Source organism: Lepus europaeus, chromosome X (assembly GCF_033115175.1).
Source record: "Lepus europaeus isolate LE1 chromosome X, mLepTim1.pri, whole genome shotgun sequence".
NCBI lineage: Eukaryota > Metazoa > Chordata > Mammalia > Lagomorpha > Leporidae > Lepus > Lepus europaeus.
This window is the reverse complement of record NC_084850.1, coordinates 59,777,026-59,921,204: the sequence shown is the minus strand read 5'-3', so window position 1 is coordinate 59,921,204 and position 144,179 is coordinate 59,777,026. Positions and strand designations below refer to the sequence as shown.

The window sequence follows — 144,179 nt, the reverse complement described above, 5'->3', positions numbered from 1 at the left end:
AGATGGCCCAAGTGCTTGGACCCCTGCACCCATGTGGGAGACCCGGAAGAAGCTCTTGGCTTCTGGCTTCGGATTTGCCCTGCTCTGGCAGTTGAGGCCATTTGGGGAGTGAACCAGAGGATGGAAGACCTCCCTTTCTCTCTCTCTCACTCTCTCTGCCTCTCTGTAACTCACACTTTCAAGTAAATAAATAAAATCTTTTTAAAAAACCCTTATCTTTCAAAAAAATAAAGATTTATTTCTTTTGGGGCCAGCATTAAGCCACCACTTGCTAACATTGGCATCCCTTATGGGAAAGGTGGTCCGAGTCATTGCTGCTGTGCTTCTGATCCAGTTTTTTACTAATGTGCCTAGAAAGGAGGTGAAGGATGGCCCAAGTACATGGTTTCCTGCTACACATGGGGGAGACCTGGATGGAGTTGCAGGCTCCTGGCTTTGGCCTGGTCCAGCCCTGGCCATGATGGCCATTTGGGGAGTGAACCAAAAGATGGAAGCTCGCTTGCTCTTTCTGTCTCTCCCTCTCTCCCTATAACTCTTTCAAATAAATAAATCTTTAAAAATACAAAAACAAACAATAACAATTATATAAAAAAGATTTATTTGAAAGATAGTATGTGTGAGACATAGGGAGAGAGATCTTCCATCTGCCGGTTCACTCCCCAGATGGCCACAATAGCCAGGCCAACATCAGGAGCCCTAAACCCATCTGGGTCTTGCACATGGGTTGCAGGGGCCAAAAACTTGAGCCATCCTCTTCTGCTTTCCCAGGCCATTAGCAGGAAGGTGGAGCAGAAGTGGAGCAGCCAGGACTTGAACAAATGCTTAGGTATGGTATGCCGGGTGTTGCAAGCACTTGCTTCACACATTATGTCAAATGCTGTTCCCCACCCCCACCCCACCCCCCAGTTAGTTTGTTTCTGTAAATCACTTTATCTTACTGCTAGGAGATTGTGTTAAGCATTAGGTTATTTGGGGGGGGGGGGTAAAGATTTATTTATTTATTTAATTATTTTTTTAAAAGATTTTTTTTTATTTGAAAGACAGAGTTACAGAGAGAGGTAGAGACAGAGAGAGATATCTTCTATCCGCTGGTTCACTCCCCAGATGGTGGCAATGGCTGGAGCTGCTCTGACCCGAAGCCAGGAGCCAGGAGCTTCTTCTGGGTCCCTCACACGGGTGCAGGGGTCCAAGGACTTGGGCCATCTTCTACTGCTTTCCCAGGCTATAGCAGAGAGCTGGACAGGAAGAGAAACAACCGGGACAAGAACCAGTGCTCATATGGGATGCTGGCGTTTCAGGCCAGGGTGTTAACTGGTTGCGCCACAGCGCAGGCCCCTGTAAAGATTTATTTATTTGGGAGGCAGAGTTACAGACAGAGAGAGGGAGACAGAGCGAGGTCTTCCATCCACTGGTTCACTCCCCAAATGGCTGCAACAGCCAGAACTGCACCAATCCAAAGCCAGGAGCCACGAGAGTCTTCCAGGTCTCCCACGTGGGTGCAGGGGCCCAAGGACTTGGGTCATCTTCTACTGCTTTCCCAGGCCATAGCAGAGAGCTGGATTGGAAGTGGAGCAGCCAAGACTTCAACTGGCGCCCATACGGGATGCTGGCGCCACAGGTGGCGGCTTAACCTACTGCACCACATCGCTGGCCCCAAGCATGGTTATACCTACTTTTCTTGTAAAATATAAACATCGAAGAATCTTATTCAGAAATTCGAGTAGATTAGAATGGAAATTTTGTTATAGCAATGCCAGTGATTTGTTTGAACTACATTAAAAGTGCTCTGTTATCAAAGTTATTAATGATTAGCAGGCAATTTGGTTCTCCTTCAGTTTTGTTGAAAGCAATGAATTAGAACCACCTTGACTGGTAAAAGATATGGTACCTTATTATGGGAGTCACTAATTTTCTTGACACCAACACCAATATTTTCTTTCTTTTTTTAAAAAGATTTATTTATTTATTTGAAAGTCACAGTTAAACTGAGAGAGAAGGAGAGGCAGAGAGAGAGAGAGAGAGAGAGAGAGGTCTTCATTGGTTCACTCCTCAGATGGCTGCAACGGTCAGAGCTGTGCCGATCCGAAGCCAGGAGCCCGGAGCTTCTTCCGGGTCTCCCACGTGGGCACAGGGGCCCAAAGACTTGGGCCATCTTTTACTGCTTTCCCAGGCCATAGCAGAGACCTGGATTGGAAGTGGAGCAGCCGGGTCTTGAACCGGTGCACATATGGGATGCCGGCCCTGCAGGTGGCAGCTTTATCATCTACACAACAGTGCCGGCTCCCCAACATTTTCAATTGTCCTTGTGCTTGTCTCTCTGGGGGATTTTACACTCTATGGCCATATCCCATACGTTTTAGGATGAGTGAGAAGTATGATTTATTTGGCCAGGGAAAGACAGGCAGTCATGAAAGGGACAGTGGGAAAGGAAATCCTACAGGTTGCCTCTTCTTCAGGCAGATGGATTCTGAGAAATCTGAGAATTTATGAAAGTGAACAATCTGGAAATTGATTCCTTTAAAGCTGTCTGTGCCTACATATGCCTTGGAAAGTCTTCATGTATCCTCAAAGTCATATGTATTTATCTTTAACTGCAGCTGCTCTAACACAGGGCTTCTTGAATTTTACTGTATATCAGAATTGCTTGGTAAGTTTGTAAATATGCAAATTCTAGAGCTGGCTCCCTGTGATTTGGTTCTGGAGGTTTGGCATGGGGCCCAGGACTCTATACATTGTAAACACTCTGTCTCTTCTCTCCCTATCTGATCCAAGTTGTGTGTTAGCACAAGATATTCTGGGCTGGAGTGTAAGATGCAGAGGGCAGTCTGCCTGTGAGCTGTGGGCATATACACAAGCCCAACCTTTGTGGGCTTGGTTTTCTCAGCTCAGGCTCTGAAGCAGGCCTCTGAATGAGACTAAGGTAGCTACTTCCTTGATTCTATGCAGCCACAGAGGCTCCAGGGTAGTGAACACACTAATAGCTCTTCCTGCATGTTGGCTACCAGCCAAATTCAACACCAAACAATCCCCCACACTCAGTCTTGCTCCTTCTTCACGTGACAGAGGGCAGGTTCTCTGCAATTGCTCACGTGCTGTGATTAGTCCCCAGGCCAAAGGAAAGTTTTTGTGTCTTTCACGAATAATTGCAGGTAGTAGTGTGCTGGTGCTGGCCTGTGATAACCAACTGTTAAAATTTACAAGACATTTATTAAATACAGACATAATTAAATTTAAATCACAGCAAAATAAATTATAGTGAGTACTCAAAATTCACCACTTCCAAATTATTTTTCTTCAATGCATTTTTATTTTTTTATAAAAAAGATTATTATTTTTATTTGAAAGGCAGTGTGACACACAGAGGGACAGAGAGAGAGATCATTCCTTCACTTGTTCACTCCTCAAATGCCCACAACAGCCAGGACTAGGCCAAGCTGGAATCAGGAGCCTAGAACTCAGTTGGGGTTTTCCATGTAGGAGGCCAGGACTTAAATACGTGAGCCATCATCTACTGTGCCAGGAGCATTAGCAGGAAGCTAGATTGGAAGGGAAAGAGCAGGTACGTGAATTGGTTCTCCAATATGGGATGTAGGTATCCCAAGCAGTGGCTTAACCAGCTGAACCACAATGGCCCCTCCTATACTATTATTTATCCTCTTTAGATTATATGTTTATGGTATATGTATGGAAGAAATATAAGTATTCTATCTTGTACCATGTTAGGTGACATCACTTTGTTGGCCTGAAATTGGCCACAGTGAAAGTACTGATGCTATGGAAATTGGCAAATCAGATGCTACAAATTTGAGTGTTTTGTTTTGTTTTGTTTTATTTTTTGCGAGATGACTGTTAAACATTTGGTTGTAGGCTTGTCAGTCTCTTGGCCTTTACTCAAATGAGTTAGCATCTTGGATTTCTATTTACCTCAAGATTCTTAAACTTGACGGAGCCAAAGTAACCCCTAAAAAGTTGTTAAAGCAGGCCGGCGCCATGGCTCAATAGGCTAATCCTCCGCCTGTGGCACTGGCACACCAGGTTCTAGTCCTGGTCGGGGCGCCGGATTCTGTCCCGGTTGCCCCTCTTCCAGGCCAGCTCTCTGCTGTGGCCCGGGAGTGCAGTGGAGGATGGCCCAAGTGCTTGGGCCCTGCGCCCCATGGGAGACCAGGAGAAACACCTGGCTCCTGGCTTTGGATCAGTGCGGTGCGCCGGCCGCAGCCGGCCGCAGCGGCCATTGGAGGGTGAACCAACGGTAAAGGAAGACCTTTCTCTCTGTGTGTGTCTCTCTCTCTCTCACTGTCCACTCTGCCTGTCAAAAAATAAAAATAAAAAAATAAAAAAAAGCAGACTCTCGCTTCCCTTCCTCCAGAGAGTGTGGTTCAGTGTGAGCCTGGAATCCGCAGGTTTAACAAGTTCTCCAGAGCTTCTGAGGAAGGTAAAACAGACAGATCATGATTTGAGAAGTCCCCATGGGATTGAAGGGAAAAAGACTTTTAAAAGGAAAAACAAAATGTCCTGATCTTGACATTAATGCATGACAGTGAAATGTTTTCATGTAATTGTTTATATTTATAAGCTTAAAATAAATCCTTTCCCTTAATGGAGATGTACAAAAGCTTGGCTGACTGAATCCAGCTTCTAATGTTTTATTCCTTTGATTTAGCAAATGCTCATGTCAAGACAAAAATTGAGCCATTGAAGACACTCATAGTTTCCAATCTCTCTTCAATCACTCTAACCTTTTTCATATTGTTCTATGCACTGCAGCAGACTCAATTCAGATTATATTTGCTGGGACTGGTGCTGTGGCCTAGTATGTTAAAGCCCTGGCCTGCAGTGCTGGCATCCCATATGGGCACCGGTTCGAGTCCCGGCTGTTTCACTTCTGATTCCGCTCCCTGCTAATGTTCCTGGGAAAGCAGCAGCAGATGGCCCAAGTGTTTGGTTCTGTGCACCCATTTGAGAGACTCGGAAGAAGCTCCCGGCTCCTGGCTTCCAAATGGCTCAGCTCTGGCTGTTGCAGCCATCTGGGGAGTGAACCAGCAGATGGAAGATCTCTCTCTCTGTCTCTCCCTCTCTCTCTCTCTCTGTAACTCTGTCTCTCAAATAAATAAATCAATCTTTAATAAAAGATTATATTTGTTGAGCACCTCATACTTGCAGGGCCCTGTGACTTTCATATACATTCTATGGGTGAAGTCAATCAGTAATAACCAACAATGAACTAAAATATGCTCTTTATTTCTTTTTGATTCCCAATACATTTTAAAGCACTCCACCACCTCCCATTTCACTACCACTTGTGTCTGTCCAACTGCTTGTTCCCTCAGCCGTCTGTGCACCCTGTCCCCATACTTCAGAGTTTGCCCTGTCTGTTCCTGCCACATGCAGAGTCTCATTAAGACCAGGTGAAGGAAAGGCATTTGGCCTACAGTTTCAAACCATGGATGCAGGGATGGTTCAAGTAATTGGGTCCCTGCCACCCATGTGGGAGTCCTGGATTGAGTTCCTGGCTCCTGGCTTCAGGCTGGCCAAGTTCTGGCCATTACAGCCTTTTAGGGAGTGAAGCAGCAATGTGATCTCTCTCTTTGCTTCTCTAATAAATAAAATAAACATTTTTTAAAAAGGTGTGGGTGTTTGCCTAACAGTTAAGACCAACTGTGCCTCTCTTTTTTGCCTCATCCAACACTCATTTTGTAGAAGACTGTCCTGATTAAAGATTCTGAATTACTAAGGATAGGATGAATTTAAGTTCCCATTGGCCATTATTTTTTTAAAAAATATTTTGTTTATTTTATTTGAGAGTTAGAGTTACAGACACTGAGAGGGAGAGACAGAGAAAGGTCTTCCATCCATTGGTTCACTCTCCAAATGGCCACAACGGCCTAAGCTGTGCTGATCCGAAGCCAGGAGCCAGTTGCTTCTTCCTGGTCTCCCATGCAGGTGCAGGGTCCAAGGACTTGGGCCATCCTCCACTGCCTTCCCAGGCCATAGCAGAGAGCTGGACTGGAAGTGGAGCAGCTGGAACTAGAACCGGCGCCCATATGGATGCCTGTGCTGCAGGTGGAAGATTGACCTACTGCACCACGGTGCCGGCCCCCATTATTTGTTTTTAAGATTTATTTATTTGAAAGGTAGAATTACAGAGAGAGAGAGAGAGAGAGAGAGAGAAAGAGAGATCTTCTATCTGCTGGTTCACTCCCCAAATGGCCACTGGGACTGGGCAAAGCTGAAGCCAAGAGCCTGGAACTACATTTGTGTCTCCCACATGAGTGGCAGGGGCCCAAGTACTTGGGCCATCTTGTACTGCCTTCCCAGGCACATTAGCAGGGACCTGGATCAAAAGCAGTGCAGGGCCAGCGCTGTGGTGTAGTGGACTAAGCCTCCGCCTGCAGAGTTGGAATCCCACATGGGCACCGGTTCTAATCCCGGCTGCTCATCTTCCGATCCAGCTCTCTGCTATGGCCTGGGAAAGCAGTGGAAGATGGCCCAAGTGCTTGGGCCTCTGCACCCATGTGGGAGACCAGGAAGAAGCGCCTAGCTCCTGGCTTCGGTTCGGCACAGCTCTGGCTGTTGCGGTCATCTGGGGAGTGAACCAGCAGATGGAAGACCTTTCTCTCTATCTTTCCCTCTCTCTGTAACTCTACCTCTTAAATAAATAAATAAAATCTTTGAAAAAAAAAAGTGGTGCAGAAAGGACTTGAACTGGCACTCATATGGGATGCTGGCACCACATGCTGCCCCTGGCCATTAATTTTAGCAGTTGAGTCTTATTCATGTTCAACAGGTTTAGAAAACAGGTTTGGTTCTGATTTGCACTGCTTTATTAAACTGTTTTGCGAATAGGTTAGTTTCACAGTTCACTAAAAACTTTAAAATGTTTGGGCACTCTAAAATTAGTGTAATTCATTCTGGTTTTGGCTCTGACAAGCATATAGACCATTAGAATTAGAAGTAATCTTAGGGGCCAGCGCCTTGGCTCACTTGGTTAATCCTCTGCCTGTGGCGCCGGCATCCCATATGGGCACTGGGTTCTGGTCCCAGTTGCTCCTCTTCCAGTCCAGCTCTCTGCTGTGGCCCGGGAGGGCAGTGGAGGATGGCCCAGGTGCTTGGGCCCCTGCACCCGCATGGGAGACCAGGAAGAGGCACCTGGCTCCTGGCTTCGGATCGGCGTAGCTCCAGCCATTGCTGTCATTTGGGGGGTGAACCGTCGGATGGAAGACCTTTCTCTCTGTCTCTCTCTCTCTCTCTCTCTCTCACACTGTCTGTGACTCTACCTGTCAAATAAATAAATAAATCTTTTTTTAAAGAAGTAATCTTAATCCAAATGTAGCATGATTCATGAGCCGAGAGGAGATACCAAGGCCAGGAAGCAGTCTTTTGTTATGCTGGCATAAGGCCCAGTTGGATTCATATCAAAAAAACTGAGCCCTGAACAAAGAGGGGTATTTCCATATATATGGGTTTAGCCTCTGTATCTCTCTTATATGGCTATATGCATACATTTGATTGGGTATTCTAATGTTACATGGCAGCCATAGGAATTGATGCAATACTGCCCATGTGTACACAGTTACTGATGATGTTTCTTTCACACACATACTGAGCAGTAGTCTGTCGAGCTGGCAAGGGTTAATACCCTTGCTCTGTTTAGCAAGCAGAAGCCAAAATGGTTACATATAAGCAGATAATAACTACACTTGAAGCCTTCATAGGCAAGCAGATAATGACCACATTCCATTCCCAGGGTAAGTTTCTTTTTGCTCTTTTTTTCTGATCTTGGGAAGGCCTCTACCACACAAACATCTTTTTATTAGGCCATCAAGAAGTACTTACCTTTCCTAAAGTCACAAGGCCACCAGATCCAGGGCTACAGATTGTGTCTCCTGATTACCATGCAGGAACCTTATATAAGCCATATACTGCTTATCCTCAAGAGCCCACGCTTTATACTTCCATTTAAAGGTTCACCGCCTTAACTTACTCATTAGAAATTCTGACAAGACACATATCTCTTTCTATCTCTTATATATTATATATCAAGGTAATAAAGAACAGGTACAACCTGAGTGTTCAATAGATTGCTTAAATGGTGTTTATATGATGGAACACTATGCATCAGCAATACATTGGAAAATGCCCACAATATGCAGCATGACTATCATCCCAATTATACAGCATAATTACATAAGCTCTTAAAACTAGATATATAAAATAAATACAGTGAAATATTAACACTAGCTATCTCTGAATTATGGTGCTATAGGTGATTATTTCTTATTTATATTTTTATGGTAAATGCCAAATTTTCTCATTGCACAGCTGCTGTAAAGAACAGCATGGCAGCTCCTCAGGAAGTTAATCATATGACCCAGCAATTATACTCCAAGGTATATACCCAAGAGAAATGAAAACAAATGCTCACACACAAAAAAATAGTGCACAAATGTTCAGGACATCATTATTCATAATAGCCAAAGACTGGAACAGCCCAAATGTTGATCAATCAATGAGTGGATAAACAAAATGAATAATGGATTATTAGTTATAAATAAAATGGAATGAAGTACTGATTCATGCCACAACATGAATGAACCTTGAAAACATGTCTAACTAAAAAAGCCAGGCACAGGGACCAGCACTGTAGCATAGCAGGCATCCCATACGGGTGATAGTTCGAGATCTGGTTGCTCCACTTCCAATTCAGTTCCCTGCTAATGTGCCTGGGAAAGCAGCAGAGGATGGTCCAAGTGCTTGGGCCTCTGAACCCATGTGGGAGACCCAGAAGCAGCCCTGGGCTCCTGGCTTTGGCTTGGCCCAGTCCTTGCTGTTGTGGCCAACTGGGGAGTGAACCAGTGGACGGAAGATCTCGCTCTGCCTCTGACAACTCTTTCTTTTCTTTTCTTTCTTTTTTCTTATTTTTAAAGATTTATTTATTTATTTGAAAGTCAGAGTTCCACAGAGAGAGGATATCAAGAGAGAGAGAAAGAGAGAGAGAGAGAGAGAGAGAGAGGTCTTCCATCTGCTGGTTCACTCCCCAATTGGCCTCAACAGCCAGAGTTGCATCAATCTGAAGCCAGGAGCCAGGAGCTTCTTCCAGGTCTCCCACGTGGGTATAGGGGCCCAAGGGCCCAAGGACTTGAGCCATCTTCCACTGCTTTCCCAGACCATAACAGAGAGCTGGATCAGAAGTAGAGCAGCTGGGACTTGAACTGGTGCCCATGTGGGATGCTGGCACTGCAGGCGGCGGCTTTACCCGGTTTGCCAAAGGGCTGGTCCCAACTCTGAATTTCAAATAAATAAATAAACGGATAATTTTTTTAAAAAAAGCCAGACATGAAAAGTAACATATTGTATGGTTCTAATTACATGAAATGTTCACAATAGGCAAATCTCTAGGGAGACAAAAAAAGTAGATTAATACAAGTAGGAAAGGGAAGTGGAAAGTAACTGCTAATGGGAACAGAGTTTATTCTTGGAGTGATAAAAATACAATTCTGAATATACTAGAATCATCAAATTGTACACTTTAAATGGGTGAATTTTCTGGTATATAATTCCTATCTCAAGATGTACACACACACACACACACAAATCCAAAGGGGAGAGTGTTTGTCTCATTGGTTAAGACACCATTTAGGACTTTCATTCTCCAAATCAGAGTGCCAGGGTTAACTCCCAGTTCTTGCTGTTGATTTTAGCTTCCTGCTAATTCAAAAGCTAGGAGGCAGTAGGGATGGCTCAAGTAGATGGGTTCCTGCCATCCATATAGGAGACCTGAACTGAGTTCCCAGTTTCAGCCCAGGGCCCTTGTGGGCATTTGGGGAAGGACCCGTAAATAACAGTGCACTCTCTTTTCCTTTCAAATAAGTAAATTGCAAAGGTTTTATATAGTGCATGTGAAGGAATTAATTTCAACATTTATTTATATTTATTTGAAAGGCAGAGAGACAGAGAGATCCTCCATCCAGTGATTCACTGGTCACAACAGCCAGAACCTCTCCACCCAGGTCTCTCATGTGGGTGGCAAGGACTCAAGTATTTAAGCCATCATCTGCTACTTCCTAGGGTGCAAATTAGCAGGAAGCTGGATCAGAAGCAGAAGTGGGACTGGATCCCAGGCGCTCAGATACAGGATGCGGGTATTTTAAGCAATGGGATTAACCTGTTGTGCTACAATGCCCACATCTGGATTTTGATTTTAGGCATTTATTTTATTAGTATTTGGGTATGTTCAAACTTAGATGCTTATCAGCTCCTCAATAAACCCTGACATCCTAAATCGTTAGTTTGCTTCATCCTTGAGCTTTTTTGTCTTGTTTAGATGAATTTCATGTGCAATCCTAAACACAGGGCTTAAGAAACCGGTCATAGGGGCTGGTGTTGTGGCATGGCAGGTAAAGCCACTGCCTGTGACACCGGCATCCCATTTGGGGGCCAGTTCATGTTCCAGCTGCTCCACTTCTGGTCCAGCTCCCTGCTAATGGCCTGGGAAAGCAGCAGAAGATGGTCCAAATGTTTGGGTTCCTGTCACCCACGTGGAAGACCCAGGTGAGGCTCCTGGCATCTGGCTTCGGCCTGGTTCAGTGCTGGCTGTTGTGGCCATCCAGGGAATAAACCAGAGGATGGAAGCTCTCTGTCTTTCTCTCTCTCTGTAACTCTTTCAAAATAAATAAATAAATAAACAAATCTTTAAAAAAACCTCCAGATTTTAGGCGGCAAGATGGCGGAATAGGCAGGGCGCACACTATTAGTCCGGGGGGAGAGAAAGTTTAATATAAGTGGAGATACTGCAGGGTCAAGGAAGAGTAGGGGATGAAACAGCAGAGGAAACTCTTCCGGAACTAGTGATTCACAGTGGACCTGTGTGGAGAGCGTGGGAGCCCAAGTTCGGGACACCAGCGGCAGAATCAACACACCAGCGCTGGAACGCAAGGTGAGCCGAACCTCAATAGCCCGAGACACCAGCGGGCAAGCGGAAAGAGGAGGCTAGAGGGAGCGAGGCTTGAAACTCCGTGGGGAAAAGTTCACCAGGCTAACTAGAAGAGAGATAGGAAAAAAATAAAAAAAGTGACCGATACAGACACAAGTTTCTCTCTCTCCGCTCACCTCTCAAAGGCGAGCAAGACAGAGCAGGCGCCATTTTGGACATACGTCATAAGCAGGGCGACCTCAGGTCTGCACCAGCTCTGAGCCTAGCAGAAAAACCTGACTCTGGGGGGAGGGGTGAAATAACAGGAGATTAGCATCTAACTTGGCAACCCAGTGGGAGACTGCAGGAGAATTGGAGCCCACACTGAGGGCAGCAGAGATTCCCTGTGTGGTCCTTGGGAAAGAGCTTCTGATCTCTGGCTCCTGTGGGTATATCATTTGCCTGCTAACTACCTCCAATTACGTTCAGCTGTGCGGAATTACTTCCCTTTTAAATCAAAAAAAGAAAGAGAGATTTACCACACCTAACCTGGGAGTGTCATCTTTGACACACCCTCAACCCTGAGGAACCAAACACAGCTCTCAGTCCACACTCATCTCAAGCCTCTAAGGCTCCACTGAAAGCAGACAGTCCACTTAATATAGAGCCATAGTGTAACAAGAAAAAACACCACAGTGAAGAAACCAAATATCTCCAACATGCCAAACAACAAACGCAAAAACCAAGCTAACAAGAACAAGGAAGACACTATGATGCCCCCAAATGAAAAAGACACCCCAATTCAAGATTATGAAGATCATGAGATCGAAGAAATGCAAGAAGCGGATCTCAAAAAATTGATAAGAACATTAAGAAGTTCTCAAAAACAAATTCTTGAACTACAGAAATCCTTAATGGACAAGATAGAAAATCTCTCTTGTGAAAATGAAATATTAAGGAGGAATCAAAATGAAATGAAACAACTAGTGGAACAAGAAACTCTGATAGTGACGAAAAATCATAATGAAATGAAGAATTCAATAGATCAAATGACAAACACATTAGAGAGCCTTAAAAACAGAATGGGCAAAGCAGAAGAGAGAATATCAGACTTAGAAGACAGAGAACAGGAAAGGAAACAGGCAAACCAAAGAAAAGAAGAAGAAATTAGAAATCTAAAAAAGATTGTCGGGAATCTACAGGATACTATTAAAAAACCCAACATTCGGGTTCTAGGAGTTCCTGAAGGCATGGAGAGGGAGAAAGGATTAGAAGGCCTTTTCAGTGAGATACTAGCAGAAAATTTCCCAGGTTTGGAGAAGGACAGAGGCATCTTAGTGCAGGAAGCTTATAGAACCCCTAATAAACATGACCAAAAGAGATCCTCACCACGACATGTTGTAATCAAACTCACCACAGTGAAACATAAAGAAAAGATCCTAAAATGTGCAAGAGAGAAACGTCAGATTACTCTTAGAGGATCTCCAATTAGACTCACAGCAGACTTCTCATCAGAAACCCTACAAGCTAGAAGGGAATGGCGAGACATAGCCCAGGTACTAAGAGAGAAAAACTGCCAGCCCAGAATACTATATCCTGCAAAGCTCTCATTTGTGAATGAAGGTGAAATTAAGACTTTTCATAGCAAACAGAAACTGAAAGAATTTGTTGCCACTCATCCTGCCCTGCAAAAGATGCTTAAAGATGTGTTACACACAGAAACATGGTCACCAATATGAGAGAAGGTAAAGGAAGGAAACCTCACAGCAAAAGATCACAGGAAGCTCAATTTCTCTTTGACATAGAATTAAACTCTGATGCTCTGTTAAAGCAATGTGTTAAAGTAATCTATTATGTTCTCTTGATGTCTGTTAAATTCTAATTGTTCAAAAACAGCTGAATTTTTATTAAGAGCTATGGGTTATTTAAATATGTGCTTATTTTCAAAAATTTGAATAATCACCTTGTAACAATGATCAAATTTGGTCTATGTTATGTCATGATTTTAAGAAATCTTATTTCAACCAGATAGTTTGGATTTTGAGCCTTCTTGGCATTCTTGACAGGCATTCAAAAAATCAAAGTTTCAAACAATCTGGTCTCTAAAATTTCCAGTAAATCCTGGACTTTGGTTTTTCCAGTTTGGGCCCAACTGAAAAAGTCGAAGGACCTATGTCTCTCATCTTATAGAGACACCAACTAATCAGTCTATTTGGAGTATATTAGAAGGACTGTCAAGATGTGATGTGGTACCAGACTTTAAGTTTCTATAATGGAAAATGCTATGAATACAAATGTTTGAGAATTAAAAAGTCAAATGATCTTGTGTTACTAGACATGATAGTTATCTTAATGAGAAAGCCCCAGAGGCCTAAAGGGTTAAATACTTGTTAAATCCTACAGGTGCTTTCAAAAATACTGTGAAGTAAGCAAGTGCCTCTTGTTGGTTGATGAGTTTATCATTTTAAACATGGCAACTTAAAGTCTTTTGTCATCCACAGTTATATATGATTTGCTGCTCATAAAACTAAAGCCTTGTTGGTTCTGTGTTTAGCTGTCCTCCTATAGGTTCCTATGGACTTTTTCCAGCCGCTTTTATTGTATTCAGTACTTTGGGATGGCTCTGTAAACAGATGAAGCCAATATTGTATTGACAGTACCAACTGAGAGAAAGTATGGTTAACTGAGGTTACTAAAAACAAAAAGCAATTCAAATCAATTGGCAATCTACAAAAAGAGTTAAAGATCTTAAAAGCTATTATTAAAATTGCTATATTGGTCTATTATGCTATGTTATATGTGTGTACATATTGTATGTCCACATGAGGAAATTTTATTAAGAGTTTTATTTTAAATGGCTTATAGATAAGATTGTCCATAAATTTAAGCTGCTAAAATCAATCAAAGATACATTTTAATTTGTGTGACCTGAATCTGTGTATCATATGTTTTAAACGTGTTGGTAGAAAGAAACTAAAAACATTTTATATGGTTGTGCTTAAGTTTACTGGCTAAACAAACTACACCATGTTAGATATTTAAGAGGTGTTTTCAAATACATGATTCTTAAAATTTATAGAAGGCATTGGACCTTCTGGTAAATGTTTTCTTAAGTTGTTATCTAGTGGTTGAAACGGTTTGCTAAGTATTCATGTGATATTGCTATTGTCAGCAAGCGATCTAGGACTTGCTCCCTCATTTCTCTATTCTAAGCCCAACTTGTTCTTTCATTTCTCTATTCTCTTCAAGGTAGGAAACTAATTCTATTATGAAGGCATCTGTAGGACGCACAATTTAATCTTTAGATCTTATAAAAGAGATGGCTAACATTGTTCTGTAATAGCATAGCCAAAATAAGAGCTTAAATAATAATCTCATAGCTAGATTCACTTCGCCATCAGCGAAGTATACAGTAAGTAGAAAAAACCTCCCTTTCAGACCAAAGGGAAAGAAAGTTTTAAAGTGAGAATATAATTTTCCTCATGGGCATTGTCTACCTTAGAAAAACTACTAAGAACATGTCTGTGACTATAGACTTGTAGTTCAGGCCACCGAAGATTAGAGATGGGACTTGGGCACTCCCTTGACTTGCATCCTCTGGTCTGCTTTAACACAAACCAGGAGGAAAAGAAAGCTCGGCATCAGAAGCAATGGGTGGCAGGCCTATTAATGGCTGATCTGTACAGTGATCTGCCCTCAAGCAGACCCAACAGGCCAGTCCACTGCAGTGGCTTTCAATGTGGTAAGCCTGGGCTTCAGCAGAAGTCAGCTTGTGTTGAGCCCTGGCAGCTCTGCCAAGAGTTGGATCACTGGAAATGGACCTGCCCTGGAGTCGAAGGATGCCCAGGTCAGAGCCACAGATCTTATTGGCTCTAAGCTGAAAAGCCCTTCACTCAGCCCAACTTCCAAAGTGACCACTGCAGCTGAGGGGATGGTCAAGTAGGGTCAGCAACATTGCAGGCAGAACTGTAAATTTCTTGTTAGAGATGCCCCTTGCCTTTACCTGGCCAGCTCTCCTCCCAGGCCAGCCAAGTAATGAAAGTCAACAGAGTGCCTTCCCCTAGGAGGTTCACACCTCCCTTAGGATATACCCCATGTGAAGAGATAGATAGGTCTGGACCTCTGAATTTACAAGGCCTAAAGCCCACCAGATTATTATCAAGCCCCTTCTATCAGGTTCTATTTGCCTCTCAATCAGAAAACTTAATTGTAGCTTAGACAGCACCTTTCTTAGCTCCTCTAATAATGACTCTGTCCTTTGTTCTAGGCCCTGTCTAGTGCACTTGGGCCTCATTCCTTTGTAATCATAACCTCTACTCTACCACCAATGGCTCTACTCCCAACCTGTGTGTACTGATGGTCCTCTTCCCCACTTAATGCTGTATAATTGTTCAAACCTGGTAAATGTCACTCTTAGGATCATTGGTTACTATCCTCACTCTGTCTTTTATGACCTTGTCTAAATATGATCAGAGTCGGTAAACTTGGAAGGCTTCCATAGCCTTGGCAACTCATGACGACAGCCTAGGATGGTTACTGGCGCCATAAACTAGAGTGTCAATTTGTTGGGTCAACAACAGGAGCCACTGTGCACTTGCTCCTCATGCGGGATCTCTGTCCTTAATGTGCTGTACATTGTGATTTAATGCTATAACTAGTACTCAAACAGTATGTTTCACTTTGTGTTTCTATGTGGGTGCAAACTGTTGAAATCTTTATACTAAATTGATCTTCTGTATATAAAGAGAATTGAAAATGAATCTTGATGCAAATGGAAGGGGAGAGGGAGCGGGAGAGGGGAGGGTTGCGGGTGGGAGGCAAGTTATGGGAGGGGGAAGCCATTGTAATCCATAAGCTGTACACTGGAAATTTATATTCATTAAATAAAAGTTAAAAAAAAAAACCTCCAGCCATAAGGTTATTAATTTTACTATTTCTTTGTTTCCCATTGACACAATAATATTATTACTTACAAATTTTATTTTAGGGGCCGGCGCTGTAGCACAGCTGGTTAGGCTACTGCCTGTAATGCTGGCATTCCATATGGGTGCCGGTTTGAGTCCCGGCTGCTCCATTTCCAATCCAGCTCTCTGCGAATGTGCCTGGGAAAGCAGTGGAAGATGGCTCCAGTCCCTGGGCCCTTGCACCCACGTGAGAGACCTGGAAGAAGCTCCTGGCTCCTGGCTTTAGCCTGGTCCACCTGGGTCATTGCAGCCTTTTGGGGGAGCCAATCAGCAGATGGAAGATCTCTCTGTCTCTGCTTGTCTCTCTCTCTTTGTAACTCTAGCTTTCAAATAAATAAATAAATCTTTCAAAAATTTATTTTAAATGACATAACTGCTTGGGGACAGAGTGTTATGAATTGAATTGTGTTCCCTCAAAATTCTATGTTGAAGCCCTAACTCTAGTACCTCAAAATGTGATTTTTAACACAAGACAGGCCTTTAAATGAGTAAGTTAAAATGAGTTTGTTAGGATGGCCCCTACTCCAATCTGACTGGTGATCTCATAATAAGGGGAGATTAGGACATAAAAAAACATACCTGGGGCACATGTGCACAGCAGAATGACCAAGTAAAGAAGCAGCAAGAGGGGTAGCCATGTAGAAGCCAAGGAGAGAGATCTCAGAAGAACCCACACCTGCTGACATCTCTCGATCTGAGACTGCCAGCTACTAGAACCGAGGAAATTATTTTCTGTTGTTTAAGCCACATAAGTTGTGATATTTTGTTAGGCAGCCCTAGCAAACTCATACAGTGGACTCCAAGTATGGATCTCTCAGACTTGCTTCTATAAATGTCCACAGCTGAGGCAGACATTTGGCACAGCAGTTAAGCTGCATCTTGGGATGCCCATGTCCCATATCAGAGTGCCCTAGTTCAAGTCTACACTCTGCTCCTGATCCCAGCTTCCTGCTAATGTGCACCATGTTAAGCAGTGGTCATAGCCCAAATACAAACAACAATAAATAAACCAGACAATTCAGTGTTTACAAAAGCATATAAAAATCTATTAATTCGCTATTGAAATAAAGAGGTTCACAGCATACCAATGACCATGTACTCAACTTTCAGTGTCCTATCTTCTTCTTCTTATTATTATTTTTATTTATTTTTTTTATTTTTTTGACAGGCAGAGTGGACAGTGAGAGAGAGAGAGACAGAGAGAAAGGTCTTCCTTTTGCCATTGGTTCACCCTCCGATGGCCGCTGCGGCCGGCGCACCATGCTGATTGGAAGGCAGGAGCCAGGTGCTTCGCCTGGTCTCCCATGCGGGTGCAGGGCCCAAGCACTTGGGCCATCCTCCACTGCACTCCTGGGCCATAGCAGAGAGCTGGCCTGGAAGAGGGGCAACCGGGACAGAATCCGGCACCCCGACCGGGACTAGAACCCGGTGTGCCGGCGCCGCAGGCAGAGGATTAGCCTAGTGAGCCGCGGCGCCGACCCAGAGTGTCCTCTCTTCTAATTCTTGCATGATTAATTAGAAAATTGGGTTTCTTTTTTTTTTTTAAATAGACCATTAAGCAGTCATTTAGAGACGTTAGCTTTTTTTTTAAGATTTATTTAGGGCCAGCTGTGGCATAGTGGGTGAAGCCACTGCCTGCAGTGTTGGCATCCCATGTGGGCACCAGTTCGAGTCCCAGCTGCTCCACTTCTGATCTAGCTCGCTGCTGTGGCCTGGGGAAGCAGTGGAGGATGGCCCAGGTCCTTGGGCCCCTGCACCTATGTGGGAGACCTGGAGGAAGTTCCTGGCTTTTGGCTTCAGATCTGCCCAGCTCTGGCAGTTGTGGCCCTTTGGGGAGTGAACCAAGACCTCTCTCTCTCTCTCTCTCTCTCTCTCTCTCTCTGCCTCTCTGTAACTCTACCTTTCAAATAAATAAATCTTTAAAAAATTAAAAAAGATTTATTTACTTATTTTAAATTGAAAGGCACAGATACAGAGAGAAGAGAGAGAGAGAATCTTCCATTCACTGGTTCACTCCTCAAATGACTGCAAAGGCCAGACTCGCCCAAGCCAAAGCCAGGATCCAGAAGTTTCTTTTGGGTCTCTCACGTGGGTTCAGAGGCCCAAGGACTTGGGCCATCTTCCATTGCTTTCCCTGGCACATTAGCGGAGAACTGGATTGGAAGTGGAGCAGCCAAGACTCGAACTGGTGCCCATATGGGATGCTAGCACTGCAAGCGGAGGCTTAACCTACTGTGCCACAATGCTGGTACCAAAAAATTAGGTTTCTATTTAACTAAAAGCAAGAAGTGCAAAGCCATGCCATTTACATCTTATGAGAAGTTCATGGCTTCCTGCCTAATGCACACCTTGGAAAGTAGCAGGTGATGGCTCAAGTACTTAGGTCCTTGCCACATACAAGGAAGAGTAGGTTTGACTTTTCAGCTTCTAGCTTTCTCCTTTCCCCCCTCCCCATGCCAGTCCTGGCAATTCCACGCATTTGGAAAATGAACCAGTTGATGGAAGATCCCTTTCTCTCTGTGTCTCTGCTTTTCAAGTATACAAAAATAAATGAATAGGCTGCTTCTCCAGTCTCTGGGGGTCTGGGAGGCTCTGGGAGCCTCGCTGCTCGGGACCCACGTGTTGGGGGGGGGGCACGGTCTCTCTCGATCACATGGGGAGGCAGAAGTGGACTTGCCCCAGGCTGCCCCAGGCCACCTCAGGGCCCCGAGTTAAGGGCCAGTTCTCACTGCACATTCTCCACATGGGTGGAGGCTGCCAGGAATATTTTAAAGGAAGCTGGGCTACTCACAAGTTACTACATAAGAAAGAAAGGGATGAAAAGGCAAAGCAAGAAGTGTCTTCCTGGTCTGTAAAGGGTGATAGTAACACTGACCCATGGGCAAGTTATTGATATACTGTAAACTCAGACCACACTACCCGTTGATGCCAACAAGGCCAGAACCATGTTATATTCAAAGGCCAGACTATGCTGATTATCCCCTAGGAATGTCTGAATCTGAACAGGCTCTTAAAGGTACTTCTCAAATAAAATGGCATGTCTGTAGACTTGTATGCATGCTAGAGAAGTTTTGGACATTGCTGCAGGGATGATCAAACCAGGTGTAACTACTGAGGGAATGCTGCACATTTAGTATGCATTGTAAGAAGTTGCTATCCTCCTCTGAATTATTATAATTTCCCAAAGCCTTATGGTACCTCAGTGAAGTCATCTGCCATGGCATTCCAGACAGACGGCCCTTGCAGGAAGGTGCTATTGCTAATGTGGACATTGCTCTGTATCGTAATTGTTATCAATCACGGGGACCTGAATGAGACGTTTTTTTGTTGGTGAAGTGGATGAGGGAGCACGGAAACTTGTTCAGATCACGAACGAGTGTCTCATGTAAGCTATCCATGCAGAGAAACCTGGTGTTCGTTACAGAGAATTGGGGAACATTATTCAGAAACTTGCCCATGCAAACAGGTTTTCAGTTGTTCGAAGCAATTGTGGGCATGGGCTCTATAAGCTTTTCCCCCCAGTCCCCAATGTCCCTCATAATGCCAAAAATAAAGCAGTTGGAGTAATGAAGTCAGAACATGTATTTGCAATTGAGCCAGTGATTTGTGAAGGTGAGTGGCAGGATGAAACCTGGCCAGGTGGTTGGACCGTGGTGATGAGATGGAAAACGGTCTGCTCAGTTCGAGCACACGCTGCTGGTCATGGACACTGGCTTGTGATTTCCTGACCCAGCGGCTCGACAGTGTGTGCCTCACTTCATGTCCCAATTCTAGCTTTCTCCTGTGATGAGACGATGTCTCTATAATTTCTTATTGTACTGTGCATTTTGTTGAGGATACAGAAGGAAGAGGAAATTTTTTGATTAGTTTTGTTTTGATGGTAGATAAGACTACAGCATTCGATATGTGTCCTCAAGGACTTGTCTTGAGTCTGAACAGGCAGAGAAGAATAAAGAAAACCTTGCTCAACTCAATCCCTGTCCCCATCTCTGCACACCTGTTTTCTCATTTGCCCTTTTAGCACTTTTCCTTAAACCTGCTTCTAGTTGCTTTTGTCACTGCTGCAAACCAGCCATCAAGAGCCAGTTGTTTTCCAGGTGAATGCTGAAGATGAGAATCCTTGGAACTTTAGCAATCAATGTCTGTTGATTAGATTTTTTGTATTTTATATATATATGGAAATACATATGGATACATTTTGAATTCTATAAACATAATTATGGAGCACTATGTGACCTGGGGTTTGTGCTGATTCTACTGACAGGGTTACTTGCTGTCATCAATGCACCTATTCTAAGCAGTGATCTAATTCCTACTTGGGAATTGCCTGCCCCTCTCTCATGCTAATTACTTATGCGTAATTGTGCATTGGGAAGCACTCAATGAGACCTTCTCACAGTGTGTAATGTGTGCGTCACTACAGGAATATGGGAAAAGTCATTTTGGAAGAAGGTGTATCAGGCTTTTTAGAGTCTAGTGCATGGCAGAAATAGCTATGTGGCTGCACAACATGAGGATTTTGTAATACACTGCTATTTCTGACCTCTATGTCATCAGAAATGGGAGGGAAAAGGCCCTCTTTCCCTCTCCATTTTATTTCAGGGGTATGCCTTGGAGATACTGAGAAGAGGGCAGAGTTTGCACTGTGGAGGATGCTGAGGAGAGAGATCTGACATCTCTCCAGCTGTAAGCACAGTGAGTCAGCTGAGCTCTTCGATTCTAACCTTTAGTGAACCTGGTAGTGATGAGAAAGGAATATCTCTGAGTACTGTAATGTTGCAGTAGGGATGCAGCAGTATTTGGTGTGCTAAAAACACACCTCACCTTTGCATAGTTGAGAATTTCATTTAGAAAGAGCCCCAGCTGCCTAATATCTATGTTCCTTTCAACAGTTGTCCAAATAGGATTATATGTAGTGAACATACCAGATCATAAAGTCATTGTCATTACATTGTACTTTATTACTGGTCTCTGATGACTGTCTTGTAATATAATTTGACTGACACATTATACTTGTAAGAGAACATCTTTCCCAGAGTGCTTCAGACCTTATTGCTTTAAAGAATTATGATAATGTTTTCATTACTTTTATTATTTTAATGATTTAGTAAAGTGACAATCTGGTAGACTTTGGGGGTATGTGCGTGATGTTTTTATCAAACTGTACTATTTGTGAATGGACTGCCTTGCAATATGAATGTTAATGTAATATGTAAAGAGAGATTAAAGAGATTATCAAAAAATAAATGAATAAAAGAGAGGAAAAGGTAATGCAGGTGGACGAAAATGGTGCATTATATGAGAAATGGCATAGCATGAAGAAGCAAGAAAATCAGAGAAGACCACTTTAATCACATAAACACACAATTTGGATAGTGTTTTTTCCCCTATTAGACACCATCAAGGACTTGACACAGACTAAAATCTTGACAGTTGCTGAAAGAGTGAAACTTCAGTGCAGCAACAACTAATGGCAAGTACCTGAAAGCAAGGCAGGAAGCTGTCTAGAGAAGAATTTAGTAAGTACTGCTTTTTTGCTAAACAGTATGGCTGGGTAAATCACCAAGTCTCACTAGCTTTTGTTAGAGGGAAAGAGAATTTAACACAATCTAATATTAAACAGGTAATGTGTGTGGTGTGTGTGTGTGTGTGTATGTGTTGGGGGGCTGAGGTGGGCATTTGGTACAGCCATTAAGATAGTGCTTGGATTCCAGAGCCAGCTCTGTTTCTGATTCCAGCTTCATGCTAATGTGCATGAGGCAGCAGGTGATAGCTCAAGCACTTGGGTCCCTGCCACTCACATGGGAAACTCATATGGACATCAAGGATCCTGGTTTAAACACTATACTCTGGCACTGGTGTTGTGGTGCATGAGGTTAACCTGCTGCTTGGGACTGTGGCATCCCACATCAGAGCAGAGTTTCCAGTCTACGCTGCTCAGCTTCTAGTCCAGTATCCTGCTAACATGCCTGGGAAGGTAGTGGATGATGGCCCAAGTATTTGGGGCCCTGCCACCCATGTGGGAGACCAAATGAAGCTCCTGGCTTCTGGCTTCAGCCTGGCCCAGCCCTAGCCGTTGGGGCCTTTATGGGGGTGAGTCAGCAGATGGAAGATCTCTTTCTCTCTGTCTCTCCCTTTCTCTGTTACTCTGCCTTTCAAATAAATAAATAAATCTTTTTAAGAAAACACATTATACTTTGGTTGGTAATGTTGTTTGTCATAGGAATTCTAAAACTGCTTAATTTGTTATGCTGGAATTGAACAAATATGCAAATACATGCTAAATGGTGGGAATCAGGTTTTTCACTACTAGAGAAGGAAGTTACAGATAATCAAAAAAAGGATACTACAGTACTCATCTGTTAAGTCACAGACATCAGTACGAATGCATATTTAACTTAATAGAGATCATTACATAGAAATATTTGTAGATATGTGAATATAAGATTAGTATATGCATGTTTCTTTGCTCTGTCAGCTTGGAGAGCCTAAGAAAAACAACACTTTAGTACCAACAAGCCCACCTACCATGCAGTTCTTAGCTCCTAATGCCATTCTCTAATAAGAGTCAAGTCACTCTTGATAAATCTCCTTGGACAGGAGTCAGCATTGTGGCACAGCAGGTTAAATTGCTGCTTGTCATGCTGGCATCCCATATTCCCACATGGAGTACAGGTTCAAGTCCTGGCTGCTCTGCTTCCAATCCGGTTCCCTGCTAATACACCTTGGAAGGCAGTGGAACATGCATGACATGCTGTGCCCCTACCACTTGCTTGCACCCCTACCACTTGAGGGAAACCTGGATGGAGTCCTGGTCTCCTGGTTTTGGTGTGGACCAGCCCCGGCCATTGGAGCCATTTAGGGAGCAAACCAGCAGATGGAAGCTAGATACTTGCCTCTCAAAGGGGCGGGGCGGGGGACGGTGCAAGACTTTAATCTGAACTTGGGCCGTGCTAAATGATTTGCTTCCAAAGATTGGAATATGGAAAGAGAGAAAAAAGTTACTTTATAGTGGGGAAACCTGACAAATGCTACTTCAGCCAAGTGATATTACATTGAAATGATGCAATTAAAAGAATAATTTCTGGGTCCGGTGCTGTGGCATAGTAGGCTAAGCTTCTGCCTGCAGTGCTGGCATCCCATATGGATACTGGTTTGTGTCCCAGCTGTTCCACTACCAATCCAGCTCTCTGCTATGGCCTGGGAAAGCAGTAGAAGATGGCCCAAGTCCTTGGGCCCCTGCACCTGTGTGGGAGACCCAGAAGAAGCTCCTGGCTCCTGGCTTCGCTGATTTGTGCAACTCCAGCAGTTGTGGCCAATTGGGGAGTGAACCAGTAGATGGAAGACCTATCTCTTTCTCTTTCTCTCTGCCTCTCCTCCTCTCCCTGTGTAACTCTTTCAAGTAAAATAAATCTTAAAAAAAAAAAGCATAATGTGTTTCAATGCAATGTGGTATCCTGGATTGGCTGCTGGAACAGAAATAGGACCTTAGTAGAAAAACTGGTGACATTCTAGGCCAGCGCCACGGCTCAGTAGGCTAATCCTCCGCCTTGCGGCGCCGGCACACCGGGTTCTAGTCCCGGTTGGGGCACCGATCCTGTCCCGGTTGCCCCTCTTCCAGGCCAGCTCTCTGCTGTGGCCAGGGAGTGCAGTGGAGGATGGCCCAAGTGCTTGGGCCCTGCACCCCATGGGAGACCAGGAGAAGCACCTGGCTCCTGCCATCGGAACAGTGCGGTGCACTGGCCGCAGCGCGCTACCGCGGCGGCCATTGGAGGGTGAACCAACCGCAAAAGGAAGACCTTTCTCTCTGTCTCCCTCTACTGTCCACTCTGCCTGTCAAAAAAAAAAAAAAAAAAAAAACTGGTGACATTCTAATAGTCTGGCATTTACTTAATAATAATTTGCCAGTGTTGATCTTTTTTTCTTTTAGTTTTTCTTTTTAAAAATATTTATTTATTTGAAAGTCAGAGTTAAGAGAGAAAGGGAGTGACAAAGATCTTTTGGTTTACTTCCCAAATGGCCACAAAAGCCAGGAGCTTCATCCAGGTCTCCCGTGTGGATGACAGGGGCCCCAGAACTTGGGCCATCCTCTGCTGTTTTCTCAGGCACATCAGCAGGAAGCTGGGTTAGAAGTGGAGCAGCAGGGATCAAACTAGCACCCATATGGGATGCCAGCACTGTAGACAATGGCTTAACACACTGCGCCACAGTGCTGCTCCCACTAGCATTGATTTCTTAGTTGTGATGAATGTAACATGGTAATATACAATGCAATATTAGGGGTACAGTAGATGGGAACTCTATTTTCTTTGCAACTTTTTTGTATCTTTAAAGTTATTCCAAAGCAAAAAGTATATATATATATATATATATATATATATATATATATAAAGAATGTGATGCAAGGTAGCTTAACGTATGACAATTTAATATGGTCTGAGAAGCAAATGACTGCCATGAGTTACCAGGAAGGATAGAACAGCTAGGGACAGAAGGGTACATTTCTAGGGCCACAGTCACAAGACAGTTCCATGTCCCTTACTTGCTTCAGTGGCCATCGTCTCCACCATACTCTGAGCTCTTCTAGAATAGGCAGGCTGCCTATTCTAGGCCCAGCAGTGCTGTGTATAAAATAGGTGCTCAATACACAACAGCTTAATGAATAAGTAAGGCATGAAACTAGAAGCCAGTGCAACTTATAAAGTTTTTCTTTTTGAAAGCAAATAAAACATTCAATTCCAAACATTTCTTCACCTTTAGTACCCATAATAATTAAGGCAATTAAAAATTTTAGTAATTCAATTTTTCATTTTAGTGGGGACAGCTGACCTATATACTTGCAAAATGATTCAACTAGTATTGACATTTTTTTTAAAGTTTTTTTTTTTTATTTACAGAGAGAGGGAGAGACAGGAAGAAAGGTCTTCCACCTGCTAACGGTTCACTCCCCAAATGGTTGCAATGGCCGGAGCTGGGCTGACTTGAGGCCAGGAGTTTCTTCCCCATCTCCTATGTGGGTGCAGGGGCCCAACCACTTGGACCATCTTCTACTGCTTTCCCAGGCCATAAGCAGAGAGCTGGATGGGAAGATGAACAGCCAGGACTAGAACTGGCGCCCATATGGGATGCCAGCACAGCAGGCGGAGGCTTAGCCTACTATGCCACAGCGTCGGCCTGTCGTATTGAAATTTGAGATGGACACAAGCAAACATTTCAAAAGGTTATAGAAAATGGAATTAAAGATAGGTGCAAAAATATTGAAATCCATGCAAAGAAAAGATTAAATTTATTCATCTAGCACAGTGGAAGGGAATATAATTACTTTTTTCAACAGCTAGGTTTACTCACATAATAGACTATTTGTTGCTCTAAGATTATAAGACTGTTCAACTTTTTTTTTAGTATTAAAATGTTCTTTCTTTTGTGAAGAGGGGATAGCAGATGATGACAGCTAAAAAAATTTCTTTAGTTGGTAAAAAAAGTTAGTGCTGTATGTGAATCCCTAAAATGCTATGCATCCACAAAATCCCTATATGTATAAAGACTTTCTAATACTCATTTTAGGAAGAAGAGCATTCAACATTTTTTTTGTATACTTCTTGATGATACCTTTTCAAACTTTTTCTGACTTGTAATAGGATATTTACATAGTGATGCCAAGTCTCAGTATCATGCTCTTAAGCTTGCATCTGAACTATTTTTGGGTTTTTTTGTTCAACCTATCAGGAAATATTCATATGGCAACATTAAGATTATCTTCAGTTGAAAGAACCATGCCCCAAGAGACTACAAGTGCTCAGTCAGAAGTCAGTAAAAGGGGTAGATGTTTGGTACAGTGGGTAAGGCACTGCTGGGGATGCCCATATCTTATACTGGAGTGCCTACATTTGGGTCCCATTCCAGCTTCCTACTAATGTGCACCCTGGGAGGCAACAGGTGATGGCTCTATTACATGGGCTACCACCATCCACGTGGAAGACCTGGATGGAGTTCTGGGTTCCTGGCTTCAGCCTTTCCCAATCCCAGCTGTGTGGGCATTTGGGGAGTGAACCAGTGGATGGAAAATCTCTGTTTTTCTCTCTTTTAAATAATGTGAAAATAATGGAAAAAAAAACAAGAAGTCAGCAAAAGCCAAGCTACCTCAAAGAGTTGATATCCAGTTCAGAAAAGAAACAGTAGACCAGTCACACTGGCACCCAGACCTTAAGATGAAGAAATTGTGACTGGTTATAAAGCCAATGGCTAACAACTCACTCTGTCAGGTAGAACATAGAAGAGTGAAAAAGCCAAAGTAAAGTGCAGGATTCGGCTGAGGGGAGAGGTACGTAGACGGATGTAGAGGGTTGGGGCAGAAGGGGAGAGGAAGGAAGTTAGAGTAGATGTAGAGAACACAGAACTGACAAGAAGAAAAAGGTGATAGCATAGGAGTGAAGCAAGGCAAACGATGGGTAGGTAATTAAGCAGAAAGCCCAGAATATTCCAAGACCATGATGGATTAACAAGGATATGACCATGGCTTCCCAGCTTCTTACTTACATGTTGAAAACAAATGCAGTAGAGAACATATAAACACACATAGATGAACTCTCAGCAGTGTTCATTTTAGAACTCAAAAACATTTTAAAGGCATATGACTGGTGCATTATAATTTAGTGGTCTAAAATCTGGTCTTTTGTTTGCTATAAAATCAAATCATTTAATAAGAGTCTATTTTCTTGCATTCCTCGATTTACTGAAACCATACAAAAAATAAAGCCATATTTAACAAGTGTTGGTGACCAACTTTTAATAATACATATTTAATTTTCAGAAACATATGCTAACCATCAACAACATGATCAGGGTATCATTGCCCCAGATGTTATTTCATTGGTACATTATATTGATATTTACAAAGTTTTTCAAATTCAACAACACAAAACAAAACAGCTTAATTTTTAAAAACTACAATGCTTTAAAAAAATGTAAACAGTTTATTTTTACATTATTGTAAAAAAGAAGACTCACTCCTTAATGTGGCTTAATTTTAACTGAGCAAAGCCTGGTGCTCATGGATAAAGAATGAAAAGAATTCTTTACATAGAAACATTGTGCTCCAGTGTGGCAAAGAAAAAAAAAATTATATATACACATACAAAGAAAAGAATCTTAAGTCCACAATTTAGACCACAAAAAAATCTTGTCCCCAAATTGAGAAATTTATAAAAACCATTTACACATGGTTATTGACCTATTGAAAACCTATATAATATTTTTAAAACAATAACTCAGTCAAAAGATACCACTTTTCTTAAAAATGAAATTTTGTGCAAAAGAAATTGTTTAAGCTAGAAATAAGACTATCCCCCTTAGTAGAGGCCAAAAGAGCCACTGAAATAATTTAACTCTGTTAGACTTAGTGCATGTAACCAAAAGGCACACACATGTGATTAATATATTAATATCTTTTCATGCAGAAAACTGTGCATGTTTATAATTATATAATAAAAACACAAATATAACAAAACATAAAGCCTACTGTTTGGCAATGTTAATCTAGACACAATCCTTTCTAGTCTAGCAGTCCAGAGTTTCCTAGATCAGTAACACTGCCTCTCAAAAAAAATATATTATATTTGAACAATTTTCAATAAAAATTCAAAAAAGGATGTTAGTCTGAAACACTATATTATTTTTTCCTGGTTCTGATACATATAGAAACTTACTGATATGTTTATGTAAATCTCATTTCAAATTAAGATACATTTTTCCTTTTGTTAATAAACACTTTGATTGCTCCAGTGAAGTCAGCAGAGAGAAGAACTTCTGTGTTATCTGTCTTCATAGTGCCTTAAAAACATTTACAAAAATAGATTTAATTAATTTTAAAGGAATATGAAGCCTGCTGCCACAACTGCCAGATGCCCTTGACCCTCTAGCTTGGGGAGGTAGATCCTGTCACCATCTTTTCAGATTCTTTCCCAGTTCACTCCTGTAACCTTTTCATCCTGCTGTACCTCTCCTCTCTGAGCTCACTTTCACTTACCTTGAGTAAGCTGCTTTTTCCTTGCCTTGAGGGAACAACAGCCCCTTGGGGCCTGGATGTCTGGGTTGATTCTCAGGCAGCCTAGGTCACTAAGTCATCTAATGCTTCATTTCATGGCAAGAGGCTAGCGTGTTATTCAGCTCCAGGACTGGAATGCTGGCAGAATGGGATCAGCTGGCTAAGTCCATTGCTAACAGGGTTCTCTAACGAGGTTGACAGCAAGGTTTATTGTACAGTAGACATACTGAAACTGGCATGAAATAAAGTTATACAGGTTTACTCTTGCTGACAGCACCTTTCTGGTCCATATTGAAGAGCTATCTATGTAGCTATGGTAAATGGCAAAAATGCTTACCTCTTACATTTGCCAGTTATGTGAAAGCATTTAACAAATTCAATGTTAATTGACTTTATTATACATAGGTAAAAGTGTAGATTTAAGGACTGATTAATATGGAAGAGAATAATCTAAACCTCAACTGGAAAGTTTTGTACAGAATGAGTCAGGCAAAACGGTTTTACTTAGATGTGCTAAAAACATCTTCTAAACCTTTGAATATTCCTCACCATCATTTATCTCAAAGTAGTGCTGTGTGGCAGTAGCGGAAGCAAAGGACATCAAAATATGAGAAAAGCTTTATAACATACAATAAAGAATATGATAATGATGTCTACTACATGTCAGCCATTTTGCTAGACATTTTATACATGTTATCTTTAATTCTCAGTCCAACTCTGTAAATTGGGTTATCATTATTTTACACATGACAAAAATTGAGGCTTAAATTGTCAGATATGTCAGGAATAAAGAGAGAAGGCAATCGGTGATATTTTATGATCCCATACCTTGAATTTATAAGTTTATTCTTAGGTTACACCTAGGTAGGTACATAATGACAAAAATCTGAGCATAATCCATTAAAATATGTGCCTCTTCAAAAAGGACTCAGTGAATTAACTGAACCTTGTACATTTTTGAGAAGCTAAAAACAACATGCATTGCACCTTTTACTTCTCAAATTATTTCAAATGCTAGAATCTCCTTTGGAATGTGTAGGATAAGTACATAGAGGATATAAAGGTATGACTAGTAAGAAGACAGAAATTCTAAGCTGGAATTGATTCTGAGAAGAAAAAGAAAGCAAAAACCAATATATCCACCTAGGTATTCAGTAAAATTTTTATGATTCTGACTTGGTTTATTTTTTAATATTTTTTAAAAAGATTTATTTATTTATTTGAAAGGCAGAGTTACAGAGTCAGAGAGATCTTCCATCTGCTGGTTCACTCCCCATACAGCTGCAATGGCCGGAGCTGGGCCGATCCGAAGCCAGGAGCTTCTTCTGGGTCTCCCATGTGGGTTGCAGGGGCCCAAGCACTTGGGCCATCTTCTACTGCTTTCCCAGGCCATAAGCAGAGAGCTGGAACAGAAGTGGAGCAGCTGAGTCTTGAACCGGTGCCCATATGGGATGCTGGCACTGCAGGTGGTGGCTTTACCTGCTGTGCCACAGCACCGGCCCCTACTTTTTAATCTTGTAATTAAAAATGTTAGACTAGGGGCTATTGCTGTGGCATAGTAGGTTAAGCATCCTCCTGTGGCACTGGCATCCCATATGGGATCTGGTTTGAGTCCTGCCTGCTCCACTTCCAATCCAGCTCCCTGATGATGGTCTGGGAAAGCAGTGGAAAATGGCCCAAGTGCTTGGGCCCCTGCAACCCACATGAGAGACCCAGAAGAAGCTCCTGGCTCCTGGCTTCAGGTTGGCCCAGCTCTGGCCATTTTGACCATATGGGGAGTAAACCAGAAAATGGAAAACCTCTATGTTTCTCTCTCTCTTTGTTACTTTGCCTCTCAAGTTAATAAATACATCTTTTAAAAAAGTGCTAGACTGAAGTTCATCCTCATTATCAAAACTTTTCTTCACAGACAGAAGGAACAGTATATCCTGAGGAGTGGATATTATAAATACTACTACAAGGGGAAATACCTGAGAGTCAATTAAAGTACTTGAGAACTTGATTCAATTTTTTAAATTTGCACCCTTTGTACACTGTAGCTAGTGTGACTTTATGACCCCCTAAAAGGCCTGGTGGTGGTCTGCAGGGTTAGAACATATATTAAGTAAGCTATTCTGCAACTGATTTTTAATAATACAAACTTGTTGTCACTGAAAACTGGTTCAAATTTGTGTATTCGGGCTGGCACTGTGGTGTAGTAGGCTAAGCCACTGCCTGTAATACCAGCATCCTTTATGGGTGCTAGTTCATGTCCTGACTGGTCTTCTTCTGATCCAGCTCTCTGCTATGGCCTGGGAAAGCAGTAGAAGATGGCCCAAGTGTTTGGGCCCCAGCACCTGTGAGGGAGACCTGGAAGAAGCTCCTAGCTCCTGGCTTCAGATGTGCCCAGCTGCAGCCATTGCAGCCATTTGGAATGTGAACCAGCAGATGGAAGACCTTTCCATCTCTCCCTCTCTCTGTTACTCTACCTCTCAAATAAATAAATAAAACTTTAAAAAATTGCATCTTACCATTTTTAAGGATTAAAAGGTACCATTTTTATGTTAACTGATTGGAAGTCAACACTACTCTTTTTCCAGTTTCTTTTCACTACTTAATCTAAGCATTTTATGTAACTCTAATTACACTTAATTCTGAAAGCATATGCTACAAATGGCAATAAGTCACAGAATCATAGTTACCTATCTAGAGAAGTTATAAATCTGTGTCAAATAGAAAAAACCCTGCTTTCAATTGGGTTTAATTCATTTAGTCACCAAATGATTAAGTAAACAAGCACTGTGCTAGGCACTGGCAATATAACAGGAAGTCCTCCTAGAGAGTATAGTCCAGTAGGAGAAACAGATAAAGAAGTTTTATATTTATATATCTTGTTTGCATTTCCTTAAAGAGAATGATTGCCCATGAAAAATTATGACCTTCCAAGTTCTAGGTGAATTTAAGAGAGGTAAAATTTGCAAAAACATACGTAACTGATTTGTTCAGAAATGAGTATCTGACAACCATTATGTTGCAAATAAATACTCTTTATACTCCCGTGGAAGCCTCAGCATACTCAATACCAGGTTGATGAGGCTACTAAGTAATGACTAGAAAAAGTGTAAGACAAATTAAATGAATACCTACCAGAGGATGTGGTATCCAAACCTTCAGAATCTTCACCTTTATTGTTTCCTTCTGATTTTTCAGATTGCACATCCAAAGATAACATCAGACTTGGGTTTGGAGCAAAGATGGCTGATGTCACAACTGCATTATGTGCTGGGAAAAAAAATTTACTTCAGGATAATTGAAAAATCGGATGCTGGGACTGGCACAATGGGTTTAGCCGCTGCCTGCATGGGCGCCAGTTTGTGTCCTGGCTGCTCCACTTCAGATCCAACTCCCTGTTAATTAATGTGCCTGGGAGAGTCAAGGAGGAGGGTACAAGTGTTTGGGCCCCTGCACACATGTGGGAGACCTGGATGAAGCTCTGGGTTTCTGGCTTTGGCCTGGCCCAGCCCCAGCCATTGTGGCCATTTGGGAAGTAAACCACTGGATGGAAGGTCTCTATCTCTCCCTCTCCTTCTGTAACTCTGCCTTTCAAATAAACAAAGCCAAATACAAAGCTAAAGTGGTTATAACTGCTAAACTACTTCTCTAAAATAATGCTCATGCATATTTACTCTAGTACATCTCTACTTTTATTCACTTGTAAGACACAAAAACGAAGGCATTTACTTACCTTTAATACCTTCCCAGAAATCATTTCGATCTCTTCTGACTGAAGTAAATTTGCTTAGGTCATGGTAAGTACTCCAGATATAAACATACTTATCTTCTGAACCGCTAACAAGGTAAGTGAAATCATGGCTAAATTTAAGGAAGAAATGAAATAAAAATGAAAACTTTTATTTTTTTCTTAGGTTTCTTGTTCTCAGTGCTTTCTATTTTAAAATACCTAAAACAACACCTGAGGGAGCTTGTTGAAATGTAGACTCCCAATCTCATTCTAGAGGTTCTGAATGTGGTAGGTTTGATGGGGGACCCAGGCATTCATAGTATTTTCATCAAAGCTGGAGGTAACTGATTGGTGCAGGTCAATTCACACTTAAACAAACCAAGGCTTAAAGAATGAAAGAGAGAAGTGGAGTACTTTACCAATTGAGTTACTAGTTAATTAAAGGGTAATTCAAAAAGAATGGATAAGAAAAGAGCTAAAAGGACAAGGACTAGAAAAAAAATGAAGACAGGCAGGTAACCCTATTTCAGGAAATCCTACAGACTCCAGATTTTAAAAGTTCAAGTAATAATGATATGTAAAGGTGTGAATACCATAGACTTTCCTTAGCATGTCAAAATAACTTTCTTAGTTCAGATACCTAAAATGATCAAGACAATGTGTGGGAGGGGTAGGTAAGCTTCCTCTCTTAAAAGTTGACAATAAATGTGCAAAAGCAAAAATTCTGGAGCTCAGAGTCTTTTAAACCTGGCTCTGTAACCATGACTTGTCAGTCCCTTAATTGTTTCAGTCTTGGTTCTTCATCTACAGAACAGGGGTAATGCTAATTCTTTTTCCTGTATAGCTGGGCAAGTTAAGTACTGCATGATGATGAGGTGAGATGCTGGTTATAACAGTACAAAGAAACTAAAATCTCATATAAATGTAAGTTATAGTTCAGTGTAAAAACAGGAGTACAGGAGAAAGGTTCTAATCTCTTTTTGGGACTTTCTCATGGCTAAATTTACCTGAAACTTGCTTTGATCTGGCTGCTGCTGTTGACATAACCCTTGTACTTCATGGAAAGTGATAAATCTCTCAGATCATATAATCTGATTCTGGAGTCATTTGAGGTTACCAGTATCTAAAAATAAATAAAAGTTAAAAATACCTTTTAATCTAAATTAAGGTATAATCAAGAAAGGGTGTTACTCACACACACACACACACACACAAATATACTTTAAAACTAGAAAAAGCAATGTTCCATAGGAAAGGGAATGCATTATTTGCCAAGATATTAAAACTAACATTTCAGAGTCTACATATAATGTAGAGGAAAGAGATGGTTTTGAAAACTTTAGTACCTTATTTTCTCCAGGTAAAGGCTCAATGCCAGTAATTTTTCTTCCAACCTTGTTGCGCCCTCTAGTAGATCGAACATGTATTTGTGTATGGTATTTCAAATGCTAAAAAGAAACCATAAATCCAGGATATCAGAATCAGAAGAAACTTCAAATATCATCTAATCCTGAGACATACCATTTGTCCCAATGTACAGATAAGGCTGAGAGGGAATAAACGACTTATCCGAAACCACAAAAGTGTTTTTATTAAGGATTCAAGTACATACTTACACAAGACAACCATTTACCTCTGTATCGTAGAAAATACATCTACCATCGTATGTCCCAATCACTGCATATTTGCCATTCTGACAGAAATTTGCAGCTGTGATCAATTTTGTCTGACCATCTACTTCATTCCACAAAGCCACTTTTTTGTCAGGTATGTTCCAAAGGCGGAGCTTTCCATCTAATGATCCACTGAGAAAATATCTATCATCCTAGAAAGGTGGCAAAAGAGAAAGTGCTCTTTTACCACATCAAGAAAAACTCATTTGCAAAGTAAAACATTAAATGTATTACAAATAATGTTTTAAAATGTAGACTTCATCTTATAAGCATTATACTTCAAGTAAGCCTTATTTTATGCACTAAAAACCAGTACAACAACTTGAAACCTCAAGCATATTTTGGGGGGAGGGGGAAAAAAAGGATGTTTTAGTCACTTTATCATATCCTTAAACTGGTTTTCCCAAGGAATGGATATTAACAGATAATGTGTTTCACTGTACATGGCATGAAAAAATGACCTAAATGAAAGATCTCTGTGAGTGAGATTCCAGTGGAAAGAAGGGGTCATCAAAGGAGGTACCTTTCTCTGAAGGGAGGAGAGAACTTCCACTTTGATTATGGCCTTGTCTAAATAAGGTTGGAGTTTGTGAACTCAAGAGGCTTCAATAGCCTTGGCAGCTCATGACAAGAGCCTCAGGTGATTACTGATATCATAAATAAGAGTGTCAACTGTTAAATCAACAACGGGAGTCACTGTGCACTTGCTCCCCATGTAGGATCTCTGTCCTTAATGAGTTGTACTATGAGAATTAACAGTAAAACTACTATTCAAACAGTACTTTATACTTTGTGTGTCTGTGTGGGTGCAAACTGTTGAAATCTGTACTTAGTATAGAGTTGATCTTCTATATATAAACATAATTTAAAATGAATCTTTTTTTTTAAACTTTTATTTAATGAATATAAATTTCCAAAGTATAGCTTATGGGTTACAATGGCTTCCCCCCTCCCATAGCTTCCCTCCCGCCCGCAACCCTCCCCTTTCCCGCTCCCTTTCCCCTTCCATTCATGTAAAGATTCATTTTCAATTCTCTTTGTATACAGAAGATCAGTTTAGTATATATTAGGTAAAGATTTCAACATTTTGCCCATATAGCAACATCAAGTGAAAAAACTACCATTGGATTACTAATGAATCTTTTTTTAAAGATTTATTTTTTATTTATTTGAAAGAGTTATAGAGAGAGGCAGAGACAGAGAGAGAGGTCTTCCACCTGCTGGTTCACTTCCCAGATGGCCGCAACGGCCAGACCTGCACCAATCCAAAGCCAGGAGCCAGGAGCTTCTATAAGGTGTCTCACATGGGTGCGGGGGCTCAAGGACTTGGGCCATCTTTTACTGCTTTCCCAGGGCATAGCAGAGAGCTGGATCGGAAGAGGAGCAGCCAGGACTAGAACCAGTACCCATATGGTATGCCAGCGCTTCAGACCAGGCCTTTAACCCAATGCGCCACAGTGCCAGCCTCTAAAAATGATTCTTAATGAAGAATGGGATGGGAGAGGGAGTAGGAGATGGGGTGGTTTGTGGGTGGGAGGGTGGTTATGGGGGTAAGAACTGCTATAATCCAAAAGTTGTACTTTTGGTTGGCGCCATGGCTCACTAGGCTAATCCTCCACCTGCAGCGCCGGCACACCGGGTTCTAGTCTCAGTTGGGGCACCAGATTCTGTCCCAGTTGCTCCTCTTCCAGTCCAGCTCTCTGCTGTGGCCTGGGAAGGCAGTGGAGGATGGCCCAAGTGCTTGGACCCTGCACCTGCATGGGAAACCAGGAGGAGGCACCTGGCTCCTGGCTTCAGATTGGTGCAGTGCGCTGGCCGTAGCGGCCATTTGGGGGGTGAACCAATGGAAGGAAGACCTTTCTCTCTCTCTCTCTCTCACTAACTCTGCCTGTCCAAAAAAAAAGTTGTACTTTCAAAATTTTATGTTTATTAAATAAAAGTCTTCTCTTAAAAAAAAAAACAGTGTATATGGCATGGAAAAAGGTTCCGAGATGAAACAAGTTTAAGAAATTCTAGGTAACATAAAATGACACCAGATTCTCAGTTAACCCACATGCTGAACCCACAAAAGAGGGGGAGGAAAGTAGGTAGTATTTTCCAACTCATGTAACTACGAACTTTTTTTTGATAGAAGATAGGTAAGGAGTCTGATAGGAACATCTTAACAAGAATGACAACTTCAAGGAACATGCTCTGGGAAACACTCTGCTATATTTAACATACCTTCCTCTAGGATACATGTAACACTTGCATAAAAGAGTAATACCATTTAGTAGGCCTACAGAACAGTCATTTTTTTCAAACTCTAACACCAACCAGGTTAGCAAGGAATCCCCTCACTATTCAGTATCATTCAGAGATATTCAATCTTGGGCAACGTGGCCCCACAAGGGACATCTTGCAATGTTTGCTGATATTTTTGGCGGTCAGAACTGAGGATGGGGTGGGATGCTAGCGGCATCTAGTGGGTAGAGGCCATGAATGCTGCTAAATGTCCTCTAAAGCCTAGCAGAGGCTTCACTCCCCCTAAAACAAAGTACCTAGTGTCCCAAAGTCTGCTCTAAACTAAACCAGTCCTACTATAAGCTAGTCTACATTTTGGCAACAAAAGAATTAAGGGTGAAACAACTGGGACACAGAAACAAGAAAGATTTTCTTTGCTGCTCAATATTGTTATTCCTAGTCTGAAACCTGTTAAGGACAATCAATAAATGATGGGCCTTTTTAGGGCTATCACACTCTACTCAGTGTCTATGAGGGGACTTCCAAAAGTTTGCTGAAAATGCATGTTATGAAAAACTACATGGATTCTGAAATTTTTTGCAGAAAAACAAACATCTTTTAATCTCATTTTCCCATGAAATTTTGAAGTATCCTCATATCAGCAGAACAGCTGAACAAGTAAAAAATAGTTCATCTTGGTCTCCTAACTTGGAATTTTATTTATATGCATAGATACATTCCTCTCTCTCTCTCTTTGTGTGTGTGTGTGTGTGTGTGTGTTCGTGTCTACAAATGTATTTCCTTTGCTATTTCTTTTATATCTTTGCTACCACCCTTCCAGGTAACATAAGAAAGTCATGCTGCAATGAAAATATCAATACCACCCCATCTTTCCCTTGCCCCTCTCAAAAACCCTCCAGGACAGTAGAGCTTTTAGAAGTAGGGCTTTTCAGTATCCAAAATAAAATCAAATAAAAGTATAAAAACTAGTGATTGAAGAGAAACCTTAATAATACTAGGTAGTTACTACCTAGTTACTACCTAGTTAACTATTATAACCAAGTATCTTCTATTGTGATATGTTATGGCTAGAATAGGTGTGGAGAGAGGGACTCTGTTCACAGCTGCTGACAGGAGTAAACCCACCCATTTGCTGCATCTTTGGAGGATAGGATGGAATTGTTATTCAGAAAGAAGTCTCTCACAGCTTTATGGTCAAAACTGTTAGGCATTAACACAGACCAAAGATTTTTAATTTTCAAAAGTTCTTAATCGAATTTAAGATTACTACTGCCTGCCTAGGGAGGGGACTTCTATTGAGGTGTAAAAATTAGTCTTCTCTGTTGATTTGGGGGAAAAGAGGAACAGAGGAATAAATGTGAATATGAGTGAAAATGTTGTCTTAAAAAACAATGGGTGTTAAACATAGGGACGAGGATATAATAAGAAATGTCATCACACACCAATAGAGGTTCAGTTTGAGTCTGGCTTATTTTAATCTAACCAACATGTGCTTTCCCTTGTGCTTACAGTAGCAAAAAACTAAAATTAATTAAGCTTTAAGCACTTGCCAAAGCCAGAAGCCTGAAGCTTCTTCCAGGTCTCCCACATGGATGCAGGGGCCCAAGGACTTGGGCCATCCTCCGCTGCTTTCCCAGGCCATAGCAGAGAGCTGGATTGGAAGAGGAGCAGCCGGGACTTGAACCAGCACCCATATGGAATGCTGGTACCACAGGTGGTGGCTTTACCTGCTACACCATACTGCTGCCCTCAGCTTTAAGCATCTGGTGGCTTTATCCTATAGAGGCACATGATAGGTCTCCCATTCCATAACAGTAGACTTTTCTCCTTTGATTGAAATCATATGCAGGGGCTGGCACTGTGGCATAGTGGGAAAAGCCACCACCTGCAGTACTGGCAGCCCATATGGGCACTGGTTTGAGACCTGGCTGCTCCACTTCCAATCCAGCTCTCTGCTATGGCCTAGGAAAGCAGCGGAGGATGGCCCAAGTCCTTGGGCCCCTGCACCCGTGTGGGAGACCTGGAAGAAGCTCCTGGCTCTGGATCGGCACAGCTCTGGTCATTGAGGCCACTTGGGGAGTAAACCAGCACATGGAAAACCTCTCTCTCTGCCTTTCCTTCTCTCTCTGTGTAACTCTGACTTTCAAATAAATAAATAAAATATTTTTAAAAATCATATGGAATGCTTTCTTTCCAGGGAAAAGATATTAAAGGATTTTCTATACTGAAAATATATATGAGGAGATATCAATGCTTATTAATAATGTTTCCAGACATTAAGTTATAAATTTACCATTGGAGTGCTTCAAAAAGCTCATGGAAAATTTGAAGCTCCTTTGTGTATCTTATAATGAATTGCTTCTTCTTTTTTTGAAAGTAAGTAGACTTTTTTGTGTAAGTAGACTTACACAGAGAGACGGACAGAGATTTGCTATGAACTAGTTCACTCTCCAAATGGCAACAAAGGCTGGGCCAGGCCAAAGCCAGGAGGCTGGAATTCCATTCACATCTCCCAAACAGATGGCAGGGGCCCAACCACTTGAGCCATCTTCTGCTGCCTTCCCAGGCACATTAGCAGGGAGCTGGATTAGAAGTGGAGCAGCCAGTACTCAAAACAGCACTCATATGGGATGCTGGCAATTGCAGGCGGTGGCTTAAGCCACTGTGCTACCACAACACTGGCTCCTCTTTTCCTCTTTTAATCTTTTCCTTCCCCAACTCTCACCAATTCCTGGTGTATGTTTCCCTTTTCTCATTTATCTACCTGCTGTTTGCTCCTCATCCTCCACCTCTAATATTTCATATTTTTAACGATTATTTCTTTATACTTTGCATGTCTTATTGAAGATTTGGGATGATTCTTTACTGTTTTATTTATTTATTTTAATTTTTTAATTTTTATTTATTTATTTGACAGGTAGAGTTATAGACAGCGAGAGAAAGGGAGAAAGGCTTTCCTTCTGTTGGTTCACTCCTCAAATGGCTGCTACGGCCGGCGCTGCGCCAATCCGAAGCCAGGAGCCAGGTGCTTCTCCTGGTCTCCCATGCGGGTGCAGGGGCCCAAGCACCTGGGCCATTCTCCACTGTCCTCCTGGGCCACAGCAGAGAGCTGGACTGGAAGAGGAGCAACCGGGACTAGAACCCGGTGCCCATATAGGATGCTGGCGCCGCAAGGTGGAGGATTAACCAAGTGAGCCACAGTGCCAGCCCCTATTTATTTATTTTAATTTGACAGGCAGAGTTAGACAGTGAGAGAGAGAGAGAGACAGAGAGAAAGGTCTTCCTTCCGTTGGTTCACCCCCCAAATGGCCGCAACGGCCGGCATGCTGCGCTGATCCATATCCAGGAGCCAGGTGCTTCCTCCTGGTCTCCCATGTGGATGCAGGGGCCCAAGCACCTCGGCCATCCTCCACTGCCCTCCTGGGCCACAGCAGAGAGCTGGACTGGAAGAGGAGCAACTGGGACTAGAACCCGGCGCTCATATGGGATGCTGGCGCCGCAGGCAGAGGATTAACCAAGTGAACCACAGCCCTGGTCCCTACTGTTATATTTAGAATATAACATTCCCAATTCTTCTAATGCAGATTAGCAGGATATTTATTTCATTTTAAAACAAAATAGAACACTAAATTAAGTTGCTTTTAACTGTATGGCTATTAATAAATTTTTGCCTGTAGTCCAATGGTCCTCCAGAGAAAAAAGGTAACCCCAACCTTCCTTTTAGCATAATAAGAAAATGTATAGTTACTTACTCTGGGATGGAAAGCTATGGCAGTGACAAAATCTATGTGTTGGAAGCAGCAAAGGCATTCTCTTCTAGAAATGTGCCATAACCTGACTGTTTTATCCATTGAAGAGGAAAGCAGAAAGTAGTTCTGTGGATAAAATGAGATTGGTTACTTTGATACCATATGAACACAAAACTACTTACACAGCAAAAGTGAACTGAGTTTTGTGAACTTCAAGTTTTGTTGTTACATGCAGCATCAAAAAGAACAAAAGATTATCCAATCACTTGGATGATCCCATTTTTTCCAAACAGTTAAATACCAGCTTTCATTAATCCTAAGACCTTTCACATTACCTGTTTTGAAATTCAGATGAATCTTATGATCCTTGTCCAAATAAATCTGCCAGGGTTCAACAGAGGACTAAGGTACACTTTGTTATTGTAGCCTGTACATGTTGGAACTTAGTTATGAATAGGAAGCATCTATTCATTTGATTGTCATTTCAGTTACTTTTCACATTGATAACACTGGTGAATATTAACTCACACAATCCCAATTGCTACTTAAAATGTCTTCAAAAAGATCACCATAAAATGCAGCATGGAAATGAAAATTATTGTGCACCTGTCACAACCATGGCAAGAAAATTATTAGAGTAGAAACAGTCAAATCTCTCAGAACAAAGCATAGAATTTTCAAAGCCAGAAGAGGGTAGTGTAATTGATTTAGGCATTGTGATCACCCAGGAACCAAACATTTATCTGTCAAAAGCTTCCAGCTGGCATAAGCTTATTAATTTCTTTTTTTTTTGATAGGCAGAGTGGACAGTGAGAGAGAGACAGAGAGAAAGGTCTTCCTTTTGCCGTTGGTTCACCCACCAATGGCTGCCGCGGTAGCGCGCTGTGGCCGGCGCACTGCGCTGATCCGATGGCAGGAGCCAGGTACTTCTCCTGGTCTCCCATGGGGTGCAGGGCCCAAGCACTTGGGCCATCCTCCACTGCACTCCCTGGCCACAGCAGAGAGCTGGCCTGGAAGAGGGGCAACCGGGACAGGATCGGTGCCCCGACCGGGACTAGAACCTGGTGTGCCGGTGCCTCAAGGCGGAGGATTAGCCTAGTGAGCCGCGGCGCCAGCCCAAGCTTATTAATTTCTTAACACAACCTAGTTAAGGGGGAGAACTATGAGTTAAACTGAATGAGGAAACTCAAATGGGACTGCAGTATTCTTTGGTATGTCTGAAGGTGCTAAAAAATCAAAATAATGATGGCATTTATTGAGTACTTCCAACATACTAAGCATTGTTCTTAATACTAGATAGAAATCCTATAAGGTAGGTATATTGCTATCCCCTTTGACCAATGTGCACAGTGAAGCACAGAGGTTAAATAACTTGCCTATGATTCTACAGCTCATCAGTGGCAGAGCTAGGATTCAAAGCCAGGCAGTTTGTCTTTAGCTCCAGACTCTAACCACTACACTGTTCTGTAGAATGCTTAAGTAGAACATATGTTATGAAAAGCAACAAGATGTTTTTTCTTTTGCTAAAAGTCACTAAAAACCTTTACTTTTTGATTATAAGAAGATTAAGCACAAAGACTGATCTGGGTATATAACTGTACTGATATATAGTATACATATGTGCTATTTTGGGTTATTCAAAAAAGTATGCATTTTATGTAGTATACCTGTTTTAAAACAGTCTACTTTAAAAAAACTTTGAAGAATCTAATAAAAATGATTTTTATTTTCAAGATCCACTTGGTTCCAGAAAAGTTTTAAAGAATACATGCAGTTTGCTTTATAATTTCCTGTAACTATATAAAAATTAAACATATGGCCTACTGTTCATGAAAACTACCTTTCTTCAATTCTTGCTTTAAACATATGAAAGAGATATGAAGATATCCCTAAAACATTAAGTGAAGGTGCTGAAGACATGTTAAGACTTTTCCTGTTATGTCAAGCAGTTTCTGTTTAATAAGCACTTACTAAATAAATGAAATTAAATACATTTCTTGAACTAGCATTGATCTTGGAAGTTAAAAGAGATTAGATTCAAATCTAAGTTCTACTCATAATGAGTTTTGTGATTTTAGAAGGGACATAGAGCCCAGTCTCTTTATCAATACAATAAAAGATCATCTACCTCGTGGGTCTGTTACTGTAATAATTACCAAAGTAATTCTTGTTACCTGGCACAAAATATGTCTTCACAAATAGAAAATCTGCCATAAACACTGATGGTGCTAGATGCTGAAGAGAAATAATAGTAAAATAATATATATTTGGTATACGTGAGGAGCTTAGAATCTTGCTGCATACAGGATCTAGCAATGTACATAGGTAAAGTCAAGTAAAAATGAAAACCTTAAAAAAGTATCTAGATACATAGGTGATAAAGAATTTCAGTGAAACATCAATATATGCTTTAGTTGTCAGATATGACCTTATCAAGTTGATAGGATACTAGAAACACAAAAAAAGGAATACTTTTTGTTTAGGTGTAGAAGAGAGTTGAAAGCACTCTACATGTGGGGCTAGAACACCAAAATGTTATTGCCTCCTTTTGGCTGGGGTGAGGTGTTGGGGATGTGAGGATAAGCCCTTAGGGACCATTCCTATATGGTGCATAATCCCATTCAAATAACTCAATTAGACTGGTACTTCTCAGAACTACTTGTGGTGAAATATTGTTTTTGTTTTTAAGAATTTTCCAGTGAGTCATGGGCTGGAACTATTATAAAATATAGGAAACAATCATTAGAAAAAAATGAGGTGAAAATAAAAGGCATATAAAGTAGCATCCTCATTTGTATTATTATATAAAATACAAATCCAGGTTTTAAAAAGATTAGAAAAAAATAGGCATTTAACTACTCTGAAAAACTTCCATAAACATTTCTAAATGGTTTACTTCTGGTTTTTGTATTTATCTCTTCACAGACTGGTATTTATATGGTCAGAGTCTAGAAAGACCCAGTTTATAAACTGGCACTTATCCTTAAAAATGCCTATTACTCCCTTGAGACAATTATATAGCAGGATTGATACTAAATAATACTACTGTCTAAGAGGTCTGGAAAGAATGCCAGGAAGGCGTGTATGTAAGAATTTTATGATTTCTTTTTTTTTATTTATTTATTTTTTGACAGGCAGAGTGGACAGTGAGAGAGACAGAGAGAAAGGTCTTCCTTTTTTTGCCGTTGGTTCACCCTCCAATGGCCGCCGTGGTAGGCGCGCTGCGGCCGGCGCACCGCGCTGATCCGATGGTGGGAGCCAGGTGCTTCTCCTGGTCTCCCATGGGGTGCAGGGCCCAAGCACTTGAGCCATCCTCCACTGCAATCCCTGGCCACAGCAGAGAGCTGGCCTGGAGGAGGGGCAGCTGGGACAGAACCGGCGCCCCAACCGGGACTAGAACCCGGTGTGCCGGTGCCGCAAGGCGGAGGATTAGCCTAGTGAGCCGCGGCGCCGGCCTATGATTTCTTTTTATAAAAGATTTATTTATTTATCTGAAAGAGTTAGAGAGAGTTGGGGAGACAGACCTTCCATCTGCTGGTTCACTCCACAGATGTCCACAATGAAGACAGGAGCCAGGAGCTTCCTCTAGGACTCCCACATAGGTGGCAGGGGTGCAAGCACTTGGACCATCATCTGCTGCCCTTCCCAGGCCATTAGCAGGGAGCTGGATTGGAAGTGGAGCAGCTGGAATGTGAACTGGCACCCATATGGGATACCAGCACTGCAGGTGGTGGCTTTACTGCTGTAGCTCTTGTGCTGTAGCTCCTGTGATTCTCATTCTCTCTCTCTCTCTCAAAGATTTATTTATTTACTTAAGAAGCAAAATTACAGAGAGAGGGAGAGACGGAAAGAGAGGACTTCCACCTGCTGGTTCACTCCCCAAATGAGCCAAACTGAAGCCAGGAGCTAGGAGCTTCTTCTAGGTTTCCCATGTGGCTATAGGGACCCAAGGACTTGCGCCTTCCTCTGCTGCTTTCCCAGGAGCATTAGCAGGGAGCTGGATCTGAAGTGGAGCAGCCGGGATACAAACCAGTGCCCATATGGGATGCTAGTGCCACAGGCGGATGCTTAACTTACTATGCCACAGCATCAGCCTCAATTTCTTTCTTTTTAAACAAATACTTATTTTCATTTTATTTGAAAAGCATAGAGAAAAGGCAGAAAGAGATCTTCCATCTGCTGGTACACTCCCTAACCTAGGGTTGTGCCAGGCTGAAGCCAGGAGCCTGGAACTCCATTTGGGTCTCCCTTGTGGGTGGCAGGGATCCAAACACTTGAGCCTTCACCTGCTGGCTTCCAGGGTGTGCATTAGCGGGAAGTAGGTCAGAAGTAGTGGCAGGACTCAAATGTAGGCACTGATATGGTATGTAGGCATCCTAAGTGGCATATTACATACTGTGCCAAATGCCTGCCCCTAGAATTTTACAATTTCTTAAATCTTTGCAGTGGGTGCATTATTTTTGTAATTCTGCTTCCTTATAGTGACTAGCTGTTATGAAATAGGAATGGGTTAGAAGTAATGCTCCAAAGTCATGGGATTTGAATCTCAACTCCTTTACTGTATGACTTTAGGCATGTTCCTTGATAAGGAAACATTAATGATGTCATAATTTGAGGGTACAAAGAAACACATACAGTACTTATTTTTTTAAAGGGATAGAAATATTTTTTTTACAGACATGTGTTTTCTACAGTAAAATAAAATTTGGCATTAAGATTATTTTCCCCCAGAATCCTCTTATTTAAGATATATAAACTTCATACATTTCATAAATACAACTTTAGGAACATAGTGATTCTTCCTAGTACTTAAATTTTATCATCACATTATCATGATAATAGGTAATAATAATTGAATATTCACTGTGTTCTAGGCAAGTGCTTTCTATTTGCTAGCTCAGCTAATCTCCTGTAACTCTAAAGGAAGCTGCTTTTATTATGCCTGTTTTGTAGATGAGACTTGGTGAGATCAAGTAACTTGCTCAAGATCAGACAACTACTAAGTGGCAGATTAGGTAGGATATGAACCTTGAGAGTCTGGTTCCACAACACATGTTCTTAACCAGGTGGTAAAGTTCTCAACAAATATGTTTTAAATGAATGAAAAGTACTTGGTATATAGCAGGTACACTTGCATAGGCTTTCAACAATGTTATTTTTACTATTTATTCCATGAAGGAAATAAGGGGAGTAGTCACTGAGACAGGAAGGGAATCATGAAAGTATTTTGGGGTTGGCACTGTGGCATAGCAGGTAAAGCCACCGCCTGCAGTGCCAGCATCCTATGTTCAAGTCCCACTGCTCCACTTCTGATCCAGCTCTCTGCTAAGGCCTGGGAAAGCAGTGGAAGATGGCCCAAGTCCTTGGGCCCCTGTACCCATGTGGGAGACCCAGAAGAAGCTCCTAGCTTCTGGCTTCAGATCAGCTCAGCTCTGGCCATTGCGGCCATTTGGAAAGTGAAGCAGTGGATGGAACACCTCTCTCTCTCTCTGCCTCTCTGTAACTCTGCCTTTCAAATAAATAAATCTTTTTTTAAAAAAGAAAGTATTTTAAGAAAGATCAACAGCATCAAATCAACAAATGCTCAAATGCTGGAGATAGATTAAGGAGAATGAGTTCAAAAACAGGTATTAATTATGAGAAGGAGGGAGTTATGATGGGTAATTTCATGTGCTAAGTTGGCTAGGCTATTGTACCTAGTTATTTAACCAAACACCTAATTATTGATGTTAAAGTATTTCACAGATGTAGTAAACATCTACTACCAGTTGATTTTAAAAGATCACTCTTAATGATGTGGGTGGATCTCATCCAATCAGTTGAAGGCCTTAAGAACAAAAACTGAGTTGGCCGGCACCACGGCTCACTAGGCTAATTCTCTGCTGTGGCCCAGGAGTGCGGTGGAGGATGGCCCAAGTCCTTGGGTCCTGCACCTTCATGGGAGACCAGGAGGAACCACCTGGCTCCTGGCTTCGGATCGGCGCAGCGCGCCAGCCACAACATGCCAGCCGTAGTGGCCACTTGGGGGGGTGAACCAACAGAAAAAAGGAAGACCTTTCTCTGTCTCTTTCTCTCTCACTGTCTAACTCTGCCTGTCAAAACAAACAAACAAACAAACAAACAAAACAAAAACTGAGTTTTCTCAGAGAAGAAATTCTGCCTTAAGACTGCAGCATTAGCTCTTGCTGAGTTGCCTGTCCTATAGACTTCAGAGTTGCCTGCCCCATAATTACAAGGGCCAGTTCCCTAAGAAAAATCTCTTTAGGGACTGGTGTTGTGGTGCAGTAGGTTTAGTCTCTGCTTGCAGTGCTGGCATCCCATTTGGGCACTGGTTCAAGTCCTGGCTGCTCCTCTTCTAATCCAGCTCTCTGCTAATGGCCTGGGAAAGCAGTGGAAAATGGCCCAAGTCCTTGGGCCCCTGCAATTGCATGGGAGATCCCGAAGAGGCTCCTGACTCCTGGCTTCAGATAAGCTCAGATCTGGCTGTTGCAGTCATTTGAGGAGTGAACCAATGGATGGAAGACCTTTCTCTCTGTCTCCCCTTCTCTGTCTGTGACTATACCTCTCAAACAAATAAATATAAAAGAAATTTAAATAAAATCTCTATAGGGTACAACAATAAATACCAGAGGCTAAAGAGAGTAGGGGGCAGGAGAATAGTGGCTAGTTGGAAGATGGATACAGTTTCTGAACTGTATTCCTCTGGGAATACGATCTAGTGTTCTGTGGCATAGTAGGTGACTATAGTTCACAAGAATTTATTATATTTATTATATGTTTTATAAAGAAAAGTGTTCAAAGGCTCCCAACACAAAGAAATTATAGTGTTTAAGGAGAAATGGTAATTACTATGATTTGATAATTGCATATTATATACATATATTGAATTATCACACTGTACCTTGTAAATATGTACAGCCATGTGTCAATTAATTTTTAAAATTAAGAATAAAATTATTTATATACATAAATATGTTTCTCTGGAGAATCCTGAACTAATGAATGGTCAAGGAAGATTTAATCTCTTCCAGTTAGTGTTACATTTCAGAAAAAAAAATTGGGTTTCTTTAAGAAAGTGTGAGGTTCTAACTTGTTTTGTATTCATATTCCAGATGAATATTATTATCGGATAAAGGATACTTCATATTTCAATCTCTGACAACTCAAGGGGCAAAGATGGGGAAGAAGTACAAAGACACAATTAGGATTCAGTTTAAAATCCAGACTATCAGGTTGGGCCAGTGTTGTGGCACAGCGGGTAAAGTCTACAGTGTCAGCATCCCATATGGGCACCGGTTCAAGTCCTGGCTGCTCCACTTCCGATCCAGCTCTCTGCTATGGCCTGGGAAAGCAGTAGAAGATTGTCCTAGTCCTTGGGCCCCTGCACCCACATGGGAGACTCGGAAGAAGCTCCTGGCTATGGGCTTCATAATGGCCCAGCTCCAGCCATTGTTGCAGCCATTTGGGGAGTGAACCAGCAGATGGAAGACCTCTCTCTCTGTCTCTGCCTCTCTGTAACTCTTTCAAATAAATAAATAAATAAATAAATATTAAAATTCAGACTATCAGGTGAGACCCAAATAGAGCTATTATGACAAATGGGTTATGAAAAACATCTAGAACACCTAAACAGGCATGACAGGAGCAGTAATTCATAAATGGAGTGATTCAAAGCTCAGGGAAGGCCTGACTCACCAATACCAACACTATCTTTATGATATATAAGGATCTTCTGAAAGTTAAAATATATGGGCACCATTGGTCTGTCCAATATTATTTCATTAACTCAGTTCATTTTTATGAGTGCTTCATGCTTGAGATATCTTAATAAAATTTAAAGTATTTCTTCAAATTTTCATAAAGCTGCCATGATATTTGATGCTTCTGGAATAATTTTGCTTAAGACAAAAATTATAAAATGAACTGTTAAGACATGAACATGCAAATACTTGACAGTGTGACAATCATACAAATAAAACATTTGTTATTATTACAAAGAATTACTGCACAATTAAAGTAAGAAGTTCTTACTTTAGACCATGAAAGATCAAGGAGATCAGCAGTATGTCCTTTGTATTTGCAAAATGGTCGTTGCCTAAAGGGTGCATTTTTATCATCAGTGTCTTCCTCAGTCCCACTGCATACCTGTGTAGACATAAAGATCAACTTTAAAACTGAGATGTAAAAGTAGCAAAACAAAAGCTTTATACTTTTACCATACCAACTATTCTTTAATCAGTTTGCATAATGCCAGACTAAAATCTTAAGCTACCAAAAGTAAACTCCCCTTTAGGCTGATGTTACTTAACATGTCTTTTCATCTCTTTGTCCTAACAAACCAGAACCATACCTGAAGATACTGTGCCATTACAGTCTTCTCTCTCTAACAGAGCCCCCACTTTGTTCTCTTCTAAGTATCTGTTCCTTCAGGAGAGGTAGGGGCCAGAACAGAGAGTGAATCATGATGGGTGTAAGCTAATTAAGATTAGCTCATTCGCTGTCCCAGTGATGACTGGTTCAGGCATGGGCATGTGGTACAATTTGTGTCAATTAGAGATGAGGGAAAGAAAAGTTCATGAGGGTGGAGAGCATAAGAGAAGGTTTCCAGAGAGATTTCCTCACTCTTAAAAAAGAGCCAGCAGGGGACAGTGCTGTGGCTCAGTGGGTTAAAGCCCCGGCCAAGGGTGCCAGCATCCCACATGGGCACCGGTTAGAATCCCAGCTGCTCCACTTTCAATCCAGCTCCCAGCTGATGGCCTGGGAAAGCAGTAAAAGATGGCCCAAGTCCTTGGGCCCCTGCACCCACGTGGGAGACTCAGAAGAAGCTCCTGGCTCCTGGCTTCGGATAGGTGCAGCTCCAGCCGTTGCAGCCATCTGGGGAGTGAACCAGCAGATGGAAGACTTTCTTTCTCTCTCTCTCTCTCTCTCTCTCTCTCTCTGCCTGCCTCTGCCTAATAAAATAAATAAATCCTTAATAAAAAAAAAGGAGCCAGTAGATGGAAGATCTCTCTGTCTCTCCCTCTCTGTCACTCTGCCTTTCAAATCAATCATTCAATCTTTTAAAATAAAGAAGGCTGGGGGCCGGTGCCATGGCTCACTTGGTTAATCCTCCGCCTGTGGCGCCGGCATCCCATGTGGGCGCCGGTTTCTAGTCTCAGTTGCTCCTCTTCCAGTCCAGCTCTCTGCTGTGGCCCAGGGGAGGCAGTGGAGGATGGCCCAAGTGCTTGGGCCCTGCACCCACATGGGAGACCAGGAGGAAGCACCTGGCTCCTGGCTTTGGATCGGCGCAGCTCCGGCTGTAGCGGCCATTTGGGGGTGAACCAACGGAAGGAAGACCCTTCTCTCTGTCTTTCTCTCTCACTGACTAACTCTATCTGTCAAATAAAAAAAATTAAAAAAAAGAAGGCTGGGAGCCGTTGATGCGGCACAGAGGGTTAAGCCATGGCCTGAAGTGCCGGCATCCCATCTGGGCGCCAGTTTCAGTCCCGGCTGTTCCACTTCTGATCCAGCTTACTGCTAAGGCACCTGGAAAAGTAGCGGAGGATGTCCCAAGTCCTTGGGCCCCTGAACACACATAGGAGATCAGGAAGAAGCTCCTGGCTCTTGGTTTTGGCCTGGGCCAGTCCTGGTCATTCTGTTCATTTGTGGAGTGAACCAGCAGATGGAAGATCTCTCTGTCTCTCCTTCTCTCTATAACTGACTTTCAAATAAATAAATAAATAAATCCTTAAAAAAAGAAGGCCACTAAAGGGAACAATTTTGTCTGAATATGACAACTAATACTATAGCATCCATCTTAGGATCATGAGGGTAACAGGCCCAATAAAATAAACAATAGAGTTCAAACCAGGAAGATTGTATTGTAGGATTCTGGGTCCCTGTTGACACTACTGAACCACTGAATTAACCAACCCTGCAACTGCCTTACCTCCAGACTTGCTTCCTCATTGTTAAAGCCATTTTTTAAAATTGTGTTTCTGCTATTTGAAGTCAAAAGCATCCCGAAGAGGTAGGTAGAAAATAATGTGCATTTAGTTACAACATGCTTAGCTGTTATCTGAATGAATTCTAAGAACTCTTTGTGGTAGGTATTAACATTATGAAGATGAAGAAATTATGATGCTTACAGAGGTTACATATAGAAGATGATATAGCTAATTGTTAAGTCCAGAGTTTATCCCCCAAATGTTTTAGAGGATATAGAATGAAAAAAAAATATGAAATGCCCGCTAAGACTTGCATATTTAGGGAAGCATACATAGGATGGTGAAGGTGAAGACAAAGAGATATACTAGGGGTTTAGGATAGAAATGAACTTTGAGATCATAATTAAACCTCAAATTTGTGGCTTAAAAATTCAGACAATTTAAGGTAATGGAGAGCCAACACAGGTTTCTGAAAAGGAAAAAAGAAAATAACATAATCTGACTAGTGCTTTAGAATGAGAACCCTGGATAAGAATGTGAAAATATTGTTTGGAAAGAGAGAATAGAGCAGGAAGAACAGTCAGTAAGTTTAAGAAAGAATAATGAGGGCTATAACTAAGATGGTGGCCATGGGGATAAGATTAAAAAGTATCACTATAATTTGTCTATAATCTTCAGTTTATAAAAACATCCTTATGTCAACTGTGGAGGTAGACAAGCAATGCAGATACCCAAATGTTTTGCTAAGCACTCTTATCCTAGATGACTGATTATACTTCTTTCCCTAATTTTGCTGCCAGACTAGTGAGCACTGCAGGGAGACATAAAACTAAATAGGTTTGTCTCACTACGTAAAAGTCAACTTTTGTGTATAATAATTTATTTTTTATTAACTCCTCAGGGCATTTCCTCTGGCAGTGATTCCAGGCCTCTTTTCCTTTAAATATCCATTTTCTTCTTCTGTAATCTACCTTCTTTCAAAATATTTAAATAAATGATTTTTTAGCATAAAGTAATATGTGATCTGTATAGAGAGTTTAGAAAATATGTGAAAATAAAAAACTAAAATCACTCGTAATCTGCTAACATTTTCATCACTGATTTTTCATTTTTAAAAAACATAACTGCAATCAAATTGTACACACAATTAACTATCTTCCTTTTTATTACACCATGAATGTTTTCTGTATTTCACACTTTGACAGCATTTATTGGCTGCATAATATGGATGTACTATAATGGAATCATTCTCCACTTCTTGGTCACTTAGACATTTCCGATTTTGTTTCTATAAGAAATAGCAATTCTGGGGCTGGCACTATGGCTTAAAGCCGCCACCTGCAGTGCTGGCATCCCTTATGGGCACAGGGTTTGAGTCTCAGATATTCCACTTCCGATCCGCTCTCTGCTATGGCCTGGGAAAGCAGTGGAAGATGGCCCAAGTGCTTGGGCCCCTGCACTCGTGTGGGAGACCCAGAAAAAGCTCCTGGCTCCTGGCTTCAGATCTGCGCAGCTGCAGCCATTGTGAACAATTGGGGAGTGAACTAGCAGTAAGAAGACCTCTCTCTCTGCCTCTGCCTCTCTGTTTTTCAAATAAATAACTAAATAAATCTTTTTAAATAAAGAAATAGCGGCCGGCGCCGTGGCTCAACAGGCTAATCCTCCGCCTGGTGGCGCCAGCACAAGGGGTTCTAGTCCCGCTCGGGGCGCGGGATTCTGTCCCGGTTGCCCCTCTTCCAGGCCAGCTCTCTGCTGTGGCCAGGGAGTGCAGTGGAGAATGGCCCAAGTACTTGGGCCCTGCACCCCATGGGAGACCAGGATAAGAACCTGGCTCTTGCCTTCGGATCAGCACGGTGCGCCGGCTGCAGCGCACTGGCCGCGGCGGCCATTGGAGGGTGAACCAATGGCAAAGAAAGACCTTTCTCTCTGTCTCTCTCTCTCACTGTCCACTCTGCCTGTCAAAAAAAAAAAATAAAGAAAGAAATAGCAATTCAGTGAATATCCTAGAACATAAATCTACCCATATTTGGCTATTTCTTTTTTCTTAAGATCTTAATTATTTATTTTAAAGGCAGAGTTAGAGAGAGAAATAGAGATAGATCTTCCATTCGATGGTTCACGCCTCAAATGACTACAATGGCCAGGACTGGGCCAGGCCAAAGCCAGGAGCTTTTTTTGGGTCTCTCAAGTGCATGCAGGGAACCAAGGACTTGGCCCATCCTCTGCTGCATTCACAGGCACATTATCAGGGAGCTGGATTGGTGGTCGAGCAGCGGAGACTCAAATTGGCACCCATATGGGATGCCAGCACTGCACATGGTGGCTTAAAACACTACGCCACAATGCCAGCCCCTGGCTATTTCTTTATATAAGGTGTATTACTGGGTTAAAAGGTTTAAACCTAACACTTTAATAGTTTCTTCCATTTGTTTAATGAAAGTAGGTAAATTCATTAAAGAAAATTTTGGAAATACCAAAAAATATACAGAATCAAATAACTGACTTAAAATCCTGTTACCTATAGATGTTATTAATAATTAAGTTTATTTCCTTTAAGTCTTTTACCTATAACTATTTACAGACAGTTTTAGAAGTTGATATAATATGGCATTCAATTTTCCATTCTGTTTTTTTAATTTTATATTTTATTGCAAACATTTTTGATATCATTAAACATTCTTTGAGAACAACTTAAGGACTGCGTAGTATTCTACTGCATGAATTATTTCATAATTTTAATTTTCAAACTGTTAGAAATCTAAACTCTTCAAATTTTAGCTATTATGAGAATCATAAGATGAAAATCTTTTTTACTAATATCTTTGGATACACCTAATTATTTCCTTATAATTAAAAGCAGAATTACAAGTAAAATGTTATGTCTTTTCTTTCTCCAGCAGGGTGGTGGGGGGAGGATGATGGGAGATACAGAGAAGAGATACAGAGAGAGAAATTATCAAGATTATCTGTAATATATATATTAATGATAGTTCAACATATGCAAAAGTAGATAGAGCAGTATTAATGACCCGCATATCATAATATAATGAACCCATGCAACTATTACCTGTCTTATGAAAGATCAACATTTCATTCACCGAATTTGATCAATCCCATTGGTTTGTTTTTGTTGAACCACTTAAAGATCTAGAAATTAATGATTTTTACCTTTTTTTAAGATTTTATTTTTTTATTTGAGAGGTACAGTTACAGACAAAGAAAAGGAGAGACAGACAGAAAGGTCTTCTTCACTCCCCAAATGGCCACAACAGCTCATCTGAAGCCAGTATCCAGCGGCTTCTTCTGCGTCTCCCACGTGGTTGCAGGGGCCTAAGCACTTGGGCCATCTTCCACTGCTTTCCCAGGACAGAAGCAGAGAGCTTGATGGGAAGAGGAGCAGCTAGGACACAAACCAGTGCCCATATGGGATGCCGGTGCCACAGCGGGGAGGCTTAGCCTACTATACTACAGAGCTGGCCCCGTAATTTTATCTTTAAATACTTCTACATGTACCTCCAACTGAAAGTTCTTTTTAAAATATAACCAGCAAGTTATTATCACACTTAAAAAATATGATTTGTATCATTTTAAATATCTAATCCATATTGAACATCCTAATTATCTTAAAATGGCATTTTTTTTAAAAAAGATTTATTTATTTGAAAGTCAGAGTTACACAGCGAGATGGAGAGGGAGAGGAAGAAGGAGAGAGAGGGAAAGAGAAAGAGATCTACCATCTGCTGGTTTATGCCTCAGATGGTTGCAATGGCTGGGAGTGGGCCAGGCCAAAGCTAGAAGCCAGGAGACTCTTCTGGATCTCCCATGTGGGTATAGGGGCCCAAGCACTTGGGCCATCTTTTGCTGATTTTCCCAGGTCATTAGGAGAGACCAGGATCTGAAGTGGGGCAGTTGGGAAGTGAATGGAACCCATGTGAGATGCCAGCATTGCAGGTGGTGGCTTTACCTGCTACACCACAACACTGATCCCATTAAAACAACATTTTAAAGGTGGATTGCTATGAAAAACCCTAAGGCTTCTGATATTTACTAGCTCTTAACTATAAACCAGGTACTTTGTTGGTTATTTGAGATATCAAAATGAATGACATATTATTCTCCTATAGTCTATTCTCAGTATAAAAGCCAGAATGAAACTTTTAAGATGTCAATATTGTGTCATTCTCCGAAAACCTCCACTGGCTTTCATCTTTATCAGAGAAAAAAATCGGTCTTTGTACTGGCCAACACATTCTGATCCCCCTCTCCCCCTTTCATGCCTCTGACTTCATTTTCTGCTCTTCTCTGTTTTGCTCACTGGCTCCATCTACCCAGATCTTGCTGCTGGTTCTTGAACATACCAGAACTCCTTTCTTAAGAGCAGTTTCTCTTGCCGTTTCCTTCTTCTACCTGGAATGTTCTCTTTCAGATATCCACATGATTACTTCGCATTTCCTTCAGATTTTGCTCATATGACCACCTCTCAGAGAAGCTTTACATATTCCCCTTACTTACCTCCTGCCACACTACATCACACCATCTGCTTTCCTTTTATTTTTATTTTACAGATTTATTTTACTTATTTGAAAAGCAGAGAGAAAGAGAGAGAGAGAGAGAAAGGGAGAGAAAGAGAGAGAGAGAGAGAGAGAGAGAGAGAGAGAGAGAGAGAGAGAGAAAGGGAGAGAGAGAAACAACTTCCATCTGCTTATTCACTCTGCAAATGGTCACAATGGCTGGGGCTGGGACAGGCCAAAGCCAGGAGCTCCATTTGAGTCTTGTGTGGATGGTAGGGACTCAAGCATTTGGGCCATCTTCCATTGCTTTCCCAGGTACATTAGCAGAGAGTTGGATCAGAAATGGAGCAACTGGGGCTCAAACTGGCACTGTGATATGGGATGCCAGCATCGTGAGTGGCAGCTTAACCCACTGTGCCACAATGTTGGCTCCTCTGGTTTTTTTTCTCCATGAAACTTATTACCTTTGGATATCCACATGTAAAAAATAAAACAGGACATACACACAAACCAACTAAAATGGATTAAAAATTTAAGTGTAAATCCTGTAGCATAAAACTCCTTGGGGAAAAAGTTTGACATTGGCCTTAGCAATGATTTCTTTGATTTGAAGCCAAAAACACAGGCAGCAAAAGCAAAAATATACAAGTGGTATTTCATCAAACTAAAACATTTCTGCATAACAAAGGAAATAACCAACAAAATGAAAAGGTAGCCTATGGAATAAGAGAAAATAAAATAGTTGTAAACCCAATATTTGATAAAGGACTAATATCTGAAATTTATAAAGAACTCCTGCAACAACAACAAAAAAAAAAAAAAACCAAAAATAAACTAAATAACACAATTTAAAATGGGCAAAGGAACTAAACAGACATTTCTCAAAAGAAAACACACAGATGACCAACAGGTATTTGTAAAGGTCCTTTTAACATCACCAATCATCAGTGTGATTTTATTTTCATCAATGGCATTCAAAACCACATCATATATATCACATCACACCTGTCAGGATGACTACTATAAAAAAATCTGCAATAAAAGATAACAACTGTTGGTATGGATGTGGAGAAAAGGGAACCCTTGTACATTGTGAATGGGAATGTAAACTGGTACAGACACTATGTAAAGCAGTATGGTGGTTCCTCAAAAAATTAAAAATTGAAGTACCGTATGATCCAGCAATCTCACATCTTAGTATGTATCCAAATGAAATGAAATCAGGGTCTCAAAAGAGATAGCTGAACTCTCATAGTCACTGCAGCATTAGTCATGACAGCCAAGAACATGTAAGTAATCTAAATGTTCATCAATGGATTAAAAATAGAAAGAAAATGTGGCTCCAGAGTTACCATGATTTGACTTACAATATGTCAACTTTAAGACAGTATAAAAATGTCTTATATTTCAGCAGAAATCATAGTTTGAATATAGATCTTCAGCTGGCCTAGTAACATGTGATGCTAGGCAGCAGGAGCAAGCCACAGCTCCCAGTTAGCCATAGCTCATGAGGGGCAAACAACTACTGCTGTACCCTACTGTTCACTGAATTCAGTAAATGACGTGATGGGCATTGGCCTAGTGGATAAACTGCTAGTTAAGATGCTTGCATCTCACATTGGAGTGCCTAGGTTTAACTCCTGGCTTTGGCTCCTGATTCCAGCTTCCTGCAAAGGCAGACCCTGGGAGGCAGCACTGATGACTCCAGTAGTTAGTTTTCTGCCACTTACCTAGGAGACTTGCATTATGTTTGTAGTTCCCACCTTCAGTCCCTGGCCATTGTGGGCATTTGGGGCAGTAAACCAGAGAATGGGAGCTCTGGCTCTCAAATGAATTGAAAATTAAAACAAAATTATGTGAGATATTCAACACTTTATCATAAAACAGGCTTTGTGTTAGATTATTTTGCCCACCTGTGGACTAATATAAGTGTTCTGAATAGATTTAAGTAGGACAGGCTAAACTACCATGCTCGGTAGGTTAGATACATTAAATGCACTTTTGACATAGGATATTTTCATCAGGTTATAACTCCATTGTAATTTAAGGAGCATTTGTATATACAGTGGAATGTTATTTAGCCTTAAAAAAGGAAATTTAGTAATTTATGATAATATGAACAAACCTGGATATGAAATGAGATAGACATAGGACAAACACTATGTGGTATCATATATATGATGAATCTAAAATAGTACAACTCATAGAAGCAAAGAGTAGAATGGTGGTTGCCAGGGGTTAGAGTAGGGGCCAATGAGGCAGTGTTAGTCAAAATGTACAAAGTGTCAGTTGCACAAAATGAGTAAGTCCTACAGTTCTACTATGTTCTACTAAGATAGTACCTGAAGTTATTAATACTGTATTATATAATTAAAATTTGCTAAGAGAGCTGATTTTATTGAGTGTTCTTATCACCAAAAATAACAAATAAGAGGGTAGGAAAAAATTTTGGAGGTGACAGGTTTATGGGGTTGATAGGTTTATGGCAAGATTATGGTGACAGTTTTCTGGTTGTGTACTTATCTCCAAACTCATCAAGTTGTATACATTAAATATGTACTACTTTTTGTCTGTCAATCATATATCAATAAAGTGGTTTAAAATGTCAACTTCTAATATATTACAAAATGTACTTATTTTATTTCTGTCTTCCTCCACCAGAATGTAAGCTCCATAGCAACAGATATCTTTGTTCGCTCTCTGTATCTCTAGTTGCCACAGCAGTGTTTAATATATATAAGAGGCACTCATTAAATATTTGTAGACTGAATAAAGCCATAATCCCAAACCTCAAGATGCCAAAAACTAGTGGAGCATAATGGTTAACAGCACAAGCTCTAGAGACAAACTAGGGCTGATTTCTAATTCTGATGTTATAGTTTCTGATGTTATATCTACCAATGTGAAAACACCTAACATCGCTAAGCCTTCTTTTCTTCATCTGTAAAATGCAGTTACTGATGGTACCAATGCGCCATTTTATAGAATGCTACATAACTACATTCCATAAAAATTATCTATTACTACTTCACAATTAACTTCTGGGGCTAGCGGTGTGGTGCAGGGGATAAAGCTGCTGCCTGCAGTGCTGGCATCCCTTATGGGCGCCGGTTCGAGTCCCGGCTGCTCCACTTCCAATCCAGCTCTCTGCTATGGCCTGGGAAAGCAGTGGAAGATGGCCCAAGTCCTTGGGCCCCTGCAACCAAGTAGGAGACCTGGAGAATCTCCTGGCTCCTGGCTTCGGATCAGCATGGCTCTGGCCACTGTGGTCAATTGGGGAGTGAACCAACGGATGGAGGACCTCTCTCTCTCAGCCTCTCCTCTCTCTGTGTAACTCTGATTTTCAAATAAATAAATAAATCTTTAAAAAACAACAACAACAACAAAAAATAATTAACTTCCTTCTCTCAAGTTCTACATTCTAAACATCTGCTCTCAATTTTTTTTAAGTAGTCCACTAATCAACCATGCTAAACATAAATGTACCCAAGAAGATAATTAATTTCTTTTTTATTTGTATGTATCTCATAAATATAACACTAGGAACATAGTAATTCTTCCCACCATACTTGCCCTCTCCCCACTCTACCCCACTTTCTCCTCCCTCTCCTGTTTAGTCTAAGAAGAAAAAAGAAACAGAAAGAAAGAAAAAAAGATTGTAATAAAAAAACTAAGAGAACTGTTTTTCAACAGTCTAGACAAGGGTTGTTCTATATTATTGCTTCTTGAAGGTGATTTCTTTTTCCCCTCCTTTCTCCCCTTCTTTCCTTTTAAAAACTTAATTGTCTTTAAAGAAGAATCCAAGGATGATACATCTTTTGTGAGCTCTTAGACATAACTATAACTTATGAGATATAATAATATCTTCCATTTAATACACTAAAAGGAAGTGATTCTTGAGAACAAGTTTTACTATTAAGTTGCATGATACAACTCTTTGGGAACAGAGGTCCTGCATGGGAAGTTAGTGCACAGCGACTCTTGTTGTTTAACAAATAACACTGTTATGTATGACATCAATGATCACCCAAGGCTCTTGACATGAGCTGCCTTGGCTATGGAAGCCTTTTGGATCCACTAGCTTGACAAGGCCATAAGCAAAGTGGGAATTCTCTCCCCCCTTCATAGAAAAGTACATCCTTCTTGGTGGCTGCTTCTTTCCACTGGGGTCTCACCCACAGGGATCCTTTATGAAGGACATTTTTTTCCAGAGTGTCTTGACTTTCCATGCCTGAAGTACCAACCCACCCTCACCCTCCCGCCCCCCCGGGCTTTTCAGCCAGACTGGAATGCCTTAAAGGCTGATTCTAGGTTGGAGTGTTACTTAAAGTGATTGTCATTCTATGAGTCTGCTGTATGGACTGCTTCCCATGTTGGAGCCTTCACTCCTTTTTAATTCTATTATTGTTCCCAAACACTTAGTCCTATGTATATAATCACTTTTACACTGGATCCTATCTATATGGTCACTTTACCACTTATTCCTATCCATTTAATCTTTAAAACACTTAAGCTGCTATTTTTATCAGCTAGCTTAAGGGATTTTGGGGTTCTATGCTAGTTGTTAAGCTGTACCCTTAGAAGTAAGTCCATAGGAATGTATATAGGACTATACTGCTTTGCAGTTGCGAACTTCATTTCACAATTACAACTTTAGGATCTTGGTTATTCTTCCCACTGTTCCCATCCTCCCACCCACACTCCCACCCCCTTTCCTCTTCCTTTTCTTATTCTTACTCTTATTCTTTACTAAGATCCATTTTCAATTAACATTATACATATGTGATTAACTCTATGTTAAGGATAGCATTCAATGAATCATATGAAAGAGAAAAAGATAAGGAAAATATAAACAAAAATATAGAATAAAAAACTGTTCCTCAACAGTCAAAAGAAGGGCTGTTCAAAATCATTGCTTCTCCAAGTGTCAATTTCATTTCTACATGCTGTTTTTTAGGTGCTCTATTAGTTATCACAGGCCATGGAGATCATATAAAATTTGTCTCTTTGGGACTGGGAAAAGCATTAATTTTTAGGTAAAAAGTATACTCATCACTTCTAATGTCAAAATGAAAATTTACACTTATTAAAATAGAGAATATTCACATTTGCAATCTGACCCAATCACAGATTCTTAGAAACAATGGGTCTAATAGTTTATGCTAAGGCCAAATGTAAAAAAAATCCCCATCTTAAAAGTCTTCAGCATAATGGAGCAAACTAAGCATGTACCTACCTAATCTGTTCTTTCTTACATTTATTGAGTTATTCTTGGACAGAAACAGCATAATACCCAGAATTTTAGGTGTGGCATTACCAATGTGTAGGTGAGTGATCCTTGGTGTATACCAGCGTAGGTAAAAAAAAATTCAAGGAAATGTTAGTATTAATATCCCTGTTTTCAATAAAAAATAGTATATATGGATATGTATATAATACCTACATATGAAGTAAATAAGGCAAATGGTTAAAAATTGCTAAATCTTAAAACAAAAAAACCTACAAAATTCAAAAAAAGTGGAATTAAAAGACATTGATAGTTTCCAAGAACTTTTTGAAGATCCCTCGTATCACCTGTATGCTCAACTGTGTGGTCAGTGCTTTACATGGATGCTAAGAAGACAACCTCTCTCTCTCTCTAACTCTGTAACTCTGCCTTTCAAATAAATAAATAACTCTTTAAAAAAAAAAGGTGGGTAGGGTGGTGTTGTGGCTCAGTGGGTTCAGCTGCCACCTGTGATGCCCACATTCCATATGAGCACCCAGTTCTACATGAGTTTTGGCTGTTCCAGTTCCCATTTAGTTGCCTGTAAATGTACCTGGGAAAGCAGTAAATTATGGCCAAAGTCTTGGGCCCTTGCACCCTTTTGTGAGACCAGGAGGGATTTATAGGCTCCTAGCTTCAGCCTGACACAGCCCCTGCCATTGTGGCCATTTGGGGAGGGAATCAGTAGATGGACAATCTCTTTCCCTTTTGCCCTCTTGCACTGTCTCTCCCTCTGTGTAACTCTGTCCTTTCAACGCAAAGGAGTGAAAAAAATAGTTCAAAAGAAATTAAAAAGATAACACTATCACAAGGGAAAAAAGAACACACACAGCAGGAAAATGAACTCCATTGTGTTTATTGTACCTCACTGCTCTAGGGCTAGGTTAAAAATAACTGAATGGATTGGCGTTGTAGTATAGAGGGTAAGTTACCATCTGTGATTCTGGCATCCCATATGGGCACCAATTTGAGTCCAGGCTGCTCCATTTCCAATCCAGATTCCTGCTAATGGCCTGGGAAAAGCAGAGGAAGATGGCTCAAGTGCTTGGGCCCCTGCTACCCACATGGAAGACCCGGAAGAAACTCTTGGCTCCTGGCTTCAGTCTGGAAAGCCCTGGCTGTGGTGGCTTTCTGAGGAGTAAACCAGTACAAGAAGATCTTTCTCTGTCTCTCTCTCTCTCTGTAACTCTGACTTTCAAATAAAAAATCTTTAAAAAAAAGATAACTGCAGACATCAAATTCCAATGGCATATGAAATATAGGCTATTATAAACTGTCCCCAAATAGATGGACAGAAGTAAAAAAATGCTAAATGATTGTTTCCTGAAAACATATAGAAATATTATTAAATTACTTCAAAAATTTTTGTGTCAAAGAACTATTTCTACTCATTGTCTAAAAGGCCTTGTATTCAAGCAAGATTGAGAGTTACTTAAGTTTTTTTTTTGGGGGGGGGAAGGAAGGTGGTAGATGGAATTAGTTAAGTTATAAGTAGGACTGTTGAAATGAGGATAATACAAGATAATACAGAGAGTCCAGTGCTTAGAAATTTTATGGTAAATTAACTAATAAAAGCAAGTTATTTTTCCTTTAAGCCTTTAAGTAAAGCAGTTAAAATTTCCACCACTGCATTAGTCAGAGAAAGCTTTATGGAGGAAATGGGTCATGAAGATTGAGCAAGCTTTGAACAGAAAGAAGGGAGGTTAAAGGCATCCAGATAAGGGAACAATATGAGCAAAGGCACAGAGGCAGGTATTCAACATTAATTGCAGCAATACTACAGTTAGGCAGGAGGTTATATTCCAGGAACAAACTGACAAAGAAAACATGGCACATTAATGTTAATATGAAAGTACTTAGGATGTACTATCAGAATATAAATGAGGAATAATTCTGCCTGTTGGAACCATAAAAGAAGGTAAGATAGTTGAAGGATAATGGGGTTTTGCTCTGTGAAGAAATAAGAGAGAGTATTTCTGGCAAAGCAAATAGCACTGACAAAGAACATGCAAGTAGAAGAGTGTTAAGGATACGATTTATATCCAGCATGGCAAGTAAGATGAACAGGTACTAGGGGATTAGAACTGAGTTTAAAAAGTAAGACAAGGGGCCGATGCTGTGGCATAATGGGTAAAAGCTGCCGCCTGCAGTGCTGGCATCCCATGTGGGTGCTGGTTCAAGACTTGGCTACTCTACTTCTGATCCAGCTCTCTGCTATGGCCTGAGAAAGCAGCAGAAGATGGCCCAAGTCCTTGGGCCCCTGCACCCGGGTGGAAGACCCAGAAGAAGCACCTGGCTCCTGGCTTCGGATCAGCACAGCTCTGGCCATTGTGGCCATCTAGGGAGTGAACCAGTGGATGAAAGACCTCTCTCTCTCTGCCTCAGCCTCTCTGTAACTCTGCCTTTCAATAAATAAATACATCTTTAAAAAATAAATAAATACAAAATAAGACAATACAATATTGTGAAGGACCTTATTTTAGAGGTGATAAGATACCAGCAGAAAATTTTAAACCACAAAATAGTATCATTCATTATTTTTAAAATATCTAACATGGAATTTTAAAATTTTTTATGTTACAACATTTCTCATTTTTTACCAATTCTGACAGAAGAAACTCATGCTTTCTAATGCTACACCTAATTTTAATAAAGTGGCTTCATACAATTCTAATTTCTGATAAACAAAAAGGTACTTCATGGTAAACAAATCGAATCATAGCATTTCGTATTAGTAACCATAAAACAATAAACATACCCCTGTGTCTGTATCAGATTTTGATGAATTTAGGCTTTCCTGAGAAGGTGATGGGGACACACGCCCTAAAAAAACAAAATTGTCAAAAGGAATGTATGTATATATATAACACCTACTCAAAAAAACAACATTCAAAAACAACAGAGTAAACCCAGTTAATAGATAATGTAATATTCTGGAAAATACATTTTCCATACAAGTCAAATGAAATTCTATAAGCAAGAAAGTATTTTTTTCATCATTTTTATATAAATGGGTTAATTATTCCTCCAACTTAGTAACAAAAATACTGTTAAATCCTCAACATTCACAGTGAATAAATTCTTGTTTATCACAACAAACAGCAAGAAGCACAATTAAGGGGCAGAGGTTGAGTCTCCATGTTCACTGAAAAACAGTATTCCTGCTCTGGACAGGGCAAATGAAAGAAATTACAAACAGCTAGGATGACAAAAACTCACTGTATAGTAGACACACTTCTGTTTTTTTTTTATCAAGTCATCATTATCTTTGATTATGTATTACAACATAATGTAAACAATACCCAAGAGTTTACTAAAGTACATAGGGCTAACTTGCCACTTCGATGAATCTCCCTAGAATTCTATGTTCCTCAAATTGGTGTTTCAATGATAAAGCCAATGCTCTTATCCATGGCCACCTATATTCTCCTTTCTCCCATTTATTAACCTCCTGTTTCTAGCTTTAGGAGATGGGAGAGAGGCCAGTGGAAAAATTTACAACACAGTTTAATAATTATAAGAAATCTCATATACTTAAAGCTCCTATTTACATCAATTCTATATACTTTCCCAATAATTTGCTATGACACATAAGTATTTTTAAAAAATGTGCAGTCAGTACGAACAGACATAATGTTCTCAGGTTTCTTTTTTCCACTTAGCATTTTACTATGCCCCACTGATATATTGACAATTCCCATTTATTTTCTATGACCATTTCCTTAATCATACTTTACTTATTGGGTGCAAATATGAGTACTATCCTCTTTCTTCTTCTAGTTTACAGAGACATTTCATTTCAACCTAGGACAGAATGAAAGTTTCTGGGGAAACCAAATAACTTTGTTCTCAGTAGTTGAAGAAATTAACTATGCACTACATCTCAAGAGGAACAAATCAAAAACTTTGTGGTAGCTCTTTTCATGGACTTTTTGCTGTTAACATCTGTTTTAGGTTTTTCGCTATTATGGTAAGTAGTGGTTGCTGCAAATGACTGCTAGATAAGAAGGAGATTATTATATCCAAAATGTAAAAACTCCAGATTTTTCTAGATATTCCAACAAATGAAAAATACCTTCAGTATTGTATTTCATTCGCATATTGTTGAAATAGTCAAAAGCATTTTTTAAAGCCCATATTCTCACTACATTGTCTTGTCCAGCTGAGGCAAGTAATCGGCCACAGTGAGAAAACTTCATAGTCCAAACAGCTCCCTATGAAAACAAAAGAAGTCCAAAAGTTATTACTTTAAAAGTTTAGAGACATTACTTTTAAGCCAAAGTTGAAAATTATGCCAACCTATACATACTAAAATAATGTTCACCAGTTAAGGCAAAAAGTCCAATCATGCTGTAATACAGATTGAGCATCCCTAATCCAAAAATCCTAAACATGAAATACTTCAAAATCCAAAGCTTTTAGAACATCATGTTGAAGGGCCGGCTCTGTGGCACAGTGGGTTAAAGACCTGGTCTGAAGTGCCGGCATCCCATATGGGTGCTGGTTCTAATCCTGGCTGCTCCTCTTCCAATCCAGCTCTTTGCTGTGGCCTGGGAAAGCAGTGGAAGATGGCCCAAGTCCTTGGGCCCCTGCACCCACGTGGGAAACCTGGAAGAAGCTCCTGGCTTTGGACCGGCGCAGCTCTGGCCATTGTGGCCATCTGGGGAGTGAACCAGTGGATGGAAGACCTCTCTCTCTTTGTCTCTACCTCTCTCTGTAACTCTTTCAAATAAATAAATCTTTAAAAAAAGTCATGTTGGAGCTCAGAAAGTTTCGGATTTTAAATCATATCAGATTTCAGGATTTTTGACTAAGGATGCTCAACTGCTAAATTCTATGCAAATATTCCTAAATCAAAAACTCAAAATTGTGAAGCACTTTTGGCCCCAAGCATTTCAGATATGGGTACTCAATTTGTACCACAAATGGAGACTTTTAGAAAAAGGCAAGACAAGATCAACGTAGTCTGCCACAATTTAAACTACTTCAAGACCCTAAACCACATCTATATTCATGGAAACGGGACCTTCACAATGGCCAGGAAATGTAATTGGAAAAGCTCTAATCCTAGTTTTAAATATTACTCCCCTAGATGATCATAAAGGTGGGGGTGGGGGGCAGAACCCTCAGCATAGCACCAATAACTCTTGATCAAGACTGAGGAAAAATAAGTGACCATGACCCAGTTCAGCCATGACCTTGAAAGCAGTAGGCACTTGGGAAAATACTAGAATGGTGTGATCTTACCTTGCTTTCTCTCTCTACAAACAAAGCTTTGAAGTATACAACTAGAATCTCTACATACTGAAACAGTGGAGGAAGTTTGTGTGTGTGTGCGTGTGTGTGGTGTTAAAAACATAAACCCTTAAATTAGAAATGTCAAACCCTATTGCAACAAATACTATTATAACACACATCTAGGCATATTGAAGATTATCCAAGTTAGAAGCAACAGATGATTTGCTGGAATAACATTTACTTCAACAAATCGAAGTATATTAAAAAGTTTATCAGGGCCAGTGTTGTGGTGTAGCAGGTAAAGCTGCTGTCTGCAGCGTTGGCATCCCATATGGGTGCCAGTTTGAGCCCCAGCTGCTCCACTTCTGATCCAGCTCCCTGCTAATGTGCCTGGGAAAGCAGTGGAAAATGGCCCAACTTCTTGGGCCCCTGCACCCACGTGGGAGATCCAGAAGAAGCTCCTGGCTTCAGGTCAGGCAGCTCTGGCCGTTGTGGCCATTTGGGTAGTAAACCAGTGGATGGAAGACCTCTCTCTCTTGTAACTCTGCCTTTTTGATAAATAAAACTTTATTTTAAAAAAAGGTTTTTCATGAGATTTTACTTAAAACAACATTTATCCAGTTCTGAGTTTTATTACTGTTTTTCCTGTGTTTCTATAATTTAGAGTAACTGAAATGCAAGAGTGCACTTTTATCCATGTTGGGACACCTGAAGTTTAATGGAGAACTTGAATCTACCTCTGCCTCTCTCCTTGTTTTAGTTGAGTATCTCACTTTATAATATATAATATATATAATAATATATAATAATAATATATAATATATAATATATATTGTACTTCTAAAATAGTTGTGTCAATTATTTAAAATTAGTGGGGGAACATTTTAAACATTTTTCAAAGTTACAGGCTACCCTCTAATTTAATTGCTTTAAAGTCTAGTCCCTTTGCACAGCTTTCTTAATGATATATGCCTAGAGTTTAGTTACTCAATGATTAATTTCTTCAGTAATAATTTAGAGGGGCCAGTGTTGAGCAGCAGGTAAGCCACTGCTTGTAACACCAGCATCCCATTTCGGAGTACTGGTTCAAGTCCCAGCTTCCAATCCAGTTTCCTACTAATGTACCTGGGAAAGCAATGGAAGATGGCTCAAGTACTTGGGTTCCTGCCACCCACGTGAGAGACTTTGATGGAGTTCCTAGGTCCTAGCTTCAGCTTGGACCAGCCCTGGACATTGTGGACACTTGGGGAGTGAACCAGCAGATGGAAGATCTTTCTCTCTGTCTCTCCCTCCCTCTCTCCCCCTGTACTCTCTATATTGCTCTTTTAAAATAAATAAATAAATAAATTTTAAAAAAGATTTATTTATTTATTTGAAAGGAAGAGTTACAGTGAGGCAGAGGCAGATAGAGAGAGAGAGAGAGAGAGAGAGAGAGAGAGAGAGGTCTTCCATCTGCTGGTTCACTCCCCAGATGGCTGCAATAGCTGAAGCTGCGCCAATCTGAAGCCAAGAGCCAGGAGCTTCTTCCTGGTCTCCCACATGGGTGCAGGGGCCCAAGGACCTGGGCCATCTTCTACTGCTTTTCTAGGACATAGCAGAGAGCTGGATTGGAAGTGGAGAAGCCAGGACTTGAACCGACACCTGTATGAGGGATGCTGGCAATGCAGGTGACAGCTTTAACCCACTACACCACAGTGTCGGCTCCATAAATAAATATTCTTAAAAACTGACAATTCAGAGACAGAATCTGTATTACCTATTAATTAAATCATATTAATATAATTTACCCTTCTTGGTAAGGCTAACACAATTACATATGTAAGAAGAGATCAGTTTTATTGAAGCCAACAAAAACTGTATTAATCCTGAAAAATGTAAAGGTTGCTTACCATATGTTCACCACTAAGATCTTGTACCACTTTGATCTGATCAAAATCATATGGTCCTTTGAAACCATGTGCTGCTTTGAATTTAACTGGTCTTGTATATGGCATTCCTTCATCATCACTTGATGAAGGATCATCTTGATCAGTATGAAACACTGAATAGAAAAGTAACAGAAATCATTACTAGTTAATAGATACAGCTACTCTCACCCTTTCCTATCTACAGTTTACTAAGAAAATCATTTAATAGAAAAGCAAAATTTGCCTATTATTATATAACATATTGGTTAACAGCATGGAGTCTGATGCCAGAGTGCCTGGGCTCAAATCTACCTCTGTCATTTATTACCGCCATGACCATACGCAAGTTAGTCAACCTATTTATGCAACTTAGTTTTTTCATCTACAAAATGAAGATAATTATGGTATTTACATCATGGAGTTTTTATGGGATTAAATAAGTTACTACAGGTAAAAGTGCTTAAAACATTGTCTGGCATGTAAGTGTTCACTGAATAAAACAAATGAGTCCAATGACAAAGGCATACAAGATTAAGATTTGTGAAAATTTAGAAAATTTACCTAATATTGAAAATATTTATGAAAGCTAAATAACCTTGTAAAAGTAATTTAGAGCTGATTATTGAATACTTAAACCTTCCAGGTTATGCTGTCACAATCATAAAATATGTACAAATTTGAGGGGGCCAGTGCTGTGGCATAGCAGGTTAAGCCTCTGCCTGCAGCACCTGCATCCCATAAGGGTACCGGTTTCAGTTTTGCTGCTCCATTTCTGATCTAGCCCCTGCTAATGTGCCTGGGATAGCAGTGGATGATGGCCCAAGCACTTGGGCCCCTGCCACCCACGTGGGAGACCTGGATGAAGCTCCTGGCTTTGGCCTTGCACAGCCCTGGCTGTTGCAGCCATTTGGGGAATGAACTAGCAAAATAGAAGACCTCTCTGTTTCTTTCTCTCTCTTTCTCTCTTTAACTTTGCCTTTCAAATAAATAAAATAAATCTTTAAAAATGTACAAATTCATGTTTAAGATACATAAATTCATTTTTTCACACTTATAAAATTAAGAGAATAATTTGTGATTTACTGAAATACTAAAATGTCAGCTATAAAGGTTTATTACTTTCAATAGAGTGCTCTATGAACTAAAAGGCTAAATTTAGATGATTACAAATTAACTGTGTACTCAGTTGAAATGTTCTTTTTTTTAACTTACCTTCATCTCTAACACTTTTAACTTTATTTATAGCACGTTCACCATACTCCTCGGCAAGGTGCTTTGCTCTCTTTACTGACTTTCCAAGGAACTTCTTCAGTTGAGTCCTTAACAAAAATACAAAAACAATTTGTTAATTCAACAAATCACGAAAGTTCAACAATTCACAAAGTTATTAGTACATTATTTTGAAATAAACTTCTTTTCTTTGAACATAAATGGATGTATGAATTCCTAAATTCTTTCTATGAAATAAGCACATGCATATTTAAGTCAGTATGGCTATAAAGGAAATACAGGTACTTTCTCCAATTTACAATATCATATATTCTAGGGCATTGGTTTTCAACGGTGACTAATAATTGATAGGCAGGGTAGGATAGTTAAGGAAATATTTAAAATGGAAATACCTGGGTCCTATCCCCAGATAATCTGATTTAGAGGGTCTAGGGCAAGGCCATGAATCTGCAGTGAGAATCACTTTGAGAAAACTGCTACAGAGAGTTATCTTAAAAACACATTTTACCAATAAAAAGAAAGGTAGAAGTATTAATTCACAAAAATTCAATGTTTTGGTAGCCAAAGATGGTCTCTCATCTTTTTTTTTTCAGGGCCGGTATCTGCATGTAATAAAATTAGCCTGAGCTTTCCCAGTAGATACTCCCAAATACACTGTAATACAAACATGCATGCATCTCAAGCTTCCATAAATAGGACTTATTTATTGCTTTTTCAATTATCTAAGCTTCAAACTTAATACAGTAGGATTATTTAAAAAACAAAGCACAACATGTAATTTTTAAAATTAAAAAAATTTACAAATCAGGGGTACATTTTTACCATTTCAAAGAAGCTCAAATTAGGGACAGTATTTGGCTAATTCCTACTTACTTTTTAGGTCTCAGATCATACAGTTTTCTCTCAAAAAGTCCTCTCTTGACTTTAGATCAGGGTTTCCTGTTATATATTCCCATGGCACTCCATACTTTTCTTTTACAGCAAACATTTAGATTTATCTATGTAATTACATGTGTAGTGTGTTGTCTATTTCTCCCATTTAACTGGAAGCTCTATGAGGGCAGAAACTATGATTGTCTTCCTAACTGTTGTATACTCAGCACCTAACTCCCAAGTCTGGCTAACACAAAGGTTACAATATATTTACTATTGGTACTGTTAATGAAGATATACCCTCAACACATTAGATTTTCCAAAAAAATGTAGGTTGAGAAACTTTTGGTAGAATGTAATTCCACCTTTATGAGAAAAAGAAATTCTATGATGAATACATCAAACTATTAACAGTGATTATTTCTAGATGTGAAATTATGGGAAACTTTCATTTTTTTATTTTACACATTTCTGTTATTGCTTGTGATAACCAGAAAACAGAGATTGCAAAGAAATAATCTTTGAAAGCACTATAAGGTCTTTATTATCTATAAATCTGATGTTGTTTTCTAGAGAGCTATGCACTTATTACTACTTTAAAAACCAAGAAAACAAACATCTCAATCGTTCTGGATCAATATGTCTAAAATACATAATTTCATGCCTTCTTAAATGGCACTTCATGTGCTACCATCTTTATTTTCCTTTTTTATAAAGATTTATCTTTTTATTTATTTGAGAGGTAGAGTTACACACACACACAGAGAGAGAGAGAGAGAGAGAGAGAGAGAGAGATCTTCCATCTGCTAGTTCATTCCCCAGATGGCCACAATGGCCGGGGCTGGGCCAGGCTGAAGCCAGAATCTAGTAGCTTCTTTCAGGTCTCCCACATGGGTGCAGGAGCCTAAGCACTTGGGCCATCCTTCACTGCTTTCCTAGGCATATTAGCAGAGAGCTGGATTGGAAGTAGAGCAGCCAGGACTTGAACCAGTGCCCATACGGGATGCCGGTGCTGCAAGCGGCAGCTTAACCCGCCAAGCCACAGTGTAGGCCCCTTTACTATTCTGTAACACATTCAGGGCCTATCAAATGGACTGTAGGTGGCCCATGCTACTGGCTCTGCCCTCAGACTTGAAGACAATGAGGTAGGGCCCAGGGAAGCTGGTACCCTGGGTTAATCTCTTCAGGCCAGCAGCTACCTCAATGGTTTACCCCCAGCATTCAGTGCAAATATCACCATGTTTTATGGGTGTCCTGACGTGAGAAAAGTTGAAAAGTGCCATGATCCAGACAGGTATGCTATGTACGAGTCCCTTTCCTATTTTTCTCATTTTCTTACAACCACAGTACTGCCTGCCATTCTTATCTGTCAACTTACATGTTGTCACAGTTTGCTGCAAGCTTGAATACTTCAATATAGGAAGTATTTATAACAGCTCTGAATAAAATTAAGGAAGTTTTCTTTTAGAAAAAATGATGAGCTATGTGGCATATCTCCTGGATGCTTATTTTTCTCTTGAATAATTCTCACTTGTCGGGTTCCTGATAGTTGCCATTGCTGGACAGATGAGTTCTAAAAATCTGAGGTGTTATCATATACCTGCCTTTTGGGCATAACTTTTTGAGAAAGTTCTCAATGTTTCCTTTCACATACACTAGGAAAAAATCAGACTCAAGTAGAGAATTCATTTTGGACCCCAGATTTAACTGTTGCCAGTTTAGTGACGTGTATGATTAAGCCAAATCCATATGTCTACGACTATGCTAGATAGATATTTTTAGGAAAAACAGAAGAATGGCATGATCACAATCTTTTTCCAATGTATGATTTAGTTGTTTAACATGTAATGTCTTTTTTTTTAAATGAGAACACAGTTTAAGATAATATATGATAAAGGAAAAAAGTAAGTTGCACAGAATATAGGTTTCATTGAAATCTAGAAAAGGAAGAAATTTGATATAAATGCTAGACGTCATGAAAAATCTCATATAGTTGGGTTTACAAAGACAAATAGTATTTTTCTAGCTAGAGATGAAGAGAAAAAGGAAAAGATACCTGCAAGGACAATCATATTCTAACACTTTTGGTATCTATTATCAGAAAATAACTCAGGGACAATGAAAAACTTATTGTTCATTTACTATATGCCATTTAAAATTGACCAACACATCTCAAGGAATCATAATCCATCAGCTGGGAACACTGGGTAGCAGTAGTGCGTGGACATATAAACTGGTTAAAGCATAGATTTAAAATAGCATGGTGGTTCTAATATTTTTGTTTTTAAAAAAGATTTATTTCATTTACTTGAAAGGTAGAATGACACAGAGAGAGAGGCAGAGAGGGAGAGAGAGAGAACAATGGAGAGGGAGGGAGGGAGTGAGGGAGGAAGTGGGAGAGATAACTTCTATTTACTGGTTCATACCCTAAATGGCCACAATAGCTGAGGCTGGGCTTGGCTCAGGCCAAGAGCCAGGACCTTCACCCAAATCTCCCACATGAGTGGCAGGGGCCCAAGTACTTTGGCCATCAACTGCTGCCTTCCCAGGCAAATTAGCAGGGAGCTAGATTAGAAGCAGAGCAACTGGGACTCAAACTCAAACCAGCACTCTGATATGAGATGCCAGTGTTGCAAGTAGCTGCTTAACCCATTGTACTACGGGAACCCTGGTAGTTGTAATATTTTAAATAAAAGCTTGAAATGAAGAGGTGTACTATAACTCACGTTTTCTGTTTTAACCTTCCACCATCAGTATCTGTTGGTTGAGACTGTAATTTCTCTTCATCATCTGACTGTGCTGCATCATTACTGTAAGAGGAAAAGTCATTTTAAAAGAAACCATCTTCCTATACTTCTCTCAAAAATCTCTATTTATAGTTATCAGCTAATTAGAACATGAAAATAATGTATGAATCAGCTTTATATAATTTTCATTTAAATTATGATACTGAGGACTTGAAGACTTTAGAGACTGAAGTAAAGCAATATACAAAATACAATGCAGTTTAGGAACTTAGGAAAACATCTACTACAAAAAAGGCTTTTTACTAGGCAAAATTTACCACACAAAATTGATAAAATACCTGTAGACCACTTCTGGCCCTCTCATCAGGTACCTCATGCTTTATATTTAATTTAAAAGCTCTTGCTTTTATAGAATGTTTTACCTATTTCTCATAATAAAGTTAATTGCCTCACTCTAAAGCAATTTCTGACCCCACAGAAACAGTACAAATTGTTATCAAACTTAAGATCATTTCAGCCAAGTTTCAGGAGGCTGAATGTTCACCTTACATGGCTTTTTAGACTCATAATGTTTTTGTTATTTCAAATCATAGATTTAATCTGGTATTTACATTCAGAATATAAAGAGAACACAAACAACTCAATAATAAAAGACAACTGAAATAATTAAAAATGTCAAAAAGATTTAAAACATTGCCCTAAAGACATACAAATGATCATTTAAAAATATTAAAGTCAGACAGAAAGATGTTTAACATCAGTCATTAGGGAAATTAAAATCATAACCATAATGAGATATCACTTTATATACAGTAGATGGCTCCCATCAAAGAGACAATGAGATGTTGGTGATGATGCACTGAAACTGGATTCCTGTACATACAGATTATGAGAATGCAGAATGGTGTAACAGCTTTGGAAAATGTTTTAGATTTTTAAATTACATATATAGTTTCTGCATGATCCAAAAATCACTCACTCACAACACATACATGTGTGTGTGTATGTGTGTGTATCTCCAAGATAGTTGAAAGTGTGTTCATAGCATCATTATTCATGATAGCTAAAAGGCAGAAATTCAATGCCATTAAATGATGTAGAGAAACAAAATATAATAGAGTCAAACACTGGAATAATGTTCAGCTATAAAAAGGAATGGGGGAACTTTGCAAACACTATGCTAAGTACGAGAGGTTTAAAATGTCTTTATACTGTCTCTAGTATAATATTAATCATTTAAAAGTACAGAAACTAAAAATGCTGTGGCGTTAAGATTTGTTCTATTTCCCCTAAATAACTCTATATTCATAAGAGAGAACATAGTTAAAGAATATATATATTAGCTAACTGTATTTTAATTCCAGATTTAAAAAAGAATACTGAATGAAACCAAATTAGGGATTGTCCTAGTTTATAAACAGAAAGCTTCACCATTCTGAAATACTACAAAGATAAATAACAATACTTGACATACCTTACATACTCTTTTGTTCTTCTCATGATGTGTAGAGTGAGAGGATTAATACCTGTTGGCAGTTTCTCTTCTGCAAGACTCAGAGGTATTTCTTCTCCAGTATCCAGGTTCTTAATCATTACACTGGCTAAAATTTCCTAAGGTTAAAAAAATAACACCAAGATGACCTATAATTTAATCATCTTTGGGGTCTATCGTGTAAGCTAATGCCTTTCTAGATATATTCAATATCATGCACAATCATTTTTAACATTTTTATGGTGATATAATTCATATACCACAAAATGTACTCATTTAAAGCATATAATTCACTGGTCTTTAATCAGAGTTGTACAATCATCACCACTCTCTAAGTTAGAATATTTTCATCACCCCAGAAGAAAATCCCGTACCCATTAGAACTCACACATTATTTTCATTTTTTCCTAGCCTCTGGCAACTACTCATCTGCCTTCTATCTCTATGGATTTGCCTGTTCTGGATATTTCATATATGTTAAATCACACATGTGGCCTATTGTGCCTGGATTCTTTCCCCCAGTACTAAGTTATCTATTATTGTAGCATGGATCAGTATTTCCTTCTGTTTAGTTGCTGAAAATCATATCATTATTACTATAATAAAACATCACATTTTATTGATCAATATTAATCAGTAATGGACACTTAAGTTGTTTCTACCTTTTGGCTATTACGAATGCTTCTATGAATATTTATGTACTGTTTTGCAATGACATGTGTTTTCATTTTGCTTTGGTATATTATATAGGAACATATGGGTCATATATGGGTAATAACACTGTTTAATATTTTGAGAAACTGTTAAAACTGTTTTCCAAAGTTAATGATTTTTAAAAATGTATTGCTTTAAAGAAATAAAAATCAGGATTTTGCTTCAAAATTTCATTCTGAATTGGCCAATAGATGCATATTAAATGTTAATGGTAAGACACCAGTAAAACAGTAAAATCCATTTTATTTTTTCTAAAATATGGAACATTATATATTTATAAACTATAGACCTTGTTTTCAATCTATTTACTCTACCATATAATTATGTGAAAGCAAGAAGTCAAATATAAAAGATCCAGCATATCTAAAAAACAAAAACCAAGACTCTTTAATTTAAATTTTCTTCTACATGATTCATTTTGCCTATCAGCAATGAACTTTATAATTTTTTAAAATTGTGATAAACTACACATAACATAAAATTCACCCTTTAAAATATTTCTAAGTATATAGTTCAGGACCATAAGGTACATTCATATTGCTGAGCAACCATACTACCATCCATATCTAGAACTTTTTTACCTTCCCATTATGACCTTTATACTTTATGTTTTTAAGAATAAAAAATAAATATAATTCTACCTCATCAGTAAGCTCTCTCCCAGAGTTGGATCTAGGTCTTTGAGGGCCCATCACTTCACCTGCTATTGTCTGCCCATCTGGTGCTTTTCCATTTTCCTGAAATTATAATTTTATAACAGAAAATAGACTGAGTCAACCTCTATAAAATTTCAATTATTCATTACCACACACAGTTCTAAAGAATTCCATAATTCAGGTAATGGAGCTTACTGAAAATTTAAATGGAACACTCCATTTCAGTCCTTTATAATTCCCAGCATGCTGAAAATCATTAGGTACCAAAACTACTGCTGCCCATGAAATAATGTCTTGGTAGATTTGAAAACAAATAAATGTTCTATCTGAAGATGGCAAAAAAGCAGTTCTCTACTAAGACTGCCACCAATCCAGGCCATAAGTAGATATTTTGAAGGCAGGGATCAGAGGCATTTTTCTGTAAAGACTCAGACAATAAATATTTTAGGCCTTTTTGTTCAGATACAGTCTCTGTTGCATATTCTTTTTCTTCTTTGTAGACAACCCTTTAAAAAGTAAAGATTATTCTTAGCTTGGGAACCTATGAACAGCCCACTGCCAATCCTTGCTCTAAGGCTAGATTAAGACTACAGTGTCATTTCTCCCAGTCTTCCAGGCTGCCCCACCACAGCTATCACCCAAGTAACCTTGAGTCCCAGATTTGGCTGTGGTAAAATCCATGTTATGAACTCTTGTATAGCCCACTGCCTAAGCACATGAAGCTTTTATGATTAGGAAAAGAAAACTATAAAAATGTCAGGTAAATGAAGACTACAATGAGTATGTATTAATATCAGCAATATTAAAATAGCAGCGATTATCATTTTTCGAATACCTACTATCTGCCAAACTTGGCCTACTTTATCTTACTTCATCCTTGCAAGAAACCTTTAAGAAAGGTTCTTTTCCCATTTTATCAACGGAGCTTGCTTGCTTGCTAAGCTCACCCAGGCTAGTTAGTAGTGGAGCTGGACAAAGGAAGGAAGGAAGCCAGTTTTGGGGGACAAGGAAATATTTGGCCTAAAGAAGGAAGAAGATTCAACAATCAACAAACCAGCCAGTGATAAAACCTATATCAAATATAACACTAATTCACCAACCTGGGCAGTAACTATTTTATCTCCACTGGTAGCACTTGCCAAATCAAGAGAAGGCTGAGAATCCCTGACTGTACTCTCTGAAGCCATGTTTGTAGTTAGGAGAGAATCAGACGTAATATTCTCTTTGGGTACTGCAACGATAATAATAATAACAACAACAACTAGTATTTAAATAGGTCCTTATATAACTTAAAAAGTGCTTTACCTTTTATTTGGTTCTTAAAACAACCCTGTCATACAACTGGTTTTATTACTCTCATTTTCTATATGGGGAAATCATGGTTTAAATTATTTATTTAACTTCCTCAAGACTATGCAGCTCATAAGAGCCAGAGGACTTGAATTCAGACCTTCAGTCTCCAAATCCCATGTTCTTTTCACCATATCACATTCTCTCTCAGAGAGTAATAGATTTGAAAGTTCAAAGTTCAAGGAAATGTTCAATTATAGTACTGTAACATCACCAACTTAAATTTTTTTTAATTTTTTGTCTATTACTAAGGAAATAATTTTTATAATGTGGTCATCAGTATAGTTTTATATAGCATAAACTGAAACAAAAGCAGATAGTTAAACAGTTTCAACTCTAAAATCTCCCAACAAAACAGTTATTTCTCAAGTAATACTTGCCGTCTAGATCAGGCGTTTTAAGAGCCTCAAACTCCAATTCACTTTTCTTTTTTCTTGGTGGTGGTGCAGGCCGAGATGGGGGTGGGGGTCTAGGAGGTGGAAAATTAGTTGGAGGGGGTGGGCGTGCTGGAACAGGCTTCTTTGTACTGGCTACTATATCAGGTTCTGGAGTAAGATGTCTTGGGGGTTTGGCAGGAGCCACTTCTTCCACAGCAAGAAAATGAGTAGATAAGGTGTTTGAGGATGTAGGTTCTAGAACATCACTTCGTTTGCCTTCTGTTGCTTCCTTGTCCAATATTTCTGTTTCCATTTCAGGCACATTAAGCTGCTCAGCTGAACTTACTTCAGTTAACTTAGCAGTTTCATCTACTGGCTTCTCACAGGTATTATCAGTAGGAAAATATTTCTTTGATTCTAATTCAGTTTCTTCAAATACATTCTGACTTTCTGCCTTTTTGGAATCTTCCTGTAGTCCTTGGTCTATGGCTAACAGTCCAGGTATATTGCTGAAATCTGTTCCAGCTCCAAGAGGACTGGAACCCTGATCACAGAGTTCTTTTCCTTCGGAATCCAGAGAGTCATCTTCAATCTGTAGTACTTTCTGACTTTCCTCAATAATACTTTCAATAATCTGATGAAAGTTTAAAAAGCAGTTTTAAAAAATGAAGCTATTTACAAGGACATAATAATAGCTTTTCATTTATACAGTACTTAGCATGTGCCAGACAAAGTTCTTAACCCTTAACATACTGCAATCTTTGTACCATCTTTGGAGATTGCGCTTCTACTGTCATCTTTCTACCAATGGGGGAACTAAGGTATAGAGAGATCAAGTGATTTGTCCAAAGTCAAAAAGCTAGTAAGGATGAAGGTAGTACAAACCCAGGAGTTTGATTCCAGAATCTACACTTTTAACAATTATGACAGGGAGTCTGTGTTAGGACCTGGTCACAAAAGTTCAATCAACCATATAAAATAAAGTTCATCCCTAAACCTACACTGAGACTTATAATATCATAGTTCAATTACATATTTTTGCCAAATTACTTGCAATAACTGCCTGCTGGGTTGAGTCAAATTAATAAAACCATGAGAATAAAATCTACTTGGGATAAGAATCCTAAGTATCCCATACTTAGGATAAGTATCCCACAGATACTGGCCTAAAATGCCAGTATCTCATATTGCAGTACCTGGGTTTCAGTCTTGGCTCCATTTCAAATTCCAGCTTCCTGCTAATACACTCTGGGAGGCAGCAGGTGACAGTTCAAGTAGATGGGTCCCCACGACCCATGTGGGAGACCTTGATTGACTTCCTGATTTCCCACTTCAACCCTGGCCCAGCCCCAGCCTTTGTGGATATTTGTGGAGTGAACCAGTGGATAGGAGTTCTTTCTCTTTGTCATGTCTCATAAATAAATAAAATCTTTACAAAAGAATTCAACTTGTTTATCTCTGAACTCAAGCATATGATGGGAAAAAACTGGCAGATGTGGGGAGACTGACATTGTTAAACAGATTACACCTAATTCTACACTGATGGCAGGATCATGAAAATTCACTCAGCCCATGTGTCTTTTCTCTCCTTTTATTTCTACAAGCTATAAAAATAAATACAGGTTTTCTATGTATTCGACCAACAGTTAGAAAAAACTAAATTTCCTATCAGTCTTGTAGTTACTAACACATTAAGTCTCTCAGCCCATTTATACTTCCACCATGTCCAATCACTGAAAATTTCTGATTTCTCAATTCCTTGGCTCCTAGAAGTCAATGGAATGTATCACAGAACCATCCTGATCTGGCTGACCACAACTTAATACTAACTTGTATAAAACTGCTGTTCAATAGAATTTACTCTTGATTTCTCAGTATATTTCATTTATTAGTTTTCAGTTTTTTTAAAAAAAACTTTTATTTATTTTTTAAAGATTTACTTATTTATTTGAAAGGCAGAGGCAGAGAAAGGGAGGGAGGGGAGGACGGAGGGAGGGAAGGGAGAAGGGAGGGAGGAGGGAGGGAGAGAGGGAGGGAGAGAGGGAGGAAGAGAGGGAGAGAGGGAGAGAGAGTTTTCCATCCACTAGTTCACTCCCCAAATGGCTGCAATGGCCAGAGCTGGGCAGATCTGAAGCAGGAGCCAGGCGCTTCTTCCGGGTCTCCCACACAGGTGCAGGGGCCCAAGAACTTGGGCTATCTTCTACTGCTGTCTCAGGCCATAGGAGAGAGCTGGATCGGAAGTGGAGCAGTTGACTGGAAGCGATGACTTTACCCACCATGCCACAGTACCAGCCCCAGTCTTCAAATTCTTAATCCTAGAAATTACCTCACTTTTACCAGAGGAATATTAAACAGAGTCCACCTAATTTGTCAACTAGTTGTTATCAAGCACTGAGGATCTGAAGTGATAACAGAAGTCAGTTTACAATGGGTTTAAAGATGAATAAGAGGTGAAGACAAAGAGACAGTAGAGAGTGTGTTTTCCAAAAGTTTAGCTATAAATAGATGTGGCTGCAAGAAATCATCCAATGTTTATATAAGCTGAAGAGAAGGAACCACTGGAAAGGAAGATAGCAACAAAGTTCTGAAGAAGAAAGAAAAGAAGGTCTTAGTGTGTATTAGTAGACTCATCATATATAATAACATTTAATCATCATACAGACCTTGTTAGGTGGCTGGGTTATCTTTCTTCCCAAAGCAGGAATTTGAGTTAATGCATTAAGAATTTTGTCCAATGCCCAACAGCTAATAAGTTACAAAGCCAAAATTTGAAATTCAAATCATTGTTAAAAATCCATTCTTTTATTACATTATTTGCAAATTTTTTTTTATTTAGTAAATATAAATTTCCAAAGTACAGTCTATGGATTACAATGGCTTCCCCCCCATAATTTCCCTCCCACTCGCATCCCCCCCATCTCCCGCTCCCTCTCCCCTTCCATTCACATCAAGATTCATTTTCAATTATCTTTATATACAGAAGATCAATTTAGTATATATTAAGTAAAGATTGCATCAATTTGCACCACACAGAAACACAAAGTGTAAAATATTGTTTCAGTACTAGTTATAGCATTACTTCACATTGGACAACACATTAAGGACAGATCCCACATGAGAAGTAAGTACACAGTACCCAGTGACTCCTGTTGTTGACTTAACAATTTGACACTCTTGTTTATGGTGTCAGTAAAAAAATCTGTTCTTTGTGTTATACCATGCTACTTCAGACAGGGAATAAATTTAGGTTGAACAACCTTAATTGAAAATCCAAAATCTGAAATTCTCCAAAACTCAAAATTTTTTGAGCACTAATAAGATACTATAAGTGGAAAATTCCACATCCAACCTCCATGAGATGGGTTCTTAGGCAAAATGAGGGCACATAAAAAATATTGTATAGAATTACCTTCAGGCTCTATGTATAAGGTGAAGCATAAATGAATTCTGCATTTAGTTGTGGGCCCTAGTCCCAAGATATCTCATTATGTATATGCAAATATCCCCAAATCAGAAAAAATTTGAAATCTGAAGTACTTCTTGCTCCAAATATTTTTGATAAAGGATACTTAATTCTGTACTAAATTCTCAGCAATGAATAACATGAAAAAGAGGGAAGTGATGAAAACAAGTTTGTAGATAAGGAGATATAGACAGTATGGAAATGAATGGATTTAGGCTTCTTGGCCTCTAATTTTTACTTGCAGCTGAAAAGATTATCTGCTGAAGTGAGGGGGGATGCGAGTGAGCATAATAAACGTGAGGTAAACAAAAAGACTTAAAATAATGATTTTGCATAATGAAGTGGCCTATGCCAGAAAAGAGGTCAAAATGAAGTTGAAAATCATGTCTTCCCTAATCTCCTACATCAGAACAATCTCTCCTGCCTCTGAACAACCGTCACTCTTATTGTTCATTAAAGGATGGACACTAATATAAATCCAAGAAAGTACATGGGCTAGCTCTGCATACTTATTCTCTCTATGCTAGATAATTAGTTCCTAGAAAGCAAGACCCATATTTTCTGATTCTTGATATGCCCCTATAATACCTAGTAATTGTGTCTAGCTTCGTCATTGTTTTCTGAATTTTAGGAGGTAACAAAAATGGAAAGACAGCGAGAATCAAGACCGGCATAGAAATGATCACATTAAAGCACTGTTTGCTTCAAGAACTTCACTCCTTTCCTATTGACTACAAAATAAAAACCAAAGTGTTCCATGATCTGGCCCTAACTTCCATTCATAAAGAGCTAGCTCAGGTGCTACTTCCCCATTAAGCTTTCTCCATTCCTACTCCCAGGCAGGAAGTAAGGTCTCCCTTTGTGTTATTACACCTATTTGTAAGTTTATTTGGGCCCTTATTACATTTAGTTTTGTGTCTATACAATTTCCTCTGGTAAAATGTAATCTACTTGAAAGCATGGATTATATCCTGGTCCAGGGTATATCTCCCACAGTCTTTATCATTAATGCTTGATATCTAATTCAACTGAAAATGCTGGAACTTAAAAAGTGATACCTAGAATGTTAGACCATACTATACTGTCCCATAGTGTTTTCTCATTATTTTTTACATCCCAACCTCTCCTTAAAATCAGTTTTTGTTATTAACTATAGAGAGAATAAATTACAAATGGGTAAATAAGAAAGAATGTTTTAAAATGGAAAGAAAAAAAGTAGAAAAAATTAAAAAGTTTTCAAGTTTCAACAGTAAAATTGGATACATTGTAATACATTTGCTTAATGTAAAGTGACGTAACAAACGAAAGCTGAGTATTGAACTATAGAAATATAAGGAAAATCTAAAGATGGTAAAAGGCAAAATATAAAAATGTCTATACTATAATTGGGCAAAAAGAAAGTATGCAAATAGGTGACAATGAGAAAAGAATGCGGCAAAATTAAGCCAGCTGTTTGTCACATGTAGAATTGTGAATAATTTCTTATTTTAAAGAAAAAAATGGTTTTATTGCTGTTATATACGCTAATATACAATACCACCACTTCTCCTAAAGGGGAGTTTTCCTTTTGAAAGAAAAAATACGACCAACATTAAAGTATATAGTCCATTAAATTTCTAAATTGCCTAAAGGTAGAAAAATGGTTTCTACTGGAGGCAACTTTGCTCTACACTCCTCAGACATTAGGTGACATCTGGCACCTAGTGCTGCTACTTATCCTACAATTCATAAACAGCTCCCCCCACCCTCTACAACAGGGATTTGTCCAGGTCAAAACATCAAGATTGGGGCTGATGCTGTGGCATAGAGGGTAAAGCTGCTGTCCGCAGTGCTGGCATCCCATATGGGTGCCAGTTTGAGTCCCAGCTGCTCCTCTTCTGATTTAGCTCCCTGCTATGGCCTGGGAAAGCAGTAGAAGATGGCCCAAGTTTTTCAGCCCCTGCATCCATGTGGAAGAACAAGAGGAAGCTCCTAGCTCCTGGCTTCAGATCAGCCCAGCTCCAGCTGTTGCGGCCATTTGGGGAGTGAATCAGCGGATGGAAGACCTCTCTCTCTCTCTCTCTCTGCCTCTGTCTTTCAAATAAATAAATACATCTTTTTTAAAAAAAAAATCAAGATTGTAGCTGTTGGAGAAACTGTGGGATAGAAAATGTGTCATTTTCACAATTGGCCTCTGGAATCCAATTGGCTAGAACAATCGTTAGGGCACAAAACTTGTATAAATGAATGAAAACGCACTAAACTTTCTCTCTGAATTTTATACAGATACTGCAAATTGTCTATTTTCAAAATTTTTATCTTGTGCTCAATCTTACAGTAAACCAACCTCTGAAACTACACAGCATCAATTATTTAAAAGGTATCAAAGGCCATTATCACAGCAAGGCCATCTTGTAACCTCTGACTCTTAAAAACATCTGAATTTGCTGCAGTGAGTTTTTGTTTTTGTTTTTGTTTTTGTTTTTGACAGGCAGAGTGGACAGTGAGAGAGAGAGAGAGACAGAGAGAAAGGTCTTCCTTTTTGCCGTTGGTTCACCTTCCAATGGCCGCTGCGGCCGGTGCATTGTGCTGATCCGAAGCCAGGAGCCAGGCGCTTCTCCTGGTCTCCCATGCGGGTGCAGGGCCCAAGGACTTGGGCCATCCTCCACTGCCTTCCTGGGCCATAGCAGAGAGCTGGCCTGGAAGAGGGGCAACCGGGATAGAATCCGGCGCCCCAATCGGGACTAGAACCCGGTATGCCGGCGCCGCAAGGCGGAGGATTAGCCTGTTAAGCCACGGCGCCGGCCTGCAGTGAGTTTTTCAACACCTATAATTCTTGGCAATAACTTCAATAATAGCTAGGGCTTATTATAATAAAATACAAGGATAAAAACAAAAACATTTTACAAAATAGTTTCAACGATACGTTAATAGTTAGAATATGAAAATGACTTCTAAAAAGCCTGATGTGTCTTCAATAACAAATCTGACAGATTCAATAAATGCTTACTAAACATCCACCATTTACAGAATACTATACTAGTGGAGAACATTTTGTTTCACATATACCATATAAAATGGATATATGCTACCAACTAATATTGAATATCTTTCCAACCTTTTTAGATACATCTTGTTTCAACTCTTGTACAGGGGACTCATTTCCAACGTTGTGGGCAGTGTTCTCTGTTTCCTGTTTTAAAAAGAAAAGAAATAGAGACCAAATGATAAATTCTTTCTGTGAATATCTGCTTAAGGTGGGTACAAATGAGAAAATACAACAGTAATAAATTGAAGGAACCTAAAGAGTTTAGATATCTGTATACTGATAGATGCCCACAGATTTTATGTCAATGGAGACAATGTGATTTACATAAGAAAGTTACCAATCAGCAACTTTTTCTACTGTAGTAAGATATTTACCTTTAACTATGAAAAAATTTTTCAACTTTTAACATAAAAAAAGTTGCAATGGAAGATGAGAACTTCTAAGTACCTCTGTAGCTGAAAAGGATTAAAGATTTAAACAAAGGGTTGAATCAGAATTCTTATTTTTCCTAAATTATTGCTCTATAAATGTACATAAACACAAAAGTACATAACAGAAAATCACATTCTGAGAACAGTTTTCTTACAATTCTGCATGCTTTGGATAAAATGAAAAAAGACAACCCAAAGTTAAATGAAGCCTTCAAAACAGTATCAGATGAAAAAAAATTAAACCCACCAAAAATACATATATATCTATGTATACATTTATATATACATACGTACATATATATATATAATTGGGAGGTTAGAGAGAGTAGAAATGGGTATTGCATTTTTGCTGGAAAAAAATTAGAGTACAATAAAACAATCATATATATATATACAATTTCTAACATAATACTGAGAAATCAAATGGGTACTAGGTAGTCAGGGTGGTCCCCTGGTAGAAATTTGGAACAGAGAGGTGCCTGCTCCCCCCAAAAGGTTATCTTTAGCAGATCAAAGCGTCCTGCTTCCTTAGGAATCTCCAAATTGACAAAACTGCCTTGAGAATAGCAAGGGAGTGGTGATTTCTCCCCCACCCTTCTGGATGATTTTTTTTTTAATCATAAGGGAGCCAGAGATGGAGAATTGTAAATCAGGTCTTTTGTTGAGTTTATCTCCACCTTGTTGATTGACAGTTTGGTTCCCAAGATTGTACTTAAAATCCTGAATGCTACAGGGCCTTTTGGGTTCTTTCCTCTCTTTCCTTCCATGCTGCTCTGGCTGGAGGTCTTCAACTCTAATAAATACTGTTACATCTCTCTGCTGTCCACTTGGAAATTCTTCTCCCATGTGAGACAAAGAACCGATAATTTCTCTGCTACAGTTTTCCTGTAACAATATTATTTTCTATCTTAAGCTGTTTTTAATACCAAGAGAAAAAATGCTTAATTCTCAGCATACATCAGAGAGCTTATTAGAAGGTCAGTATAACCATTTTTGACAGCTAAGTGACCCAAGGCACATAAGGATGTAGGTAAGTAATAAGGTAGTACTGGAGCAGACATTTGGCACAGCTGTTAAAATTGCAACTTGGGGGGCTGGCACTGTAGTGCAGCGGGTACCGCCCTGGCCTGAAGCGCCAGCATCCCATATGGGCGCCGGTTTCTAATCCTGGCTACTCCACTTCCTATCCAGCTCTCTGCTGTGGCCTGGGATAGCAGAAGAAGATGGCCCAAGTCCTTGGGCCCCTGCACCCACGTGGGAGACCTGGAAGAAGCTCCTGGCTCTTGGCTTCGGATTGGCACAGCTCTGGTCATTGCAGCCAATTGGGGAGTGAACCATCGGATGGAAGACCTCTCTCTCTCTCTGCCTCTCCTCTCTCTTTGTAACTCTTTCAAAAAAATAAATAAATCTTTTTAAAAAAAACTTCCACTCCTTTAAAAAAAAACTGCTACTTGGGACACTAGCATCTCATATTGAGTGCCTGGTCTGAGTCTTGGTTATTCCACTTCTGATCCAGTTTCCTGCTAATAACGTATACCATGGGAGACAACAGACGATGGCTCAAGTACTGAGTCCCTGCCATCCACATGTTAATCCTGGATTGACTTCTGGGTACCTGGCTTTGGCCTGACTGAGCCCTGGCCATTGTGGGTATTTGGGGAGCGAAGCAGCAGAAGGAAGATCTCCATCTTCCCCTCCTTTCCTCTCTTTCAAATAAAATGAAAATGAGTAAATAAAGATATTTTAAAATACAGTAAGTTGGAAAAGCGCAAAAAATTAGTTATAAAAGGTAGCACTTACACAACTATCAGAATATGTTCATGATGGGCTACATGACAAAATTACTCCAGAGATTACTATAATGCTAAAAATTCAGTGTGTTAATGTGATTTCTACAAGACTTGCAATATAATTGATCTGGAAAGTTGTTTCACTAAATTCCTCCACAGCATTTGGGGAATATTACCAATCTTACACAGATCCTTCTAGAGGAAAATTGTTTCCGGCATCTTAAGTTTTAGCTAAAATTAAAATTCTGCTGTGGCCCATGAGAGCTTAATATGATATGGCCCCTGCTTGCATCTTTGACATTTGTACTTCTCCATCTCTCCCACCAATCCTAATTAGACTCTGGCCTAGGGGATGGTTCCTTGCCATTAGGATCGCAGGTTAAGTGCTATTTTACTAGAAAAGCCTTTCCTAACCATCTTAAAATAGCCTAACCTCCTCCTGGCTTTTTATCACAATGTCCTATTTTCTTTTTCTTTGTTACACTTATCACTATTTGAAATGACCTTATCTACTTGTTTACTTTTTTTGTCTGGCCTGCCCCACTAGAATACAAGCTCCAGGAGAGCAGGGATCTTGTTTGTTCTGTTCACCATCATTTGCCCAAGTACCTAAAATAGTACCTGGCACTAAGTAATCATTTGCTGAATGAATACTGCTAAAGAGGCATACTCTGGGTTTTTTTTCCAGTTAATAAACAAACCTTTTTTTTTTTCAAAAAAAATATATTTGTTTTGAAAGGCAGAGTGACAGAGAGACAGACAGAGACAGACAGAGAGAATCTTCTATCTGCTGGTTCATTCCCAAATGGCCACAACAGCCCGGGGTTAGGCTGGGTGGAAACCAGAGGCCTGGAATGCCATCCAGTTCTCCCATGTGGGTGGCAGGGGCCCAAGTACTTGTGTTATCTTCTGCTCATTTTCTAGGCTGGCTCAGAAGTGGAGTAAACTAGGACTTTAACTGGTGCCCTGGTATGGGATGCCAGCATTGCAGGCAGTGGCTTAACCTGCTGTGCCACAATGGAGGCCCCAATATATATATATATATATGTATATATATATATATATATATGATATGTATATCTTAAGTTTATACATCCTTTAATCAAATTCTGGTTTTAAACTAGAGAAAGTCTAATCTAAACTAAATAGTAAAATAACCTTGACAAGATGAGGCAAAAAGGATATGTGACAACTAACATTAAAAAGTTAATGTATATCAGAGAAACACTTTTCAACTATCCTACCAGTTAAATATTTTTATCCAATTATTCTTCAATAACTCCTAATTAGTAAGAACATCAGAAGTACTATACAACATAATTCCCTGGATATTTTCCCTAAATTAAAATACACTTTGGTAATTCCTAGACCTCAAGTTAAGTACTTAACAACTATCACAGATTAATATTCTTACACTGACCCAAACTGTCAACCAGTGACTGGACTCTATTTTGTTTGACTTTAACAAAACTCTCTTGGGTTTTGGGCTTTTGAAATATAGAAACTTCGGGGCTGGTGCTGTGGTGCAGTGGGTTAACATCCTGGCTTGAAGTGCCAGCATGCCATATGGGTGCCGGTTTCTAATCCTGGCTGCTCCTCTTCCAATCCAGCTCTCTGCTATGGCCTGGGAAAGCAGTAGAAGATGGCCCAAGTCCTTGGGCCCCTGCACCCACATGGGAGACCCGGAAGAAGCTCCTGGCTCCTGGCTTCGGATTGGCGCAGCTCCGGCCGTCGTGGCCATCTGGGGAGTCAACCAGCGGATGGAAGACCTCTGTCTCTCTCTCTCTGCCTCTCCTCTCTCTGTGTAACTCTGACTTTCAAATAAATAAATAAATCTTTAAAAAAAAGAAATGTAGAAACTTCTATAAGGTAAACTGCCATTAAGTCGCAAGTTTAAAGAAGTGATATGGAACCTAACAGAGGACTTATCTCCAGAGAAATTCATCAGGCGATTTCTTAGTAAATAAAACCTTAGTTAACTGTGATCCTCTCAGTGATGTATAAGGTGCAGTCCTTTTTGTAAAACCTCACCCAGGCTCTGGCAATACCAAGCAGGCACCTGCAGACAACCAACACCAACCTGGCTATAGTTGAGATAATCCTCATCATCACCTTCTGGAGACAGGCTATCCCATTACCATTACACAATATTTGCCAAATCCCATCTCTCCCCCCAACCAAAAAGGCCATTTCTCTAATCCCTGACTATCATAGTATCAGTAACACACTTCATTAAAAGGTATAGATTACCTCATATACAGAAGTTCATACCAATTATGCTCCATCGAAACCGGATTTTAGACAGCTGCTTATACCCTCCTTATGGTATTTGGTTATAAGATTTGAGCTTTATAATTTTAACAAGCATACCCCAAAAAAGTTTTTGAAAATTCATTTCACAAAATAGTTGTATTAAAGTGATGTACACTCACAGAAATCTTCGTTTCTATCTACTAAACATCATTAAACTAAAAGCATTAATTACAAAAAAAAAATTCAGATCACTTCTAGCATTTACTAGTGTGGGAGGTGAAGCTATTAACAATGACTAAAGTGAAATAAAAAAAAATTAGAAGTGTGACTTCCACTCTTTTTTTTTGCTGAGAAAATAAAAAAGAAAGCTACTCCCAACTGGTTATCATATCTACCCATCAATTCCTTTTAACACTATTCCCTTTGTTGGTGTCTCATGTCTTGGCATTTTAACTGCTTCTTAATAGCTTTCTTTGCACTCAAGTCCCTCTGTTTTTGAAGAACTCTCTTCCACCCTTCCACCAATTTTCTTAATTCCCCAGCAAAAATTCCCCACCAAAGTTCTAGGTAGCACAGCTTTAAGACATATAAAAATTGACTTTTAAGTTTCCTGCTTCAAAATTTTCAAGGCCATTCTCTGTCTCTCTCTCTCTCACTGTCAAAAAAAGAAAAAAAAAATTTCAAGGCCAGAGTTCTTAACCGACATTCAAGGCTCATTACAAACTGGCTCCAATTTACTTTTCCAACATTCTACCGCTGAAATTTTTACACCAGTTACACTGTTCTTTCAATACTACCAGCAAATCCCATGCCTTTGCATGTTAACTAGTTTATACTATCTGCTAACACACAATGTTTTCCAAATTTCCCCTTCCTACCCATGCAAACCTCTCTCAGTTTTCAAAGTTCAGTGCTCTCATGTCTATCCTCCCCTTCCTCCTCCAAACTCCCTGTAGTATTTAATTTCTATAAATATCAAGATCTCATACTTGTATATCAGCCCTTGGAATACATGTCTCTTCAGTGAAACTATAAAACATCAAAAACTCACACGTCAAACTTTTCTTTGTATTGCTTAAGATGTCAGTGGATATATTGTTACACACAGCATGCACTTATTATTTATTTGTGTGTAAATATAAAATACCTTTTATAGCACAGAAGGAATAAAAATTATGATAACTGTTCTTATGTGCTCAGTTAAATAACTTCCATTAGCTGTTGAATCTCTTGCATTTAAATTTCTCCCTCTCACAAATGACTGATATCCGACATTTTGAGTTTATCATTCCCTTGCCATTATTTAATTTTACCATTCTTGTATCTCTGAATGACCTATCTTTAAATAATCTCTAAACCATATTTCTTTAACTTGGCATGATTTTGAACTTAATATAAATGGAATCATACTGCAGATATTTTTCTATGGTTTATTTATCCTCAATACTCTAATACTGAAATTTATCCATGTTATTGTGTACAATTAATTCATTTATTTCCAGTGTTGTGGAATATTTTATACACACACACACATGCACATACACACACACTACAGTTTGTCAAAGTGAATGGTTTCCAATGTGTATAAATAGTAGATGGGTATACTTGAACTGAAAAAATAGAGCATGCTTAAGATTGTACAGAGATATGGACACAAACATACATATACAATATATACACCATTTGATATAAATAGTTCAGGTTCGTAATATTCTTGTATTTAAAATGGTTCTCAGTAGCATAATGTCTCAATATCAAACTCCTTTGCTTAGTTATAAGACCGTGAATAAGTTTTATGTATAGTGATGTTATCAATATATGTACCCACAAGTATACAAGTGCTTTAGTTACTACACAGTTTTGTCATGTAAGTATTAATTTTTAATTAACACACACAAAGATATTGTATAGTGCTCTTTTGTTCTAAAAATTATAAACCAAATAAAAATTAGTGGAAATCTAAAATTGTATTTCCTTGCATAATATTTAGTTAGCTATTTCAAGAGTACCCAACTATACCCAGTAGGTTATATGACAATGTTATTGAACAAAAAATAAAAGAAAGCAAAAGAAGGTATATATAATCTCTAAAAACATAACTTTGAAAAAGCACAACTTACTTTGAATGTTGAAAGCCCGACTTTTTCTGGGGACCTGTTCAGAAAATAAAAGCAAGGAGGTATTGAATATAGGAGGTAAGAGGAGAACCACTTTCATATACTTACTAAAGACCAATCTACGTGTTAAAAACATGTATAAAGTTTATGACTGGAAAGTCTTGTTGCAGACAATGTGGAAATCAGATAAAAGCAGAGGAGAAAATTAAAGTGATTCACATATAATCTTATCACCTAGACTAGAGATTAAAATATAATAAATAATATATAATAAAAGCATCCTTATGAATAAAAAACATATGTATCATCCATGACAAATTTCCTCCAAAACAAATTTTAAAAAAATATTTTATATATTTGTTTGAGAGGTACAGGTACAGACAGTGAGAGGGAGACACAGAGAGAAGAGAGGTCTTCCATCCACTGTTTCACTCCCCAAATGTCTGCAACAGCCAGAGCTAAGCCCATCTGAAGTCAGGAGCCAGGAACATCTTCCAGGTTTCCCACACGCATGCAGGGGCCCAAGCACTTGGGTCATCTTCTACTGCTTTCTCAGGCCATAGCAGAGAGCTGGATCAGAAGAGGAGCAGCCAGGACTACAACTGGTGCCCATATGGCATGTCAGCACCACAGGCAGAGGATTAACCTACTGCACCACAGCACTGGCCCCCAAAATAAATTTTTATAGAAGTAGAGTTACAGATCAAAAGTATACTAACTTCTCAGACTCTTGAGAAACTTCCAAATTGCCATCCAGAACAGTTGCACCAGTTTATATTCCCACTGCTCTATGAATATCTGTTTTTTATATCCCTGCCATAAATGAGTACTATTTTAAAATTTTTACCAATTTGACAAGCAAAAGTATATTTCATTATTGCTGTAACTTGTACTTCTTTAATTTCTATGTGTATTAAAATGATCATATGTATTAGATATTTACATTGTTTTTGAAGAAAGAGACTAATTTTTTTTTCTCAGCTAAATTTTCTACTGGATCAAAAGTCTATTATTAAATAGACTACTTTAGATGAATAATAATTTTAAAAAGTAACTTTTTACCAATTATTTTTACCCCATCCTTCAAATACTTTTTTTCCAAATAGGAACAGTGTGATAACTGCTTCAAAGCATAAGAGAGAGACACCTACAAGCCACTTATTTTATTTCAAGTTTAGATAGAAAAGAAACAGTTTTGGGGCCGGTGCTGTGGTGCGGTGGGTTAAAGCCCTGGCTTGCAGCACCAGGATCCCATATGGGTGCCGGTTCTAGTCCCAGATGCTCCACTTCCGATCCAGCTCTCTGCTATGGCTTGGGAACTCAGTAGAAGATGGCCCACATGCGTGGGTCGCTGCATCCACGTGGGAGACATGGAAGAAGCTCCTGGCTCCTGGCTTCGGATCAGCACAGCTCTGGCCAATGCAGCCATTTGGGGAGTGAACCAGCAGATGGAAGACCTCTCTCTCTCTGGGTCTACGTCTCTGTCTTTCAAATAAATAAAATAAATCTTAAAAAAAAAAAAAGAAACATGAGTTGCCAAGGCTATGGAAGCCTTTTGAGTTCGCTGACTTCGATCTTATTCCAACAGGGTCATAGTCAAAGTGGAAGTTCTCTCCTCCCTTCAGAGAAAGGCACCTCCTTCTTTGATGGCCCCATTCTTTCTACTGGGATCTCACTCGCAGAGATCTTTCATTTAGGTCTTCTTCTTTTCTTTTTTTTTTTTCCAGAGTATCTTGGCTTTCCATGCCTAAAATACTCTCATGGGCTCTTCAGCCAGATCCGAATGCCTTAAGGGCTGATTCTGAGGCCAGAGTGCTATTTAGGACATCTGCCATTCTATGAGTCTAGAGCCTAGGGAGATTACTGATGCCATAAACAAGAGTGTCAAATTGTTAAGTCAACAACAGGAATCACTATGTACTTACTCCTCATGTGGGATCTGTCCTTAATGTGTTGTCCAATGTGAAGTAATGCTATAACTAGTACTGAAACAGTATTTTATACTTTGTGTTTCTGTGTGGGTGCAAACTGATGCAATCTTTACTTAATATATACTAAATTGATTTTCTGTATATAAAGATAATTGAAAATGAATCTTGATGTGAATGGAATGGGAGAGGGAGTGGGAGATGGGAGGGGTGCGAGTGGGAGGGAAATTATGGGGGGGGGGAAGCCATTGTAATCCATAGACTGTACTTTGGAAATTTATATTTACTAAATAAAAGTTAAAAAAAGGAAACAGTTTTAAATAATAGTCTATCCCTAAATTTATTTTTGTAAAATGAAATGATGATATATTATACAACTTCAGGTTGAAAGGCACCATCAAGACCATCTAATTACATAGCAGCTTCCTTTTACAGATAAAAAAAAAACAGATCTCAAGAGATTAGTGACTTTTTCTCAAAGTCTTATTTAGAAGCAGAACCATGACAAGCCTCAAGCACTACTACCATATTCTTTGTATGCCAAATTGAGTAATGACATTGGTATAGAAATCCTTGATCTTTAATCAAAAAGTAGTTGGATAAAAAAACTACTTTTGTTTAACAGAAAACCAATCCCTTTATTCAATAAAGATTTAGGGAATACCTACTATGTATCAGGACTAGAGATAATTGGAGGATTTTTAAGCTTGTTTAAAAAGCAAAAAAAAAAAAAAGTAGCTATCCCCCCTTTTAATTGCAGTGTCTGGTCAATGGAAACTTTTATATCACCAATTATTTGGCTCTTCTGACACACTTATACAGAGAGATGATTAGGACCAAGGTCATTCAAATTTAAAAAAAAAGCCTAAACAATACAAGTACAACAAAAACATCTTATAAACACAGAAAAACCTTGAAGGAGCTCAAAATCCCATGTGGCATAATTTCTGAATGCCAATCAGGAAACACCCCTCCACACACACACACACACACACACCAGCAACACAACTGTAAAGGTAAGAAAAGATAAGGTTTTGAAAAAGTCCCAAATGAGGCAGAGAAGGAAAGAAAAGAAAAGGGGCTGATATCATGGCATAGCATAAGCCCTTGCTTGCTGACACTGGTACCTCACATCACAGCGCTGGTGTGCTAGTCCTTGCTCCAATCCAGCTTCCTGTTAATGTGCCTGGGAAGGGAAGGCAGGGAATGATTGCCCAAGTGCTTGGGCCCCTGTCACCCATGTGGAAGACCCAGATGGAGTTTCTGGCTCCTGGCTTCAGCCTGGCCCAGCCCTGGCTTTTGTGGACATTTGGGGAGTGAATCAGTGGATGAAAGATATCTCTCTCGCTGTTGCTTTGCTTTTCAAATAAATAAATAAATATTTTTAAAGAGATAGAGTAGACAAGAAAATTTGACTTTCCTATGACCCTCACATCCACGTTTTTTATCTGCCTCTCAGAGAAAAGAAAGAAAAAGAATAGGATTCCACACTTATCTCATATATGTAACTGGTTTCAAAAACAGCGCTTTCTGGTTATTGATTCATAGCACTAAATTATTGACGAATGTTTGACACACATGGAGATATTCCTGGTTCTGGTGGGGCTTTACATTAACTGTGTACATTCTATATAGAGATACAGGGTAATTTATTACTTCCTTTTGAGACAAGGAGCATAGTAAAAACAGACTTTCAAGCAGATGAAGCTTGCTTGACTATTGTTTCTGCTATTTACCCTATGTGTGATCAAAACACTTAATCATTCAATTTTTCCAAGCCTCAGCCTCCTCCTTTAAAAAAGGGGTTGAGACCACCTACTTTTTAGGGCTGCTATGAGGACTAAATGACAGAGTAAGTGGGGTACACATGATACATGGCAGCTTCTTCAACAGCTCTCAATTTCTCCAATTTTCTCAAAGGCACACTGGCTGCCTGTCAGTAGTGGAGAGCCTGAGACAAATTTCTGGAATACAAGAAAGGTACCCTTCAGCTGTCAAGCTTCATTCCATTTAACAAGAGGGGAAAAAAAAGCTAGATTATGCTGAGCTAGTGATTAAAATGGGATTCTGCCTGTAACTGGAAATTTCATTAAATAAAAACTGCTAACATCCTGTTTGAAACCTATTTTAAGTGTTACAAAGTTAAGATCTTGGTAGACAGCAAAATATTCCAAACTACTACTATAGCTTCTTCCAATCTATTAAGACGATAAAACAGGTCAGTTTCTAAGACCAGAATTCTTGTGATAATTTTCAAATTTTACTATTTATTTGAAAAGTAGAGAGACAGAGGGAGAGGGGAGGGGGGAAGAGAGAAAGAGAGAGGGAGAGAGAATATGAATATTTGCTATCTACGCTAGGAATCCAGAACTCAATCCAGGTCTCTCAGGTGAGTGGCAGGGACACAAGTACTTGATCCACCACCTGCTGCCTCCCAGGGTGACAGCAGGAAGCTGGAATCAGGAGTGGAGTCAGGACTCAAACCTAGGCACTCTCATATGGGAGGTGGGCATCCCAACCAGTGGTTTAAGTACTAGGCTAAAGTCTTGCCTTTTGAGATACAGTTTTGAACTCATTTATAGAGCATAAGCACCTAGTAAAAAGTGAAACTATATTTATAATATGCAAAGTTGGCTAAAATGATTTATGAAGATAAGAAAAGAAATTCTTTTCACCATAAGAAGCAGTAAATCATTATTTAGTATCTCCTATATGAAGCTATCCTAATAGGGACCTTGTAAATAATAATAAAACAACGGCCATCATTTATTAAACATGTCAAAAACTATGCTAACATTTGACATCTTTCAGCTTCTTTGTTTCTCACAATTCTCCTACTAGGAAGTTATAGCACTTTATTTTACAGAACAAAAAACTAAGACTTGGGCCTAAGTAGGTCATTTAAGTTGTACAGCTAGTAAACAGAAGGGCCCAAACTTGAGCTTGTACAGTCTGACTCCAGGGCTACTCTCAACCACACTGCAACACTGTCTCCTTTCTGGGTAAGGTTTTAAAAGAGGATGGTTATGAAAATATCGTAACTGGTGTGCTGTGTATGAGCCCCGAAGCAAAGGCGATTAGCACTGCTTCTAGAGTTGGACTAAACTGATTTAAGTGAAAGGCTTTGAATGCTGACCTGCCTTTAACAACTACAATTAACACCTAATTGACTTGGCACTGCAAGGGAATAGAATAATGTAATGTTTCATATGTAAAATTTCCAGAGATGAAGCTTTTCTTTGAGTGCCAAAATGCTGAAGTACTTTAGTACTATTTTTGAATTTAAAATTTCAAAAGCAGCTTATAAGTAAGTACATGAATAGGCTAAGCCTTGCAGTTTCAGTAATCTTTCCCTTGAAAATATACAATTTTCCCTTTCTTTCTTAATTAGCACATTCAAATACTGCACTATATTTTAATGCAGTAATGCCTAATGCCCTCCAGGGATCCTAAAGTGCAGGGGATTTATTTGCCTTCACACTGAGGGACCCTTGGCTACAATGCTTGGAATGTCTGTGCTCTATAGTTTTCTGCTTCCTTTCTCATTTTAAGTAGTCACTTCTTAAAGTTGGCCATGTGCCTACTTTTAAAAGCTTTCTTCCCATTCCTTCTCTAGTTTTTGGTTCTAATATGCATTGGACTAGGAAACCAGATTTTTTTTTTTTTTTTTTGGTTATGCCAGGCACCTTTTTATTCTGGAAATTTAAAAAATATATACAAAAGTAAAGACAGAATATAATGAATTCCATGTACTTCTCATCTAGATTCAACACTTTTTTCTTCTTTCGAAAATAAACTATTTATTTATTTATTTTTACTTAGATACCTTTTATTTAAGGCATATAAACTTCATGCATTTCAAAACAAACCGTGTGGTAAAGGAAGAATCTAGTAATTCTTTATTATGTGGAGACTTTATTATGTGGCTTTTTTTGATTGTTCAGAGGCTTCTAAGTGTTTATTTCTTGTTTTCAGCTGTATCTGACAATGGTTATTACCAAAGAAGCGGCCAGCAGATAAGTGAGTTCCTAATCTTCAGTATCCTTAGATAATTTAACACTTCTCTTTAATTCAGTATCTAATTTCAAAGTAGAGATAAAATTATCTTAACAATTCTTTCCAGAGTGTTTAACATGTCTAAGGAAAACAACTATTCATTTTCAAGTTGGGGGATGGGAGAGAGAAATGAAGGACTAGACATCAAGAAAATTAAGTTCTACTCTTGGCTCTCCCATCAACTAGCTGCAAGATCTTAAGCAAGGGTTTTTAGAGTTCCTATAATTTTAGAAAGTGTTATTTTGACCCTTGATTAGTTGGGGAGTGAAGATCTCTTTTATACAAGGATTATCTAAACTTTATACCCTCTAATTTCTCTTAAATTTGAGATATAGTATATGAAATATGGACATAATCACACACACACATACAAACCCAGAAATGTCCAGGAATACTTTGCTACATCTAGTTAACTAAAGTTTCTTTAAGATATTCTGTAGATATGAAATAGGGCAAATTAGATTTCTCCTTTTTATATGTTAGGGTCAGTAGTCTTCCTTGGAAAGAGGCCAAATGCCCACATAAAATAAATTTTATTACATTCCATACAAGTGGAAAATCTTCCAGATATCCCTGAAATTATAGGTATTTATATATCTTGGTGCTATAGCCTACTTTAAAGAAAATCTAACAAGCCAAAATGAAAGCTTCAAAAGTTAACATTTAGTATATATTAAGTAAAGAGTTCAACAGTTTGCCCCAATATAGCAACACAAAGTGAAAAAAATACTGTTGGAGTACTAGTTATAGCATTAAATAACAGTGTACAGCACATTAAAGACAGAGATCCTACCTAATATGGGGGCAAACTGTTGAACTCTTTACTTAATATATACTAAACTGATCTTCTGTATATAAAGAGAATTGAAAATGAATCTTGATGTGAATGGAAGGGGAGAGGGAGCGGGAAAGGGGAGGGTTGCGGTGGGAAGGAAGTTATGGGAGGGGGGAAGCCATTGTAATCCATAAGCTGTACTTTGGAAATTTATATTCATTAAATAGAAGTTTAATAAATGAAAAAAAGTTAACATTTAATTTCAAACAGTTTTTTTTTTGACAGGCAGAGTGGACAGTGAGAGAGAGAGAGACAGAGAGAAAGGTCTTCTTTTGCCGTTGGTTCACCCTCCAATGGCTGCCGCGGCAGGCACACTGCGGCCAGTGCACCACGCTGATCCGAAGGCAGGAGCCAGGTGCTTATCCTGGTCTCCCATGTGGGTGCAGGGCCCAAACACTTGGGCCATCCTCCACTGCACTCCTGGGCCATAGCAGAGAGCTGGCCTGGAAGAGGGGCAACCGGGACAGAATCTGGTGCCCCGACCAGGAATAGAACCCAGTGTGCCAGCACCGCAAGGCGGAGGATTAGCCTGTTGAGCCATGGCGCCAGCCAATTTCAAACAGTTTTATCACAATTCAAATAGTATGCTGATTAACAAAGCTTAAATCATAAATGTTCTTCTTACAAAGTTAAAGAAAAACATAAAGAGTAAACTTCTTGCTCACCTAATAGCAAACCTAAACTAAAGCAAAAAAATTCCAACTTATTAATACTAATCACAACCACAGTGTCTTTAAATTTTTTAAACTTTTAATTCAACAAATAAAAATTCTCTATATTTATGGGGAACAATGAGATTTATATATGTACCTTACATGATGATTAAATCAAACTAATTAATGTCTGTTACCTCACATACTAGTACTCATTTTTTTTGTGGTGAGAATATTTTAAATTTATTCTTTTAGCACTTTTAAAATATATATTATCTGTAGAATACATCTCAAACATTTATTTCTCCTGTCTTAGGGAAACTTTATAGGTTTGACCAACATCTCCCCATATCATTTTTTTTAAAAGATTTATTTTATTTATTTGAAAGACAGAGTTACAGAGAGAGGTAGCGAGAGAGAGAGAGAGAGAGAGAGAGAGAGAGAGAGAGAGAGAGAGGTCTTCTATTCACTGGTTCACTCCCTAGATGGCCACAACGGCTGGAGCTGTGTCGATCCAGAGCCAGGAGCTTTCTCTGGGTTTCCCATGCGGGTACAGGGGCCCAAGGACTTGGGCCATCCTCCACTGCTTTCCCAGGCCATAGCAGAGAGCTGGATTCGAAGTGGAGTGGCGTCTCGAACCGGCGCCCATATGGGATGCCGGCGCTTCAGGCCAGGGCATTAGCTCACTGTGCCACAGTGCTGGTCCCTCCCCATACCTCTTTACTCCTCAGCCCCTGGTAACTATTAACTATCATTTTACTTCCTACTTTTACAAGTTTGACTTTTTAGATTCCACATATAAATGAGATTATTCAGTCTTTGACTTTCTGTGGCTGACTTATTTCACTAAGCACACTGTCCTCCAGGTTCATTCATGTTGTTACAAATGATAAGATATCCTTCATTTTAATGCTGACTAGAATTTGATTGTGTATGAAGGTGCTTCAAAAAGTTTATGGAAAATAGAATGAAAATGTTTATTTTGGTGCAAAAATTTTTGAAATTCATGCAGGTTTTTCATAATATGCATTTCCATGAATTTTTAAAAGATCTACCCTATTTGCATGGATTTAAAAATATTTTGCACCAAAATAAATTTTATCTTTTCATTCCATTTTCTATGAACTTTTTAAAGTCCCCTCACATATACCATGTTTTATCCATTCATTTGTTAATGAACATTTAAGTTGATTCCATATCCTGGCTATTGTGAACAATGCAGCAATAAAAACGGGTGTTCAGATATCTCTTGGACATACTGATTTCATTTCCTTTGTCTTATATAATCCGAAGTGGAAATGTAAGATCATTTGGCAGTTTTATTCTTAGTTTTTTTCACAGTGGCTGTACTAAGTTACATTCCCACCAACAATGTACAGGGGTTCCCTTTTTTTACATGGCCAACAACACTTATATTTTGTCTTTTTGATAGCAACCATGTGAAAAGGTGCGAGGTGCTAGTTTAGTTTAATTTGAATTTCCCTGATAATCAGTGATGTTGAGCATTTTTTTCATACACCTGTTGCCCATCCTGTGTATCTTCTTAAGTTCACTGAATATTTTAAAATCAGGTTATCTGCTTTCTTGCTATAAGTTGCTTGAGCTCCTTATATATCATGAATATTAGCCCTGTATGTGTGTGTGTATGAGATATATGGTTTTCAAATACATCCCCCAATCCATAAACTGCCTCATTTTTATTTGGTATGACTCCATTAGAATTTCCTTTTGTTGCCTATACTTTTGTGGCAATAAAAACATTACAAGCAATTTCTGAAACAGCTTCAAAATAAAGTCTTCTTTAAATAAATACTGGCATTCTACTTAAATAACCACATGGCTTACAGATCAAATACTAAAGTATTTGCGTGACTTCCACTTAGGTTTTGAATTTAAAGACAATTTTCAGATTAGTACTTCAGCAACTTCAATATACATAGAATATTTTAATTCACTATATTCTGTATTCTATGAGAGAGTTATTTTCACACACACACTAATGTTCAGTTTATACTAACAAAGCTTGTGTTTGAATACAAAATAATGTGCGACAGATGCTTTTTCTAGTCTCTATCCATTTAACATTTTAATTATAGGAGTTTTCCTTTTGCAGCTAGGATATTAGTGTTCAGTAGCAACGTATTTCTTTTTTATTTTATTTTTGTAGATTTAAAAGCAAGATTTATTAGAGTCAAAGACCTCCAGCTAGAGCGGCATGGAGGGGGGCTCCAAGAGAGTCAAAACCCGAAGGGGCTGGTGGTAGTGGGGTTTTTAAGCACAATTTTGGGGAAGAAAAAAAAACTTATCAGCTTGACATTCAGTTACAAGGTGGGGACAAAACCCATCAAAAGACCTTATTTACAATCCTTTTTCCTGTCTGGCTTGTTCATGAAGCAATGTATTTCAATATCTACACAACAGCCAATATTTTAAAAAATTTACATGGTTCTAAAACATTGCTCTGGCAAATTTGTAAGGACAGGTTAGACATTACCTTTCCTTTATAAATTCCAATCTGATGCAGTGGTAACCTTTTACCTGAAGCAAAATTTCATTAGAATAATAAGGTCATTACTCCCAAGCATAGATACCTGGTCACTGGGATTTGGATCTGATGACAAAAACTAAAAATTCCTCCAAAGTTACCCACTTTCATGGGAAACAAAATGTCAAATCTTTTATAAACTGACAGAACAGTACTGAATTCAATACAATTGCAGTGAAAGGTATAAATATATAAGCAAAGCAACATTTTTGCTTGACCCTTTTAAATGGCTGGACTTTGAAATTTGCTGGGGCCAGTGCTGTGGCCTAGTAGGTAAAGCTGGCACCTGCAGTACTGGCATCCCATATGGGCGCCAGTTCAAGACCTGGCTACTCCACTTCCGATACAGCTCTCTGCTATGGCCTGGGAAAGCAGTACACGATGGCCCCGAGTGCTTGGGCCCTTGCACCCATGTGGGAGACAAGGAAGAAGCTCCTGGCTCCTGGCTTTGGATTGGCACCGCTCCGGCCAATTGGGGAGTGAACCAGTGGATGGAAGACTCTCTCTCTCTGCCTCTCCTTCTCTCTCTAACTATGACTTTCAAATAAATAAAATAAATCTTTAAAAAAAAGAAATTTTGCTAAAACCTGACTCTCTAATCTATTAAGAATACTATTCATTTACTTTATAGAAGCCAAATATTAATCCAACATAAAATATATAGCAGTAGGCTATTTTTTTGAGATGCAATATAACATCTATAGTTTTTCTATCCCAGTTGTTAAAAGTGAGCATATTACCTACTGATGTTACCTAATGTTAAAGAAATTTATAGTAATTTTTTCAAAATATTAAAGGGAATTTAAAAAACCAATCAGAAGGCAAGAATAAATCTTTTTAGTCTTTGAAGAAAACTTAGACCAACTATTTCATTTTACATGTGAGTGAAATGAGGCCAAAGAAGGTTAAATTCATTTAACTAATTTTTAAAGATTTATTTACTTATTTTAAAAGTCAGATTTAGAGAGAAAGAGGGAGAGACAGAGATCTTACACACTGGTTCACTCCCCAGATGGCTGCAACAGCCTAGAATGGGCCAGGTCAAAGCCAGGAACCAGGAGCTTCATCCAGATCTCCCACATGGGTGCAGGGGTCCAAGAACTTGAACCTTCTTCCGCTGCTTTCCCGGGCCATTAGCAGGGAGCTGGATAGGATGTGGAGCAGCTAGGACTTGAACCAGTGCCCACATGGGATGTTGGCATCACAGATGGCAGCACCACCCATTACACCACAAAGTCGATTCCTCATTTAACATTTAACTACTGCTTACCATCTACCACACATATGGTGCCAAGCACTGAGTATAAGGTAGTAAACGAAACAAAGATGGTCCCTGCCATCCTAGAATTTATGCTAAGTTCAACAGGCCTAGTTAAGAGCGGGACCCAAGTTTATTTGCTGATTTTAATGATGCACACAGTACTTTTTTTTTTAAAGATTTATTTATTTATTTGAAAGGTAGAAAGAGAGAGAGAGAGAGAGAGAGAGAGAATGAATGAATGAATGAATATGAATCTTCCATCCACTGGTTTATTCCCTAAATGGTCACAATAGCTGGGTCAGGGAAGAGCCAGGAACCTAGAACTCCATCCAGGTTTCCCACGTGAGTGGCATCAGGGGCCCAAGTACTTAAGTCATCTTCCACTGCCTTCCCAGGCACATTAGAAGGGAGCTGCATCAGAAACAAAGCAGTTGGCCATTTATTAAAGCCTTGATTTACCTAGAAGTACCACTATAAATTTCTCAGGGAAAGCTTTTGGTTCCCAGAGCCTGAAAGGACAGTATGACATCAATCTGTAAAATAAAAGGGTTGTAATTTTGGCTAAACAATGGAAGAACATGAGCCAGAATCAGAAGACCTGAGTTTTAGTCCTGAATCCACCAGTAATAATCTATGTGACAATAAAAATATTTTGGGGGACTTTTTCCAACTTTTAATTATGGATATTTCAAGCTTACACTAAATTGGGGGAACATTATGAACCATGTGTACATCAAAAATGATCAGTATCAACAACCTTCCTTTCACCACCTGCAAATCCCAGAAATGATTTAATTTTAACAATTTAGTATGCATCTGAAAAAGATAAAGATTTCTCTTTAAAATGCAACACCATTTTAAAATTTAACAATTCTTTATTTTATAGACAACATTTATATTTCCAAGATTGCATCAATTTTGTTTTACAGACAGTTCAATTCAATAAGGTAAGGCCATATGTTGCAATCAGTTGCTATGTCTCCTTCCATCAATCAGTAAGTGCCCCTTCAATTTCTTTTACATTTTATGTGTTCAAAAAACTAGGTTTTTCATTCTGTAGAATTGCTTATGGTATGAAATTTTGTTGATTACATATCCATGTTGACATGTCTTAAATATGTTTAAGGAAAGTAAGCAGGAGAAATTGGAGGAATCGAATGGGCACATATCCAAGGAAAATTGCAAAAACCTGTAAGAAAAATATCAGAAAGACTGGTGCTCAGAAGGCACTGGGATTTAAAAAAATACCAAAGACTTTCCTTGTTAAAAGATTTGTTTAATTCATTTATTTGAAAGGCAGAGTGATTAGAGAGAGAGAGAGAGAAAGAGAGAGACAGAGAGAGAGAATATCTTTCATCTGCTGGTTCACTCCCCAAATGGCCACAACAGCTAGAGCTAGGCTAGGCTGAAGCCAGGAGCAAGGGACTCTATCCTGGCATCTCATATGGATAGCAGTGGCCTAAGTACCTGGCCCATCTTTCACTGCCTTCTTAGGAACATTAGCAGAGAGCTGGATCCAAAGCAGAGCAGCTGGGACTCAAAGCAGCACTTCCATATGGGATGCCAGTGTCACAAGTGGAGGTTTAACCCTCTGTGCCATAATGCTAGTCCAAACAAGATTTTTCTTTAATTTACACTTAGAACAACAAAAGGAAAGTGCAGGTCTGCTTATATGTGGATAAGTGGACATTATTATAATGTAAATAAAAGTATTTATTATAAATGAATTCAGTTCTACTGTCCAATACAAATCATATCTCAGTGTATTTTGAGAATCTACAGAGCTCAATATCTATATAAAATCTTTGAAGAATCGGGGATAATAGAAGGAGATGCTATAAGGAAAACACTTGAAGGGTCAACACTGGAAAGCAGAGATGCCTGTCAGAAATGATAAAGAGTCACTGGATATCAATCCCCAATGAATCTCTCTGCTTTTTTAAAAAGATTTATTTATTTATTTGAAAGGTGGGGTTACAGAGAGGGAGAGGCAGAGGCAGAGGCAGAGGCAGAGAGAGAAGTCTTCCATCCTGCTGGTTTACTTCCCAGATGGCCACAATGGCTAGGGCTGGGCCTGACAGAAGGCAGGAACCAGGAGCTTCATTCAGGCCTCCCACATGGGTACAGGGGCCAAGCACTTGGGCCATCTTATGCTGCTTTCCCAGGCACATTAACAGGGAGCTGGATCGAAGTAGAGCAGCCTGGACTCCAACAGGTGCCCATATGGGATGCCAGCACTGCAGGTGGTGGCGTAACCCTCTATGCCACTGGGGGTGGGGGGCGACGGGGGACACAAATTTCTTAAACACATTGTTAAGTGGTTTAAGGGTTTTAGGCAAGGGAAAGATACTCATTAAGAGTACACAAGCATTCACAGGAGCCAATCATGCAAGATTAACCTAATTTCCTTTTCTGATAGGGTTACTGACCTAGAATATAAAAGGAATACTGTACACACAAAAAGTCTGTATTTAACCACTAAATCTACCAAATTTTCTATCCTATTTGATGCTCCTGCCATTCTTATTAATGTCTTGGATAAGCATACTGATGGCATTTCTACCAAATTTGGAGATGACACAAAGTTGGAAGGGGTTGGTAATATACTGACAGGATCCAAAAATATTTCAATGAACTAGAGCAATTAAATCTCAACAGAATGAAATACATAGGGAGAAATGGAAAATGCATGATGGAGGAAACATAGCTTTAACAGCAAATCGTGAGAAAACATTTAGGTACCATTGTTAATTGCTCAAACAGAACCAAAGGCCGTGACAGGGCTGCTAAAGAGCTACTGGGATATTAGGGTGAATGAACAGAACTATTATGTCCAGAGCAAGAAAAGTGGCTAATTCTATTCAATTTCTCACTGATAACAGCACACTTAATAACACTAGGTACTATTGGGGGGTATAACATTTTTAAAGGGTGATGTAGAAGATATTCCAAAGAGAGAAACCATTTTGGTGAAAGTTCTAAAAACTGCATGGAATGACATAAAGAACTGAGTGGCTAACTTACAGAACATAAGAAAAGTAGCTGTTATCAAATGTCTGAGTTAACATACAGAGTAACATAAGAGTAGAAACTGCTTAACCTAATGAACTTAAATACAACTGGAGAATGAGCTACTTCCCTGATAAAGTATTCAAATAGAAATTGCATGATACCTTACAGGGATATTACTGTTGGTTGGAACAAATCACCTCTATGGAACTTTGTTTCTATTTCTAAAATCATAATCTCTAAACCACAGTTTCTATGACTATAAAATGAAGGAATTGGATTATGTTAAGTCCTTAAATTCTTTTTTTAAGGTTTAATTATTTATTTGAAAGTTGAAAGGCAGAGTTACAGAGAGGCAGAGGCAGAGAAAGAGAAAGATTTTCCATTCGTTGGTTCACTCTCTAAATGGCCATAATGGACCTGAAGCCAGAAGCCAGGAGTTTCTCCTGGGTCTCCCATGTGGGTACAGGTGCCTAAGGACTTGGGTCATCTTCCACTGCTTTCCCAGGCTATCGCAGGGAGCTGGATTGGAAGTGGAGCAGCCAGGACTTGAACTGACATCCATATCAGATGCCAGCACTGCTGGCAGTGGCTTTACCTGCTATGCCACAGCACCAATCCCCCTAAATTCTTTCAGTCAACAAACCTGTATTTTCCACCATGTGTTAGGCACTGAGCAAAAAAAAAAAAAAAAAAAAAAAAAAAAAAAAAAAAGAGTAGAAATACCCAAACTTTATCTACAGAGAGGTCATGATAGGATGAACGAGGCAAATATATGATTAGATAATTTCAATAAAGTGTAGCAATTGCAATGAGAAATACAAGCTCAGGATAATATCCTGGAAGAATTGGGGTGGAGGGGAGTAGGGAGGCATCTAAATATACATAACAAGGAGAAGGGGGTATATTTGGAAAGGCTTCCTGAAATAGCGTTCTAGCTATTTCTACAACAGAACTAGAACTACTTTAAAACATGAAATAAATGCACATAAACACTTCACCTTAATGCTCTAAACTGGCAGTTGCTAGAGATGAATTTTTCTGTCTATTGATAGTTACTGTAGACTGTTCAAATACAGTCATCTGTCTCTTAACAATGAGGATGCATTTTGAGAAACATCATTAGTTGACTTCATTGCATGAATATCATAGAGTATACACTTACACAAAGTAAGATGGCTATGAAGTTAGGAGGCAAGATACAATCTCATAGGACCACAGTCTAGATATGTGGTCTATTGTTGAATAAAACATCCTTATATAGCATATGATTATAGTTCTTGCATGAGAGGAGTTTGAAATCTCATTTTAAAAAACTAATCAAGAACAGCAGAGCTCTTTGTGATTCTTGTTTCACCCTAGAAATCCTAAAACTTATATGTAGGTTATTTTGATCAAATCTTATTTTAAGATTTCTGCTTTTATTTTTTTTTAAGATTTATTTATTTACTTGAAAGGCAGAATTACATAGGGGTAAGGAGTAGGGGTAGGAGTAGGGATAGGGGTAGGGATAGAGGTAGAGGTAGAGGTAGAGGTAGAGAGAGGTCTTCCATCTGCGGGTTCACTCCCCAAATGGCTGCAATGGCTGGAGCTGAGCCGATCCGGAGCCCAGAGCCAGGAGCTTCTTCTGGGTCTCTCACATGGCTATAGGGGTCCAAGGACCTGGGCCATCTTCCACTGCTTTTCCAGGCCATAGCAGAGAACTGGATTGGAAGTGGAGCAGCCAGGACTCAAACCGGTGCCTATATGCAGGCTGTGGCTTTACCCGTTACACCACAGTGTCAGCCCTTTTATTTCTATATCAATAAAAAAAACTGATAAGCCTTCTACAATATGAAGTAGAATTTACTTCTTAATTCTGTCAACTCATGATCTCAATATCCTTCCATAACCTGAAGCACAAATTGCTCCCAGATTTTAACAGTAATTGTTAAAATTGTGTGCATTAAGAACCCATAAAGTAGGCTGGCATTGTGGCATAGTGGGTTAAGCTGTCACCTGCGATGCTGGCATTGCTTACTGGAGTCCTGGTTGTTCTGCTTCTGACCCAGCTTCCTGCTAACATGCCTGGGAAAGCAGCAGAATATGGCCCAAGTGTTTGGGCCCCTGCCACCTGCATGAGATTTGGATGGAGTTCAAGGCTCCTGGCTTCAGCCTGCCCTAGCCCCAGCCACTGTGGCCATTTGGAGAGCAAACAAGCAGATAGAAGATCTCTGTCTCTCCTTCTTTCTCTGTCACACTGCCTTTCAAATAAATATTTTTTTTGTTTAAAAAAAAAAGAACCTATATAGATTAGATCCCCCCAAATAGAAGCTAATCGCACTGCTTGGCCAGGCTTACTGCAAAACCCACATTTTGAAATTAGGTACTGACATGGCTGACTATAGTAGGAATCTAACTTGGTCTTTCAGCGTTTTGGTATATTGTTTGGTATATGGTATCATTAGTGTGCTATTACCTTAGGGAAATAAGGCCTTAAAATCATGGTGCAAGTGCTTAAATCTACTTTTTAAAAAATGACATTGAATTTCTGTGGTTTCAGAGGACCAGAGCCCATAAGCCATTCTACCTCTAGTTTCTCATCCATTAGCTATAGAGAGTCTTCTGCCTTTTGGGCTTGGTGTTTTCTCTACCCTTACCTGAGGGTTATTTGAAAACAAACAAAATCTGTAAGCTTTCTGTGAATGGGAAGGAATCAGTGTACAGACTAAACCTACATTTGTCACCTGCTTCATATTCAGCTAAACAACTGGGAACTCAAAGAACCAACTCCTACAGTTCAAAAATAAAACATAAGAGCAGTCTTGCACTTAGTAAACTATTTCAAGACTTCTCATTATAGTCAATGAAAAGAATATTCAGTAGGTAAAGCTGCACACTGCAGTGCTGACATCCCATATGGGCACCAGTTAGAGTCCCAGCTGTTCCACTTCCGATTCAGCTCCCTTCTGGTGTGCCTGTGAAAGCAATGGAGGGTGGCCCTAGGTGCTTCTGTTCCTGCACCCACATGGGAGACCTGGATTAAGCTCCTGACTCCTGGCTTTGGCCCAGTCCAGCTCTGGCTGTTACAGCCATTTGGGGGAGGGAACCAGAGGGTGGAAGATTTCTCTCTCTCTCTCTGCCTCTCCTTCTCTTTGTGACTCTGCCTTTCGGATAAGTCAATAAATTTTAAAAAATAAATAAAAGAATATCCCAAAATAATTGAGCAGGTCCTCTTTTTTGGTGATTCACTTATTTTTTAGGCTCTAAGAAAAAAGGTAGCTGGCTTTGAGGAAGCTTTTTGTTGAGATGTAAAATTTCTGACAGACTCCTAAGGAAGAAAAAAAGAAGCAATGATATGGAATGAGGGAGTAAAGAGTAAGTCAGCTGGAAAAAACTGGTCATTTGGCAAACATTTTTCCTACAGGAAGGTGACTACAAAGAGTTTAACAGGGTTTAATCCTACAGCTTATTTTGTTTTCATTGCCCTCTTCATTCTCCCTTCACCATAAGAAAAATATAAAACTAGGATAAGCTTAAGCAATGCAACAAGCAACTAAATTATACAAAGAACAGCTTGCCTGTACAAAGAAAGTGCTGTGACTTTAAGGTCCTTGAGGTGAACAGAATATGAAGAGATAAGGCCTTAGCCAAGTCATTAAAGTAAGTAGCTAATCAAATAGTTTTGATTTCTAAAACCCAGCAAAGCTGAAACAGTAAGATCTGATAGCAAACTAAGACCTACACTAAAGTGCTAAGTCCAAATATAAAATCAGAAGGTTTCTGGTACTCAGAAAACACTGACATGAGATTTTTTTTTTTCTGGGGCCTGTGCTGTGGCACAGCTGGTTAGGCTGCCATTTGTGACACCAGCATGTGATATCAGAGTGCTGGTTCAGTTCTGGCTGCTCTGCTTCCGATAGTCCAGCCCTAATAAAGATCCTGGGAAAGCAAAGGAAGATAGTTCAAGTACCTGCGCCCCTACTACCCAAGTGGGAGACCCAGATGGAATTCAGTCATGGCTGTTGTGGACATTAGGGGAGTTAATCAGCAGATGGAATGTCTCTTTTTCTTTGTCACTCTTTCTCCATTCCTGTCACTCTGCCTATAAAATGAATAAATAAATAATTTTTCCCCACCGAAGCCAGCCAGACAAGCAAAACAAAACAAAAATGAAGCAAAAACCAAAATTAAACACCAACCAACCCCAGGTTGAACAAAATATTGAAAACACTTTAAATGTAAAGAACAATATATCACTTTAAAATATTTCTTTAAGTGCATAGTTTAAAAAATATGGTATAGCAGTATTATAATTGAAATTCAAATGTATATACTGACTGTATTAGTTATATTCTTGTGGGAGGTTTTAATAGATTCTATACTAAGCATGAAAATCCCCCACTGAAGGCTGAAAAGTCAAGAAGCACCTTCAACCTAACAGTAAAATGACATCTAAGAGGAAATCATCTGCTGGTTTTTCAAACCCAAATCATTTGTGAAGTACCATGTCCATTCTCACAATCCTATTTTAAAGTGGGTATCCCCTACTGAACCTGTAAAAACTAGGAATAGCACCAAACATAACTGCTATGAAATCATATACTACTCTTATTTTCCCAATACATTCTAAAATGTCATGTTTTAAATAGGTTGTAGAAAACAGGAATCACTCAAATCTCTCTGGACAAGAGGTAATACTGGTTTATTAAGAAGAATAACAAAAAGCTAATAAAATCGATAAAACAAACCATCTAACAGAAAATTAACTGAATCTTCAAGACATGAACTACTACTTTTATTATCCTTTGAAAGGCCATTTTGGGTCGGCGCCTGGCTCACTTGGTTAATCCTCCGCCTGTGGCACCGACATCCCATGTGGGCACCGGGTTCTAGTCCCAGTTGCTCCTCTTCCAGTCCAACTCTCTGCTGTGGCCCGGGAAGGCAGTGGAGGATGGCCCAAGTGCTTGGGCCCCTGCACCCGCATGGGAGACCAGGAGGAAGCACCTGGCTCCTGACTTTGGATCAGCATAGATCCGGCCGTAGCAGCTATTTGGGGGGTGAACCAACGTAAGGAAGACCTTTCTCTCTTTCTCTCTAACGCTATGTGTCAAATAAATTTTTTAAAAAGGCCATTTTAAGTTTAAAATACAATGAAGTCCTAGAAGTATAATATATCTAAAATAGTTATTACTTTATACATATTAATATAAATAGATGGTAGAAAAATTTGGCACAGTGGCTCTGTTTCTGAAATGTAGTAATTGTGGCATTATTTATAAATGATCTTTAATGAAATCAAAGGAAACTTTGTGGTGAGATATAAATCTGTTTATATAAAAGATAATTACAATCTTCAGGTGGACCCTTAAGCAAGTATATCTTGTCTAAAATGACAAAGTGATATTTCAAAGATTATTTATATAATACAATTTTATGCCATATTCCTAAAATAACATTTTTTTAAAAAAATTATTTATTTATTTGAAAGGCAGAGTTACAGAGAGAGAGAGAGACAGAGAGAGACAGAGACAGAGACAGAGAGAGAAGTCTTCCATCTGCTAGTTCACTCCCCAAATGGCCACAACAGCTGGAGCTGGGCTGATCCAAAGCCAGGAGCCAGGAGCTTCTTCTGGATCTCCCACGTGAGTTAGGGGTCCTAGCACTTGGGCCATCTTCCACTGTTTTCCCAGGCCATTAGCAGGGAGCTGGATTAAAAGTGGAGCAGCCAGGACATGAATTGGTACCCATATGGTATGCCAGTACCACAGGTGGAGGCCTAACCCACCATGCCATAGCGCTGGCCCCATAAAATAACATCTTGATAATGTATTTATTGACAAAACAACAGAAAAATAAATCATGTCTTGGCCTACTCAAAAACTTTAAACTAAAAGCATTCTACTCTCCACATTTACAACCATTCAATAAATACCTACATTAAAACATTAACTTCAGGGGCGGCGCTGTGGTGTCGCAGGTAAAGCCACTGCCTGTGGTGCCAGCATCCCATATGGGCACCGGTTTGTATCCCACCTGCTCCACTTCTGATCCAGCTCTCTGCTATGGCCTGGGAAAGCAGTAGAAGATGGTCCAAGTTCTTGGGCTTCTGCATCTGCGTGGGAGACCTGGAGGAGGCTCCTGGTTCCTGGCTCCGAATCGGCACAGCTCTTGCTGTTGTGGCCAATTGGGGAGTGAACCAATGGATGGAGGACCTCTCTCTCTCTCTCTCTCTCTCTCTCTCTCTCTGCTTCTCCTTCTCTCTCTGTGTAACTGTTTCAAATAAACAAATCTTTAAAAAAAACCCAATAACTTCAGGCTAAGGCAGCAGCTATATCATAATGTCCCGATTTGTCAAAATAGTTAGAATAAAGTCATACCTATTAATGATTTTAAAGCAAATTCTAGTAAAGTTGAGACAGAAACAGATAACTAGTTCATGCCTGCCTGGAGAAATCAATACCTGATGCAATCATGCAGAATCACTATGCATCATTAAAAATTCTTTTGACATATAAAATTGTACATATTTAGGGGGTATTATGCGATATTTCCATACATGTATACACTGTGTAATTTTGAAAGGAAAGCATAGCTATTTCCTCAAAAAATTGCTTTTATGGTAAAAACATTAAAAATCTTTTCTTCTAGCTTTGTTGAGATATATAATACATTATTATCTATAGTCACTCTACTATACAGTAGAACACCAGAATTTCTTTCTCCTATCTAACTGTAACTTAGTACCCACTGATCAATGGTTTCCCATCCTTCCCTGCTACTCTCTTCAGTCTTTGGTAATAACTACCATTCTACTCTTAACTGCTAAGACATCAACTTTTTTAGATTCCACATGAGAGAGATCACACAGTATTTGTCTATCTGTGCCTAGCCTATTTCACTAAACCTCTATTTCCCTCCATGTTAGGAGTTCATCCTTTTTATGGCTGAGTGGTATTTCATTGTGTATACATACCAAAATTTCTTTATCTATTCAGTCAACAGATACTATGATGATGCCATTTCTTTTTTAAAAAAAAGTTTATGTATTTTCATCTACTTGAAAGGCAAGGAGAGAGGGAGACAGAAATAGAAAGAGACATAGAGAGATCTCATTTGCTCATTTACTCCCCAAATGCATATAACAGTCTGGCTGCAAGGGCTGGGCCAGGCCAAAACCAGGAGCCAGGACCTCCATCCAAGGTCTCTCAACATAGGTGTCAGGAGCCTAGCACTTGAGTCTTCATCGGCTGCCTCCCAGGATGCATTAGCAGGAAGCTGGATCAGAAGCAGAGATTCTAGGACTCAAATCAGCACTATGATATGAGATGCAGGCATCCCAAGCTTTGGCAGACCCGCTGTACTACTACTACAATGGTTACCCCAATTCCATTTTTTCTCACCCTTCCTTTTTTTAAAGATTGATTCATTCATTTGAAAGTCAGAGTCATATATATAGAGAAAGAGAGACAGAGACAGTGCTTCCATCTGCTGGTTCACTCCTCAAGATGGCCACAACAGCCAGGACTGAGCCAGCCCAAAGCTAGGGGCTTTATTTCTAGTCTCTCACGTGGATGGAAGGGGCCCAAACACCTGGGCCATCTTCTGCTGCTTTTCCTAGGAACATCAGCAAGGAGCTGGATTGGAAGTGGAGCAGCCAGGACACGAACTGGTGCCCATATGGGATACTGGCATCACAGGTGGAGGCTTTACCCACTACACCATAAACCCAACCTCTGCTTCCATTTCTTGACTGCTGTGAATAGTGCTGCAATAAACATGGGAGTGCACATGTTTATTTGACAGAATGGTTTTATGTTCTTTGTATATATATCCAGTAGTGGGACTGCTGGATCAAATGGTAGTTCTATTTTTAATTTTTTAAGGAACTTCCATACTGTTTTCTGACGTAACTTATTTTTTCCAAGGTAAACATACAGGATGTTGGGCTACAGGCCAAATTACAAAAGCATTATCAAATTAATGTGTTAATATGATTTTGTAAATCACTAAAATATCCAATGGAGTACTAATCTTACAAAGTAAATGCCAGTAACTTTTAAATAAAAATGAGTACTCTGAAAAACCTGTCACCACTTCCTCCTTTTAAAAAATTTAAACTAATTCTATTATTAATAAACTGATTATTCATATTTTAAGATTTTGCTTTCCTGAGTTCACTGCATCATCAAAGAGGGACAGTGGAACAAATTCAGAACAAACTATTTTGTTTTTCTATTTAAAGAAAATCTGTTTTCTTTGATAAAAGGTTTGAGGGGAGAGGATGTTGTAAACTAATGACTTAACTGTGATTTTAGTGTAACTGGTACCTTTTAATTATTCGTGCTCTCCCTTACTATCATGAATAATATAAAAACAAACATTTCAGTAAGATTTAATATTAAGTACTTTATAAATTCAATTTCTATGCTTTATGTTATTGAGTTTCTAGTTTTATATTTTCTGTATTCTTTTACAAAATATGTATTGAGGACTTGATAAATATTCCAGAAAAATCTTAAGTTACCTGGAATGCTTACCTACATAAAACATTGTGCAGGGTGAATTAAAACCCTTTATTATTCATTATAAAGAAGATTATTCAATATTATTTGCATCTTAAATAATAATTACTGACCATGTCATAGTTCTAATTACTTAGGTGTCAGGAAAACATTGTCCTTATTACATGATGGCCAACTGAGGTTTGATTAAGCGGAAAATGTTCATAACTATCACATATACTCATTGTGAGTGCTAGAAAACACACAGAAAAGGGGAAAAAATAAGAAACATTGTGTTTCCAATTAGTGGCTTATGGCCAAAAATATGAATCAGAGTTATAAAAAAATAATCTCCAACAACAACACAGTACTATGGCCTAATTAAACAACTGACAACAATCTACAAGACAATTATAGAAAAAAAAAATCTGGGAATGAGACAATTTGATGAGGTACTGAAGCCCAAATCAATAGTGGCTCATACCCTGTGGGAGTTTCCCTTATGAACAAAGAACATACACTTTGAAATGTCTTGAACAGTATCTGAGTTTCCAGCTCTTTTAGTAGCAAGATCATTTTCTGACCTGGATGCCATACCATAATCAACTATGTCAAAGCTTAAAAGAAGGGCACAAAAATACTATGATTGTTTTAAATAGTAAATTATACATACTCAAATAGGAGAGTTAGCCTTGTCATTCTAATAATTCACACTTAAAATGTAACATAGCAAAATGTTAAAAATTTAGAAAAGTAAAGTAGAGAGGAACTTAATGTGTTAAGTTAGTAAAGTTCTACCTCTTCATGGCTATGTAACAAGTTGCTTGAGCTGTCAATATTTATCCTACCTATCACAAAAATTGTCCTATGTCACATAACTGCAAGATAATCAGGTATGATCACATGAACAAAAGAAATTTAAAACAAATTCCCAAAACTGGCTGGCATTATGGCATTACATTCTTTGCCTGTAATAATCTATAGGATGATAATGTTATTTTTCTCATTTTTTAACACATTAATCCCTGAAAAAAAGGTTGGTAACAAGGAATTGATATGAGTGCAGGATATAACCTGCAATACTTCCAAGACTTCATGTTAGTGTCTAGTAACCACAGAGTTTCCTCTTTACGTATGTATTTCAAAACAATTGTGGAAAATGGAATTAGAAGATGTTTTGGTACAAAAATGTGTAATATGTGCATATTTTTTCATAATATACATTTTCCATGAACTTTTTGAAGACCCCTTCATAGTGGGGGAGGTCAACAAGGGGTTGGGTTGAGAGACCCGAACATTAAAAAGTAGAAAAAACTGTGAAAAGAAGTGAAACACCACAGTACATGCCTACTTATACCCACCTATACTCAACTGTGCACATCTCCTTATTCTGGGATATGAAGCAACCGTTAAGATAAAAGTCAACAGGCAAGGCCTATGACCTGAGACATAATAGGGCAAGTAAAGTTCACATGAAGAAAGCAGGATTGGGGTTGGTGTTGTACTACATTGGGATAAGCTGCCACTTGGAATGCCAACATCCTGGAACTGGGCCTGGGATCCAGTTCCAGCTATTGTACTTTGGATCCAGCTTTGTGCTTATGTGCCTAGGAGGCAGCAGATGATGGCCCAAGTACTGGGTTCCTGCCACTCAAGTGGGAAACCCAGAAGGAGGTACCCTTGCTGTTGTGGCCATTTGAGGAGTGAACCAGCAGATATTAGATCTCTCTCCCTTTCTCTCTGTAACTCTTTTAAGTAAATAAATAAATCTTTTTTTTAAAGCCACTCAAATTGTTAACTACTGCAATAACCAGAAAAATGATTGATTCTCTCAGTCTCTCAATTTAAATAAAAATTTTCAGTACAGACTTAAAAGAGGTCCATGTATATTAAGTTCATCCACAGCTCATCTTCCCAGGTCAAGAGCAATGCCCGAAAGAATACTCCTACCAATTCTCTTAAGTTTGCTTGGTAAGCATGATGCCTGAGTCTAAGAAAGTTGAGGTTGAATATAACACTATACGCTATTTATTTGTTCTCTAGAAACTATGATCTGTGGTTCATAAGAATGGCCAGGGCTCAGTGAGTTTTGTATCGGAGTAACTGATTACAATTAGTGGCAGTCAAGCAGGTTTTTCATAGGTATGGCTTGTTCTGTACAGGCTTCCTACTGGAAAAAAACTCTGAAAGTTTCTATCAGAAGTTTCCAAAAAATCTTATGTTTTACCTCCAGATTTAAAAAAAAAAGTATTTATTTTTATGTGAAAGGCAGAGAGATCTTCCATCCCCCAGATTTTTCTAATTGAGCCTCCTCCTTTTAAAATTTTAAGGATCAGTGCCCTCTGGGGAAAGTAAAACTTTCTACTCTGAAGTCTATTTGCATGATTAAAGTTCTCCTTGGGATATTATCAGAATTTAGCTACAGTTTTGGGTTGATTATACTAGTTGTAAAATGAAACAATTCAAATCACGATTTAAACAAAAATTCAAGCCAAGAAGACTTCATTATTTCACTACCAAAAGTATAAACTTACAAACTTATTACAATAATCTTCTAATGTAGAAAGATCATAGTTTATGAAAACTACAAATATTTTAAAATCCTACTTTGATTTTTAAAAAATGACTTATCTATGGAAATAGATACTAATATTGGTTAAATTATTGACAGCTTAAATACCTCCAATTTAGTTAACCCAAGAAGTTAATTGTGCATATTTACAAGTTATTACATAACACAATATTAACAAGCATGAGCATGAAAAGCAAGCATTAACAAACAAATTATGTTTTCTAAATACATCTTCAATATCCTTATTTTTGGTAAGCCAAATAAACATTTTTAATCTTAAACTATTTTAGTTATATGAATTGTAAGGTTGTAAGAGATAAAAATATGAAAAGTCTTAAAATACATATAATTATTCAGTCTTTACATTTCTTTTCCTGTTTATTAAAAGGTGAAAAAGAAAGGTAATATTTCCTATTAAATTTATAAACAGTTTTCTCAAATTAGAGTGAACTGACCCAAAGGCCATCTCTCTACAACTTCCAGAAATCATTTTTGTTCAAAGTCAGATTATTTATTTGGTAGGTTCCAAGAATCAAGATGCTTTTAAATCATTTCAGCTCATTCATGATGATACTGATTCTAAAAATTGCATTTGCAAGTATATTTCCCCAATGGTCACCCTTAATCTTGAAATTAATTCTATGTGATATTACAAAGGGATAACCAACGAGGCAATGCATTCAATCTTCAAGACAATGGCTAACACTGGAACTGAGAAAATTAGTATGAGAAAATTGCTGCCTAAACATGTTTTTATTAAATTCTGTGTGTTTAAAAATGTTTGGAGACAAAAAGGTTTTGTGTATTTGAAAGCAACTGACCCTGACGGAATGCCAAATTGTAAACTGCCAGACAGCTGCAGCTGCTAATAAAATGCTAAGACTTGAAGGCTTTAGCAGAACATGATTATATGGTAATCCTAGTATCTGAGAGAGAAGGCAAAAGAGAATAACTGATAGACTGGTTGCTATAGTAACTAAGATAAATTTGTATACCGACTGGGGAAGAACATTGGGGTTGCCATCAGGTATGAGGCTTACATTATGTGTTAGGTGCTTTTTGCTCAATTTTGAATCATGAGATGACTGACTAACACAAAGACCGCTTAGTTTGAAATAAGAGAATAGAGTTCCACTTTGAAGAATCAGGAAAGCACCCAATTAAAGGGTTAGCTGGTAAGTGAAATAGCATCTGAAATGGAAGGGGAAAGCCCTTGTGAAAAGTCTTTAGAAATTAGCTTAGCTCTGGATAGAAAATATAAACACTGGTTAATTATCGATTCAATTAAATATCAGAACATCATAAAGTACCTACAATTTTATTACTTAAATTTTGTTTATAATATTTCTTACAGGTTATTAATTTCTTACAGAAAGGGATATTTAATTCACATTTTTTTGCGTTTGTGCATATCTAAAACAATACTAAATGATGAGATTTGTGTTATTTCCTGTTGTCCATGCCCAAGGACGAGGACAAGGACGCAGTCTTAAAATCTGGTCACTATACCTGCTATCGGGGCTACCTTCACCTCCTCCACCTCCACCACAACCTCCATCATCTTTCATAATCCCTCCCTAAACCTTCAGTATCACTACCACCACAACCCCTACTCTATCCCCACTGGGAAGTTACTACCAAAATTGCAAGCACAGTATGAGGAGGAAATAACCTATTCAAGGAGTTTGCTTGGCAAATTTATCTGACTTTGTCCTAATAATGAATCAAAGAGAACACATGGAGTACTATGTAAAGGTTATACATGTGTCAAATTACCAAAACTTAGCAATTATTTTTTCTAAAGACTACTACAGAACTGCACATTCTAAAACTACCTAGTTTTTAAATGCTTTACAAATCAAATATTATCTACCCTATTTTATGAAATACGTTCTCATAAAAACAGAATAAAGTTTTCAACTTACAGTTTTCAGATTCAAATTGAGCTTCCAAATTGCTACACTCATACTGACTGTCCTGCTGCCTCCATGAATCACCAGTTGACAACTGTTTTTCCCCACTTCAACATGTTATATGAATGTGATAAAAAACATCAATTATAAATATATTTCTATTAATCCACAAAGCCAACCACAGTCAAATGTAATTGATCAAATATAATCTATGATTAAATGCCAACTCTGGAACAAACTGTCTCTTTTAAGGAAATTTTCCTAAAGTAATTCACATCACAAAAATATATTTAAAGATGTATTTATTTATTTGAGAGGCAGAGTTACAGACACAGAGAGGGAAAGAGAGAGAGAAAGGTCTTCCATTTGCTGGTTCACTCCCCGAATGGCTGCACCAGCTGGGGCTGAGCCAATCTGATGCCAGGAGCCAGAAGCCAGGAGCCAGGAGCTTCTGGGTCTTCTAAGCACTTGGGCCCTGTTCCACTGTTTTCCCAGGCCATCAGCAGGGAACGGGATCAGAAGAGGAGCAGCTGGGACATAAATTGAAGTCCATATGGGATGCTGGCAGTGCAGGCACAGGCTTAATATACTCCACCATAGCGCTGGCCCCCACAAAAATATTTTTTTAAATTATAATTCATATCAATTTTCAGTTCAGAGAGAAATGCTTCTGCTTAAGTAAAGTGAGAAACTGAGGCCAGCTCTGTGGCTCAGTGGGTTAAGCCACTGGTTGTAATGCCAGCATCTCGTATCAGAGCAATGGTTCAAGTCCTTGCTACTTGACTTCTGATCCAGCTCAATGCTAATGGGCCTGGGAAATCAGCAAATGATGGCCAAGGGCTTGGTCCCTGGCATCCATGTGGGAGACTCAGCTGGAGTTCCTGGCTTCTGGCTTTAGCCTGGCTGATCCCTGCTGCTGCAGCCATTTCTTTTTTCTTTTTTTAATGATTATTATATTTACATAAACTTTCTCTTGTTTAAAAGCTTTTATTTAATGAATACAATTTTCATAGGTACTTTAGGAATAGAGTGGTTTTTCCCCCCATATCCACCCTCCCTCCCCCATGCCTGTCCCACCTTCTACTCCTTCTCCCATCCCATTCTTCTTTAAGATTCATTTTTAATTAACTTTATATACAGAAGACTAACTCTATACTAAGTAAGGATTTCAACAGTTTGCACACATACACACACAATGTAAAAACTGCTTGAGAACAAGTTTTGCAGTTCATTCTCATAGTACAACTAATTAAGGACAGAGGTCCTACATGGGGAGTAAGTGCACAGTGACTTCTGTTGTTAATTTAACAATTAACACTCTTATTTATGACCTCAGTGATCACCGGAGGCTCTTGTCATAGGCTGCCAAGGCTATGGAAGCCTTTTGTGACCACAAACTCCATCAGTATTTAGACAAGGCCATAAGCAAAGTGGAAGTTCTCTCCTCCCTTCAGAGAAAAGTACATCCTTCTTTCCACTGGGGTCTCGTTCACATAGATCCTTCATATAAGATATTTTTTGCCACAGTATCTTGGCTTTCCATGCCTATATTTCTCTCAAGGGCTTTTCAGCCACATCCGAATTGTTGCAGCCATTTCTGTCTCTCCCCCTCTCTCTGACACACTGTCTTTCAAATCATTAAATCATTTTTTAAAAGAAGCAAGAAGCTAAGTTTTCAACAAAGGCAGCTATGCAACTTTTTAGTTTTTAGACCTACGAAATCTTAGGGACAATTTGATCTCAGTTCCCATGACTTAAGATTTTGCCATTACTCCAATCTAAACATGGTAGACTGCAGTGAACATTAGATTCCTAAAAGTAAATTAAATAACACAAGTAACAATCACTGTTCTTAAATAAACTACCCTGCCACTGTTTTTCATCTTAACTCAAAGAAAATTATTGAGCAAATGTTAGGATCCTAGAATAGTCAACGTTCTCTGAAGGGCAAAGTATGAAGAAACAGTCTCCTTAGAGAGCTGCAGAGCATCTTGAAAGCTAACAGGGTAAGTGCTAGAAACCCACAGCAACAATACCCAGAAATACTTTCCCTCCTTCCACAGACATGGCAACATGGGATAAATGAGGAATTAAGAGATTTGGGTTCTAGTTCCAAATCTGCCACTAATCAGCAATGTGACACTTCTCTTTGAGCCTGGGTTTCACTTTCATTTACATGGGAGGCTGGCTAAATCATCTCTAGTCCCTTCCTACTCAAAATGTTATATTACACTCCAAGGCCTCAAAAATATTTTGGCTTCCATTAAAAAAATAGAGTGCTGAAAATGTTACTTTATTACATGGTCTCAGTGCCAGCCTTTAGTGTATGTAGGTATAATCCCCATGAGTTAGTAGGGGCATTCATCACAAATACAATTTACCCAGTAAATACTTCATTTCAAATCTATGGTCTTGAACCGTGTACCACAGGCATTAAGTTTGTTAAACTGAAAGGTAAAAAAAAAAAAAAGGAAAGATTTCCCAAGAACCAAAGTTTATCAATAAAAGCATAGTATTGAACCTCAATACAATAACATACATTTAGAGTTGGAAGGGTTCTCAAGAATGTAATCTCTTGAATTTGAAGATGAGGAAATGAAATGATTTACAGTCCAGGGCTCTATTCTACTATACCATAGTTCCCCCCCACTTATCCCCCACTATCAAAAGACAGAACAGTAGTGGAGATTACTCAAGACTAAAGAAACTGATCTGGGTTCTAGTCCTAGTTGTGTCATTACCCTGCTATGGCACCTTGGACAAGCCACTTTCCTTCTCTGGGCTTCAATTTTCATAACACCTTATATGAAGGGGTTTAACTAGATGCCCCAACTACCTGTTAACAGGCTTATAAAATCCCTATCTGACAAAACAAAAACACATATTCTTGAAAGACAAAATAGGAATTCCTAACCAAGAAAACTGAAAAGTTTGGGCTATTGGTTTCATAAAGATGCATCAGTTCAATTCAGCCAGTTGGTAAAGCATTTTACAACAGAATCTGAGGGGAGGAGTTCCCCCGCGTGTTACTCTTTTTCCTCTCCACACACAGTGTGGGTCAGCTGCAATGTACTACAAAAAAATTTCTAGACTAGGAGTCTGAAGAGCTGGTATCAAATCCCAGCTCTGCCACTTAAAAACTGTGTTTCCTAGGATAATTCTCCTAATCTCTCTGAGACTAAGGCTCCTCATATGTAATTAAGAAGGGAACCTGACCTAAAATATCATTAAAATAAAACATTATAAATGTGGTAGACATTGCAAAAAGCTGGGCAAGTAGAGATGATCTTCCACTGTGGAAAAATAGGCTACACTGGATTCAAAGGTCTTTCTCAGAAAGAAAGGAAGGAGGGAGCGAGGGCGGGAAGTATCATCATGTGCTTAAAATTGTATATATGAAATCCATGAAATCTGTTTTCTTTATATAAATAAAAAAAGAAAAAAGTCTTTCTCAAAAGTCTATTAAAAATACTGGTCTAAATCTTAACTTATTAAATTTGCTCTCAAAGAGTAGATCAACAAAACTGAAGACACTGTTGTTTTAGAAATGCAAGACATTCATACATTTTAGGAAATGGACTGCGCATTCAGATTCTGCCGATCAATAAAACATACAAGATAACTCTCAACTGCCGCCTCAGTTTATACAATTTGGTAAAATGAAATGTATACTCCCAAAACACACCATAGCAAGAAACATTTCTTAAAGTGTCCCAATTTAGTCCAGTAACCTCTTATTAGTTTACTTGGTATGCCACACCAGTTCACATCCAGGGACAGAAGATATTTCTGATAACCAAACATTGAGTGATGCCATCTGTTTCCATAACTCAAGATTTCTCACTGCATTTCTAAATTGTCAGTTGCCTGGCCAAGTCTCTGCACGGTACTTTATGCAAATGACAAAACGTGCCACAAGGGAAAGAAGAAAATGTAAATGATGCCTATATTTTTCTGTTCTCTCCACTCTGCTAGCTCTTTTCAGATGCAATTCTCAAGAAGAGTCCATTCTCTTCTAAATCCTCTAATACTGCATGGAGCTGTGAAATCCACAAACTAACCTCGGAGTTTTATCCACAGAACTCAGTATTTGGGCAGGTTAGAGTTGAAATTAGAATGCTAGGTCCCAAAGGACTTTTTAACCTTTCACCTGTTATCAAAGTGCTTGAGAAGCTGTATTATCCCATAGGGGAAGAAGTGAGTCTATCAACTCTATCAACATGACTCATTCGGCTTAGATAAGTAAAATAGTTCCAAGTTCTGTATACTTCCTCCCAAAGTAAGCACTCTGTAAAGTTAACAAATTTGCTAATGCCAAGAAAGGAAGAAGGATTTGAACAGTTGAATGTTTTCTCTGTGCCAGGTACTAGGCATTTACACAGGTCCTGATAAAACTTAACTGTCCTTTGAAATTTAACTTATTTAATCATTGAAAAGGAATGACTGCCACATAGCTCTAAATCGAAAGAATCATGAAAAAGGACTGTTACTTCCCTTCCTGACCCGATACACACCACAAATACTAAAAGACTTGGCCTCTCATTTAACCAGAGTTAACAGTTCATTACTTTGAAGGGAAAACCACACAGAAACACACACAATTAATTTCGAGGGACTCTAATGTATTTGCAAATCCAAATGTATTTCCTATCTTCTACAGCTATTAACTTGTTTCAGATATTGAACTTGAAGGAGATTTAGTGCCATCTCAAGATTTGCCACTGCCACCCAAAAGTGGTGACATGAAGGTTGATGGAACCACATACATCTGCAATCTACCAACGTACATTTCTTTCTTGCTTGCTGTAACTACTGTGTTACATACTGTGTATAATATACATTAGGTTTCAGAATAATTTCTGTAATGTATGGATAACTTAATTTGCATCAAACAGGGTATTTCTTCCACAGGGTAAGCACATGAATTGAAGCCAGTTGAACTCACAGAACTATATCAGTGATTTACACTAACATACACATTTTACCAATTCTTAAGTTCTTACAGCGGGAAAAGAACTGCGTCTACTTGCACGCATGTCCCTGAGCTCGGCAACGACGCTTTCAACACTGTTCCAACTTTGAAAAGTGGAAGAGTGGTTAAGTACGTTAAGCAGAAGTCCTGGTCAAGCAAAGCATTCCAACTCTGCACTTCCTACTCAGAATCGCCCATATTAATCACCACTAAAACATCTTGCAGAATTGGATAAAGGGCACAAAGTTGGGACTCTCCCTCCAAACAACAGATTACTCAGCACTTGTTTGTACCTCCGTAGTCGCCTGTGTATATTTATGTCCGGCTACGCTTTCAGACCGCATTCTCCCTAATGGTAAAGATCTTGTCTTCGATTTCCTTTGCCTCCTGGCATAATGGTATTTCAATAAAAACACCGCACATCAGCTAGAGGACTTTCTTAATACCCAATCTTTACCGCCCCCCGCCCCCGCTCCTTTTCGTTCTGGGTTAAGGAAAAGAGGGCGGCAAATAGGGGAGAGTTGGCAGCCACCTCTGTAACGAACAGCTAAGTTAGCGAGAAAAGGAAGAAAAAAACCTGCGAAGTGCAATTTCTACTGTCACTGCTCCTTTAATCTATGGTCCCCGAGGCCAAAACAGATGTTTGAAAGGTAAGAGCTCTGAACCGCACAAATACAAATCTCCGGCTCCAGGGAAGTAATCCGTCCCACCTCACAGAAGGCTGGACAGGACGAGAAAAGAGCTCCCACAGAGCCTCGGAGCGCTGTTCAGCACAGAAAGGGGATGGGGGTGCCCACGGTGGGCGAGTCGCCTTCGTTCCACACACGCAGCCCCATGTCGGGGTTCTGAAGTGCTCAACTGAGACTGAGAGAACAGCGGTGGCGGACACAGCGGGACCCGGGAGCGGTGGAGGGGGAGGGCTCCGGGGAAGCCAGGGACTGCGATGCCCGGCTTCTGGGCCGTAACTGCAGTTACTTACCCTACAGGGTAGCTGCCGCCTAGGTGCACATCTTCAGGGGCATCATAGAATTCCTCGGTGTCGCTTTCCGACGCCATTTATAGGACACACCCGCGAGTGAGGGGGCCGGCGCCGCCTGGAGGAAGGGTGACTCTCGTCTCCTCCTCGTTGTCCTCCACCCCGGCGAGACTGTGGGGAGTTGGGTCCCGGGTGAGGCTGAGGACGGAGTAGACGATCTAGAGTGAGAGGCCGGTTCCGGACAGGGGGCCGCCCTCAGTTGCTGGACTGCGGGAATGACCGGTAGAGCTTCGCCTGAGGAGGCGGCAGTGGGTCCAGGGACTACTGCTGCTGCTGCCGCTCCCAAGGATAGGTATACCAAGAGCCAGAGAGAAGAGGCGGTGGCTTTTCTCAGTGGGGGAGGGCGGGCGTGCCGGCGACAGCAGCTCCGATTTCTCCCGCAGCAGCAATTACAGCTGCTGGGAGAGAGCTAGTTGCCCGCAAAATACCGACGCGTTCTTTCTCTCGCGAGACTTCGGGAGGGTGGGGGGGGAGACAGTAAAGCGTGGGCGGGGCGAAGAGGTGGCGGGGGCGGTTCCAGAGAGGCAACGCTCAGATTACTTATGCCCGAGAAGCCTATCAAAACGGCGCAAGCGCGTTGAAGGCGTGGTGGTGGGGGCGGAAGTAAACGAAAAGGGAGAGGGTGAGCCTCCTGAAGGGAGGAGTCTACGACCTGCGTAGAAGCCGCGTGGTGCCGCCAGTGTGAGGTCGCTTGCTCGACGTAGGTGGGCTGCAGCTAGGCGTGTTACCTACTAACCTCTACTAATTCTTGAGTTCCAAAGAGAGATTTTCAGAGGGGTTATTTTGAGTCTTTTTTTTTCTTTTCTTCTGGTTGTGAGGAAAAGCCGTCGGGAAACATTGGTGTGGGAACTTTGGTTTGATTTTGCGTTATTATCCAAGCCCTAAGGCGTCGGCAGGTCCAGGACTGGTAGCGTTGCAGGAGTAACCCGCCCTACTCACTACAAGGTCTCTAATTGAGGTCCCTAAATACAATCCTGCTGGCCAGAAGGGTGGGTGGGGTCCGTGAGAGATACGCGGGGAGTGTCCTAGTTCTGTAGAGTAATGATGGATTTATTGCTGGAGCTGAGCCAGTGTAAGGCCTCCGGTTACTTTTTCTCCACATTTATCTGTCGCTGCTCACACTTAATGTGAGAAAAATTCTTGCATACTGCCTAAGATGTGCATCAGCCAAATGGTAAATACTGATCGAGCAGATATCATTGCAAAGCTGATCGCTAGTAACAACTGTGATCCTCGACTGCCCAATATCCAGCGATGAAAATAGCTACTTTTTAAATGCCTGAGAAGTCGTTTCTTAACAAATCCTTGGCCATCAATGTGATAACACTGACTTTCAGTAGGATCACGAAGCACATTTATTTTGCCTCACTGACATCATGACAGGCGGGGTCTTTGAGCTGTTTGTGCAGCCTTAACTGTTAAGATGGCAGCAGAAAAGACCACATTGGACCAGGGCTATGGCTTCAGAACAGCTAGAGTGAGGCTCTAGGCTTCAGCTTCTAAAACAACCAGACAAGGTCTGCTGTAGTTGGTAGACATGTGTTAAAAGAAATATCATATATGTATATTCTCTAACTCCACGGGGAGTTTAGGGTAAACACTGCAGAATCAAACATTAATTTCACAACAAAATTTATGATTTTAATAGGTGGTAAATTAATACCAGTGAATAGCCTCATTCAGTTCAGTTCAGTTACTGTTGCCTAATAAAATTTAGGATAGACCAGTTTGTTAAATAAGTTCTTTAAACAAAAACCTCTTAGTTTCCAGAGCCTTTCCGATTTCAGAATTGCAAGATTTCATCCTTGTTGAGGGTATGCCTTTTGTCAAAAAGCTAATAATGATTAGACTTTATGAGTTTTTAAACAAGATAATTAAAATATTTTTAACATCTTCACAAAAAATGTTGGTGAGGTGTGGATATGTTAATTAGCTTGACTAAATATTTCTCCAAGGTATACATCAATGGTAAACATCACATTGTATTCCCTGAATATGAGGGTACTTGTGGAAAATGAAATTGAAAGCTAAGTTTATTTTGGTGCAAAATTTTTGAAGTCTGTTTTTTCATGTACTTTTTAAAAACTCCTTGTATATACAATCATAATTTGTTAATTAAAAATAAATTAAAGGTAGGTGTTGTGGCATAACAGGTTAAGCTAGGGTTTGTGACACCCACATATCATATTGGAGTGTCAATTTGAGGCCAGGATACTCCACTTCCAATACAGCTTCCTGCTTACTATATCCTGGGAGATAGGAGCTGATGGGACAAGTGCTTGGACTCCTGCTACTTATGTGGGAGACCGAGATGAAATTCTTCAGCCTGGCCCAGTCCCTGCTGTTGTGGGCATTTAGAGAGTGAACCAATGAATTAAAGATCTCTCTCTCTCTCTCTCTCTCTCTCTGCCTTTCAAGTAGACAAAAATAAGCATTTTGAAATAATCAAGAGTTTATTTCCTAAGTGTAAAAAAGAATCTCAAAGTATTAATGTTTTAAATGTCTTTATTCAGTAAGGAGGATAGACATTTTTTCTTTATGGATTGTGGAAAAATACAATTTTATATGAAAAGATATAACCACCTGAATGTATTATCTTCCTAGTTTTCTAGTAGTGAATTTATGTGTTCCTGTAAAATAGTCTTCTTTATTTGGTAGAAATATTAACCATTTTTCTTATTAAACAAAATATTTTTAATAATACCATGTGTGGAAACAAGTCACTCAATTCAGTAAACGTACCATTTGGTGTCATGCACTGTTCTAGGTAAAGAAGACAATCTGAAGATGAAGAAGGCAACTTTCCAGTAATGGGGACAAAAATGGTATCGTAGCTTAGAGCTCTTTTTCAATATACCATACCACCTCTCTTGGACATTTTAAGGTACATTAAACATTATATTCAGAAGCAATCAAAATGGACTAGGAATTTGTTAAAATTAAAAATTTAATTGCTTTTATCAATTGTAACATGAAATGAATTGCTGAGGCTGTCAAAAAAATAGCAAACCACCCATAATTTTTAATGATGTCAAAAATATGTTTATTTTGCTTGGCACATCTGTTCTTGAGTTTTAAAGCAGCAATTTGGGGCTAGTATTGCAGCAGTGGGTTAAGCCACTGCCTGCAATGCCTGCATCCCATATAGGTGCCAGTTTGATTCCTGGCTGCGCCATTTCTGATCCAGCTCCCTGCTAATGTGCCTGGGAAGTCAGTGGAGGATGGCCCAAGTGCTTCGGCTCCTGAACTCCCTGAAGAGGCTCCTGGCTCCTGGATTCAGCCTGGCCCAGCCCTGGCCAGTGTGGCCATTTGGGGAATGAACCAGCAGATGGAAGATTGCGTTCTCTCACTCTCTCTCCACCTTTCTCTATAACTCTGCCTTTCAATAATGATTAAAAAAAAGCAGTGGATTTTAGGTTTAGTTGAATCAGTAGTTTTGAATATATTCTGCATGTTAGAAATGGATTTCTTTAATCAAACTTAATTTCATGCAAAAAATCCATCTATTTTAAAAAATAAAATCTGCTGTATTTGTAGCAGGGGAGTTCAGGTTCCTGCTTGTATGACCTTCCCTAAGTCTCCAGAGACTGCTATAAGATTCTGGTAAAAGAAAACTATTTGTTCAAAGCAGAGGTTAGTAAATTGAACCACTGGACAAATCTATCCACTGTCTGTTCTTATAAATGGTTTTATTAGAACACAGCCAGGCCTATTTTTTTATGTGTTGTATCTGGCTGTTTTCACGGCAGAGTTGAATAGTTCAGATAGAGACTGCATGACCCACAAAGCCCAAGATATTTACTATCAGGCCTTTTACAGAAAAGTCATGCTGACCTATTTCCTAGGTTACCCCAGAACTGAAAGTACCCTCAAATTAGATGATTACTTGAATTAGTTTCACAACAGAATTATATGGTGCCAAAAATCATACAAATAAAAATAAGGATAAAAGCTTTTCTCACTTGGCTCATTCCCAATGACTATAAGAATTACACAAGTCCAAGGCTAACATTGGTTTAAGGAAAATTTGTATGCTTGACTAGCTTCCTTATCTGTGTTGCAAAAACTTTTCTCTAAAGGCTGGAGGTCACAGCCATAGTATGGGACAACTTGTTTGTGGGATGCTTGCTCTCTCCTGTTGGCAAGAAAATTCTGAACTAGCTGTATCCTCCAAACGATTTTGTCCCAACCCAAAGGGTAATCACTCAGAACATCAATGTCCCTGGTTCATGGTAATGCGTGTAACCTTTTGCTACAAACAAGAACTAAAGTGAAAATTGTCTTATGTATAGGGTTTGGTGATGTGAGACACAATATTGACTTGAAAAGAATTAATATTGCAATTTATGTGAGTTTCTATGAATTTTGAAGAATTACAATCCATAAAAAATCATTCTCAAACTGACCCAGATTTGTTAGGGCCAAGATAAAATTTTGTGATCATCAACTTTCAATGATCTATTTGAAAGATCAGTTGTGTTATAGATTATAACAGTAAATATTCAAATAATCATTTCAATTTGACTTTGGAAGCTTGATAATCATCTTTAGATTTAGCCAGTATACTTTCTTAATGATGGGTAATTTATGTTAATATTAACATGAGTTTCCAATCTCTAGGCACTTAAAAGCTGTAAGTAGAGAAAGATAGTCTAGAAATATATTAAGAGATGCAAAAAAGCCAGCCTGGGATCTAAAATGTGGTATTATTAGGTAATAGAATATTATGTAGCCATTACTGTTCAGGACTCTGGTAGAAAGCTAACTGGAATGATCTTAAACAATAAAGGAAATTTATTAGATTATGTAATCAAATAAGACTTCTATTACACTTGCTTATTCCATTATGATTTATATATTGGAAAACAATATGAGCATAAGGTGAATTTTTTCCATCTGCTGCTATGAGATTTCATCAGCCAGAAACACTAGGTGCAAGCAGAAATGTACGTTCAGCTGAATCAAGCCACATAGGAATACATAAAACTTACACACATACCTCACATTTACCAGCTACTTTATTTCATTGTGTATGTGTTTTAAGTCCCACCCATCACATTTGGTGTTATAACTTTTGATTTGATTTTAGATAACTCTCTTTCCACCATTTCATAATAACTCATAAGCTACATGCAACTCTTCTGATAAGTTCCACAAGCAAACTTCAGGTCTTTAAAAAAAATAAAGTAACATTTATTATAGAATGTATAGATTTTCTACCCATTTAACATATTTAAGATTCTACCATTTCTATTAGGTTCATATATTTCTGTATATATACTATAAATTAAATGTTGTTAAAAGACTTATTCATTTATGTGAAAGAATTATACAGAGAGAAGGAGAGAGAGAGAGAGAGAGAGAGAGAGAGAGAGAGATCTCTTCTGTCTGCTGGTTCACTCCCCTGATGGCTGCAAAGCCAAGGCTGGGCCAGGCTGAAGCCAGGAACTTCTTCCACATCTCCCACATGGCTGGCAGGGGCCCGAACACTTGGGCCATCTTTTGTTGCTTTTCCCAAGCTATAAGCAGGGAGCTGGATCAGAAGTGGACCAGCTGGGATGTGAATTGGTGCCCATCACAAGTGGAGGCTTAACCTATTACACAATGATGCCGGCTCCCAGATTGAATTTTTGAATTCTGTGCCCCTAGCCCCATTTTCACTATAAAGCCTATGGTTTTTCTTAAACAATTTTGTATAGCAGAATGATTTTTAGGTATGCATGTATATCGCCTTATGCTAGAACTGATGGTAGTCATATGAAGTGACTTTCAAGTATGGGTAAATCAAGGCTTCAGATAAATCAGTGCTTTGTTTCTAACTCTCATCTTTGCTCATCTCTTATCTCTGTTTATTGTTATATGCTGGCTTCAATTTTTGTATTGCAGACAACTTCCTTCTTAGAGAAAATGGCAACAAGCAACTTCAGCTTATTATGTCTTAATAACTCTCAATCCCCAAGGAAGCAAGACTTTTTTCCAGTGTTTATACAGGCATACTTCATTTTATTGCATTTCACTTTGTTGCAACTTACAAATGTTGTACATTTTAGAAATTGAAGGTTTGTGACAACCCTGTGTCAAGGCAGTCTATTGGCACCATTTGTCCAATAGCATGTGCTTACTTCATGTTTCAGTGTCACATTTTGGTAATTCTCACAATATTTCAATCTTTTTCATTATTATTACATCTGTTATGGAGATCTGTGATCAGTGATCTCTGATGTTACTCTTATAGTTATTTTGGGGGACCACAAACTGCATCCACATAACACAGTGAATTTAATAGATAAATGTTGTAACTCTCTCCCTCTCCTTGGGCTTCCCTATTTCCTGGGACACAACAGTATTGAAATTGGGCCAATTAAACCTACAAAGGCTTCTAAGTATTCATGGGAAAGGAAGATTTGCAAGTCTTTCCCTTTAAATCAAAAGCCAGAAATTATTATTCTTAGTGAGGAAGGTATGTTGAAAGCCAAGCTGGGCCAAAAATTAAACTTGTCCTGAAGTAGTTAGCCAAGCTATAAATGCAGAGATAAATTTCTTAAAGAAAATTAAAAAGTGCTACTCCAGTAAACACATGAATGATAAGAAGCAATCCTATTGCTGATATGGAGAAGTTCTTAGTGGTCTGGATAAAAGATCAAACCAGCCACAACATTCTCTTAAACCAAAGCCCAATCCCGAGCAAAGCCCTAACTCTTGAATTCCATGAAGGTTGAAATATATAAGGAAGTTGCAGAAGTTTGAGCTAGCAGAGATTAATTGACTCATGAGGTTTAAGAAAAGAAGCCATCTCCATAACAAAAGTACAAGGTGAAGTAGCTAGTGCTGATGTATAAACTGCAGCAAGCTATCCAGAAGACCTAGCCAAGATAACTGATGAAGGTGGCTACACTAAACAACAGATTTTTAATGTAAATGAAACAGCCTTATATTGAAAGAAGATGCCATCTACGACTTTTGTAACTAGAGAAAGTCAATACCTGGCTTCAAAGTTTTCAAGGATAGGCTGATTTTCTTGTTAGGGCCTAGTGCAGCTATTGTCTTTAGGTTGACGCCAATGCTCATTTACCTTTATGAAAGTTCTAGGGCCCTTGATAATTATATTGTCTACTCCGCCTGTGCTGTATCAATAGAACAAAACCTGGATGACATATCTGCTTATAATATGTTTTTTTTTTCTTTTTTTTTTTTTTTTTTTGGACAGTCAGAGTGGACAGTGAGAGAGAGAGACAGAAAGAAAGGTCTTCCTTTTTCCATTGGTTCACCTCCCAATGGCCACTGCGGCTGGCGCGCTGCGGCCGGCACACCATGCTGATCCGAAGCCAAGAGCCAGGTGCTTCTCCTGGTCTCCCATGCGGGTGCAGGGCCCAAGCACTTGGACCATCCTCCACTGCACTCCTGGGCCACAGCAGAGAGCTGGACTGGAAGAGGGGCAATGGGGACAGAATCTGGTACCCCAACTGGGACTAGAACCCGGGGTGCCAGCGCTGCAGGCAGAGGATTAGCCTATTGAGCCATGGTGCCAGCCTATAATATGTTTTAACAATATCTTAAGCCCCCTTTTAAGACCATACTGCTCAGACAAAAAGATTCCTTTCAAACTATTACTGCCCATTGGCAATACTCCTGATTATCCAAAAGCTCTGATGGAGATGTGTAACAAGGCTCTTGTTTTATTCCAGGCCTACTCAAATAACATCAACTCTGCAGTCCATGGGTCAAGTTGTAATTTCAACTTTCAAATCTTATTATTTAAGAAATACATTTTATAAGGCTATAGCTGCCATAGTTAGTGGTTCTTCTGAGGGATCTGAGCAAAGTAAATTGAAAAACTTTTAGAAAGAATTAACCATTCTGGGTGCCATTAAGAACATTTGTGACCTATGAGAGGAGGTCACAATATCAGTATTAACTGGAGTTTGGAAGAAGTTGGTTCTAACCCTCATGGATGACTGAGAGATTCAGGACTTCAGTGGAAGAAGTAACTGCAGATGTGGTGGAAACAGCAAGAGAACTTGAAGTGGAACTTGAATATGTGACTGAATTGCTGCAATTTCATGATAAAACATTAATGGATAATTAGTTGCTTTTTATGAAGGAGCAAGGGAAGTGGTTTATTTTTTTTAAAATGATTTATTAATTTAAAGAGTTATTGAGAGGGAGAGAGAGAGCGAGAGAGCTCGTCTATCCTCTGGTTCACTTCCCCAAATGGCCACAATAGCCAGGGCTGGACCAGGTCAAAGCCAGGAACTAGGAGCCTCATGTGGGTCTCCCACATATGTGGCAGGATCCCAAGCACTTGGGCCATCTTCCACTGCTTTTACCAGGCCATTAGCAGGGAGCTGGATTGGAAGTGGAGCAGCTGGAACATGAACCGGTGCCCATATGGGATGCCAAAATCACAGGCAGCAGTTTTACCCACTATGCCCCATCACTGGCCCCAGAAAGTGGTTTCTTGAGCTAAAATATACTTCTGGTGAACATTGTTGAAATGACAACACAAGATTTAGCGTATTAGACAAGCTTAGGTTTTTTTTTTAAAGATTTATTTATTATTTATTTGAAAGTCAGAGTTAAAGAGAGGAGGAGTCGATCTATAAGGCAAACTTCATTGTTGTCTGATTTTAAGAAATTGCCATGAACATGCAACCTTCAGTAACCACCACCTGACAGTCTGCAGCCATCAAGATTGAAGGAAAGCCCTCCATTGGCAAAAAGATTACAAGTTGCTGAAGGCTTAGATGATCATTAGCATTTTTAGCAATAAAATGTTTTTAAGTTAAGGTATATACATTATTGTTTTATATATAATGCTATTGTATACTTCATAGGCTACAGTACAGTGTAAACATAACTTTTATATGCAGTTGGAAATTAAAAGAACTAGTGTGAGTGCTTTAATACAGTATTCATTTTATTGTGGTTTGGTTCCTGCAATACTTGTATCTCTGACGTTTGCATGTATACTAAATCTCGGGAATATTGGTTGGTTTTAGGAAGGCTATCTAGCTAGGGCTGTAGAGAACTCTTATTTGTCAAGCCTATGTCAGCTCCTTCCCTGCCACACACCAAGTTGAGAGAGGTTATTGTGATTATTTTTGTCACTAGGACAACATGGAGTATATAATGGGTGGTTTTTCTAAGAAAAGGATACTAGCAGACAGGAACAGCATACTTACCATGTTATTAAGGGATAAGTCTCTATATTCATTGACATGACAAGAGCTCATGAGATGTTAAATGAAAACAGATGTTACAGAATTCTGCATTTGGACTAATCCCATTCATGTAAATAATTTATGTATCTATATATGTATAGCTATGAGTACAGAGAATGCTGGAAGAATATTCCCAAGGGCTTGTTGTTGAGTGTCTCTGGTTGTGGATTAAAACAAAAATAAAGGACTTGTGCCATATTTGTACCTATGGGTAACAATTGCATTTATTTTGGTAAATGTTTATTACTTTGTAAACAAGGGGAAACTATTAAAATATATAATGTATCATATATGAGGTAGACTTATACATAAAATTAAAAGTTGGGCTTCATTTTCAACATAGTGTATAACTGTTAAGTCCTGAGCCCATTGTAGATATCGTTGTTAGTTTTTGTTACAGGTAATCAAGTACCACCAAGAAACTGAATGTGGAACAAATACTCAAAGAAGCAAATATTGAGATTTAATTAGTCTACTACTAAAAAGTCATTGTATGCTCTGAAGGCCTGACAAAGAGAATGAATAATGGTAACTTCAAAAGTACCTGTGAAATGATGGACTAATATGGAATTTCTCAATCAAGGTATATTATAATTTAAATAACATGGATTAAGCATAATTTTGTTTTTCAAAGCAATAACAGAATATATGCCCTGACAAAAAGAGAGATAAGCAAAGATGTGAATTTATTTTTTTTAAACTTTTATTTAATGAATATAAATTTCCAGTGTACAGCTTATGGATTACAATGGCTTCCCCCTCCCATAACTTGCCTCCCACCCGCAACCCTCCCCTCTCCCGCTCCCTCTCCCCTTCCATTCACATCAAGATTCATTTTCAATTCTCTTTATATACAGAAGATCAATTTAGTATAAAGATTTCAACAGTTTGCACCCACATAGACACACAAAGTGAAACATACTGTTTGAGTACTAGTTATAGCATTAAATCACAATGTACAGCACATTAAGGACAGAGATCCCACATGAGGAGCAAGTGCACAGTGGCTCCTGTTGTTGACCCAACAAATTGACACCCTAGTTTATGGCACCAGTAACCACCCTAGGCTGTCGTCATGAGTTGCCAAGGCTATGGAAGCCTTCCAAGTTTGCTGACTCTGATCATATTTAGACAAGGTCATAAAAGACAGAGTGAGGATAGTAACCAATGATCCTAAGAGTGGCATTTACCAGGTCTGAACAATTCTACAGCATTAAGTGGGGAAGAAGACAATCAGTACACACAGGTTGGGAGTAGAGCCATTGGTGGTAGAGTAGAGGTTATGATTACAAAGGAATGAGGCCCAAGTGCGCTAGACAGGGTCTAGAACAAAGGACAGAGTCATTATTAGAGGAGCTAAGAAAGGTGCTGTCTAAGCTACAAATAATTTTTCTGATTAAGAGGCAAATAGAACCTGATAGAAGGGGCTTGATAATAATCTGGTGGGCTTTAGGCCTTGTAAGTTAAGAGGCCCAGACCTATCTATCTCTTCACATGGGGTATATCCTAAGGGAGGTGTGAACCTCCTAGGGGAAGGCACTCTGTTGACTTTCATTACTTGGCTGGGCTGGGAGGAGAGCTGGCCAGGTAAAGGCAGGGGGCATCTCTAACAAGAAATTTACAGTTCTGCCTGCAATGTTGCTGACCCTACTTGACCATCCCCTCAGCTGCAGTGGTCACTTTGGAAGTTGGGCTGAGTGAAGGGCTTTTCAGCTTAGAGCCAATAAGATCTGTGGCTCTGACCTGGGCATCCTTCGACTCCAGGGCAGGTCCATTTCCAGTGATCCAACTCTTGGCAGAGCTGCCAGGGCTCTTCACAAGCTGACTTCTGCTGAAGCCCAGGCTTACCACATTGAAAGCCACTGCAGTGGACTGGCCTGTTGGGTCTCCTTGAGGGCAGATCACTCTACAGATCAGCCATTAATAGGCCTGCCACCCATTGCTTCTGATGCCTAGCTTTCTTTTCCTCCTGGTTTGTGTTAAAGCAGACCAGAGGATGCAAGTCAAGGAGCGCCCGTGTCCCATCTCGAATCTTCGGTGGCCTGAACTACAAGTCTATAGTCACAGGCATGTTCTGTAGTAGTTTTTCTAAGGTAGACAATGCCCATGAGGAAAATTATATTCTCACTTTAAAACTTTCTTTCCCTTTGGTCTGAAAGGGAGGTTTGTTCTACTTACTGTATACTTTGCTGATGGCAAAGTGAATCTAGCTATGAGATTATTATTTAAGCTCTTATTTTGGCTATGCTATTACAGAAAAATGTTAGCCATCTCTTTTATAAGGTCTAAAGATTAAATTGTGCGTCCTACAGATTCCTTCATAATAGAATTAGTTTCCTACCTTGAAGAGAATAGAGAAATGAAAGAACAAGTTGGGCTTAGAATAGAGAAATGAGGGAGCAAGTCCTAGATCGCTTGCTGACAATATCAATATCACATGAATACTTAGCAAACAGTTTCAACCATTAGATAACAACTTAAGAAAACACTTACCAGAAGGTCCAATGCCTTCTATAAATTTTAAGAATCATGTATTTGAAAACACCTCTTAAATATCTAACATGGTGTAGTTTGTTTAGCCAGTAAACTTAAGCACAACCATATAAAATGTTTTGAGTTTCTTTCTACCAATAAGTTTAAAACATATGATACACAGATTCAGGTCACACAAATTAAAATGTATCTTTGATTGATTTTAGCAGCTTAAATTTATGGACAATCTTATCTATAAGCCATTTAAAATAAAACTCTTAATAAAATTTCCCCATGTGGACATACAATATGTACACACATAGAACATAACATAATAGACCAATATAGCAATTTTAATAATAGCTTTTAAAATCTTTAACTCTTTTTGTAGATTGCCAATTGTTTTGAATTGCCTTTTGTTTTTAGTAAGCTCAGTTAACCATACTTTCTCTCAGTTGGTACTCTTAATACATTATTGGCTTCATCTGTTTACAGAGCCATCCCAAAGCACTGAATACAACAAAAGTGGCTGGAAAAAGTCCATAGGAACCTATAGGAGGACAGCTAAACACAGAACCAACAACGCTTTAGTTTTATGAGCAGTAAATCATATATAACTGTGGATGACAAAAGACTTTAAATTGCCAGGTTTAAAATTATAAACTCATCAACCAACAAGAGGCACTTGCTTACTTCACAGTATTTTTGAAAGCACCTGTAGGATTTTACAAGTATTTAACCCTTTAGGCCTCTGGGGCTTTCTCATTAAGATAACTATCATGTCTAGTAACACAAGATCATTAGACTTTTTAATTCTCAAACATTTGTATTAATAGCATTTTCCATTATAGAAACTTAAAGTTTGGTACCACATCACATCTTGACAGTACTTCTACTATAATCCAAATAGCCTGATTAGTTGGTGTCTCTATAAGATGAGAGACATAGGTCCTTCGATTTTTTCAGTTGGGCCCAAACTGGAATAACCAAAGTCCAGGATTTATTGGAAATTTTAGAGACCACATTGTTTGAAACTTTGATTTTTTGAATGCCTGTCAAGAATGCCAAGAAGGCTCAAAATCCAAAACATCTGGTTGAAATAGGATTCCTTAAAATCATGACATAACATAGACCAAATTTGTTACAAGGTGATTATTCAAATCTTTGAAAATAACCACATATTTAAATAACCCATAGCTCTTAATAAAAATTCAGCTGTTTTTGAACAATTAGAATTTAACAGACATCAAGAGAACATAATAGATTACTTTAACACATTGCTTTAACAGAGCATCAGAGTTTAATTCTATGTCAAAGAGAAGTTGAGCTTCCTGTGATCTTTTGCTGTGAGGTTTCCTTCCTTTACCTTCTTTCATATTGGTGACCATGTTTCTGTGTTTCTGTGTGTAACACATCTTTAAGCATCTTTTGCAGGGCAGGATGAGTGGCAACAAATTCTTTCAGTTTCTGTTTGCTATGAAAAGTCTTAATTTCACCTTCATTCACAAATGAGAGCTTTGCAGGATATAATATTCTGGGCTGGCAGTTTTTCTCTCTTAGTACCTGGGCTATGTCTCACCATTCCCTTCTAGCTTGTAGGGTTTCTGATGAGAAGTCTTCTGTGAGTCTAATTGGAGATCCTCTAAGAGTAATCTGACGTTTCTCTCTTGCACATTTTAGGATCTTTTCTTTATGTTTCACTGTGGTGAGTTTGATTACAACATGTCGTGGTGAGGATCTCTTTTGGTCATGTTTATTAGGGGTTCTATAAGCTTCCTGTACTAAGATGCCTCTTTCCTTCTCCAAACCTGGAAAATTTTCTGCTAGTATCTCACTGAAAATGCCTTCTAACCTTTCTCCCTATCCATGCCTTCAGGAACTCCTAGAACCCGAATGTTCAGTTTTTTAATAGTATCTTGTAGATTCCCAACAATATTTTTTAGATTTCTAATTTCCTCTTCTTTTCTTTGGTTTGCCTGTTTCCTTTCCTGTTCTCTGTCTTCTAAGTCTGATAGTCTCTCTTCTGCTTCGCCCATTCTGTTTTTAAGGCTCTCTAATGTGTTTGTCATTTGATCTATTGAATTCTTCATTTCATTATGATTTCTCGTCACTATCACAGTTTCTTGTTCCACTAGTTGTTTCATTTCATTTTGATTCCTCCTTAATATTTCATTTTCACGAGAGAGATTTTCTATCTTGTCCATTAAGGATTTCTGTAGTTCAAGAATTTGTTTTTGAGAACCTCTTAATGTTCTTATCAATTTTTTGAGATCCACTTCTTGCATTGCTTCTATCTCATCATCTTCATAATCTTGAATTGGGGTGTCTTTTTCATTTGGGGGCGTCATAGTGTCTTCCTTGTTCTTGTTACCTCGGTTTTTGCGTTTGTTGTTTGGCATGTTGGAGATATTTGGTTTCTTCACTGTGGTGTTTTTTCTTGTTACACTATGGCTCTATATTAAGTGTACTGTCTGCTTTCGGTGGAGTCTTAGAGGCTTGAGATGAGTGTGGACTGAGAGCTGTGTTTGGTTCCTCAGGGTTGAGGGTGTGTCAAAGATGACACTCCCAGGTTAGGCGTGGTAAATCTCTCTTTCTTTCTTTCTTTTTTTTTTTTTTTGATTCAAAAGGGAAGTAATTCCACACAGCTGAACGTAATTGGAGGTAGTTAGCAGGCAAATGATATACCCACAAGAGCCAGAGATCGGAAGCTCTTTCCCAAGGACCACACAGGGAATCTCTGCTGCCCTCAGTGTGGGCTCCAATTCTCCTGCAGTCTCCCACTGGGTTGCCAAGTTAGATGCTAATCACCTGTTATTTCACCCCTCCCCCCAAGTCAGGTTTTTCTGCTAGGCTCAGGGCCAGTGCAGACCTGAGGTTGCCCTGCTTATGACGTATGTCCAAAATGGTGCCTGCTCTTTGTCTTGCTTGCCTTTGAGAGGTGAGGTGAGCGGAGAGAGAGAAACTCGTGTCCGTATCGGTCACTATTTTTTTTTTCCTCTCTCTCTCTTCTAGTTAGCCTGGTGAATTTTTCTCCACGTGGTTTCAAGCCTCGTTCCCTCTAGTCTCCTCTTTCCGCTTGCCCGCTGGTGTCTCGGGCTATTGAGGTTCGGCTCACCTCGCGTTCCAGCGCTGGTGTGTTGAGTCTGCCGCTGGTGTCCCCAGCTTGGGCTCCCACGCTCTCCACACAGGTCCACTGTGAATCACTAGTTCCGGAAGAGTTTCCTCTGCTGTTTCTTCCCTACTCTTCCTTGACCCTGCAGTATCTCCACTGTTATTAACCTGTCTCTCCCCCCGGACTAATAGTGTGCTCCCTTCCTATTCCGCCATCTTGCCACTCCTTATCAAGATGTGAACTTTATGTTTCAAAATATTTCTTTGAGTCATAAACTGTAGAAGACGTCCTTTGTAGTTCCTCCCATGACATATTTGGCTTTTTTAATTGCTGAAAATTAATCTAATGGCAAACATTTACATAAAATATCAATCAGCAGGTTGACACACACTGAATAGTACAATTTCATAGTGCTATAGTAGTATATGTGTACCTGCACAATTGATACATTGAAACCTCATCTCCAATGTGATAGTATTTGGAAGTAGGAAGGGCCTTTAAAGGTTACTAGTTCAAGTCTTATATCTAATGTAAGAATTCCCTCCACAAACTTTTTGATAAATGATCATTCAAGGACATGGATCTTTCTGTTTACCAATCAAATTTCTTCATTTTATTTAGCCTAAATCTACACTTCTGTTATTTCCATCCACTGGTTATATTTTTGGTTACTGAGATCGTATAAAACCTTTCATCTACTTAAAAAATTTGTGCCTTAGTCCATTTTATGCTGCTGTAACGAAATGCCTGAAACAGGTTAATTTATAAAGAACAGAGATTTATTTCTTGAGGTTCTGAAGACTGGGAAGTCCAAGATCAAGGGGCCTACATCTGGTGAGGGCCTTTGTGCTCATTCCATGGCAGAAAGAGAGTAAAAAAAGGAAAGTGAAGTCACTTTATAACATGCTAACTCTCACAAAAACTAACCCATTCCCATAACGGCATTAATCCATTCATGAGGGTGGAGCTTCCATGATCCAATTACCTCTTATTAGGCCCCACATCCCAAAAATATTGCACTGAAGATTATGTTTCCAGCACATGATCTTTGGAGGACACATAGCAATGATCAGTTCTCTTTATGTTTTATCTTGGAAATAGACATTGATATGCTTACACGGAAAGTGACAGAGAAGGAGATAAGTGGTAATTTCAACTGCAAAATTAAGACAATAGTTTAATAAGTATATAATAATATGTGCACATACTACACAAAAACATGTCTAACATATGTATGGTGTACCTGTTTAATAGTATGTAATTTATCTATACCTAGTGATAATATGTTACATTAGAATACTCCTTTATATTTTATGAAATATCATTTAATGATAAAATAATAATTCCTATAATTAAGTTAGTGCTTATTAGGTGGTAGGTTCTATATTAACTTCTTTACATATATTGTTTAACTTGATCCATACACTATAGAAGGAAGATGCTACTATTATCCCCCATTTTATAGGTAGAGAAGTTGATGTTTAAAAGAGTTAAGTAACTTGAACAAAGTTTCACAGTTAAACTTTAGTGATCAGTAGTTGGGTCCCAGTTAATCTAAATCCAGATCCTTAAGTCTTAAGCACTTTAGGGTAAGGAAGATTGAAAGATCACCTTCACTTTATAAGTGTTACTACTGAGATGTTAAGAGTTTCAATATGTCTAAGGTCACATTTTGAATTTATTACTTTATTTTTTCGTTATCTCCCCAGAGTTTTCTCTAGTTTTCCTAGCTTGTAGAATGAGCTATGTAAATGAGCACAATATCTGAAATAATATTATAAGTAAACATGAAAGCAATTGGTTGGTATTTCTTTTTTCATTTTAATGATATGCTTTATGTAAATGGGTACACTCAGCGTTGGTGATTGTGATAGGCACAATTCTAAGATGGGCCCCAAGATTCCAAGTTCCTGGTGCTTTCTTCCAGCTATTCATCTGAACTCTAATATAGATGCCACTATGAAGGGATGTGGCAGATGTAATTAAAGTCTCAATCAGTTGAGTTTAAGATCAGGGAGATTATACAAGTGAATCCCATCTAATTCTGTGAGTTTTTTTTCCCCAAAGAAACCTTTTATTTAATGAGTACAAATTTCATAAGTACAACTTTAGGAATATAGTGATTCTTCCCACCATATCTGCCCTCCCACCACTACTCCTACCCCACCTCCTCCTCCCTCTCCCATTCCCAGTCCCATTCTCCATTAAGAAAAAAAAACTTGTTCCTTGACAGTCAAGACAAGCACTGTTCAAGTCGTTGTTTCTCAAAGTGTCAATTTTACTTCTACAGATTACCTTTTAGGTGTTCTATTAGTTATCACAGATCAGGAGAACATATGGTATTTGTCCCTTTGGGACTAGCTTATTTCATTTCCAGATTCATCTATTTTGTTGCAAATGACTGGATTTCATTTATTTTTACTGCTGTGTAGTATCCCATAGAGTACATATCCCATAATTTCTTTATCCAATCTTCAGTTGATGGGCATTTTGATTGGTTACATGTCTTAGCTATTATATACTGAGCTGCAATAACCATGGAGATGCAGATAACTCTTTTCTTTGCTGATTTCATTTTCCTTGGGTAAATTCCCAGGAGTGGGATGGCTGGGTCATATGCTAGGTCTATATTCAGATTTCTGAAGTATCTCCAAACTGACTTCAATAGTGGCTTTACCAGTTTACATTTCCACCAACAGTGGATTAGGGTACCTTTTTCCCTCACATCCTCACCAGCATTTATTGTTTATTGATTTCTGTATGAAAGCCATTCTAACTGGGGTAACATGAGACCTCATTGTGGTTTTGATTTACATTTTCCTGATTGCTAGTGATCCTGAACATTTTTTCATGTGTCTGTTGGCCATTTGGATTTCCTCTTTTGAAAAATGTCTGTTTAAGACCTTTGCCAGTTTCTTCACTGGGTTGTTTGTTTTCTTGTCATGGAGTTTCTTGAACTCTTTATATGTTCTGGTTATTAATGCATTATCAGTTGTATTCTTTGCAAGTAATTTCTCCCATTCTGTTGGTTGCCCCTTCAGTTTCCTGAGTGTTTCTTTTGCAGTGCAGAAGCTTCTAAATGTGATGTAATCCTATTTGTTAATTTTGGCTTTGATTGCATGTGCCTCTGGAGTCGTTTCCAAGAACTCTTTACCTGTGCCAATGTGTTTCAGGGTTTCTCCAATGTTTTCTAATGATTTGATGGTATCAGGTCATAGATTTAGGTCTTTAATCCATTTTGAGTGCATTTTTGTATAAGGTGTAAGGTAGAGGCCTTGTTTCATGCTTCTACATGTGGAAATCCAGTTTTCCCAGCATCATTTGTTGAAGAGACTGTCATTGCTCAAGGGATTGTTTTTAGCTCCTTGCTCAAATATAAGTTGATTGGAGATCCTTGGTCTGATTTCTGGCATTTCTATTCTGTTCCACTGATCTAGCCATCTGTTTTTGTGCCAGTATCAAGCTGTTTTGTATGTTTCAAAATCTGGTATTGTGATGCCTCTGGCGTTGTTTTTGTTGTATAAGATTGCTTTATCTATTCAAGATCTCTTATGTTTCCATATGAATTTCAGCATGATTATTTCTAGATCTGAGAAGAATGTCTTTGGTATTTATATTGGTAGCACGTTGAATCTGTAAATTGGTTTTGAAAGAATGGACATTTTGATGATATTGATTCTTCCAATCCATGAATATGGAAGATTTTTCCATTTTTTAAAAAATGTATTTGACAGAGTTATAGACAGTGAGAGAGAGAGAGAGACAGAGAGAAAGGTCTTCCTTCTGTTGGTTCACTCTCCAAATGGCCAGGTGCTTCTTCCTGGTCTCCCATGTAGGTGCAGGGGCCCAAGCACTTGGGCCATCCTCCACTGCCCTCCCGGACCACAGCAGAGAGCTGTCCTGGAAGAGCAACAACCAGGAATAGAACCAGCGCCCATATGGGATGCTGGCACCACAGGTGGAGGATTAACCTGGTGGGCCATGGCACCGGCCCCCCATTCTGTGTCTTTTAACTGGAGAATTAAGGCCATTTACATTCAAGGTGACTATAAGTAACAACTTTGCCCTACCATTTTTCAATAAATATTCCTTTTTTTAATTTGGATTTTCTTTGTAATTTTCTTGTGAGATTCCCTTCCTTTACTTTCTTCCCTAATGATGACCATGTTTTTGTGTGCAGCACATCCTTAAGCATCTTCTGCACTGCTCAATGGGTGGTGACAAATTCTTTGTTTCTGTTTGTCATTGAAGGTCTTTTTTCTCCTTCATTCATAAATGAAAGCTTTGCAAGGTATAGTATTCTGGGTTGACAGGTTTTTTTTCTCTTAAGCCTTGGACTATATCTCATTGTTCTCTCTTAGCCTGCAGGGTTTCTGATGAGAAGTACTTTGTGAGTCTAATTGGAAATCCTCTGAAAGTAAACTGGCTTTTTTCTGGAGCACATTTTACTATCTTTTCTTTATGTTTTAATGTGTTGAGTTTGATTACAATGTTTCGTGGTGAAGATCTTTTCTGGTCATGTCTTTGAGGAGTTCTATATGCTTCCTGTACTTGGATGTCCCTTTCTTTCTCCATATTAGGGAAATTTTCTATTATTATTTCACTAAAAAGTCCTTCTAATCCTTTCTCTCTTTCTATGCCTTCAGGAACTCCTAGAACCTGTATGTTGGATTGTTTGATAGTATCCTGTAGATTCCCAACAGTGTTTTAAAGTTTTCTAATTTCTTCTTGTTGTGTATTGTCTGACTATATAATTTCCTGTGCTTTGTCTTCTAAGTCGAATATTCGTTCTTCTGCTCCACCGATTCTGTTGTTAAGGCTTTCCACTTTTTAAATTTGTTCTATTGAATTCTTCATTTCATTTTGATTTATCTTTAATATATCATTTTCATGGGAGAAATTTTCTTTCATGTCATGTACAGATTTCATTAGTTCATGCATTTACTTTTGATTACTTCTAAGTAATCCTAAAATCAACTTTTTAAATTCCATTTCTTCAATCTCATCATTTTCACAATCTAGTATTGAAGTGTTGTGTTCTTTTGGGGTCATCATGTTGTCTTCATTTTTCTTGTTTCTTGAATTGGTGCATTTGTTATTTGGCATTTGTGGAGATACTCATTGGTTTCTTTTTTCTTTTTTTTTTCTGTGGTGGCTTTTATCTTTGGACTATGTCTGAGTGGATTAGTGGAGTGTCTGCTTTCAGTGAATACCTAGTGATGTGTGGTGGGTGTGACACACCCAGTTTTGGTGTGGTAAATCTCCTTCTTCTTCTGTTTTTTTTTTTTTTTAAACCAGAGGAAAGATTTATTCTTATCTGTTGGCATAGACTCAGCTGAACTCCTCTCCTTGAAGGAGCCCCAGTGAGTATATTATTTGTCCACTCTGCCACAAGGACCACACAAAGGATCTATGAAGTCCTCAGTGTGAGCTCAGATTCTCCAACAGTGTCCTTTGTCAGGTAACTAGGGATCGGATCCTTGATTGTGTGGAGCCTCCCATGGTGACTGTCTAATGTCCCAGCCATACCCTGAGTCTTCCCATGCAGCCTCAGTGTTTTCATAGTCCTGGCACACAAGCATCCCATAGTTAGGAGCACCCAGCCCTGTCTGTCCTGGGCACAGACATGAGCTGACACAGCTGTTACATGTTCAAAATGGTGCTTGCTCTTCATTAGCTTGTCAAAGAATGTCATTGTTAGGTGATTATGGAGAGAGAAAATGTGCCCTCCCTTTTTGTTCTCCTCTAGTTTGGTGGGTACACTATCCCCCTTGGGGCTCCAAGCTGGATATCCTCTAGGCTCTTCCTGCAAGCTTTTTCACCAGTGGCTTGGGCTACTGCAGTCTGGTATCATCTCACTTTCCAGTGCAGGTATGGAGGCTCTTGGCTGCTGGGGTCCTAAGTTGTGCACGTCCTTGCCTTCCACTTATGTCCTCTGTGCTCCTCCAATTTGCGTAGAGTTTCCTCTGATGTTTTCTCTTTAACTCTTCACTGAGACTGCACTCTTTTCACTTTTTAAAACTGTCTTCTCCTAGACTTGAGCAGTGAGCTCCCTCTCCACTCTGCTATCTTTTTTTTTTTTTTTGACAGGCAGAGTGGATAGTGAGAGAGAGAGACAGAGAGAAAGGTCTTCCTTTTTGCCGTTGATTCACCCTCCAATGGCCACTGTGGCCGGTGCATCTCGCTGATCCGAAGCCAGAAGCCAGGTGCTTCTCCTGGTCTCCCATGCAGGTGCAGGGCCCAAGGACTTGGGCCATCCTCCACTGCCTTCCTGGGCCATAGCAGAGAGCTGGCCTGGAAGAGGAGCAACTAGGACAGAATCCGGAGCCCCAACCGGGACTAGAACCCGGTGTGCTGGCGTCGCAAGGCAGAGGATTAGTCTGTTGATCCACGGCGCCGGCCACTGAACCAATTTCTGACTTACAGAACTGTTAGCTAATTAATTGGTCTTGTTTTAAGACACTGGCTTTGATGTAATTTGTTATGAAAAAATAGAAAACTACTAGAAGAGTGAATATTCCTGCTCTCCCTCTGTGGGTTAAGAACCACAGATCTAGGTAGGTCATGATAAAAACAAACATAATGATGAAATCTTTACTTAGTATTTACTGAATCGATCTCCTGTATATAAAAATAATTGAAAATGAAAAAAAAAAACCCCTTGGTGTTAAATTGGAAATTACATAGAAAATTAATCAATTTTTTGAAAAAAATATCATGCAGGATCTGTCATTAATGTGCTGTACACTGCTATTTAATGCTATAACTAGTACTCCAGCAGTATTTTTTCACTTTGTGTTGCTATGTGAGGGCAAACTGTTGAAATCTTTATATATACTAAACTGATTTTCTGTATATAAAGAGAATTGAAAATGAATCTTGATGTGAATGGAAGGGGAGAGCGAGTGGGAAAGGGGAGGGTTGCGGGTGGGAGGGAAATTATGGGGGGAGAAGCCATTATAATCCATAAGCTGTACTTTGCAAATCTATATTCATTAAATAAAAGATAAAAAAACAACAAATCTAAGCACTAAAAAAAACCAAAAACAGAAACAAACATAATTCATCAACAGAGGCTGTTTGCTTTCTGAAATCCCTGATTGCACTTGGGAATAGGTGTAACACTGGAGTAAGCATTAAGGTATGAAGGTAACAGAAGACAAAAATGTGAATTTAGAAAAAATAACCTAATGCACATTTAAAATAAAAAGAAATGCCTAGCTTCACATACGTTCATAAACACACTGTACCCAGAATTCAACAGTATTTGCAAAACATTCTCAAGAACCTAAGAAACCTGCTGTCCACATGATGTTAGGAATTGTCTGATTCTCTGCTTTGATATCCTTTTCTATTGGGATGAACCTGCTTGCCTTTAGAACTTGAGCTTAATTTCAATGTTAATTTTTTTATTCCAAATATCTGTAATTTATTGTATT

At 39.2% G+C, this 144,179-nt stretch overlaps 1 protein-coding gene, 1 long non-coding RNA gene and 1 pseudogene across 2 annotated transcripts; 2 read left to right on the top strand and 1 right to left on the bottom strand.

Moving 5' to 3' along the window:
- The first annotated feature begins 18,526 nt into the window (after positions 1 to 18,526).
- On the top strand, positions 18,527 to 19,647 carry LOC133752620 (methionine aminopeptidase 1-like; annotated as a pseudogene).
- A 6,952-nt stretch (positions 19,648 to 26,599) lies between these two features.
- On the bottom strand, positions 26,600 to 122,364 carry WDR44 (WD repeat domain 44). Its single transcript, XM_062183836.1, has 20 exons — positions 121,879 to 122,364; positions 88,676 to 88,709; positions 82,151 to 82,225; positions 75,594 to 76,224; positions 74,964 to 75,094; positions 73,849 to 73,944; positions 72,476 to 72,612; positions 70,981 to 71,064; positions 67,364 to 67,470; positions 66,134 to 66,285; positions 63,082 to 63,220; positions 61,765 to 61,829; positions 47,335 to 47,448; positions 39,307 to 39,429; positions 33,271 to 33,462; positions 32,984 to 33,085; positions 32,645 to 32,760; positions 31,641 to 31,768; positions 31,043 to 31,177; positions 26,600 to 27,702 (listed from the first exon to the last, which is right to left on the bottom strand). Exons 1-20 carry the CDS (start codon positions 121,953 to 121,955, stop codon positions 27,608 to 27,610), a joined length of 2,733 nt encoding a protein of 910 aa, XP_062039820.1. The 5' UTR covers positions 121,956 to 122,364; the 3' UTR covers positions 26,600 to 27,607.
- A 191-nt stretch (positions 122,365 to 122,555) lies between these two features.
- Positions 122,556 to 130,139, top strand: LOC133753735 (uncharacterized). Its single transcript, XR_009865080.1, has 3 exons — positions 122,556 to 122,639; positions 124,703 to 124,819; positions 129,621 to 130,139. It is a non-coding gene; the product is annotated as an uncharacterized LOC133753735 (long non-coding RNA).
- Positions 130,140 to 144,179: the final 14,040 nt, after the last annotated feature.

What these genes read in the sequence shown, in the direction of transcription:
- WDR44 (XM_062183836.1), bottom strand. Translation starts at nt 121,955, where the DNA reads ATGGCGTCGGAAAGCGACACCGAGGAATTCTATGATGCCCCTGAAGAT. An exon ending in ATAAAATAGTTACTGCCCAG is followed by an intron (nt 73,945 to 74,963) that starts GTTGGTGAATTA and finishes TTATAATTTCAG; the next exon opens with GAAAATGGAAAAGCACCAGA. An exon ending in GTATTTTCTACGATACAGAG is followed by an intron (nt 33,086 to 33,270) that starts GTAAATGGTTGT and finishes GTTTCTTTTTAG; the next exon opens with CATTTGAAATACCATACACA.